This window comes from Balaenoptera borealis, assembly GCF_965194805.1.
Source record: "Balaenoptera borealis genome assembly, chromosome: 11".
In the NCBI taxonomy this organism is placed as follows: Eukaryota; Metazoa; Chordata; class Mammalia; order Artiodactyla; family Balaenopteridae; genus Balaenoptera; species Balaenoptera borealis.
In genome coordinates this window covers 98,820,673-98,961,843 of record NC_138868.1, presented here as the reverse complement: position 1 = coordinate 98,961,843, position 141,171 = coordinate 98,820,673, and the positions used below count along the sequence as shown (strand labels likewise).

Genomic DNA, 141,171 nt, shown 5'->3' with positions numbered 1-141,171 from the left:
GACCGCGTCTGTGTTGGTCACTGCTGGATCCCAGCCCCCGTGAGCCTGCACGAGTCTGGAGCTGAGTCAATGTTTGTTGAATGAATTCTGCCCCTTCCACACCTCCTGGGGTAGCTCAGCATGGCTCCGGACAGAGCTGACTCTTGGTCATGTCTTCCTCCTAGTGAGCTGAATCCTCTCAAGTTCTTGAAACAACTTCCATTAGGGCAACTGGGGGGAGGGTCAAGCGGCCATCCCTCTTCCTGCGTCCAGCCCGCTCTCTTCCCGTCTCCCTCCTCCACCCGAGGGCCCCTACGCCCTCAGCCAGCCCTCCTGGGCCAGGAGACTGCTGAGGCACCTCTCGGGCTCCTAGATGTCACCTTTCCTCCTCCCAATGTGCTCCTGGCAGGGAGGGGACGATGTGTTCCCTGTCTTCCGTCTCCAAGCCACGAGCACACGTGTGCACGCGCGCATGCGCACACGCATACACAAAACACGCACACACACACACACCCCGGCACACATCCTCAGACTACTGTCTGGGCCTCCTGCTCACCTGAGCACACTGCTCCCTCTCTGCCCCAGTAGGGGGCGCCCTCTCCCTCCTCCAAAAGCTCCCCCACCCACACTCCCCCAGCCTCGTCTTGCCCCAGCGCCTCAGTCCTAGGGTCCCCCCGTCTGAGAAGCCGGCCTTGGGCTGGGAGTCCCTCTGTGACTTGTTTGTGGCCTTGGGCTTTCCCTCCCAGACCTCATCTCCACTTCAGTAAAAAGAAATGGTTAGATCATGAGATGACTTCTGAGGTCTCTCCCAGCTCTCGAATCCTGTATTAGTTTGCTTGGCTACCATAAAAAGTGCCACAGACTGGGCAGCTTGCACAACAGAGATTTATTTTCTCACAGTTCTGGAGGCTAGCAGTCCCAGAGCAAGCTGTCGGCAGGGCTGGGTTTTTCCGCTGCCTCTCTCCTTGGCTTGCAGACGGCTGTCTGATCCCTCTAACTTCCCTCTGTGTCCTGATCTCCTCCTCTTAGAGGAGCACCAGTCATAGTGGATTAAGACCCACCATATGGCTTCTTTTTACCTTGATCACCTCTTTTTTTTACATTTTGAAGCCCAGTTTATGGATCTTTAATTTTATGATTAACGGTTTTTTATTGTGGTAAAATATACATAAAATTTACCATTTTAGCCAATTCTAAGTGTACATTTAGTGACATTAAGTACATTCACACTGTTGTGCAACCACTACCACATCCATCTCCAGAACTTTTTCATCATCTTCCCGAACTGAAATTCTGTACTCATTTACACTAACTCCCCATTACTCCCTTCCACAGGCCCTAATAATGACTATTCTACTTTCTGTCTCTCAATTTGACTATTCTAAGTACTTCATGTAAGTGGAATCATATAATATTTGTCCTTCTGTGTCTGGCTGATTTCATTTACTATAATGTCCTCAAGGTTCACCTTGATCGCCTCTTTAAAGGCCCTGTCACCAAATACAGTCACATTCTGAGGTACTGGGGGTGAGGACCTCAACCTATAAATTCTAGGGGGACACAATTCAGCCCAAAACAGATCCCAAAGAGGCGACGTCATCACCCTTGCTGAGTGTCAGGGCAGCGGGGAGGGCTGATGAGTAATGTGTATAAAGCACCTGTGGCGGGGCAGGGCACAGAGCTGGCGTTCAATAAACAGTAGCTGTGAGCATGCTGCTGATGACAATGATGATGACAGTGACATTGGACGATGTCTCGGGATTGGCCTCAGCAAAGTCACCGTGCCCTTACCTGGTGTCCCCACGGGGAAGGCCCCCGTGAAGGTTTGTGCGTGCACCTCGCCCTCGCTCCTGGGTCTCTGGCCTGTCCCATCCCTCCCGTCAGGTGAGGAGCTCGCCAAGGACAGCTCCCGGGCCCTTGCCTCTTGCTTCCTCCACGCCTGCCCAGTATGCCCCGCGCAGGGGTGCTCACTGACCAACTGCAGGCGGAGGTGGTGGAGGATGGCAGACCAGGCAGATGAAGTGTTGAAGGTGGGGGGCTGAGTTCAGGGGAGTGAAGCCAGTCGGGGGCTGGAATGCAGAACGTCCAGGGAAGGGCGGGCCTTAGAGGTCACAGAGGGGTTTGCATTAGTTCCTAACAGCCCCGGGAGGCCTTTGATGGGTTTTCAACAGGGAGGGGTGTGATCAGAAGTGGATGGGGGTGGGGGGACTTCCCTGGTGGCACAGTGGTTGAGAATCCGCCTGCCAATGCAGGGGACACGGGTTCGAGCCCTGGTCCAGGAAGATCCCAGATGCCGTGGAGCAACTAAGCCCGTGCGCCACAACTACTGAGCCTGCGCTCTAGAGCCCGAGTGCCACAACTACTGAAGCCCGCATGCCTAGAGCCCATGCTCCGCAACAAGAGAAGCCACCGCAATGAGAAGCCCGCACACCGCAACTAGAGAAAGCCCGTGAGCAGCAACGAAGACCCAACGCAGCCAAAAATAAATACAGAAAATAAATAAATGTACTAAAAAAAAAAAAAGAAGTGGATCAGGGGAAGTTGAGATGGGGTGGGGCAGTACCAGGGGAGAGAGCACCAGGTGAGAAGGGAGTGGGGGATGCGGACAAGGCAGGGACAGCGGGGAGAAGAGGGCGGCTGTGGTGCTGTGAGACCCTGGCGATGCATGGAATGTGGGGCGAGAGGAAGGGGAGGTACTAGAGGTGATTCCTGAGGGAACAGGTTGGGGAAGAAGATCAGAGATTGGGTTTTGCACACCCTGGGTATGAGGTCCCTGTGAGATACCCAAGGCAGGCGGGTGGCTTTATGGGATACCTGGCGTGCTCAAGTCTTGGCTGGGGTTCTCACTCGACAGAGGAGAACTGACGTTGTGGGAATAGAAGACATCACTGGGAGATATGTGGGTGGGGCCGTGGGCCGGGACCACGTCTGGAGGAGCTACAGAGTCCATGGCCCACCAGACAAGCACAGGACGACAAAGGAAAAAACCCAGAGAAGTCTGTGCCCTGGACCCAGAGGAAAGAGAATGTTTCAAGAGGAAGGAAAGAGTCAGCTATTACCTAACTGCTGAGTTGTAGAAAGGACAAGGGGATATTCGAGAGGGGATATTCGGGGGTATATTCGGTTTGGTGACATGGAGACCATCCATCGATCATCTCGGCAGCAGTAGAGCTGCACAAGATCAGAGTTGGTCTCAGAGGGTAGAGGGATGAAGAAAGGGAGGTGTCACTAAGGACCACCCTTTCAAGAAATTTGTCTGTGACGTGGAAACGGGGAAAGAAAGATTCAGAATATTTTTAAGATGGAGAAAGTCTGTGGATGTTTAAATGCTGGTGGGAAGAAGCCAGGAGGAGGAGACAGGGTGAAGATACAGGCAAGAAAAATGTCCACTGATAATCCAAGTCCCTGAAGGGGGAGGGGAGGTGGGCAGAGGGCTCTCTCGGGAAGGGTGGCTGCAGGTGCCAGGAGGCTGCGTTCTGGAACTTTGGAAACTGGAAACCGAGTAGATGGTGGCTCTCCGCGGACCTGAGCCCAGCAGGGAGGGGGAAAGAGTTGGATTTTGAAATCGTCACCATAGAGACACATAGCGGGGCTTCTAAGCAGGAGTACACACCCCGGTGAAAGCCCTGATGCGATGGTGAAGGAGAGGGTCCCGGCTGCCCCAAGGCGCAGCCCTCAAGCCAGTGCAGGACAGAGGGCAGCTGGGTGTCCAGGGCCGTCCAGCCCGGCCCTGTGCGGCAGGAATCCTCCCGCCGGCTCGGTTCAGTCTACCTTCCTTCGGGCTGAGGGAGCAAGGGACGAAGGTCTGTTCGCCTGCATCCAGCCCCGTAGGGCAGCCAAGCCCCCGGCCTCAGCGGGCCAGCCGAGGATGTCCACAGGGGCAGCCAAGGCCTCGAGGAGAGGGGTCACGCTGGAGTACTGCTGAGTAACGTTGAGTACTTCGGTCCCTTTCCTCCTCCCGCTCCCTGCTCCTGCCCCTGGTTCTCCTTCAGTCACCATCGTTTCTCTTCCCTTCATCTCTGGGGAAATGGAAAACAGCCCTGCAAGTGAGGGATGGAAGGGGATTTTGGAGCACAAGTGGGGGGGGGGAGGGAAACGCACGCATGGAGAAACAACAGACTCCCCTTTGGAGTGATTCTGCCCCACAGCCATCCAGGGCTGGGGTTTGGCTCAGCAAAGGGGCAAACTGGTAAGGGAATTTAGAGTTAGCAGGAGAATGATAGAAATAATGTCATCTGAGCAGACTAGAAAGGAAAATGAAGACAGGAGAGGATTGAGGAGAAAACAGAAGGGGGAGGGCGGGAGGGAGGGCAGGGCTGGCTGAGCCGTGGGCAGGAATTGGGGCCACTCCCACTGGAGATCCTGGCCACTCTGGATTTTCCTAGGCCACTGGCAGAATCAGGAGAGACAGGGAGGGGCCAGGGTAGAGCAAAGCTGGCTGATGGGAGGGGCCCAGGGGACTGGAGGCCTCTGGCATCATGGCAGCCCCTCAGGTTCAAGGTCTAGGAGCCTGAGTTAGGACTGCCTAGGCTGGGAGCTGGCTGTTTCAGGCCCAGCTGTGCGTAGGAGGGAGGGAGGGAGGGAGGGAGAGAGAAAGAGAGAGAGGGGAGAGGCAGAGACGGGTGAGGAGTTTTCCCAGGTTGGGCTGGGTCACCTAACCCAGCAGGTGTCAGAGAGTCAGGAGGGAGAAGGGCCAGGCAGGGGTGGGAGGAAGAGGGTCTAGACTCCACTAGGGGGAGCCTCCCAGGTGGGCCTCAAGGGAGAGGGCCTCCAGGTCGAACCGTGTGGGTGCAGCAGGTGCCCTTTCTGCAGGAAATGCTTTCCCAGACCATTCAAAGGCATACGCGGCCTCAGAAATGTTAGGAGCCACTGGCTGAATGACATTCGGACACCATGTCCAAGCTAGGGTCTGTGGGAAGGGCCCGTCTTCCTGCTATGTCCCCAAGGCACGAGGGAAGGTGCTGCCAGGAAGGGGTGTGGCAGTTTCCCAGCTTGGTCCCTCTTCCCTGTCACCGAGAACCTCCCCTTAAAGTTCCCTGGTCCAGAATTATTCTTGAGCCCTGCTATGTGCCGGACACCAGGCTGGGTGCTGGGAATACACAGGCAAGTAAGCACAGTCCTTGTTTTTGAGATGCTCACGGTCCTAGAAGGTAAGTGTTCCATCTCCTCACCTGGCACCAACCAGGTGGGATATAGAGTAGGTGCTCCAGGCCTTTGCACATGGCTGTTTCCCTTGCCTGGAACACCCTTCCCCTCCTCACGCCCATCCCCATACAATTCCTCCCACACGTTTTGCCGCTTAACTTACCTCCTCCAGGAGTAACAAAGCCTTAGGTGTCACTCCATCTGGGAAGACTTCCTTGAACTCCCAAGGTTATGAGTGTCATGCCCCCACCCCACCCCACCACTCCCCTTCCCCCCACCTCCCACCTCAGCTGAAGTTCTAAAGATGTGGTGTAGTTGTGACTGACGGTGTGGGCTCCAGAGTCAGGCCTGCAAATCCTGGCGCCTTCACTGACCAGCTGAGGGACCCTGAATAACTTACTTGCCTTCTCTAAGTATCAGTTTCCCCATCTGTAAAATGGAGAGGGTTTTTCGTTTGTTTGGGTTTTGGTTTTTCTTTTTTTTTTTCAGCTTTCTTGAGATATAATTTACATAGAACAGTGTATAAGTTTAAGGTGTACAACATGTTGATTTGATACACATATATTACAAGATGATGGCCACCATAGCTTAGCTAACACACCTTCCTGTCACATGATTACCATTTCTTGTTTGTGGTGAGAACATTTCAGATCTACTCTCTTAGCCGCACTCAAGTATATGATACAGTATTAGCTATAATCATCATGCTGTACATTACATCCCCCAAATTTGTTAATTGTCTTTTGTAATTATTGAGCTATAATTGACGTCTAACTTTATATTAGTTTGGGGTATACAATGTGATGATCCAATATTTGTATATATTGTGAAATGATCACCACAATTAGTCTAGTTAACAACAATTACCACACATAATTACAAATTTGTTTTTCCTGTGATGGGAACATTTAAGATGTACTCACTTAGCAATTTTCAAATATGCAAGGCAGTGTTATTACCTATAGTCACCATGCTGTACTTACACCCTCAGGAAAAAAATGAAGGTTTTAATAGTACCTATTTCATAAGATTATTTTGAAAATCAAGTAAGAAATTCCCCACAAAGCAACTTAGCACAGTGCCTGTCAAAGGAAATTCAAAAAAGTACTTAGTAGCTATTATGATTATGTTACTACTGTAGAAGTGATTGCATTAAGGAACAACCCTTGAGGGGGCACCACCTCTCTGGTTTACCATGAGACGTCTTAGCAGAGATCCTGCCGCAAAGTAGGTGCTCAATATAAAACTGTTGAATAAATGACGACATTAACCCCTTAACTGATACCACTGAACCCTCTACTTCTGGCCATTTCTCTAGTTTTTCTGGTCCAGGCTCTTGGTGCTGTGAACTGGGGATCCACCTGGCAGGAGAGGGTCAGAATGAGAGCCGTGGGAGGTAGGCGTGGCCAGAAGTCCGGAGAACCACCTGAAATGCCAGCGACAGCCTGTCAAAGACCAGCACTGCCTGCCAGCCCCTCATGCAAGTGAGGCCATCCTGACGGCCCCTTGCTGCCTGCTCCATGGGCCAGTTCTCTTTGCTCTTCCTTCAAACTGCCTCACGAGATTTGCTATTAAACTTTCCATGATTTTAGCACCACCTGCTGCCAACAAATATGAGACAGGAATAAAGTTGACCAACAGTTCCAAAAAAAAACAAAAACAAAGGACCAGCACTGTCCCATTAGGGACCCAGGGCCTGAGGGGGGTCAGCCTGTCCAAAATAGGAACGTCCTTTCAAGGAAGCATCTTCTCCCCCTCCAGCACCACCACTCTGCTTACTCCAGGGTGCCCCTGGGTGCCTCCCAGACCCTGGGTCTTCCTTCTCTGCCCAGCTGGTTGGGAGTTGAGGTGTGTTGAGGAGTTACCCTTCCAGGAACAAGAGAAGGAACAGAGCACAGAGAGGCCTGGGGGGACAGAACGTAAGGGTGGAGAAAATGAGTGGAGGCATCTCAAGTTAGAATTTAGGCCTGGGGACCCCCAACATCTGATGCAAGAGGCTGTGGAGTCTGGTGGCTCTGAGTTCTTCCTAATTTCAGTCCTGTCCCCAACTTGCTGTGTGACCTTAGGCAGGTTACTTAACTCCTCCGGATCCTAGCTTCCCTTTCTGTAAAATGCAAATTGTGACATTGCAGTAGTGACAACTATCACTGCTTGTCCAGCCAAGTTCAAGGGCAGTCCCACGGTCACTCCAAGTGACCACAGGCCCTGGGTGGGGTCTCCCTCTTCCTCTTGAACTAACAGATACAGCAGGAAATGAGGGTTGAGAGCAAAAGACCACGTGATGGGACTTCCCTGGCGGTCCAGTGGTTGGGACTGGACCAAGGCAGGGGGTGCGGGTTCGATCCCTGGTCGGGGAGCTAAGATCCCACACGCCCCATGGCCAAAAAAACAAAACATAAAACAGAAGCAGTCATGTAACAAATTCAATAAAGACTTTAAAAATGGTCCACATCAAAAAAAAAAAAAAAAAAAAGACCACATAATGTGAGGGCTGAGGCTGCCACAGTGGGCTTCATGCCACAGGACTTACAGGGAAGCAGAAATCTGAGTGAGTGGAGCGGTCTGGCTGGCTGAGAGGGGAACGGATGCAAAGAGAAGCAGAGACAGCAGAAAGGCCATTGCTAGAGCTGCCTTGATGTCTCTGCATCCCCAAACCCCAATCTCTGGGTATCCAAGCAACAAATACCCCTTGTCACCCTAAGGTCACATAAGCCATAGCTAGAACCTGTATCCTGCTCACAGGGTCGTCTTGAAATGAAAGCATTAGCCCAGAGTCTGGCACGGAGTTGGTGCTCAGTGAGAATGATGATGGTGGGGATCAGAGCCCAGCATGGGTGAGAAGTCTCAGGAAGGTCCCTGCCCTGCAGCTCCGTAGGCCCCTGGGGGGCAGGGGAGGGGTGGTGAGCGGCTGCACTCACTAAGCCTTCCCCTCCTGCTCCTCCCAGCACCACCCCGGCCAGGCCTGGGCACATGCTTATGTCCCAGCAGGGGCCATAAAGGTGAGGGAGGTGGAGACACACCCACAAGGCCAGCCCTGGCAGGGCTGGGGAGGGGTGGGGGGGGGACAGGAGCCGTGAGGCAGTGCCCCAGTGAGGGGCACTTTCAGGTGGCCTTGCTTAAGAGCACAGCTCTGAGCCAGAATGCCTGAGTTTGACCCTCTGTGTGACCTTGGGCAGCTCACCTAAGCTGTGTCTCAGTCTCCTTGCAGTAAAATGGGGATGAGAGCAGAACCTACTTCCTAGGGTTGAGGGGGAGGTAGAAAGAAAGAGGTCAGGATGGGCCAAAGTCAGAACAATGCAGCAAACAGACGATGAACACTGCAGTTGGTACCTGAAGAGAAGCGGCCAGATGCAGATGCCGGCTTTCACTGGAGGAGAACAGGCCTGGCCTGGGTGCTGGGCTCCCCCAGCCGCGGTCTCAGGACCGCTGCCTCTGGTCTCATCTGGGATTCCCACGACCACCGTCTCCTTCCTCCGCCCACAGCCCTGCAGCCCACCTACCCCTCATTCCAATCTCGAACTCCTTCCATACATCCTTTAGGCTCTTGCGCAAACATCAGCCCCTGGGAGAAGCTTCCCTAGGGGTCCTCTTCACCCAGGGCCCTCTGCTATTCTGTCTCAGACCCTGGGAGCGTTTATCATAGAGCTTGAATCACAGGAAAATCCTGCCGTAACATTCATTCAGACAGAGCACAGTTGGGGGTTTCCTTGTGCCTTCCAGCTACCCTCCCCCCCACCATCAGCTGCTGGTGAACAAGGAAATACTCAAGTTCACGTCTTTGGGGGCAGGGACAGGAAGCACAGCCTGTGATGCTTCGGGACTTTCTCACGTCAGTGCCAGTTTAGTTATGCACAGTGTAATTTGAACTGTCTTTACATTTTGTGCCAGGAAAATAATCCACTTTTTAAATTCGATGTTTGCTTTATTTCCGCTTGCAAAACAAAAATCAGTCCCCAAACTAAAAATGTATCAATTTCAAAGTATTCTTATACTACAACATTTGACTATGAAAATCATTTAATATGTCTTTTAAAATTATTTCATACAGGGCATTTATTAAAGCTCTGGATTGGGCTGCCTCGCTGAGAGCAGTGCCATAGCTCAGAATTTTTAGAGGCATAGCAAAGGTACTTACTACATTTTAAAATTTATTTTATGCAGAACTTCTTTTAGAACAGTGACTAGAGCTACCTAAGTCCTCCTTTTCTTGATGATGCTAAGAAACCGTGTTCCCAAACCAGAATATTTTTTTCTTTTCCATTATGGTTTATTACTATATTGAATATTATTATACTCAATTAGTAATACTGAATATTACTATTACTATATACTTATTACTATATTGAATATAGTTCCTGGTGCTATACAATAGGACCTTGTTGTTTATTCACTCGGAATTCATTTTTTCATTCGGAATTTTTCAATAAACATTTTTTTAGAGCAGCTTTAGGTTCATAGCAACATTGAACAGAAGGTGCAGAGATTTCCCGTACAGCCCGACTCCACATTGCATAGCCTCCCCCATTATCAACATGCCCCACCAGATAATACACTTCTCATTAACTTCACAGGAGCGTGGTCTCTCATTTTATAATTGGACTATTTGGAACCCATTTAGCACAAAACTATGGGGGTTGAACCTTAAGACACTTACTTGGTACCTGGATGTCTGCTCCCCCAGTGGGATGTAAGTTTCACAAAGGAGGAGTCCAGTCTGGGCTTCTCAGTGCTGCATCCCCGGTAGCCTATACGATGCTTCCCAGGAGTGGGAGCTGAACTTGAGAAAATGAATAAGACCCCCCACGGAAGCAGAGATCAAGCCACCGGTCAGGAGGCCTAACCAGGTAGCCAGTGATCACAGCCACATCACTTATCCTCAGCGTAAGGGGAGATCCAGAGGCCAGCAGCCCTCACCCCAGCCCTCTCCTGTGATCACAGGATTCCAAGAAGCCCATAGAGAAAGACCATGACCTCTCTTACTCCCTGGGGAAACTGGCTCCACAGCCGAACTGCTGGGAGCTCTGCTCTGCCCTCACCCAGGAGCGCTGGGGGTGAGCCAGGCTTCCTCAGTACCCCCAACCTTACCGTGATTTATGGAGAAGACAAACCCAGGAAGGAAGGCTCGATCAAGGACCTGCCAAGAAACATAATAATTTAATGAATTAAGCTCATTTGGATGGCTTGGGGGTTTTCTCCATTACATTTGTATCTTGATTCCAACGGTGTGTCTCTGGTGGGAGCCCCAATAAATCGGTGTCTCTGGTGGGGGGCCCAATAAATAGTCTGGTTTCTGAACAATTTGAGAAATAAAAGAGTAAAAAAGAATCCACCAAGATGCAACAGTGGGGACCTTGTTCTCATGGAGGGCCTCATGACCTTATGCTGCTGCCAAAGAGAACACCCCAAAGTCCAGGAAAACAGCTGAAGGAGGGTCACGAATCAAGCTTCCTGCTCCTGTCTGTTTACCTCTTATAGGAGTTTATTTGACGTTGTCCTAGGAAGTTATCCTTTGTGTCCCCCAAGGTAAGGCTATGTCCCAGGACAGAGGAGGTGGGAAAAGGTGACCCCTGTCACATGTGAAAGGTCAGGATAGAGCCCTGGGCCAGGTGGGGAGACCCTCCAGCTGGCACAGGGGTTGGTTTCATGTTAGTTTCTGTGTTTATTTCCCTTTCCTCATCCCTGAAGCTTGTGCAATGCTTTGTTAAATACCCCAATCTTGACTCAGCTGTGTTTAGGGAAATTGAGGCAATGATCCCAGTTTCAGCTCAGGCTGGACCAGCCACCTAAAGCCAACGGGGAGTGGCCACGGAGCTCTTTAGTGACAGAGCCAAAAGACGCAGAATCCCGGGGGAAATTTGAGACTTCAGAATCCATTCGTGACCTGGAAGTGAAGTTTCGCTCTACACTGCTAACCCTGGAGAATCAGGACTTGAATTTATTCTGAGTCAGCCAGACCCTATATAGAAAGTCTCCCGGCATTCAGATCTGCTCCCTGGCTTTCCCCACCAGGAGATCTCCCAAGGGTCACATCACTCAGAGTCTTCTTCCATTCCACACCCCCAGAGATGGAGGCAGATGCCCTGTCCCCTCCAGGTTCTCCATTGGTAGGAGAATCCTCCCATCTTTCCTTCCTGCCCATCTCCACTCTGCCTGAAGAGCAAGCTTGCAGTCACCCAAACGTGATCGTAAATGAATATGTTCTCACCAGGCAGCTCTCCCACTGGGGGACGGGTGTCTGTCAACAAGGTTACTGTGGATCACGAACTGGATTTTCCACAGACTTCCACTAGGCAAGCAGAGATGTGTTTCTTTCCAAAAAAGGAGGGCAAAGGAGCAAAGTCGGGGAGTGGGAAAAGAAGTAAGCGAGGCTACATAGAGATCTCATTACCCCAGGATGTGGTTTTAATTCGGTGCTTCCCCTGCAGCCTCTACCCTGCCCCCAAGTTTATTAAGGGCTCCAGATTAAATACACAAGATGTACTTGTAACATGGAGACCCTGGCTCAGTCTCCTGAGACTGTCAGGGGAAAGAAAACAACCACAAATCGAGGAACAGAGAGAAAGCAGTCTGTGACTTTCAGAATCTCCTTATTCAGTTAATTGCTTAATAGGATAAATAGAAGGAGGGGTTGGCATATCAACTAGGTGCTTGCAGCTCTAAAATCAGCCTTCAAAACACCCTGTTTGCCAGGTAGAGCATATTCTCTGTGGACCCCACTCCCATCTGCTAACCTTTCTGGAAGGCCAAAGAAGAGTAGAGAATTTGCCTTTACAATATATTTATTAAGGAGGAGTTGCAAGCAGGAAGGGTCCTTAAATCACTGAGTCTTTAGATAAGGAGCTTATGCCCTGAATGCTTCTATGAGTGCTTAGCTCCTGATTGAGAGACACATCTAGGGCACTAACAAAAGAGCTCTGATGAGGTACCATAGAAAAAATTATCTTTGGGACTTCCCCGGCAATCCAGTGGTTAAGACTCCACGCTCCCAATGCAGAGGGCGCAGGTTCGATCCCTGGTCAGGGAACTAAGATCCCACATGCCATACGGCACGGCGGAAAAAAAAAGAAAAAATTATCTTTCTCCCCAGGGTTTAACTGGGGCCATCAACTGAATAAAGGGTCCCTGGTACCTAGCATGGTATGAAACATAAACTGACACTCAACAATTTGAAAACCAATGGTTGCATGGATGGATGGATATGTGGATGGATGGATGGATGGATGGATGGATGGATGGATGGATGGATGGATGAAGGTGAAGTAGCTTCCCTTTTTGGGAGTTCCTTCCTTCAGCACTATCCCTTGAAGGGTCCAATCACATAGACACAGATTGGTTCTGCTGAATGAAGACTAGACAGCATATTAGGGTATGTGAAAGGAAGGAGGAAAGAGATAGCTTCCAGAATGTATGGAAAGAAAAGACTGTTGCCAACTTATCCTAGTTCTGCATGTATCTATTAATCTAGCATTTGGATTGTTTTTTCTGTTTCAGCTACAGCTAGAAGTGCTACCACCTTTTCCCCACCACCTATCTCCCTTTGTCAGGGGCACCAGAGACTAAGCCAGAGGACCTTATGGACCATCTAGTCTGAAGAAGTACACGGCCCTCAGACACGTTTTGTTTGGCCTCTGCAGTTATTTAAAATTTTGGATTGTATATTAACATGTAAAAATCAGATTTTATGTAAAAATACAGTTTTTTTGTTTTTCTTGGGGAAAAAAACCCCGAAGACCTGGCAATATTTCCCCGGCACTTTCTCCTAGTGACAGCTGACTGGCGCTGGGAATAGGTTGCCCATGTCAGTCAGGAGTACACTGTCCTCTTAGCCACAAGCCCCACCTTGCTCTACTGTACATACTGCCTGCTTCCCTCATCCAACAGTTTCTGTCTGTTTGGTCCCCAAAGTATATGAACCATTTACACAAATCCAACACCCTCACTCTACAGATGAGGAAGCTAAGGCCCAGAGGGGAAATGATTTGACTAAGTTCACACAACAAGCTATCGGCAGAGCCAGGACAGGAACACTAGTAACTACTAGTTTGTTTGTTAGTGTGTAGCATGGTGGATCTTTTAAATACTGTTGAATAAATGAATGTGTGAACTAATTAAACATCCATTTTTCCGACTACCTTGAAGTTTGCCCCATCTGTGCTATTACAGCTGTATCCTCCATGCCCACTCAAAGCACACACGCCAGGAGTTATCCTGGACCAGCTCTCCCTGGACCAGAACTCTCCTGCCAATCTCTGTACCCTGAGATGGTCCCACTGAGATGTGGTGGCTGGGCTTGCCGTTCCAACATTCCTATTATCTACTGTCAAGTCCAAGTGTAAGGGGTTTTCTCATTTTTTTGTTGCCCAGCACCTTTCTCCCCTGCTTTGGCAACTGTCTTTCAATTTTCTCCTCCCCCATTCTCCATCTGTGAGCTTTTCCCTGGAGTTGATGGCCATTCTATTCCCAGAGGTAAGGGGTGAGGGGAGAGGCTGATTGGCTTGAACCAAGACATGGACCCTAAGACATCCCTTGGGTCTGGGGATAGGCACTACTCCATTCAAAGTCAATAAGTCTGGAGCAGGTAGTCACTAGTTCTCTAGGAAAGAGATTCCCTGGAAGCTGCTAACTGTCGTTTGGGGGCCATGATGAGAATGTTGTCTGAGAATGGAGCCAACACAGAAGAAGAGGCACTGAGTAAGGGAAAGAGAAACTGGGTCCCTATTAAGTAGAACCCTGGGCATAGCCTCACCTGAAGTTGACGTACCCCTGGATTGTTCAGCTAGTGGGCCAACAAATTCTCTCTCTTGCGTAAGCCAAGTTGGGACAGGTTTCCTGTCATTTCCAACATAAAGAGAACTCCTGGGGACCAGGGCACTTTCCCAAATATTCTCCTCTAAGGAATAGAGGGTGCACGGGTCTGAACTCTCTGGGTTGCAAGTGATGTATGCAAGTGCCACGTGACTGAGCATCCTCTTAGAGAACGTGGCACAGGTCTCTGCTCTGCACTAGGAACTGAGGTTGCAAGGATGACTAAGACATATAGCAGTCACGGCCCAGTAACAGGGGGAAGTCTCCTCCTGGAAAGTAGATAAGACTCAGCAGGAGAGGACATCTTTGTAAGCCATTTAAAGGAGCTTAGACTAATTCTGGGGGTGGAGGGATGGCCACGATGGCCTGAGCTCACCTCCTCTCACAAGTACACCAAAATTGCAAGTATTTACAGAACAACTATCAATGAGAAGGACCCAAAGACTAGCAGAAACGCTTTTCCACAGCTAAAGATATAAAGAACCACAATGAGATAGGCAGAGAAGTGGAGACGCAGTATAGTCAATACCTACACCCCAAGGCAGGCGACCCACAAATGGGAGGATAATCACAATTGCAGAGGTTCTCCCCAAGGAGTGAAGGGTCTGAGACCCATATTGGGCTCGCCAGCCAGGGGGTCCTGCACTGGGAAGATGAGTCCCCAGAACATCTGGCTTTGAAAGCCAGTGCGGCTTGTACACGGGAGAGCTGGAGGACTGTAGGAAAGAGACTCCGCTCTCAAAGGAGCACACAAAATCCCACATGCTCTGAGACTCAGCGCAGAGGCAGTAATTTGAAAAGAGCCTGGGTCACACCTACTAGCTTATCTTGGAGAGCCTTCCAGAGAGGCGGGAGGTAACTGGAGCGCACCCTGGGGACATAGATGCTGGCAGCAGCCATTTGGGGAGCTCATTCTATCATGAGAACAGTGGTGCTAGCAAGCTCCATCTTGGACTCCTCCCTCTAGCCCATTAGCCCCAGGGGCTTACCTGTCCACTAACTGGTCAGCACCAGTCTCAGGACCCACACCCCCAGCAGGCCAAGAAGCCAGACCCACGGTGACCCAGCCCCACACACCAGTGAGCCCGCACCAGCTCTGGAACCCCCTCGGCCCCTGCCAGCCACGCCAGGACCAGCCCTGTCCCCCAGCAAGCAGCCTCTGCGTAAGGCAGAGCCTGGCAGCCAACTGGGCCAGGGCAGGTCCCGCCTACCAGTGCACCCACAGCAGTCACATCCCCAGTGACAGAAGGGCCAATGTAACCCACATACAGGGCACCCCTAGAACATATAACTCTGATGACCAGAGGGGAGTGTCCTGCCAACCCCCATAGGACATCTCCTACATAAGGCCACTACAAGATCAGGAAACGTAACCAACCTACCTAATACATAGAAATAAAAACAGAGAATTAGGCAAAATAAGGCAACAGAGGTATATGTTCCAAATAGAGGAGCAAGATAAAACCCCAGAAAAAGAACTAAGCAAAGTGGAGATAAGTGATCTACCCAATAAAGAGTTCAAGGTAATGATCATAAAGATGCTCAGAGAACTTGGGAGAAGAATGGATGAACAGAGTGAGAAGTTAGAAGATTCTAACAAAAAGTTAGAAAATATAAAGAAGAGCCAGAGGTGAAAAATGCAATAACTGAAAGAAAAAATACACTAGAAGGAATCAACAGTAGATTATACGATACAGAGGAACAGATCAGTGAACTGGAAGACAAAGCAGTGGAAATCACCCAAGCTGAACAGAAAAAAGAGCTTTTTACATTTTTATTTATTTATTTATTTACTGGGGGCTGCACCATGTAGCATGTGGGATCTTAGTTCCCCAACCAGGGATCAAACCCACACCGCCTGCAGTGGAAGTGTGGAGTCTTAACCATTGGACCACCAGGGAAGTCCCTAGAGTTGGTTTTTTTTGGTTTTTTTGTGGGTTTTTTTGGCCGTGTTGGGTGTTCATTGCTGTGCATGGGCTTTCTCTAGTTGTGGCGAGCAGGAGCTACTCTTCGTTGTGGTGCGTGGCCTTCTCATTGTGGTGGCTTCTCTTGTTGCGTAGCACAGCATCTAGGCTCACGGGCTTCAGTAGTTGTGGCGTGCCAGCTCAGTAGATGTGGCTTGAGGGCTCTAGAGCGCAGGCTCAGTAGTTGTGGCGCAGGGGCTTAGTTGCTCTGCAGCATGTGGGATCTTCCTGAAGCAGGGCTCGAACCTGTGTCCCCTGCATTAGCAGGTGGATTCTTAACCACTACTCCACCAGGGAAGTCCCTAGAGTTTTTTTTCAATAAGGATAGTTTAAGAGACCTCTGTGACAACATCAAGGGTACTAACCTTTGCATTATAGGGGTCCCAGAAGGAGAAGAGAGGGCAAAAGCATCAGAGAATTTACTTGAAAAAATAATAGCTGAAAATTTTCCTAACCTGGAGTGGAAACAGATATCCAGTCCAGGAATTACAGAGAGTCCCAAATAAGATGAACGCAAAGAGAAAAATACCAAGACACATTGTAATTAAAATGGCAGAATTAAAGGTAACGAGAGAATCTTAAAAGCAGCAAGGAAAAAGCAACTAGTTACATAGAAGGGAATTTGCATAAGACTCTCAGTTGGCTTTTCAGCGGAAACTTTGCAGGCCAGAAGGGAGTGGCATGATATATTTAAAGTGATAAAAGGGAAACACCAAGAATAGTCTACCCAGCAAGGCTATAATTCAAATTTGAAGGAGAGATAAAGAGTTTTACATACAAGCAAAAGCTAAGAGTTCAGCACAACTAAACAGGTTTTACAAGAAATGTTAAAGGGACTTTTCAAAGTGGAAAAGAAAAGACCAAAACTAGAGATATGAAAATTACAAAAGGAAATATCTCATTGTGAAATATGATGTCAAAAATATTAAATGTGGGGGCTTCCCTGGTGGCGCAGTGGTTGAGAGTCTGCCTGCTAATGCAGGGGACACGGGTTCGAGCCCTGGTCTGGAAGGATCCCGCGTGCCGCGGAGCGGCTAGGCCCGTGGGCCACAATTACTGAGCCTGCGCGTCTGGAGCCTGTGCTCCGCAACAAGAGAGGCCGCGATAATGAGAGGCCCGCACACCGTGATGAAGAGTGGCCCCCGCCTGCCACAACTGGAGAAAGCCCTAGCACAGAAACGAAGACCCAACATAGCAATCAATCAATCAATCAATTAATCAATAAAAATAAATAAATAAATCTTTAAAAAAAAATATTAAATGTGGAGGGGAATAAAATGCAGGCTTGTTAGAATGTGTTATAACTTAAGAGATCATCAACTTAAGATAGTTAGTTAGTTAGTTATAAACCTCTTGGTAACCACAAATCATGAATATCTATAATAGATACACACACCAAAAAAGGAGAAAGGAAGCAAACACAAAGGAAGAGAGCAAAAGCAGAATGAAGACCCATATATATGTTGCCTACAAGAGACTCGCTTCAAATCTAATAGCACACACAGACTGAAAGTAAGGAGATGGGAAAAAGGTATTCCAAGTAAATGGAAACAAAAAGAAATCTGGAGTGGCAATACTTACATCAGACAAAATTGACTTTAAAACAGAGGCTCAGCCATAGAAAAGAATGAAATCTTGCCATTTGCAACAACATGGATGGACCTGGAGGGTATCACGCTTCAGTGAAATAAGTCAGACCGAGAAAGACAATCTACAGATTCAATGGAATCCCTAACAAAAACCAATGGTATTTTTCACAGAACTAGAACAAATAATTCTAAAATTTGTATGGAAACACAAAAGACCCCAAATAGCCAAAACCATCTTGAGAAAGAACAAAGGTGGAGGTATCACATGCCCTGATTTAAAACTATATTACAAAGTCATAGTAATCAAAACAGTACGGTATGGGCACAAAAACAGACACATAGATCAATGGAACAGAACAGAGAGCCCAGAAATAAACCCACACTTATACGGTCAATTAATCTATGACAAAGGAGGTAAGAATGTACAATGGAGAAAAGACAGCGTCCGGTATTGAGAAAACTGAACAGCTACATTCAAAAGAATCAAACTAGATTACTTTCTCACACCATATACAAAAACAAACTCAAAATGGATTAAAGACTTAAATGTAAGGCCTGAAACCATAAAACTCCTAGAAGAACACAAAGGGAGTACACTCTTTGACATTGATCTTAGTAATATTTTTTGGATATGTCACCTCAGGCAAGGGAAACCAAAGCAAAAATAAACAAATGGGACCTAATCAAACTAAAAAGATTTTGCACAGTGAAGGAAACTATCAACAAAACAAAAAGGCAGCTTACTGAAAGGGAGAAGATATTTGCAACAGATATATCTGATAAAGGTTTCATATCCCAAATATACAAAGATATACAAAGAACTGACACAACTGAATGTCAAAAAAACCAAACAAAAACAAACAACAACAACCAAAAACCAACCCAATTAAAAAATGGGCAGAGGACCTGAACAGACATTTTCCCAAAGAAGACACGTAGATGGCAACAGGTAAATGAAAAGATACTCAATACCACTAATCATCAGGGAAATGCAAATCAAAACCACAATGAGATTGGAACAGAATAGAGAGCCTAGAAATAAAACCACTCACCTATGGCCAATTAATCTACAACAAAGGAGACAAGGATATACAATAGAGAAAAGACAGTCTCTTCAATAGTGGTGCTGGGGAAACTGGACAGCTACATGTAAAAGAATGAGATTAGAACATTTTTTCACACCATATATAAAAATAAACTCAAAATGGATTAAAGACCTAAATGTAAGACCTGAAGCCATAAAACTCCTAGAAGAGAACATAGGCAGAACACTCTTTGACATAAATCATAGCAATATTTTTTTGGATCTCTCTCCTAAGGCAAAAGAAATAAAAGTAAAAATACACAAATGGGATCTAATTAAATTTAAAAGCTTTTGCACAGCAATGGAAACCACTGACAAAATGAAAAGACAACCTAAGGAATGGGAGAAAATATTTGCAAATGACATGGCCCATAATGGTCTAATATCCAACATACATAAATAGTTCATACAACTCAGTATCAAAAAAAACAAACAACTCAAAAAATGGGTAGAAGACTTGAATGGACATTTTTCCAAAGAAGACATACAAATGGCTAACAGGCACACGAAAAGATGCTTGATATCGCTAATTATTAGAGAAATGCAAATCAAAACCACGATGAGATATCACCTCACACCTGTCAGAATGGCTAACATTAAAAAGTCTACAAATAACAAATGTTAGCGAGGATGTGGAGAAAAGGGAACCCTTGTACACTGTTGGTGGGAATGTAAATTGGTGAAACCACTGTGGAAAACAGTATGGAGTTTCCTCAAAAAACTAAAAATATGAACTACCATATGATCCAGCAATTCCACTCCTGGGTACATAACCCCCAAAAGTGAAAACACTAATTGGAAAACATACATGAACCCCATTTTTCATAGCAGCATTGTTTACGATTGCCAAGATATGGAAGCAACCAAATGTCCATCAACAGACAAGTGGATAAAGAAGTGAGATAGATAGGTAGATAGATAGATAGATAGATAGATAGATAGATAGATAGATAGATAGATAGATATAAATGGAATATTACTTGGCCATAAGAAAGAATGAAATTCTGCCATTTGCAACAATGTGGATGGACCTAGAGGATATTATGCTCAGTGAAATAAGTGAGATAAAGAAAGACAAATACTGTATATTATCACTTATATGTGGAATCTAAAAAATAAAACAAACCAATGAATATAACAAAATAGAAACAGACTCACAGATACAGAGAACAAACTAGTGTTACCAGTGGGGAGAAGGAAGGGGAAGGGGCAAGATAGGGGTATGGGATTAAGAGCTACAAACCACTGTGTATAAAATAAATAAGCAACAAGGATATATTGTACAGCACAAGGAAATACAGCCATTATTTTATAATAACTTTCAGTGGAGTATGATCTATAAAAATATTGAGTCACTATACATACACCTGAAACTAATATAACATTGTAAATCAACTATATTTCAATTAAAAAAACAATGTCAAAAGACAACAAATAACAAGTGGTGAGGATATGGTGGGAATGTACACTGCTGATGGGAATGTAAATTGGTGCAGCCACTATGGAAAACAGTATGGAGTTTTCTCAAAAAATTAAAAATAGGACTACCAAACAGTCAAGCGCTTCCACTTCTGGGTATCTTTCCAATGAAAACAAAAACACTAACCTGAAAAGATATATGCACTCCTACGTTCACTGCAGCATTATTTATAATATCCAATGTATGGAAGCAACCTAAGTGTCCTTCAATAGAAAAATGGGTAAAGAATGTGTGGTATATATGTACAATGGAATATTACTCAGCCATAAAAAAAAAGAAATGAAATCTTGCCATTTGCAACAAGATGGATGGACCTGAAGGGTATTATGCTAAGTGAAATAAGTCAGACAGAGAAAGACAGATACCATTGATTTCATTTACATGAGGAATCTAAAAAACAAAACAAATGAACAAACATAACAAAACATAAAGAGACTCATAGATACAGAGAAGAAACAGGTGGTTGCCCGAGGGGCGGGGGCGGAGGAGGAGGGAAACAGGTGAGGGAATTTGAGAGGTACAAATTCCCAGTTACAAAATAAATGAGTCATGGGGATGAAATGCACAGCATGGGGAATATAGTCAATAATATAATAACTTTGTATGTGTCAGATGGTAACTAGACTTATTGTGGTGATCATTTTCTAATATATAGAAATATAGAATCTCTATGTTGTACACCTGGAACTAACATAGTATTGTAGGTCAATTATACTTCAGTTAAAAACAGTAATAATGAATAAACAAACAAATAAAGGAGTTAAGACTAGTCAAAGGGTAACAATTCAGGATTTTTTTATTTTTCCAGTATAAAAATAATACTCATTTGTTTAAAATTCAAAAACTATACTAAAAAGTATAGATATTTTAAATCACCCAAAGCCCTACAAATCAGAGTAATCACTGTTAGCATTTTTTGTGTATTTCCTTCCAGTCTTTTTTTCTTTGCATAATTTTTTAAACTTTATTTTATTGTGGCAAGAACACTTAGCATGAGGTCTACCCTCTTAACAAATTTTAAGTGTACAGGAAAGTTAACTATACATGATTTTGTACAGCAGATCTCTCGAACTTATTCATCTTGCAAAACTGAAACTTTATGCCCATTGATTAGTAACTCCTCTTTTCCCCCTTCCCCTCCAGCCCCTGGCAACCACCATTTTACTGTGTTTCTATGAGTTTGAATATTTTAGATACGTAATATAAGTGGAATCATACAGTACTTGTCTTTTTGTGACTGGTTTATTTCACTTAGCATAATGTCCTCAAGGTTCATCCATGTTGTCACATATTGCAGAATTTCCTTCTCTTTTATGGCTGAATAATATTCCATTGTATGTATAGACCACATTTTGCTTATCCATTCATTGGTTGATAGACATTTACGTTGTTTCTACATCTTGGCTATTGTAAATAGTGCTGTAATGTACACGGGGTGCTAATATCTCTTTGAGATCCTGATTTCAGTTCTTTTGGATAAATACCCAGAAGTGTGATTGCTGGATCACATGGTAGATCTATTTTGAATTTTTTGAGGAACTGCCGTACTGTTTTCCATAGCAGCTGCACCATTTTGCATTCCCACCAACAGCGTACAGGGGTTCCAATTTCTCCACATCCTTCCATAGTTTTCATTTTTTGGATTGCTTAAGAATTGTGACCCTAGCCTCTTCCTTTCAACCTGTGATGCCTGAGGTGAAGGTCTGTTTTCTGAGGCCAACTTTTGCAAGGTGGTGGGAGAAATCTTAAATAGTGGCTCACACACACAGCAGCAGGACGGAGATGGACCACACGCTGGATTGTGTTGGAAAAAGAACTTCTCCACTGGTTTCCATCGTCTCTCACGGAGGTTGGGAGTCCTGATCTTATTCCGGAACTAAGGAGGCCAATGCAGCAGAAAACCCTGCCACCTCGCTCCTCTGTAGCTAATAAGATGCACTGGCATTTGATGCCATGGGGCCATGTTTTGTTGGAGAGTGGGCCACTGAAGCAGGTGTGGCGTGCCCTCTTGCCCGTTCCCCACGCCCTTGAGCACTCCCTGAGCCCTGGCCAGGAAGGCTCTCCTGTGCTTTTTGTTTGCATGGGGTTCACACACCTGAGCACAGCCCCACCCTACCGTAACCCGTGAGAACGCCCGCCATTCCCTGTACCTCATCTGCCCACGTGAGGCAGGCCTGCAGGCCCATTCCACATGGCTGACCCAGAGGGAGGGACACTCCAAGTCTGCTCTGTTGGCCTGTCAGAGCTCCATGGCATGCCACTCCCAAGGTTTAGATTTGTGGGGAGAGAAGGGGCCGCATCTTAACTAGAGATCTAAGCTACATCTTCAAATTTAGCTTGTATCAGAGAATCTGATATCAGATTCCCTATAGGTAGGGATATATACATCCCAGTTTTTCTGGGATAGTCCCAGCTTATGCTCATCCTTCTGGCATAATTATTAATAGCATCCCTTTTCACTTTCAAAAGTGTCCCAATTTGCACAATACATTATAGGGTGCTTGTGCAGAGTAAGAAGATATGAAATTACCTTCTCAGTGGCTGGTGTAATCTCTGGTGGTGGAGGGGAAGGGAGAGGGATACAATTTGGATCCCCAAGCCCCTTCCAGATGGCACAAGTGCCATGGCTTATCAATCCCTGGTTTTAGCAGAAGTCACTGTAACCACAGGAAGTTCCAGGCAAGGAAGCAGGACAGTTCTGCAGGGAACTATCTCAGGGAAGATATTGCTCCATTAAGCCATCACCCAGCTCCCAGCCGGCACCCACACAACCTCAGGCCTCCAGGACCCTCTTGCTCTTTATCTTCTAAGTCTGAACTTCTCGCCTCAACCTGCACGTCCAGATTTGCTGCCAGCCCCCCAACTTCTGCCATCATCCCCTTGTTTGGCTGCACTGAACCCTTCACACCTGACTCTACCTCTCAAGGGTCTCTGCCTTGGCCTCCTCCTTGACTACAGCTCAGTCCAGCTCCATCAGGGACCTCCCAGCCGAAGCTGTACCCACAGCAGGGACTTCATCCTGTGCCTCGAAGGCTCTTGATGGAGACCCACACATTAGACAAGACTGTAACCTCCACAGTTTGTCTTCTGAAATTCTGCCTTTGGCTCACTTTAAATTTCTGCCCCATCTTTAATATTTTCCACTGGCTCCTTCCCTTCACCATTAGACCTTTGTATGTTTATTTATTCATTCATTCATTCAGTGTTACTTATGGGCCTGTCAGGGTGCCAGGCGGAGGATGCAGGTCTTCCCTCTCCTTTGTCACTGCTGTCCCTACCACTCAGCTCTCCTTCCTAACCTAACCTCTCCAGGAAGTGACCTGTTCACAGCTCCCATTTACTTGCTCCCACTTTGCAGTCTTCTGCCGCCACTGATATTCTAAAACTGCCCCTGCTATGCTCACCAGTAACCTCCGGGTTGCCAGACCAGGAACTGTCCCAGCCTCTTGGCCTTGGCACTATTGGCCCATTTCTTCTTCTCTTGGTGACCTGGACGTTGCCTTTCCCTGACTCTTTCCTGCATCCCACCTGCATCCCACCATCTCCACCCACCCAGGATCTCCCATGTGTCTTGAGAGTATACTGACCCAGTCCCTGGAATTGACTTCATTTTATGGTCCAGCTTCTGTGCCTAGGGGAAGGGGGCAGTCCCACCTCTGACCTATTTCACTTAGCATAATGCTCTCAAGGTCCATCCATGTTGTCACGATAGCAAGATTTCATTCTTTTTTATGGCTAAGTAATATTACAGTGTGTGTGTACACTAGATAGATAGATGATACGTACTTACATACATACATACATACATACCTCATTTGCTTTACCCATTCATCCATCCATCAGCGGACACTTAGGTTGTTTCCATATCTTGGCTATTGTAAATAATGCTGCAATGAACATGAGGGTGTAGATGTCTTTTCAAGTTAGTGTTTTCATTTTCTTCAGATAAATACCCAGATGTAAATTGCTGGATCATATGGTAGTTCTATTTTTAATTTTTTGAGGAAATGCCATACTGTTTCCATAGTGACTGCACCAATTTACATTCTCACCAAAAGTGCCCAAGGGTTCCCTTTTCTCCACATCCTGACTAATACTTATTATTTGTTCTTTTTGATAATAGCCATTCTGACAGGTGTGAGGTGATATTGTGGTTTTGATTTTCATTTCCCTGATGATTAGTGATGTTGAGCATCTTTTCATATACCTGTTAGCCATCCATATGTATTCTTTGGAAAAATGTCTATTCAGATCTTCTGTCCATTTTTTAATTGGATTGTTTGGGTTTTTTGCTATTGAGTTGTATGAGTTCTTTACATATTTTGGATATGAACGCCTTGTCAGACATATGATCTGCAAATATTTTCTTCCATTCAGTAGGTTGCCTTCAGTGTGATGTCCCACTTGATTTTTGCTTTTGTTGCCTTTGCTTCTGAATCAGATTCAAAAAATCATCACCAAGACCTCTGTAAAAAAAGCTTACCGCCTATGTTTTCTTCTAGGAGCTTTATGGTTTCAGGTCTTATGTTCAAGTCTTAGTCCATTTTGAGTTCATTTCTGTGTATGCTGTAAGATAGTGGTCCAGTTTTCCCAACATCATTTATTGAAGAGACTGTTCTTTCCCCATTGTATATTCTTGGCTCTTCTGTTGTAAATTAGTTGGCCATATGTATGGGTTTATTTCTGAGCTCTCTATTGTGTCCCACTGATCTATCTGTCTGTTTTTATGCCAATACCATACTATGACTTTGTAATATAGTTTGAAACTAGAGAGTGTGATATCTTCCAGCTTTGGTTCTCTTTCTCAAGATTGCTTTAGCTATTCGGGAACTTTTGTGGTTCCATACAAATTTTAAGATTGTTTGTGCTAGTTCTGTGAAAAATGCCATTGGAATTTTGATAGGAATTGCACTGAATCTGTAGATTGCTTTGGGTAGTATGGACATTTTAACAATATTAATTCTTCCAATCCATTGAGCACTTGTTGCCCGTTTTTGAACTTCATATAAATGGAATCATACAGTATGTAGTTTTTTGTATCTGGGTTCTTTCACTCATCCTTATATCCGTGAGATTCACTCACATTGTTGTGTATAGCAGTTATGTGTTATCTTTTTAATCACTGAATAGTGTTCCATTGTCTGAATATTCCACAATTTATTTATTCATTCATTCTACTGTTGATGAGTTGTTTCCAATTTGTGTTATTATGAATAAATATGCTATGAATACTTTTGTTTATGCCTTTTGGATGACATATGTTCTCATTTCTCTTGGATATTTACCCAGTAGTGAGATTGCTGAATTATATAAAGCTATATACTTAGCTTTAATAACTATTTCCAGACAGTTTTCCAAAGTAGTTGTACCAATGTACATTCTTCCAGCAAGGTATGAGATTTTCAGTGGCTCCAATCTTGACCAACAGTGGTAATCTCAGTTTTAAAAATTTTAGCCATTTGGGGGAGGGGGTTGTAGTGATATCTCATTGTGGTTTTAATGTGCATTTCCCTGATGACTAATGATCATGAATGTCTTTTAATATGTATATTGGCCACTTGGATATATAAAATGCCTGTTCAAGTCCTTTGCCCATTTTTAAATTGGCTTGTTTGTCTTTTTGTTTGTAGGAGCTCTTTATACACTCTGGATATGAGTCTTTTGATGGATCTATGTATTATTCATGCCTGCTCCCAGTGTGGGGTTTGCCTTCTCTTTTTTGCGTGTGATTTTTTAAAAAATTGTTAACTGCTGTAAAATATACACAACATGAAATTTATCATTTTTAAGTGTATAGATCAGTGACATTAAATATATTCATATCTGCAATCACCACCACCATCTAACTCCAGAACTTTTTCATCTTCCCAAACTGGAACTCTGTACCCATTAAACACTAACTCCCCATTCTCTTCTCCCTCCAGTCCCTGGCAACCACTGTTCTACTTTCTATCTCTATGAATTTGACTATCCTAGGAACCTCATATAAATTAGAATCATATAATATTTGTCCTTTTGTGACTGCCTTATTACACTTAGCATAATGTCTTCAAGGTTCATCCATGTTTTAGCATGTGTTAGAATTCCCTTCCCCTTTAAATCTGAATAATATTCCACTGTATGGATAGACCACATTTTATTTATCTATTCATCCTTTGATGGACACTGAGTTATTTCCACCCTTTGGCTACTGTGAATAATGCTGCTATAAACATGGGTGCATTGCCCTGTCTTTGGTGAAGAAATATTCTTGGTTTTTTTAAGTCAGATTTATTGAGGTATAATTTACATTCATTCTTTTTAGGCACTACAGTCTATAAATTCTGAAAACACATGCAGTCATACAGCAATCAAGACAGAGCATTTTTTTTTAAATAAATTTATTTATTTATTTTTGGCTGCGTTGGGTCTTTGTTGCTGTGCACAGGCTTTCTCTAGTTGTGGCGAGCGGGGTCTACTCTTCGCTGCAGTGCGCGGGCTTCTCGCTGCAGTGGCTTCTCTTGCTGCGGAGCACAGGCTCTAGGCACACAGGCTTCAGTAGTTGTGGCACGTGGGCTCAGTAGTTGTGGCACGTGGGCATGTGGGATCTTCCCAGACCAGGGACTGAACCCATGTCCTCTGCCTTGGCAGGCAGATTCTTAACCACTGCGCCACCAGGGAAGCCCCAGTTATCTATTTTATACATAGTAGTGTATATATGTCAATCCCAGTCTCCCAATTCATCCCACCCCCCTTCTCCCCTTGGTATCCATACGTTTGTTCTCTATATCTGTGTCTCTATTTCTGCTTTGCAAATAAGTTCATCTGTATCATTTTTCTAGATTCCACATATAAGCCATATTATACAATATTTGTTTTTCTTGATAGAACTCTTACAAATACTGTATGATTTTACTTATATGTGGAACCTAAAAAACAAAACAAACAAAACAAAATTAAAACTGACTCATAGATACAGAGAACAAATGGGTGGTTGCCAAAGGGGCAGTAGGTGGAGGTGGCAAAATAGGTGAAGGGGATTAACAGGTACAAACCTCCAGTTATAAAATAAATAAGGCACAGGGATACAATATACAGCATAAGGAATACAGTCAATAATACTGTAATAACTTTGTATGGGGACAGATGGTTACCAGACTTATCGTGGTGATCATTTCATAATGTATGCAAATGTTGAATCACTATGTAGTACACCTGAAACTAACATAATATCGTATGTCAATCATACTTCAATTTTTAAAAGGAAAAAAGTTTAATTAAAATTTTTAAAAATTTTTGAAAGAACTCTCTTGTGAAAGCCTATAAAACTTGTTCTAATGTTATAGGACTATTCAGAATTTTGGTAAGTGACATATCTTCTGGGGATTTGTCCATTTTATCTAACCTCAAATTCATAGATGGTATTATTTGTTGACATTATTTTATTATTTTTAAACATTGTTGTATCTGTAGTTATATGCTCTTTTCACTCATACTGTTAATTATATATGTCTTTTTCTCTCCTTCTCTCTCTCCCTTCCTCCCTCTGTCTCCTAATTACACCAGGGATTTGTCTATTTGTTTATCTTCTTGAAAAACCAACTTTAACTTTTGTTGAGTCTTCCTACTGCATCAGTGTTTTCTGTTCCACTGATTTCTGCTCATATTTTTACTATGTCCTTCCTTCTGCTTTCTTTGGGCCTATTCTGTTGTTCTTTTCTCAACCACTTAGTTTGGATACTTATATTAATGTTCATCAGCCTTTTTTCTTTTCTAATATAAGAATATAAAACCATAAGTTTCCCTTGAAACATTTTTGCTGTATCCTACAAGTTTTTATATGTAGTATTTCCATTATCATTCAGTTTTAATTACTTTTTTTTTAACGTGACATCTAACGTTGCCAACTTTATTTTGTGCATTTGTGTAAGAACATTTAGTTTACAGGTTTCGGGGCTCTCTCAAACTGTATAATTTGCTTTGAGAAGTACACTCAATACAATTTTTTAATTGTTTAAAGCTGCATTCAACATCAAACTTACCTTGGGTAACTTTTGACAACTTACATCTGTGGACAAAGCTAATAGTGTTTTTTTAAACATCAACAGCACCTTGCCTGAACAGGACTTTAAAGAAATTAATATATTGAAAAAACATATTTGAACCCTTATTTGATTACTTTAATTGCACCATTAAAACATTTGACTTAAATTATTGGACCATTCCAGTCAGTGTACTGTTCTGATTTATCATTGTGTAGGCCAATTGGCCTGTCAGTGCGCATGTCTTTTTCGCTGGTCTTATAATTTTTGTGCAATAATTAAAGGCAAAGGACTAGATGCACTATTGTGTAAAGAGATTACACATGACTGTACCCTATTGCACTTAATCAAATAGTATGTGGGGATTTACAATCGCTTGCACTGTTTCACAAAATAAATATCTCATGTCAAATACTAGATAAGCATCTAAGTTATTTCTACTTAATCCTGTTTAGATAATAGGGACAGAATAAACTGTGGTACAGAATAAACCTGGGCCCTCAGCTGCCAGTAGCAGCTTCAGTTTCTTGGGTGGTCAGGGGACCCGTTCTGTTAGAGGATCCAAAGTAGACCACACCCTGATATAAGGTAGGCGCTATTATCCTCGATTCGTATTTTTTAGAGTCCTGCTCCTGAGCTAGAGTTTACACCAACTGCCTACTACCCCTGCTAACTTGGGGCCCCCCTCCAGTTATTAAGCACCAAAGCGGCTAGACATGGCACTTGTGCATACCTGCCCTTCAACACGTGCTGCCTTGTACTCAGAAATGATGCACGTTTCACCTAAATCCAGGAGGGATCGTTATCACCTAGAACGTGGATTACGAAGGAGTGACTGTGCATTTATCTAGGTGCCTATGTTGTGCCCCGCAATGCACAGAACCCTGTCGTTGTGAGCTGTTCAAGCTATCTGGGGCATATCCAAATAAGCAGTTGACCCTAAACGGCGGTTTTTCTAAGTAGTCCGCGAATACACCGCAGCCAGACGAGTTCAGCCCATGCAGCTCAAGACCGGGAGCCAGTTCGTGTCAAGTGCACTACGGCCCTCACTCAGTCTGTTCAAGGCCACAGCCGGATTCTCATCTCCCCTCCCTGCAGACGCTCTCCCCGCCGCGGTTAAATGAACCTGCCCGTCTCACTGATTTCCACGGAGAGAACACTCGGACTCACAGGACAGGCACAGGAATAAGCAGAGACTGCAGGACCCCCGACGTCTTCCCCAGCCCCCAACCCCGGCAGCCCAGGGCCGCCGTCTAGCTCGCGGTTAAAAAAGCCGCCACCGCGGGGTCAGACGGCCCCAGTTAAGCGCAAGCGCGTGCTGCTCCGGCGCTGCAGCCTGACCACCCAGGCGCCACGCGCAGGCGCGGCGAGGGCTCAAAGGAAGCGCGTTTAATTACTTCTAAGTTTATGCGATGCTTTCTTCTTGATTCTTGAGACAGGTTTTGGTTTTTTTTTCCAAATGTATAGAAAATGTTTTAAATTGTCCTTTTGTTATAAACTTCTATTGAATTGTTTTGTAAACAGAGAGTCTATTATAATGCTTACACTTTAAAATATGTAGGGAAATTTTATCATTAATTTTTATGAATGTTCCGTGTATGCTTGGGGAAAAAAAATGTTTTCTGATTGTTCGATGCCAAATTTTATATAGGTCCATTAGAAAAAGTCTGTGTTGTGTTTCCATTCATTATACCATTGCTGATATATATTTTTCTACTTATCAATAATCAAGACAGGTGCATTGAAATCTTCCACTAAAATGAAGGATTGTTCATTTTTTCCTTGTTGTACTATTAATGATAGATGTGACTTGAATCTCTTTGGATACTGCCTGTCCTTCATTCTTTCTCTTCTCTCCTGACTTTAGACATTTATCAAACCATCTGATTCTAGCTTCTCTCTCTTAATTTCTCATATTCTCCATCTCCTTTTCCTCTTTGTGGAGTTCTGGATAATTTCTCCAAATACATCTTTCCGTTTACTACTTTTTCTTCAACTGTGTCTATCAAAACTGTGCTTTTTAAACCTATCCACTGAGTTTTCATTTCAACAATTACATTTTTCATTTTGAGGTGATCCTTTTTTTTGAGGTTACATTCATATAACTTGAAATTAATCATTTGAAGTCAGTAGCATTTAGTACATTCACAATATTGTACAACCACCACATTTGGTTTTTTTTATTTCAGATCTGTTTGTTCCTGATAATTTCCTATTATATGCTCTTTGTAATTATATTTCTTTGAAGCACTACATTTTTATACATTTAATTCCTTAAACATTTCCTATATAACTAGTCTATACTGAATATCTGACACTCCATCATCTGCAGTCCTTGGAATGTACTGTTCATTATTGTCCATTGTTTCTGTGACTCTCAGGCACAGTAACTTGGCTTCTCATGGGTTTGGTCATCTTTATTCAAGAGCTCATAGTAATAATCTGTGAGGGTCCTTTGAGCCTAACTTGAGAAAGCTTTCCTCCAGAGAGGGTTTGCCTCTAAGTACTCTGCTTGCTGGAAGGCACCTCCAAACAAAACCACCTCAGCCTCCATTGAGAATCTGGCTCAGAAAAGGAATCCAGAATCAGCATCTCCATCCCACCTTCCAATGTCAGTGAACACATGGTGGTGTGGATATATGATCCGACCTCAGGGCTCTCCCCCCACCACACCCCCACGCCTACTGGTCCAGCTGGTTCCCACCACCCTGCTCCACCCCAGCCCCTGATCCAGCCACCTCACCTACCATGGGGGAAGTGAGAAGCTCCTTCTACAACTCTTCGCCATCAAATCCCAGGCGCTAGCTGCCACAGATGGGGCTGTAGCCACTCTATGACTAGATCATGATTGTTTGTTTTTGGTGGTGGGCCTCTGGAGACCTCTCCTTTTGTGAGAACAGTGATGCATCAAAGATTATGTTCTACCTGGGGTCAAGCTGTGGTGCAGCAGGGCACTCTCTGAGCCCCCAGTAGTCATGATTCTGGTCCACTCCAGCATTTACCCATAATTAAGCTGATATTTCTATCTCCACCCTGTGTCTCTGTCTCCCAATTAGCTGTGAATTCAGGCACGGAAAGGGGATTTATTTATTGGGTCCCCTCAAATGCCAAAAGAGCACAGCCGGGAAGAATTGGGAAACACAGAAGGGGGTTGTGTGAGCATGGACTGCCCCCTCTGAGCCTGTTTCCTCTAAAATAAAATGAGTATAATCCTACCTGGGCTGACTAGTCCCAGGGTCATTGTACAATTAAATGAAAAGACAGGTGGGGAAGATCTTTGAAAGCTGAAATAACTCAATAAATTTACAGGATTGTTAGTACTGCAAACATTATTACTGCTAAACTTAACTATAATAACCAGCACCAGGGTTTCATGAACCAGCTCCACAGACAGGAAAGATGGAAAATCTTCACAATGCTCTTGGGTTTCCTGCTTTGGCAATGGTGAGGAGACATGGTGACAGCCAGTTTCTCAACTGCAGTTATTTTGTTTCATGCCCTTGAAATAAAATATTTCATGCCCATTTCCTGCAAAAATGCCACCCAGATAAATTTCTTGAGCCATCATTCTCAAGGCGTTGACTAATGAGCTTGTTATTTTCAGCCTAAAGAGCCCTCTCTTCCTCTTCCCTTGATTAGATGTACCCCCGCACCCCACTATTTGAACTCACTCCCTTACGTGAAAAGAGGTCGAAGTTGCAACTGAGTTCTGCTAAATGTGGCAATTCAATATTTTTCAACCTTTTTTTACTGCAACTCATAGCAACATACACAATTTACACAGCAACCCAGTACAAATACACATGCGCGCACACACACACACACACACACACACACACACAGATTTTCATAAAGCAATTCCTACCTTACATATCATGTATTTTCATATTTTCAATCCTATTCTATCCTATACTATTATAGTCTACTTGATTTTTTTAAATTATGGTCACAACTTATTAAACTGATTTGCATCTTGAAAAGCATGGGAAAGTAACAAAGGAGGGTGTATGTCCACCTCTTAAGGTCCTGAAGAAAGACATGGGCTTCTCCCCTGCATCTCTCGATATGTGCTAGGGACAGTACAGTTTAACCCAGAAGCAGGGGTGACCAGGGTGAGGGCTAATTCCTCTTTTCTCCGAGGCAATGCCTGCCTTCCTTCCTCTCGTCCTTCCTTCATAAAATATGTATTGTGCACCTATTATTTGCCAGGCACTGTACTAGGTGCTGAGAACACAAAGATAAGTGAGACTGTGGAACAACTCCCCGGAGGGGACAGACACCCCCTCAGCTAATCAAAGGCTTAATGGTTAAACCCAATGGGTTAATGAAAGAAACCCAGGGAATGTGAGAGGCCAAGCCTCCTCCCCATCCTGATACTCATTCCATGTGAAAGTGGTTCCACAACACCTCTACCCTCCACACACTTCGCCCCAAGGGAGGTGGAGGAATCTGTCTGGTGATTTTGGAAGGAAAACCTGGCATGTGTGACCCTGACATTTTCTTGTCCTTTTCTTCTCAAATCAAACTGCCTTGGCAGTGGGCATCTCTTACCCTGTCCTCCAGGCTGAAAGTTTTACAGAGGACCTTCCCCAGCACTGCCTGGGACGAGGTGGGTAAATGGATCACATTCTAGAGTTTAGTGTTATGAAGCCCACATAAAAAGTCACAGTCTCTTTGTGGGTGGAAGATCGATGTTGTTTAAGGGTACAAACTTGCAACAAGTAGCAATAAGCCATAGAGATCTAATGCACGGTATAATTAAAATAAACAATATTGTACTATAATTATGTAATGTGATAAATATCGCTACAACAGCAATCATATTACAATATATAATATATCAAAGTAACAGTTGTACACCTTACGTTTATACAATGCTCTACGTCCAATTTATTCAATTTTTTTAAAAGTCACAATCACCAACAACAGCTCTTTCATAACGCAATAGCTCATCTCCATCTGCCTGATACCCTGTCACCCTGTCTTCATATTCATTGTTCCAGGATTTAGGCAAGGAAGAGGGGTGCTATTTAGAGGGTCTCCTTGCACACCCAGCATCTCCCACAAGTGAATCTTAGCCCTTCCCAATGCACATCCCCATCCTGGCTTCTTGCTGTCTCTTTCTACCCCTCTCACCAGTGTTTTGCTTCTCAAAAACCCAGGAACCAAGTTGGCAAAGACAGCCATCTCCACAACGGGCAGATGCGGGAGAAGATCCTCCAAAAGAGACACACATGTCTTTAGTGAGCAGAGGGGGAAAGAGGCTGTAACACTCACATCCACAGGGTGATCCACAGATCTAACCCTCATCTCGTTCTTAAAGCCCAGATCCAATCACCTTACCCCCACTTATAACCTTCCAATGTCTCGTAACAAAACCTCTTCCCTCCACTGGGAGAGCTAGTCCTCTTCTCCTTTAAGGCAATCCCGAGTCCCCTCTTCTATAATACTTTCTCTGACTCTTATTGCTGCCAAAATATTGGCTCCCTGTACACCCATACCGAAATGAGATACAGAGACAGAGTTTTGGAGGAGAAAGAAAGGGTGGCTTTATTCTTTGCCAGGCAAAGCAGGCTAGCGCCTCAAGAACTGTGCCCCCCTCCCTGGGGAATAGGGAGAGGTCTTGTAGTCAGGGCTGGTGGTCAGGGGTATGTCATAAGGATCAAGGCAGTAACAGTCCTTCATTCTTCTTTCTTCGGCAGAGTTTCAAAAGGGTGGGGTTGCTGACAAGATTAGGGTGTGTGCAGGGTCTCTGGTGGTCTCCTAATCTTGATGAGCTTTTCTGGTCCCTTTAATCTCACCTCAGGTGGTTTCCTGGCTGCTCCTCCCTTGATTTGCAACTCTTTGAATCTGCCCTTTGGAACTCAGGGAAGGTCATGGAGGCTGGAGTCTTGCCTACAAGAAATGGAGGACAAAAAGGCCTCCATGCCTGGGAGCCCCATAGGGCCCTGCTCGGTTTCACCCTGGGCAGAGGGGTGTGAGCTCAGGAAGCATATTTAACTAGTTTCTGTCACAATGGTTTAATGCAAGTATTGGCTAATGTGCTTTGATTTTTCAGATTCAATGAAATTGGCTAGAATCCCATTCCCACCTCCATCCCCCGTCCCTCTGGAATTCTAAAGGGCATATACAGCGAATGGAGTCTCTAGTCACCACTGCTTCAGCCGTACTTTGCCTAATTTGTTCAATAAACAGGTGCATTGTCCTCTCGTAATGCTGCCCCCATTCTGCACTAAAATGATCCAGATGTGAAATTCACACACACACAGAGGCCTTTATATATTTAGTAGATTTGACTAAAGGTTTGTAGGAATTACATTACAGAACCCAAATGATTTAAAATGAAATACTAAGCATCCTGTTCTAAGAATTCTATCAAGACACTTTCCACCTCTCCACCTATTACTTGGCCCTCTCTTTTGCCCTCTGTGATGTCCAATTCCTATAGATTTCTTACACAGATTCGTTTGGGTATCACTCTCCTTTCTCAGAATCCAACCAATCCTCACTCCCAGCTCCTTCCCTTCCACCTCCACATGGCTCATCGGAAAACTTTTCTAAATGGACGTAGTTTCCCCCAAAGAGCAATTGCAGTGCAGGTTGTAATTGTAATAATTTTCACTACACTGTATATGGTCATGTTTGTTATAATTGTGTAACAGGGAAGAGCCAAATCTGACTACATGTTGGATCTGTTTCTTTTACTTTAACCTTTGCTTCCCGTTGCTTTTGTTCACTAAAAGGATACTGTCTATACAGAATGGCCTGCCCCGGGAAACCCTGCCCCTCTGCCTGAATGTTAAACCAAAGTGCCTTTGTTCAGGGAAACATCCAGACCCTGTCCGCCTGTGGATGGCTGCAAGAAAGAAGAAATTAACACAAGCCCTCCCCCAGGCTGGCCATTCCTGGGGACAATTGCAAAACTTATGGCCTTTTTACTTTATTTCCTCATCTCCTCCCCCTCTCTGTTCTTTAAAAGAAACTGGTATCCAAACCCCAATAAGATGTTTTTTTGGAGACATTAGTCTGCCATCTTCTCAGTCTGCTGACTTTCCAAATAAAGTCGTATTCCTTGCCTCGATACCTCGTCTCCGATTTATTGGCGTGTCATGCGGCCAGCAGAGCGAGCTCGGACTCTCGGTAACAACTGCATGTTTTTAAATATTGTTCTCTAGAAACAGAGAGCATCTGGGAGCAGCTAGAGGGCAGGATCTGCACAGGTCTTCCTGTTCTTCGTGTGGCAGGTAATCTTGAAGATATTTATGATTTCCTCCTTGCCATTTCCGTTTTCCCTTTCCTCTCTCCAATCGACAATTCCTGTTCTTCCTCGCTTCTGGGAGGGCAAAGACTGCTGGTTGTTATTCTTGTTCTTGTAGTATCTGAAGCCCCACATTTTAGCTGTGCTCATAGACACCCAGAGTAAAGACATTTGCCAACCTCCCTCATAATTAGATGTGGCCATGTGACCAAATTCAGTCCATCACGTATGAGCAGAAGTGATGTGCACTTAAAGGGAAGGGGCACTTCCTTGCCTCTCCCTTCTTCCTCTTTCTGCTGGCCAGATGTGGGCCCAGGGACATGATGGGGAGCTCTCGGGGACCGTGAAGATAAGAGCAACATCCCAGAGTGTGACAGAGCAGGAGGTTAGAAGTGTGAATCCCCAGCCCCATGTCAGCCCGGATGCCCACGTTCACACTGGTTCATGAGATAAAAATTAAGTCCCATCATGTTTAAGCCACTGTATTCTGGGTTCCTTTGTTACAGCAACCAAACACGAATCCTAACTATATTAGTTTCTTAGGGCTGCCATAACAAAATGCCACAGACAGAGTGGCTTAGACAACAGAAATTTACTTTCTCACAGTTCTGGAGGCTGGAAGTCTGAGGTCAAGGTTTCAGCAGGGCTGGTTTCCTCTAAGGCCTCTCTCCTTGGCTTGTAGATGGCCTCCTTCTTCTGGTGTTTTCACATGGTCTCCCTGCTGTGCTTGTCTGTGTCCAAATCTCTTCTCATGAGGACACCAGTCATTTTGGGTTAAGGCTCAACCCGAAGATTTCATTTTTAACATCTTTGAAGCCCTTATCTCCGAATGCTGTTACATTCTGAGACACCAGGAGTTAGGACTTCAACACAGGAATTTTGCGGGGACACAATTAAGCCCATAACACTAATGAATACACTTCTCTTCCTGGCTTCTGTTTTCCCGAGTGGATAGGCTAGATGTCCCTGAGGGAGAAGAGAAATGCTTGGAAGCATAGAAAGAGAGAGTCTCCTGGACTAAAAAGAGATTCCCCTGAGCCAGAGAGGCAAAGAGGAGGTAATGCCAGCAGTGGGGACCATTTCCTGCTCCCAGGTAGCTCCCTAGGGGATGACCAGGCACAGGATTCCTGTACCTCAAGCCTGAGCCCCAGGAAGAAGGGGGGCAGTAGAGCAGGCCTGACGGAGCCTCAGCAGCATGGAAAGCAAATACGGCTGCCCAGGCCGGCCTCCTGGTGCCTGGGCTCCACGTGTGACCTGGAATCTTTGCACTGCGTTGGCTCCCAAGGCACCAAGATGACAAAGTTGCATTTCCCACCAACCCAGCAGACACGGGGCTTCGAGTCTAATTGAAGTTGTTTTACAGAAAATAAAGAAATGCATTATCTCTTGCGTATCTGATTAATTAACTAAAATCAGTGTGTTGTATCTGCCGGGACCTAACCAAGAATCAGATACAGAATAGCATGCTTGAGGATCCATGGGGGAGGGGAAATAGGAACAAAAGCAGATACACATGCCAGCACCTCTTCCATCTTTATCCAGCTCAGTTTTCCCACCTGGATGTGTTTCCCTCTTCTGAGCTCCAGCAGGCATTTATCTTATCACAAGTACATTGATTTCCTTGGCGTGCTTGTGCTTTTGCCTTAAAATCCCTACACCAGGGGACTTCCCTGGTGGCACAGTGGTTGGAACTCTGCGCTCCCAATGCAGGGGTCCCTGGTTCAATCCCTGGTCAGGGAACTCGATCCCACTTGCATGCTGCAACTAAGAGTTTGCATGCAACAACAAAGGAGCCCACGTGCCGTAACTAAGGAGCCCGCCTACCGCAACTAAGACCCGGCGCAACCAAATAAATAAAAAATTTTTAAACATAAAAAAAATCCTGGGACTTCCCTGGTGGCTCAGTGGTTAAGAATCCGCCTGCCAATGCAGGGGACACGGGTTCAAGCCCTGGTCCGGGAAGATCCCACATGCCATGGAGCAACTAAGCCTGTGCGCCATAACTACTGAGCCTGCGCTCTAGAGCCCATGCTCTGCAACAAGAGAAGCCACCGCAATGAGAAGCCCACACACCATAACGAGGAGTAGCCCTCGCTCCCCGCAACTAGAGAAAGCCTGCACACGGCAATGAAGACCCAACGCAGCCAAAAGTAAATTTATTTATTTATTTATTTATTTATTTATTTATTTATTTAAAAAAAAAAAAATCCCTATACCATCCTGCACCCCAGGCAGGGATTCAGCTCATGTTTTTCTTTTTTCTTTTTTTCTTTTTGTTTTTGTTTTTCCTCTTTTTTTCTTCTTTTTATTTTTGATATTTTTCTAATTGAATGAAATGGGCACTGGGTCAAGACACAAAAACAAGAGGAAACATGGAGTCACTTAGGGTGGAATCACCTGGGGGAAGTTTCCTGAAGGCAGACACTGGGCTGGCTCCACGGAGAGGAGAAGGATGTGGTTTGGAACTGTGGCAGGAGGGATGGGGAAGGCCCGGGAGCCGGGCAGTGCCGCCAGCCCTCTCAGGAGCCTGACACAGGGCTGTCCTCCTCCTGGTCATAATTTATTCAACTGCAGCTGTGACTGAAAATATCCTAGGCAGCTGGTTTACTCTCTGAGGACCCAGCATGTGGGAGAACCCTGAGTGTAGCCCTTGCATACAGACCTGAGCTACACAGGATGCTCAGATGGACAATTAATGGGCACTGAGCAGGGGAAATAGGATTAGAGGATCAACCCCCTTCTGACACAGATGTGAGCAGCCTGGGCTTTTGGAGTCTTGGGAACTTCACTTTTGCCTTGCGCCATGCCACATAGGCCTTCCCACCCTAATCCATGGCTCCCACCCCATTTTGGTCAGCCTTCTGGCTGATGATTGGACATCGACAGCAAGTAATTTCGCTTGGGAGAATGAGACCCCTAACCAGTCCATTCTGGCCTGACAATAACTGCTTATCTAATCCAGCCAGGCCAGGCTGCTTATATGAAAGCAGCCTCTTTCCTATAATCCACAAAATACGTGATGAGAGGGGTTACACCTGGAGCTTCAGAAGGCGTTAATTCCTCTTATTTGAGTGTATATGATATGTACAGTGTATTTGAGTGTACACAGTATATTTGAGTGTATACAGTGTAGAGTCAGACTGCCTGGGTTCAAACGAGGGTCAGCCATCGTCTATTTCACAGAGGACCACACTGAGGCCAGAGAGATGACAGACCTTGCCCAGGGTCACCCAGGAGTTGCTGAAGGAGAAAATAGAGAGACGAGACTGCCCAAGAGGAAAGATGGCATTTGTCCTCAGTCTGAGTGAGACATATGTGTTGCTATGGTTTAAGCCCCCACCTCCATCCCCTGAGGGCGTGCCAAGTGCTGGGTAAGGAAATCCAGGTCTGGCTAGAAGGAAGCAGCTGGATGGAATAGAAGAAAGTCATGTAAGAGCCAAACCTCTGAGATTCTGTCCTCACCTCTGGCACACTCCAGAGCCAGGAAGCAAAGCTTGACCGTCTGTGCCTCCATGCCCCCATCTCTTAAAGCAGGGCAATAATAGCTCAGCTGTGTTTTTGCTACACAGTCAACATGGTCTGGGGGTTAGAAGAGGTCAGAAGACCTAGGTTCGAATCCCTGCCTCACCCCACGTGACTTAGGCAAGGCTGTGGAACTCTTGGAGGCTCAGTTTCCTCATCTGTAAAATGGGGACACCTTATCGACTTAAAGAGCTGCTGAAAGGAACAAATGTGACGTTGCCTAGGAAATGGAGATGGACACAGATGTGAGCAGCCTGGGCTTTTGGAGTTTTGGGAACTTCACTTTTGCCTTGCGCCATGCCACATAGGCCTTCCCATCCTAATCCATGGTTCCCACCCCATTTTGGTCAGCTCAGGCTGCTATAACAAACTATTACAGATTGGGGTGGGGGGTGCTTCAAAAATAGACACATTTCTCACAGTTCTAGAGGCTAGAAGTCCAAGATCAAGGCACCGGTAGATCCCATGTCTGGTGAGAGCCTCTCCCTGGTTCACAGACAGCTGTCTTCTCATTGTATCATCACATGGCAGAGAGAGCAAAGAGAGGAAGCAAGTTCTCACGTCTCTTCTTAAAAAGCACTATGAAAAGAAGGCTCCACCACACACCTATGGTCAATTAATCTTCAACAAAGGAGGCAAGAATATACAATGGAAAAATGACAGTCTCTTCAGCAAGTGGTGTTGGGAAAGCTGGACAGTCACATGTAAATCAATGAAGTTAGAACCCTCCTCACACCATATACAAAAATAAACTCAAAATGGCTTAAAGACTTAAATACAAGACATGACACCATAAAACTCCTAGAAGAGAACATAGGTAAAACATTCTCTGACATAAATCATACCAATGTTTTCTTAGGTCAGTCTCCCAAGGCAATAGAAACAAAAGCAAAAAATAAGCAAATGGGACCCAATCAAACTTACAAGATTTTGTACCACAAAGGAAACAATAAATAACACAAAAAGAAAACCTACAGACTGGGAGAAAATGCAAATGATGCAACCAACAAGGGCTTAATTCCCAAAATATACAAACAGCTCATACAATTCAAAAACAAAAACACAAACAACTCAATCCAAAAATGGGCAGAAGACCTAAACAGACATTTCTCCAAAGAAGACATACAGATGGCCAATAGGCACCTGAAAAGATGCTCAACATCGCTAATTATTAGAGAAGTGCAAATCAAAACTACAATGAGGTACCACCTCACACCGGTCAGAATAGCCATCATTAAAAAGTCTACAAATAACAAATGCTGGAGAGGGTGTGGAGCAAAGGGAACCCTCCAACATTGTTGGTGGGAATGTAAATTGGTGCAGCCACTGTGGAAAACAGTATAGATGTTCCTCAAAAAACTATGATCCAACAATCCCACTCCTGGGCACATAACCAGACAAAACTATAATTCAAAAAGATACATGCACCCCTATGTTCATAGCAGCACTATTCACATTAGCCAAGACATGGAAACAACCTAAATGTCCATCGACAGATGAATGGATAAGATGTGGTACATATATACAATGGAATAATACTCAGCCATAAAAAAAGAATGAAATAATGCCACTTGCAGCAACATGGATGGACCCAGAGATTATCATACTAAGTGAAGTAAGTCAGAAGGAGAGAGACAGGGATTTCCCTGGTGGCGCAGTGGTTAAGAATCTGCCTGGCAATACAGGGGACACGGGTTCGATCCCTGGTCTGGAAAGATCCCACATGCCTGGGAGCAACTAAGCCTGTGCGCCACAACTACTGAGCCTGCGCTCTAGAGCCCGCGAGCCACAACTACTGAGTCAGTGCACCACAACCACTGAGCCTGCGCACCACAACTACTGAGCCCACGTGCCACAACTACTGAAGACCATGTGCCTAGGGCCCGTGCTCCGCAACAAGAGAAGCCACCGCATCGTGCACTGCAACGAAGAGTAGCTCCCGCTCACCACAACTAGAGAAAGCCCGCACGCAGCAATGAAGACCCAAAGCAGCCAAAATAAATAAATAAATTTATTATAAAAAAATATATATATATGTATACCAAGAGGACTAGGAGAATCACTACAAGACAAAAAAAAAAAAAAGTAAGAGACAAATATATGATATCACTTATATGTGGAACCTAAAATATGACACAAATGAACTTATCTACGAAACAGAAACAGACTCACAGACATAGAGAATAGACCTGTGGTTGCCAAGGGGGTGTGGTGGAATGGATTGGGAGTTTGGGATTATCAGATGCAAACTATTATATATAGAATGGATAAACAACAAGGTTCTACTGTATGGCACAGGGAACTATATTCAATATCCTATGGTAAACCATAATGGAAAAGAATATGAAAAAGAATATAAATGTATGTATCACTGAATCACTTTGCTGTACAGCAGAAATTAACACAACATTGTAAATCAACTATACTTCAGTAAAATAAATAAAACATAAAAAATAAAAATTTTAAAAAGAAAAATTGATAATTTTGCAGTGGAGACACGCAGCAGACTCTACCCTAACCAAGTGATCAAAATTCACTTCACCAATAATGGCACAACCTGACATGAAGTGCCTCCTGAAATGAGGGGCTGAGAGGGACACATCAATTCTGTAGTATTACTGCCTGAAGTGCATAAACCAAATCTAATTACGAGGAAACACCAGAAAACCCCAAATTGAATGACAGTCTACAAACTAATAGCCCTGTACTCTTAAAAAAAATGAAGTGAATAATAGCAGTAGGGATGAAGAGAAAGTAAGCTAATTCATGAAATAATTAGAAAATAAATCTAATGAAGTGTTCTCCTGTATGTAGCATTTGCTACGAACTCTGTGGGGGGGGAGAAAGGTACACAATTAGAGACCTGTTTATGCCTAAAATTTCTCTCCATAAATGCTCGAGAAACTGGTAACATTGGTTATCTCTGGAGAAGGGAGGTGGAGAATTGGATTTGGAGACAGCACTGCTTTTCACTATAACCTTTTCATCCTACTTGAATTTTTAAAATCATTTAAGTATATTATTTGTTTAAAGTCTTATATTTTTAAGTTAATCTTAAAAGATAGCTCCCAAACATAATATTAAATGAAGAAAACAAACACAAATGAGTACATATTATATGATTCCATCTATACAGATTATAAAACTAGGCAAAATTAATCCATGTAATATAAGTCAGGCTAGGAGACTCACATTTCCCAATTTCAAATTGTACACAAAGCAACAGTAATCAAAACAGAGTGGTAGGGCTTCCCTGGTGGCACAGTAGTTGAGAGTCTGCCTGCCAATGCAGGGGACACGGGTTCGAGCCCTGGTCTGGGAAGATCCCACATGCCGCGGAGCAACTAGGCCCGTGAGCCACAGCTACTGAGCCTGCACGTCTGGAGCCTGTGCTCCGCCACAAAAGAGGCCGCGACAGTGAGAGGCCCGCGCACTGCGATGAAGAGTGGCCCCCACTCACCGCAACTAGAGGAAGCCCCCGCATAGAAAACGAAGACCCAACACAGCCAAAAATAAATAAACAAATAAATTAAAAAAAAAAAACAGAGTGGTACTGGCATAAGGACAGACATATAGACCAACAGGATAGAATTGAGAGTCCAGAAATAAACCCATATATCTATGGCTAATTGGGTTTTTTTTAATTTTTATTGGAGTATAGTTCATTTACAAAGTTGTGTTAGTTTCAGGTGTACAGCAAAGTGAATCAGTTATATATATTTAAATGTATCCACTCTTTTTTAGATTCTTTTCCCATAGAAGCCATTACAGAGTATTGAGTAGAGTTGCCTGTGGTTGGCCAGTTGGTTTTTAACAAGGGTGCCCAGACTATTCAAGAGGGAAAAAATATTCTCTTCAATATACGGTGGGACAACTAGATATACATGCAGAAGAATGAAGTTGAACCCACATGTCACGCCATATTCAAAAATTAACTCAAAATGAATCAACAACATACATGTAAGGGTTAAAACTATAAAACTTTTAGAAGAAAAGGTAAATCTTCATGAACCTTGGATTTAGCAATGGATTCTTAGGTATGATACCAAAAGCACATACAACCAAAGGAAAATTAGGTAAATTGGAATTCATCAAAATTTAAAACTTCTGTGCATCAAATGACATCATCCAGAAAGCAAAAAGACAACCTAAAGAATGGGAGAAAACATTTGCAAATCATATATCTTTAAAATGTCTAGTATCCAGAATATACAGAGAACTCTTAGAATTCAACAACAGAAAGACAATCCAATTTTAAAATGAGCAAAGGATTTGAATAGACAGTTCTCAAAAGAAAATATACAATCAGTAAACACATAAAAAATAGTCAACATCATTAGTTATTAGTGAAATGCAAATCAAAACCATGATAACATACCACTTCACACCCACTGTGATGGCTGTAATTTTTTTTAAAGGTAAATGGTAGCGAAGACGTGGAGAAACTGGACCTCTTGTGCATCATGGGTAGGAATGTAAAATGATGCAGCCACTGAGGAAAACAGTGTGATGTTCCTTCAAAAAGTGAAACATATAATCATCATATGACCCAGCAATTCTACTTCTAGGTATATATCCAAGAGAATTGAAAACAAGTATTCAAACAAATATTTATTCAAACAAATATTTATTAAAACAAATAGTGTGCACAGAAATGTTCACACTATTCGAAGCACTATTCACAGCAGCCAAAAGGTGGGAACAACTCAGATGTCTATCAATGGATGAGTGAATAAGTGAAATGTGGTCTATCCATACAATGGAATATTATTCACCCACAAAGTGAAATGAAGAAGAGATACCTGCTAAACAGGGATAAACCTTGAAAACATTACATTAAGTGAAAGAAGCCAGAAACAAAAGGTCATATATTATATGAGCCCTTTTATACAAAATATCCAGAATAGGTAAATCCCTAAAGATAGAAAGCAAATTGGTGGTTGCCGGAGAGAGTGGGGAGGGGGAATCAGAAATGACTGCCTAATGAAGACAGAGCTTTCCTTTGGGGAGATGAAAATGTTTTAGAACTTGATAGAGGTGGTGGTCTCACAGCACTGTGAGTATATAAAATGCCACTGAATTATACACTTTAAAATGGTTAATTGTATGTTGTGTGAATTTCAACTCAAATTTCTTTTGAGGGGGGAAAAATGTCAGGCTAGGGGTTAACCTCATCCTGAGCTACTGTCTGGAAGGGGCACAAGGGTGGCTTCTGGGGGGCTAGTTGGTTTGCTTTCTTGGGCTGGGTTCTGGCTGCACTTGTGTGTGAATTTGTGAAAATTTTCAGCAAGCTCTATACAGGTGATGTGTGCTGTGTCTTCTATGTATTTTACACTCCAACAAAGGAAGTTTGTTTTGTACTTTTTTATTGTTTTTTGTTTGTTTGTTTGGCCGCAACTTGTGGCTTGCGGGATCTTAGTTCCCTGACCAGGGATTGAACCTGGGTCCCGGCAGTGAAAGCACAGAGCCCTAACCTGGAACTCTGGAACACTGGAACACCAGAGAATTCTCTTTTTTGTACTTTTTTAAAAAGGAAATTCTTCTTGCTACATTTAAGATCCTGACAACAGCCCTTCTCTTGTGACAGGGCCAGGATAAAGGCGATGCAAGCAATGTGAATCGTGCAAGTGTTGACTCAGATCCAGTCTTTGTTTCAAAGGCTGCTATTTTGTTCATCATGGCTTTTTTTGCATTTGTTTTGGTTTTTGAAATATTGCCAATAAAATATTGTTTATCTCTGTCACTGAGGTTTTGGGCATCCCCTGAAATGTTGCACCCCAGACAGTGTCTTACTCACCTCACCCTAGTCCCCTCCCTAAATTTCAACCCAGCACCATTGGGAACTGAAGGAAATGCAGTCTGAAGAGTAGGGGGGAGCTCGCCCCAATCTGCCTCTTCCTGTGAGAATAAGGGGCTTCCTGAAGTGCATCCCTCAGCCTCAGGTGGCACAAACAAGACCCCGCCCTTCTTCCTGACACTCCCCCAAGCCTCCTGACCCCCACAGGTTCCAGGCCCCCAGAGTGAGGCCACATTGCTCAGGAGGCAGGGGCGTGAGGCCCCACGCTACCCAGTAAGGAGCTGGATAAAAGGTAGCTGCCAGAGTTTGTACTGGGGAAACCTCAGGGGGATCCTAATAAATGGGCATGCCCCATTCCCGTAATCCTTAGCAACATTCATTTCTGGAAATGTTGCTTTCCCTTCTGTTTTCTGAGTGGGCAAAAGTAAGTGCAGGCATCTTGAGAGTGTATTTAAGTAGATGAGTTGGAGGGCGTGGCCTGGCTTGTCCAGTTCGCTCTCTTTCTTACACTCCTGGGGGATTTGCTTATGAAATCAGATCCTCCCATCATGAAGAAAAAGTTTAACTGTGTCACTTTCCCTTGAATGAAATAGGAACTTATAAATAGATGTCTACAAAGCAGTATGTATTTTTTAAATGCAGCAAAGTAGAGATTTCTCAAAAAAATGTGGTGATCTTTAAATATTTAACAATTTAGAATATCCTCTCTAGTTAATAAAGGTACATTCTATAAAGAGAAAAAATATATTTTAAATACATATTATAAAAGACAACCTATACCACTTATAGATCTACATCTATATGAACATATATGTGATATATATACTTTATTTTTAAATGGGATCAAATTCTAGAACAATGCAGCCCAACAGACATTTCTGCAATGATGGCAATGTTTTATATCTGCACTGTCCAACATGGTAGCCACTAGCCACAGTTGCTACTGAGCACTTGAAATGGAGCTGGTGTGACTGAGGGTCAGAATTTCTAATTTTATTTTATTTTAGATAGTTTAAATTTAAATGTATTTAAATAGCCACATGTGTTACTGTACTGTATTAAGCAGCACAGAGCTGTATAGCATTTCGCAAACATTTAATTCACTTAACATTGATTGGCAAGGTCTTTCCAATTCAATAAATATGCTTCTCAAACATCAGTACCTATGTACATGATAACACTAATAAGTTAAAAAGTGTAATGTAAAACTAGATCCCAATCATAGCAGCACCAAAAATATATATATTAGGATAATATTTTTTTAAGACCATACATGACCCAAATAAAGAAACCTAGAAAATCTCATTAAGGTATTTTTTAAAAGGAAGAGGAAGAAGATTAGAAACAGTGGAAGACGAGGTGGGACAGGACTGAAATATCCAGGGACCAAAAGACAGACTGTCAAGGGTGATGTTGGTGAAGAAGATGATGCTAGGTAAGGCAAAGAGAAATGCAGAGCCTACACATGCAGTCCCGTATAGGAATTTGAGTTTTGTTCTGAAAGAAAAGAGAAAATATTGAGTCATTGAAGAGTTTTATTTATTTATTTATTTTTAGCAAATGTGGGGTTTTTTCTAATATTTATTTTTTAACATCTTTATTGGAGTACAATTGCTTTACAATGGTGTGTTAGTTTCTGCTTTATAACAAAGTGAATCAGCTATACATATACATATATCCCCATCTCTTCCCTTTAATATTTATTTATTTATTTGTTTGTTTGTTTGTTTATTTGGTTGCACCAGGTCTTAGTTGCGGCAGGCGAGCTCCTTAGTTTCGGCTCGCAGCCCCCTTAGTTGTGGCATGTGAATGCTTAGTTGCAGCATGCATGTGGGATCTAGTTCCCTGACCAGGGGTTGAACCCAGGCCCCCTGCATTGGGAGCACAGAGTCCTATCCACTGCGCCGCCAGGGAAGCCCCACTGAAGAGTTTTAAAGAGGAGCAGGACATGATCTGCTCCATGTCTAAAAAGAGCACTGATTTGGAAAATGCCCTGTAAGGGGCACAAGGAGGATTATTTAGGAAATTTAAGGAACAGTTGAAAATAGTATTCAAGAGCTCAGCCTCTTACCTGTTGATGAACTTCTCTGTACCTCAGTTCCTCATTTGTAAAATGGGGTTAAAAATGGTATACCTACCTTGAGGGTTACTTTGAGATTAAAAAGAACTAGTGTTTGTAATACACTTAGACAGTGCCCTGCACATAGCAAGTGCTTTATAAGCCATTTACTCTTATTATGACTGCATTAGTCCAGAGGAAAGATGATGTAAGCTTTGAGTGGTAGCGGTGAAATTATTTTGGCAGAAGACTGCAGCTGTAGGAGGCTGTGGAGTTAAAAGGTTTACTGAAGATGCAAAAGCTTGGAGAGAAGTGGGGAAAAGAGCGCTAAATGGGAGGTAGATGGGAGACATGAGTGGGCGGTATGGGAAATGAAGTAATCATAGATGACTTCAGAGTTTTGGGCTTAAGCAATTGTGCTGATGGGGGTCCCATTTATGCAAAGGAAAAGACTGGAGGTCAATTTAGGACATATCAGATTTGAGATCTCCAGGTGGCTATACTAAGTAATAGTTGATCAATGGGTCAGAGCTCAGGGAAGAGTTTGGACTGAAGTTATAAACATGTTCTTCATTTTTGCGAGAGGGCAAATATTTAATAATATAATTTGAATTGGGCATTTCGTAATAATATTTAAAGGCACTCAAATCTTAAGAAATTTGATAGATCAAACACATGTAAAATTATATTTGTATAAATCATTCATTGAAGCATTGTTTGTAATAGTACAGTTTGTAAATCACCTAAATAGCCACTGATAGGGGACTGGTTAAATAGCCTATTATATGATCATAAATGGAATATTATACCACTGATAAGAGAATTAGTCAAATTCATATGTCCTGATATATCAGTTAAATGATGCTCAAGAGACATTGTTCAGTGAAAAAATAAGATGCACAGCAAAATGTATAAAAGACTACATTTGTGTGTGCTCCATACCTCTCCTCTAAAAAACAGATTTGCAATGTTATATTCATGGATTATTTCAGGAAGGATACACAATTGCTAACAACTGTAGCAATGGCTAGAGGACAGGAGTTGATCAAGATTTACTTTTTACTCCATGTTCTTTGGTATCATTGAATTTAGAACCACATACATGCATTACAAATATTTTAAGTATGTAAAAAAAATTTTAAACATGGTTTCGGGAAAAAAAATCACTCTGGTAGCAATGTGGAGCAATGTGCAACAAACTGGCATCAGGAGACCAATTAGCAGGCTACTGCAATACTCCAAGCGAGAGAAGATGAGTACTAGGGCTAGGGCTGTGTCAATGAGGGTGGAAAGAAGAGTTTGCTCCAAGAAGCATTTTACAGGTAGAATTCAAACTCAGATGAAAGGCTGGTTATGGGGGTGAAAGCAAGAGAGGATGACTCCCAGGATTTGGGCTAAGAAAGATTTTGTACTCGTAGTCACTCCCCCCAGGTCTACCCATTCCTCCAATAGCTCCTGGAAGGCTGGATGGACAGAGATCTTCCTGGGAAAGCTGAAGAGAGGGGATGGGGGGAGCGTCTAGGTGAACAGAGAGCTCCAGCCACCACCACTGCCCCCCCCCCCCACACACACACAGCATCACACGGACTCCTGGACTGCACCTCATGCTCTCACCAGAGAAGCTGAAACACATGCTTTCCTAATCAGTGCATTTGGAAAAAAGAATACCCATTGACATTCTCCTCCTTTCCTTCCTGCCAATGAGCAGCAGAAATGCCTCCAACATAAAGAAAAGATTTCTAATTTTTTTCATTTTGCCCGTCTAAGAGTTGAATTTCCCCTCTTAGAGGAAATTCCTCCTACTTTGGATTAGCCTGACCCAGAGTAGCTGCAGGATGCTGCATTTGCATGCCGCAATTCTATTGGCTGAAGCCAGCTGGCAAGGGGTGTGGAGTAATTGTCAGCCTCTTCAGAAGGGGTTAACATGTTATGAGCTTGCAAGTCAGGAGGTAACAGCTTGCTTACAAGGCAGCTTTGCCCAAGATGTGTCCTGGCTCTGGAAGGTTAAGGTGGAGGTGGCTTCAGACAGCTGTGGGACCTCTGCCCATATTTTTTTGTTTTCCCCAAAAGCCAGTAAAAAAAAAAAAAGCTAACTCTGCTGACATTCCACAAGGATGAGTCTTGTTTATCCCTAGGCACAGCGGTACCCGCCAAAAAACTGCTAATCCGTTTTCCCTTTACTGGAGAGACTGAGTCAGGACTCAGGGGGGCTATTCTCACCTCTCAGACAGCCCTTTCTGGCCCTCCTCTGACTTTGTGCTGAGACTGAGAAGAGCTGAGCTCAGCCAAGCCAAAATCCTGAGGTTGAGCCTGAAAAAGCCCAGGCAGCCCCACAGCCCATGCTCTCGAGCATCTTTGCCAGGTGCTGCTGCCCAGGAGATGGGCACGAGCAAGATCTCACCAGCGGGCAGGTCCTGACCTTCATGAGAGACTCCAGTCCTTTGCTTTGGACACCAGCAACCCCCCTCACCACCTCTAGCCACCCTCGAGAGAAGAGGAAACCACCAGCAGCCCCTCACATACAAGGTTCACATCCTCAGTCTTTTCCGACTCACTGCCCAACACATGACTATATTAACCAGGTAGTTTATTTTCTGTATTCTGATGCTTTGACATCTGGGGTGACCGCCCCTCCCTGGGGCGGCCAATTCCTGGAAGTAGTAAACCACTCACCCACCAGTGCACCTTTCAAATGCAAACCAACCAATTCAATCAACCAAACTAATTAACCAATCTAATTCCATTAACCAATCGGATTTGAGGGTGCCCACACCCTCAACCATCTCCTTTATCAGGCGCTCACATTCCAGATCACTAGCCACCTGCCCTAATCATCCCACGGCCAGGTACGAGCCAACTGGAGACACCCTTGTGCCCCAGAGACCACTGAGATTATTCAAACTAGCCAATCCTAAACCTGTTTAACCTGCCTCATCTGTCCCTTCCCACAGAAACCACAATAATGGCTCTTGCCCACAATCTCCCCTTTGCCTCCGCCTCCAACACTAGTGCTTCCCAGTGCGGCCCACCCCCCCCCGCCACCCCCCATACAGTGGTGTGCATCCCTCTTGAGATCTATGAATATAACCAACTACCTTTTCAGTGGTAGTCATCTCCTCATCTGCTGGCCCTGCCATACCTAAATAATAATAAAACCTACATTTTTAAACAATGACCTCAGACCTCAGCTCCCACCAGCTTCTGAAACTGTCCTCACCCGGTGACCACCTTGTTGCTAAATCTAATGAATGCGTTTTAGTCTTTACTTGACGCCACTGACCACTTGCCCATCTCTGGGGTGTGGCTCTCTCCTGGCTCTCCTATCCCTCTGGCTCTCCTATCCCTCTGGCACTCTTTCTCACACTCCTTTGTGGCTTAAACACCAGTGCTCCTTCAGGTCCCGTCCTGGGTTTCGTTTTCTTCTAGGACTACAGTGCCCCCTGGGCGCTCATTACCACCTATTTGCCGACACCTACTAGATATCTGCCTTCCACTCAGACCTTGCTCCCAGCCCCAACCTGGACCTCTGCACTGCGTGTCCCACAGGACCTCAAACTCAACATGGTTGACATTGAACTCATGATCTTTTGCCCCAAAGCTGCCTCCTCTCTTCTCTTCTTTCAGAGCAACCACACCAAAAACCTGGGAATTCCTGCAAGACCTCACCAAACACACCTATGAAGTGCCCATGTGCTGTGAATTCTCCCATGTGGGTCTCTTTCATCTGTCCCACCTCCTCCATCTCCACTGCTCCTGCCCCATTTCAGGCCCTCACCCAGCCACATCTCAGGCACCATCCCTCCCCTCCCGCTGCCCACTCCATGTGTGAACCACACAGAACTTCAGAATGTGCTGTTCCCCAGACACAGTTCACGCTTCCATGCCTTTGTTTCTGAGACTCCCTCTGTTGGAAACGCCTTTCTTCTTCTTTCCAGAAAAACAACCACTACTTTCTCCCAAACTCTCCTTGGAATTTTCTCCCTTTTTTGCCTGACAAACAGCACCGATGATACTTGATTGCTCTTATTTCTTTATATGTTCATTCAAAAATATTTATTAAGAATCTACTTTGAGCTAGGACCTGGAGGCCCTAGAGATACAACAGTAAATAAGGCAGACACAGACCCTGACCTCAAGGAAGTGTCTATCACACCGCCCTGTTCCCCCAGAAGCTGCCTTCTGCCTCTCTACCTCTGCTCTGAACCCACTACAAGACGAAAGGACCAACTGAGCAGGAGACGCTCCATGTGGCCCTCTGTTAATCCCCTACACTGCCCCAGAGTAATCTTTTGAAGGAATGCATCTCTCTGGCCATTCCGCACCCTTCCGATAAAACTTTGATGACCTCACGTTACCCACGTTCCTCAACTGGGTCTTCCCCGTTTCGCCAGTGACCCCTCTCAACATTCATTGCCACAGGCAACCCCAAACCACCTGTATTTTCCCACATCCGCTTTGCTTTGCTTTGTCTCTATGCCTTTGTTCATGCCCTCTCCTTCACCTTAAATGCCCTTCCTTCTCTTCACCTGGTTTATTGTTATCTACTGCTGTGTAACAAACCACTTGGGCTAGTAACTAAAGGCAACAACCATTCTGTGAGTCAGCAGTTTGGTCAGGGGTCAGCTGGGACGGCTCATCAGTACTCCATATGGACTTACAGGGCTCGCCCATGCATTTGTGGTCAGTTGACAGGTGGGCGGGGGCTGGATGATCCTAGAACGTCTCACTCAATACCTGGCAATTCGGTGGGGCTGTTAACTGGAGCATTTCAGTTCAGGTCTCTCCATGCGGCTAGCTTGGGCTTCCTCAAGTGGCAGCTGGGTTCTAAGAAGCAAGCCCTCTTCCCTTTTACGGCCATCGCTGAAGTGCCAGCGGCCAAAATGAAGTTCAATCCCTTTGTGACTTCTGACTGATGGAAAACCGGAAAAGGAATTTCAGTGCACCTTCCCACATTCACAGGAAGATTATGTCTTCCCCTCTTTCTAAAGAGCTGAGACAGAAGTACAATGTTCGACCCATGCCCATCCGAAAGGACGATGAAGTTCAGGTTGTACGAGGGCACTACAAAGGGCAGCAAATTGGCAAAGTAGTCCAGGTTTACAGGAAGAAATATGTCATCTGCAATGAACAAGTGCAGTGGGAAAAGGCTAATGGCACGACTGTCCGTGTGGGCATTCACTCCAGCAAGATGGCTATCACCAGACTAAAACTGGACAAAGACCGCAAAAAGATCCTCGAATGTAAAGCCAAATCTTGCCAAGCAGGAAAGGAAAAGGGCAAATATAAGGAAGAAACAATTGAGAAGATGCAGGAATAAAGTAATCTTGCATACAACTTTCATTAAAAACTGTTAAAATGAAAACAAAAAAAAGAAGAAGCAAGCCATAATGCACAAGCATTTATGAAGTTTCTGCCTGATCACATTTGCTCAAATCCCATTGGCCAAAGTATGTCATATAGCTGAGCCCAGAATCAATATGGAAGAGGTGTGACTCCCTGGGGAGCCATTAAGGTAGCAATCTACCACAGTCTGCCCTCTACCCCTAATGATGCACAGCCTTCCCACATGTGAAATATACACCCCCTACCAAAACACCCAAAGTAGTATCCAATCATGACACCAGGCTCAAAGTCCTTGATCTCATAACATGCTGCAGGTCTGGATGTGGCTGAATCTCCTGGGGTACAACTCCTCGGGTGTGGCTCCTTTTGATCCAGAAGACTGTGAGCTAACAAGACAAGAAATCTGCTCCCCACGTGCCCAGCATACAATGGTATCACGTACAGGATAACCTCAATAGATGCTCCCCTTAAAAGGGGGAGAAACAGGAGGCACGTAGCAATCATGGAATTCAAAGCCATTCTGGAATCCAGCCAGGCACTATTATCAGGACCCCTACTCCAGAGGCAGGGAATGTTACTTGAATAGAGCTCAGTTCCCCTTGGCTTCTAGTTATATCCTCTGGGCTCTTGGTTCTGCCCTCCGAGAGGATTTTCTTTTCCATAAAAAAAGGCCTGTGTGAATATTGGCCAGCTTACTGCCCATAGACAGTTGGGGGGCCCAAGGCGTCTTTTCATTTTTAACTGTGTCATTCCCTTTGAGTCCAAACTGATAGAGTTTGTTTTGTTTTGTTTTTTAATTTTAATCAAGTCCAATTTATTTATTTATTTATTTATTTATTTATTTATTTATTTATTTATTTTTGATAGAGTTTTTGCCAATACAATACTGTTTAAAACTTTATGGGTTTTCTGTATTATTGGGTTCACTTTGTGCACCAAAAGTCACATGCATAATTAGTTTCAAGAAGACTCTATTTCTGCTATGGGACAGCATCCTTAATTTTCTCAGAAACCCTTTTGTTTAACTGAGAAGGTCTACTAGGCACCATCTTAAATCTTCCTGGGGTCTGAACAAAGTTTCTACAATCATATGCTTGATTTAATCTTTACCCTTAGGCTAGTTCTCACTTTGAGAATCTATTGCCTGCTGGAGAGACTGGAAATGAGACCAGTTTTCTTTTCCATCTCAGCAAACTGGACAGATCCTCATTTAGCTCATCTCTCTTATAATACCTTATCATGCCAGCTAGAAGCACCCAAATGACACTTTCAGCATTCTGTCTCTAGATCCCTTTAGCTAAATCCACAAATTCAGTAGGTGCATTTTCTGTTACCAAAAGCAATGTTTTTGCCAATTGTTTCTCCACCGTATAACATGAGTCACCCTTGGTCCAGCCTCCAAGCAGTTTCCTTACTGCTTTCCCAGCCTCTCCCACCAGTTCATTCACAGCCCCTCCAGCCTGCACCACAGCCTCCTTGCTGCTTATCATGCAAACCTTTGCCCACCACCCAGTTCCAAAGCCACTGCCCCATGTTTAGGTTTTTTTTTTTTTTTTTAATAATCATTCTAGGAGCACAGGAGGTACTGAGCACTTTTTTTTTTTAATTTATTTATGTATTTATTTATTTTTGGCTGTGTTGGGTCTTCGTTTCTGTGCGAGGGCTTTCTCTAGTTGTGGCAAGCAGAGGCCACTCTTCATCGCGGTGCGCGGGCCTCTCACTATCGCGGCCTCTCTTGTTGTGGAGCACAGGCTCCAGACGCGCAAGCTCAGTAGTTGTGGCTCACGGGCCTAGTTGCTCCGCGGCATGTGGGATCTTCCCAGACCAGGGCTCGAACCTGTGTCCCCTGCATTGACAGGCAGATTCTCAACCACTGCACCACCAGGGAAGCCCCCATGTTTAGGTTTTTAAAGCATGTTTAGGTACCACACTTCTAGGTACCAATTTATGTATCAGGTACCTATCGCTACATAACAAATCATGTAAAACAACAGCTTCAAACAACCACCGTTTTATTAAGTTCATGGATTCTGTGGATTAGGAATACAGACTTGTCTCTGTCCCGCAATATCTGGGGCCTCAGTTTGAAAACTCGAACAGTTAGGCGGACAACTCAAACAGCTTGGGGCTGGATTGTCTGGAAGCTTCTTTATCTACATGACTGGAGCCTGGGCTGAAAAGACTCTGAAAGCTAGGTTCACCTGGGTCTAGAGTGTTTACATGATGCCTCTCCACAGGACGGGGGCTTCAACTGCATAGCCTCAGGGTCGTCAGACATCGCATATGGCGGTTCCAAGAGCAAGTGTCCCAGAAAACAAAGTAAAAGCTATATGGCCTTTCTAAGACCTCAATTCAAAAGCCTTTTAGCATCACTTCTGCCGTATTCTATCAGTGGGAGCAGTCACAAATCCATTAAGACTCAGGTGGGACACAGACTTCACTTCCTGAGAAAGGAAGACCAAAGAATTTCTATCCAGGTTTTAAAACCACCTTAGTAGGCTTATTGGGGATGGTTCATTTCTGTTCTTGGTGGCATCAGTTAGGATTACACATGTGTTTGTGATCACGTGGCAGGTTAACTGGGGGCTAGCTGATCCCAAATGGTGGTTGATACAAACTGAGGCACCTCAGTTCTCTACGTGGTTGCTCAAACTTTCTCACGTGGCAATTGAATTCTAAGAAGGCAAGTCCCAACGTACAAACACTTATCAAGCTTCTGCTTGCATCTCATTTGCTGACAGCCCATTGGCCAAAGCAAGGCACATGGCCAAGTCCAGAGTCAATGAAGATGGAGATCACATGAGGGCATGGATATCAGGATACATGATTCATTGGAGGTCAGTACTATAACAATCTACTACACCTGGGTAACTCCCATTTTTCTTTAAAGACTCAGTTCATGCCTCCCCTCTTCCAACAAGGCCTCTCTTGACAGACTGGGTCATTAGTTGTCCCTTCTTTGAGCTGCCACAATACTTTACACACATCTCTACCTCTGAACTTACCCTATTGTTTTCTAACTATCTATTTACCATTTTCATCTCCCCCACTGGACAAGCCTTCGAAGGCAGACTATGCTCTATTGATCTTTGTATTCCCAGGGTCTAGCCCTGTGTCTAGAACATTGTGCCTAACAATAATGTCTTTCAGGACTTCCCTGATGGCACAGTGGTTAAGAATCCGCCTGCCAATGCAGGGGACATGGGTTCGAGCCCTGGTCCGGGAAGATCCCACATGCTGTGGAGCAACTAAGCCCGTGTGCCACAACTACTGAGCCTGCGTGCCACAACTACTGAAGCCCACGCACCTAGAGCCTGTGCTCCACAACGAGAGAAGCCACTGCAATGAGAAGCCCAGGCACTGCAATGAAGAGTAGCCCCTGCTCACCACAACTAGAGAAAGCCCACACGCAGCTACGAAGACCCAAAAATAAATAAATAAATAAAGTTTTAAAAATAAAAAATAATGTCTTTTAATTATTTGATTAGTTAAACATTCATGAATAAACCTTCTTAAATAAATGTTGGAAGTGTTATCTCCATTGGTGCTTTGACCTCTCGCCCTCTGCCCTGCATTCTAAGAGAAACTTCTCTTTTTTGTCATACCCTCCAACCAAACATGCAGTTCTTCGGGGAGTGACCTCACTCAAGGAGTTGACCTCAAATAGAGATTAGGAGAGGCAGCAGAGGGTCAAGCAGTGGTTCCAAGATTTTTCAATTTCATAGACTACTCATATTTCCAAAGAAGTCTGAGGAGCAACAGAAAGTTACCACTTTTCTTTTTGTGCCTAGAAGGGACATTAAAAACACACCATCTACCACCATCAGTTCAAAAAAGTGGAAGGGTATAACCTTAGAATGAAAAAATAGACCATTGCAAGGAAGGGCCAGTGTGTGGCCTCAATTCGCCCAAAATTAGGGCTCAACAGCTGTCTTAACATGTGATCCAATTGGGAAGGTCTCAAGTGGCCTAAACACAAATTCTCCTTCCCAATTTTCAGTTTCTGCTGATAAGTTCTACTGGTCAATTAACCCTCCTTTTCACAGGGACCAGGCATAATCCCTGCTTATCCCTGAGAATCAGGCTTCTGTTCCCTGCCAGCCCACAGAATTATTCAGACAAGCCAATCATATCCTCCTGCGGGAAATGAGCATTCCACCCTTTGGATACGACAAAGCCTGCCTCTCACAGCTCCTGCTTTTTCACTGTTCCTGATTGCAGCTCCTGAGTGGCAGTGCCTGGCATGTGGTGTCTTCCTCCGGGCTGTAAGTACAGGTGACTAATAAACTGCTGTCAATCACATCTGTCCAGTGTCAGGTGTCATGTGTTCAACCATCTCCAAAACCCTAGGGTGGGAATCTGGGAATCCTCCCTTATCAACAGAGTGAATAGGAGGCGATCAGAACAAAGCAGCAACCTGACAGCTATGTTCAGAGTACCCCACGTTGTCCTTGTTTTCCTCATTTCACCATGCACCAGTTAAGTCAGTCTAGCAGAAGTCTGAAGACCCACCCTGGGAGCAGTGGAGAGCACTGTACATGGAGTCAGGAGATCTGGGATCTAGCTAGTCCTGCCTGTGCTCCAAAATATTTGTCTGACCTTTGACAAATCATTATCCTTTGTGGGCCTCATTTTCCAGCTATAAAATGATGAGATGACTTCTGCCACCTCTGTGATTAAAAAGACAATCTGATGAAATAGGGAAATAAAAAGAGTGAATGTCGGTGCTTTGTGACCACCTAGAGGGGTGGGATGGGGAGGGTGGGAGGGAGGGAGATGCAAGAGGGAAGAGATATGGGAACATATTGTATATGTATAACTGATTAACTTTGTTATAAAGCAGAAGCTAACACACCATTGTAAGGCAATTATACTTCAATAAAGATGTTAAAAAAAAAAAAAAAGAGTGAATGGCTGGTAGTCCCTTGGTTATCCTAAAGGAATGTGCATTTTTATTACTTTTTGGTTTGCTTTTTATATTTATTTATTTTTTTGGTTGCGCCGGGTCTTAGTTGTGGCAGGTGGGCTCCTTAGTTGTGGCACACGAACTCTTAGTTGCAGCATGCATGTGGGATCTAGTTCCCTGACCAGGGATCGGACCCAGGCCCCCTGCACTGGGAGCGCAGAGTCTTAACCACTGCACCACCAGGGAAGTCCCAGAATGTGCATTTTTAGAGGAGTATTTACTCCATGTGTCTCTAGATAGGGCAACTGGAGATGATGGGAGAGGAAAGATCTAAGGGACCAACAGGGCAGCCACAGTCTGCCAGTAAATCTTGCCTTGGGTGGATTCCTCTAAACCCTTCCTGCTTTCAGCACTCCTATCCTGTGCCATTAGCAAATGAGAGTTTTAAATCTCCTCCCCATCACCACCCTGTGTTCCATCCCAGCCCCTAAATGTTTCATTTGAGCCATTAACTCCATCCAGCCGGAGACCTTGCTTTAGCTGACACACAATTGCCACACCCTCTAGAGTCCCCACTCCCCACCACTTCCTGAAGTGAAGTGCTTGGGGACCCAGAAAATAGGCCAGGTCCTCATAAACTTATCAAAATAGCACAGCTAGGCCTTCCAACCAGCAACACTCAGAGACTGGACCATAGAGTGGAAAACAGAGCATCCAGGGTCTTGTCCAGACAGAGCCCAGATATCTCCGGTAGTTAAGGGGCCTCTGGGTATCCTCATGTCTTGCCAAAACAAGTAACCATCTCCAGCCCTCCAGCCCCATCTGTGTGTGTGTGTGTGTGTGTTCCAGTGGCGGGGGGGGGGGGGGGGGGGCGGGGAGCGGTTAGGCTGAAGCTAAAGCAACTAAAGCAACTGTGCTCTGATAGGAAAGATCCCTGGACTGAGAACCAGAAAGCTGTTAAGCAGGAAAGAAGACACTGCGTGGAGTGCCAAGGAGGAGGCTAGCACGTCTGGAATGCAGCAGGAAGATGAAAGGGAAAGATGAGGTGGTGGTGAAGGTCGGCCGCCAGGGGCCAGGACATCCAGGGCCTTAAAAATTACCCTCCAAACAATGAGAAGCCAGGTCACCTGATCTTTGAAGAGGGATGGTCCCAGGCCTGGGAGCTTGTGAAAAGTGCAGACTCAGGCAGCTCTACTAGACTAGGGAGATCCCAGGGGGGCAGGGGCAGGGGCATTTCTCATAAAGTGCCCCAGGAGCTTCTGGTTTTTTACCAGAGCCAAGGGCCCCTGGACTGGACCATCTGCAAGGCTTGTTCCAGTTAGAAAATTCCATCACTCTAAGCGTCAGGAGGCCACCTAACCTCCAAGGGAGGGAGAGGGAAGTAAATCTCCCACTTGCAAGCCCAGGGATGGCTTCCAACAGTGCCATTACACTAATGGAAACTGCAGTGAAGGAGCCAGGACCAATGTCTATGAAAAAATAGGAGAATGGGTAGTCAGGGGGGCAGGGCCAGCCCACAGGATGTCCCCACCAGAATTCACAAAGATGCCACAAGGATGCAAATCAATCAAATAAACCTTTGTTCAAAAAAAATTCACCTCACCCGTGGCTGGGAGAGACAAGTCATCAGCACTGGCTGTTAAAAAAAAAAAAAAAAATCCAAGGGCTTCTGATGACTTCAAATTAATGGGGCAAGGACAGGTGCCCCAGGGGATTAAAAGCGTGGTATTCCTTTCTAGTTGGTCCCGTCTCCTCCCCTTTCCCACAGTTCCACAATTTCCCCTCCCACTGGTCTGGGATGCAGCCATGGAGTGGCTCAGCACTGAGGACTTGGGGCTCCACACCCCAAGTCGACCGGCCAGCTCTCCCACTTACTAATCATGAATTGGGATGGAGAGTGGGCTGAGATGAACCCAGCAGATTGTGGCCATGGATGTAATGTGCCCAGCAGAACGCTTGATAGAGGGCGGCACCCTTTCCCTTGTCTGAAGACCAAGCAGACAGTACTCAAGGACTTGGGTGGGAGTGGGGGCAGGAGGAGTACATGAAATTGAGAAGAACCTTCTAGCTGTCTGCACCAGGAAGTGCCAGCCCAGGAGCTGAGGGAGACTTAGTGCCCAAGAGCAGAAAGCCTCTGAAGGGCTGGGTGCTCTAGGTTGGGTGAAGGGGTGGAGCAGGGCTGGGGACCAGGAAAGACCAGGTGCTGCCTTGCTTCTGAAGGGCTGCTCCAATGTGGAAAAACATCCTACCATCTTCCTTTGGAGAAAACCTGGAATATTCCAACACCAAAAACCTCTCACTGGCGGCTCCTGTGGAGATGGGCTCCAGCTGAAAAGGAAACGAGGAGGCATGGGCGCTGCCTAAGGGGGCCCGGTTGCTGGCCTCCATCATCCATCCCTTACCCCTTGGTTTCCCCACAGGCTTGTGAAGCCTAGGTCAGAAGAAAGGATTAAAGCCTTAAAAGGGAAGCGAAAAAAAAAGGGAAGCGATCTTGGCGGGGCTCTGGGAGGCGGCGAGCGGCCCCACCCTGATCTCCAGGGTTCTGAACCCCTCCATCCCTGGTCAGGTCCGCCAGCCACAGTGTGAGGGCCCCCTTTTGCTGCGGACGGCCACTCTCCCACACCAATATCGGACCGCCTCCTCCTCCCTCTGCCACCCTTTTTCCGCTACCCACTCAGCCTCTGATTGGCCGAGCCCCCGGGCCCTCCCCGCTCCTCCTCTCCCACCCCTGGTGAAAACTGCGGGCGCCGAGCAGGCTGTAGCAACTGGAGGCGGCAGCGCATCTAGAGGAGGCTGCTGCGGCCGAGAACCGGAGCCCAGGTAGGAGCCAGAGGCAGGGCGGGACCCGGGGCGCAGGGATAGCAGGCCTCCTGGCGCCCAGGCAAGCCCTCCCGATCCGAGGCTTCAGAAAACGGTCGGAGGGCGCCCTGGGAAGGAGCCGCTCAGTGCTTGAGGGGCCTGTTTGCCAGGCAGGGGCAGGAGCCGGACGCAACTGCTGCAGGCCGGGGGCCGCGGCGAAACTTTCGCCCGCTGGGGAACGTTCGCCTGGGGCTGGGGTGCTGGAGGAGAACCGGGAGGAAGGGCGCCAAGGAAAGCCTTGTGTTCTGCTCCCCAGCCAGACGTCCCCAAAGCCAGCCTGCGAAGGCGAGACCGGGGGTGGGGGACGGTGAAACTGGGGGAACGGAGGACCGCAAACTGAAGGGTATCTCTGCCCTGCGACCTCGCTGCGGGCTGGGTGCGGGGCATCCAAAGAACGGGAAACCGCAGTGCCGCGGGCGGGGGCTGGGGCGGGGACTGGGAGGACGGCAGGCAGACGGGGGAGGCGAGAACTGGAAAAGGATGAGAGAGGGGGAAGGAGGACCTCAACTGGGAAAGGAGAGGATTGGAATAGGGACACGGAATAAGGGTGGGGTTAGTCGAACGCGGGCTGCAGAGGAGGGAGCGCAAAGCTTCTCCGGGTTCTGAGCTGCGGGGACGCAAGGCCGAGGACAGGCAGACAGACTGCACCTCCCCTCCAAGCTGTCTACCCCTCCCTTTGGCTCTACATCCCCTTGAGTCCCAGCCCCATTTCTTCCTTTCTAGTTCTAGCCGCTGCTTCCCCCGCTTCCTCTCCTAGATCCCAAGCTCGCCACCCCCTCTGTAACTCAGCGTCTGCTAATCTAAACCAGATGTCGGCCCCCCTTTCTTCCCCAACGGCACCTCCGGGTCCTTCTGAGCAGGGGTCTGAGAGGGAATCGACTGCAGCCGCAGGCACCCGGGAGCCCCAGTCTCGCCCCCTTCCCCCTCCCTCACCCCACTGGGCTGAACGCCGGGGACCCTAGACGCGGCTAGCGGCGCGCCCTGCGCACCAGGGCGCACGCACCAGGGCACGGCCCCGCGCACTCGCAGGCACACGCCCCTGCTGTGGCCTCTCCCTGGCGAGCACTGCTGCAGACGGGCTAGGCTACCCGCTCTGTGTCGCCTTGCCAGGATATAGATTCAGCCTAGGCTGCAAAAAAAAGACAGGGCAGAGAGCCTAGGCAGGGAGGCTACCGAAGCTGGACTGGAAAGCTGCAGGCCGAGGAATCCTGCCCAGAGAGCTGGACGGTTGGAAACATGTTGGTTCTGATGCAGAGAACCTATGCAATAGGATGGCACTGTCGCCTTCCCCACCCACAGTCAGGAACACCCTTAGCGGTGTGCCAAGTATGGTCCTACCTGGGGCCCCGCACATTCCTGACCACACTCGTCTAAGAGGCCAAAGACTAACCTTGTGGATCACTTACTCTTCAACAGTGCCAGATGTTTGTCATTTTTCTTAATCCCCATCACAACCCTGTGGGTATCTAAAGCCCAGGTTCATTCAGTATCTTTCGGGCATCTGTTGTATGCCAGGAACTGTTTGGGCATTGGGGATTTTCTTCTGAACGAGAAATAGGTAGGCCCTGAATGAGGAGTTTTTGTTTCATGGGTAGAGAGTTCTGATTTTGCAAGATGAAAAGGGTTCTGGAGATTGGAGACCGTACACTTAAAAATGGTTAAGATAATAAATTGTGTGTTCTGCAAATTTTACAATTAAAAAATTAGGAAGTCCCTGACTTCCTGAAGGAAGAGGAAACGGTCAAGTTAAAGACACTTACTCAAAGCCACCCAGCTAGTAAGTGTTCAGCACACATACACACCACCGAAGGGTGTGTTCTCCAACCCCACTGCTTTCCCAGATGGGGAAGAGCTGAGTGGCAGTGTCACATTCACTGAGAGGTGGGAGGGGAGAGGGCTGTAGAGAGGGGCTTGGATGCCCACCATGGCCATTATGGCATGTCTCCCAGGGGCCCCCAGCCCCGGCAGTAAGTGCGGGCACACCTGCCCCACCTCTTGGCTGATTCCCATCCTGTTGCACCCCCAGATCCAGGACTGAGCTCTCGGCACCATGAACCCTACCATTGGCATCACTCTCTTGCTGACAGGTACCGGGCAAGGGGCAGGGCTGGGATTCCAAACACCCTGGCTGCCTTCCTTTCAGAGAAGCTAGCTTCTTCCTCATGACCTCAGAAAGTAGAGGTAACTAAGGGAGAGAGAGGGCTCCTTTTATCCCTAAGTCAGCTGAGCAACCTAGTTGATCTTCTGACTACCTGGGATGGTTTTTGGAAACACAATTCACTGAGCCTGCCCCATACTGAGTTGGAATCTCCAAGTGTGAACAAGGATGTTGCATCAACTCCCCCAAGGTCTCCTGCCCCTGGAACATACTGGTGGGACCCACGACTACAATAGAGGGAGGTAGGCTGGGGCCTGCAGTAGGGAAGGTAGACTGGCCCTCAGGGACCTCTGGGCGGGGAGAGGTGCTCAGAGAGCAGATCCTGTGCCCTTCCCTGGCCAGGCCTTTCTCTACTGTTAATGTGGATGGGAGGCCCCCTGCTCTACAGGTCCTCACCAACTTGGAGGGGGCACTGCTGGTGCCAGTCTTACAGGTGGCCCGTGGGCAGAAGGTGACCAGCCTGACAGCCTGCCTGGTGGACCAGAGCCTTCGTCTAGACTGCCGCCATGAGAATACCACCAACCTGCCCATTCAGTACGAGTTCAGCCTGACCCGTGAGACAAAGAAGCACGTGCTCTTTGGCACCATTGGGGTCCCTGAGCATGCATACCGCTCCCGAACCAACTTCTTCAGCAAGTACAATCTCAAGGTCCTCTACCTGTCCGACTTCACCACCAAGGATGAGGGAACCTACACATGCGCACTCCACCTCTCTGGCCAGACTCCCATCGTCTCCAACAGGAATGTCTCTGTGCTCAGAGGTGAGGCAAACCCCCAACAAGACCAAGGAAGCTGGGAGAGGCAGGCTGGGGAGGAACGGGCTGGCTGGGCCAGCTGGCAGTCCCCTTGGCTGGGCCACAATAGGGAGTGGCCCCAAAACTTCTCTCCCCTTCCCCCCACTGCTGCCTGTGCCCGGGGGGGCGGGGAATCGCTACCTTCAGCATGAATGGGGGAAGGGCTAAGGGGACAGTCAGACAGGCAGAGTGGTGTGGCGGCCGCTTCCCCCATGACTGCGGGCAAATCACTCGGCCTCCCCAAACCTCCTTCTCCCCACCTGGAAAACAGGATGGGCACTAGCCTCCTCACCCACAGTTTTCTTGTGATGATATTTGTCCAAGGGCTCAGGAACCGGCAAATGGGAAAGATGGTTGGTTCTGTCAGACCAGGTTGGCCCTGGTTCCAGCCAAGACATCATGGCGCCAGCCTCCCCAAGGGAAAGCAGCCTTGCTCTGGGCCTGGGCCTGCCCGAGTCCTGGTCGCTCTCCATTCCCACCCTGCCTCTCTACCCCATCCTCTCTCCACAGATAAACTGGTCAAGTGTGGCGGCACAAGCCTGCTGACCCAGAACACCTCGTGGCTGCTGCCGCTCCTGTTCTCCCTGCCGCTCCTGCAGGCCATGGATTTCATCTCCCTGTGACCGGCTGGGCCCACGGAGAACACGGGAAGCCACAAGGCCCAGTCCAGAGACCCTACTTCTCTGAGTCAGTTGACCCCCCTCCCCGCAACCTCTCACACACCTTGGGGAGAAGTGGGGACCCCACCGCCCCTAAGGAATCCCAGTGCTGCATGCCATCATCTCCCACCCCCCACGGCCACCCCCTACCCTCTCCGCACGCCACTGCCTATTTGTATTCTTTGTTCCAGAGCTGCTTCTGTCTGGTTTATTTAGGGCTTATCCTACCTTTTCTTTGGCAGTTTGCGAAAAGGGAAGCCAGGGTTGGGGACCTGATGGAGAGCGAGGGGAAGGAAGGGGTAGAAGGAGGGGAGGGGTATCAGTCCCTGGGGCCGGTCAGCCTTGCCCACCGGGACTAGAGGCCTGGGAGAGACCTGGGCGAGGAGGGGGAAGGGTGTGTTTGGCCCTAGCACATCCCTCAGCAGTAGGGATGGCGCCTGAAGACCCCGATGTGAGGGCACTGCCAAGCGTTTGTGGCCCATCCTGTGAGGAGAGAACCGAGCATCTCCACGAGCACTTTCTGTCACAGAAAAAAGCCACCTTCTTACCCTGCAGTCCCCAAGGGGCCTTGGGCCCGGGGTCTGGTCCAGTGAAAATGCAGATTCTGCCCAGGAAGCAGTGCTGATGGGTTGGCGAGGCAGGTGGAAGGCAGGGTCCATCATCCCTCCCCCCCACCGAGGAAGCTAAAAATGGAAGCCTAGTGTCTCTCACTGGCTCGGCCGGCAGTTGGGAGGTGGCAGAGGAGGACAAGCCCCCTCCCAGGCTATCCCAAGCTCCTAGGAGCTTCCAGAACTCAGACCTGGAGGCAGTAAATCAGGCCTGGTGGAGCCCCTGGTTGAGCCACACAGAGTTCGGCCCACACGTTCCCCCAAGAGGCTCTTCCGTCTTCCCCCAGCAGTGCCCGAGCCTTCAGATAGACCCCCGTCCCAGAGGCCTGCCTTCTCAGGGACCTCTCGGGGGCCTGGGACTGGCCGTGGGGTGATACCCATAAGTGGACATGCCTTGAGGGGTGGCTTTTCCCAGCACCCAGCTCTCCACCTGGCGGCTCTTCCCCGTCCTGTGACCGTGTGTAGTGCCACCACAGCTTATGGCATCTCACTGAGGAAAAAGAATACTGTACAATAAAACCAAGCCTCTGGAATCTGTCCTCCTGTCTGTCTCTGCTTTGCTCCTCTCTCCCCAGGCCCGCCCCCCTCCCTTAGCCTTGAGGGCCAACCCGCCACCTCCTCCTCTCCCCCATCTCTGCCTTCTGCAGCCCTTCTTCTCCCCCCTGCACCCCAGGGGTGGACCACTGCATGCCCAGCTTTTCAGAACCACTCTAACACGGCACGTTTGCCCAAATAAACAAATGTTCCCTCTCTGTGGACTCACCTGCCCCATGTGTGGGCCAAGCCACATGGCGCTGGTTCCAGAACATGCTAACAGGCACTAAGGCACGGAGTCTGCCTTCTCAGATCTGGATGTTCTCAGAAATGCCCCGTCAGCTTACATCAGCTATAGAGAGGGGCACAGAGAGGAGGCTCGGGAAGCGAGGCGGTCCGTGGGAGCTGCCTTCATCATCAAGGTGTAAGGACAAGCATCTCTTCTGAACTCCAACATGGCCACATAAAGCACTGGGGGTGGGGAGAGAACACTGAGGCCTGTCCCCGGCTCCCTCCCCTAAAAGTCACTGAGTAGAAAGCGCCCCCTGGTAGTAGGGACTAGAAGAGCATCACAGGGTGGTTCTGGGTCTCGGTTGCTGCCAGAGTGAGGCAGCCCCCAGACGACCTTCCCTGCTTTGCCAGGGAATCTGGGGGAGGAGAGTGGTGACCCCCCAGAAGCTGACTCATTTGGTATTTAGCGCTGGTGTGGATGGTTTTTCTGAGCATTTACTTAAAGGCCCAGGATCTAAACTCACGCCACTGACTCCCACTCTTGCGACACCTCCCATTGATACCTGAGCTTTGCCAGTGACACCCGTAGTGGCCAGGCCGGAAGAGGGCAAGGGAAGCCCTCAAGGAAGAGAGGGAGCTGCCCGTGTCACCGACCACGGGGACCCACCCATCCCCATGTGGGCTGTTGGCCACTCAGGACAGTGCAGCCAGCCTGGACACAGGGCCCTTTTGCTCCACCCTGCTTGCAGCCAAAAACTGAAAAGAGCCTTATGTAGGGGAAGGGAGTTCAAATGCCACCCTCGGGGTAGTAAGAGCTAAAGCTGGAAGGTCTTTCTGGAAGGAACTGGGAAGCCAGGCGTGCAGCCTCAACTGTGAGAAGCCATGAGACCCTGGCACCTGTGTGAGCCTCCTGTGTGGTCTTTGTCACCCTCGCACTGTTTCCTTGAAGAGTTTAGCGGCCCCTCAACAAGGGTCCCTTTGCAGCCATGCCTGTGGGAGGAGAGCCCAAGGCCATGGCGAGTGGGCTTAGCTTCAGAAGACACAGAGGCCTCTGAGGCCCAGGGGCTATAGGAAGGCAGGGACGGAGAAGAAAGGAACAGGCCTGGGGCTGGGAAGGGGCTCGAGGACTTAAAGGCAGGGCCGTCGGGCCTCACAGCACAAGCCAACCCAGAAAGACTGCGGGCCGGGGCTGCGGTGGGCTCCCGGGGCCAGTCCACGACGGCAGCCAGTTCCTCCCCGGTCACGTCAGGAGAGCTGAAAGGGACTGCGGCACGTCTGCAGGGACTTGGCTAGCTACAAAGAGGGCTGGGGCCGGCCCTGGTTCCTGCACACATGCCCAGAGCCCACCCCACCCAGCCCCTTCCCATTCCTCCTCACCCCTCTCCCACATCCCCCTTGGCCATCTTGGTCCTTACCTTAGGGCGTGGAATCCTTGCTCCGTAGAAAGAGAAAGAAGCCCCTCTCCACACATCCGTCCACTGAGACAGAGGAACATCTGCACATGGCGCAGCGTGAGGGTCTTCCCAACACCTAGGGGCTCCCTCGGGAAGGACAAGGGGGTCACCGTGGGGAGATGCAGGGACTTTCTCTGGCCAACCAATAAATGTACCCAGCATCCAGGGGACCCGTGACACACATCCTCCAGCCCCTGCCCCCACCCCCAGCATGACGTCCCTGTCCTCACTGTGTCTGCAGCTCCCGTGTTGTGAGGAGCAGGTTTGTCTTTACATGTGAAAGAAGCAAGTCCCAGGTTAGGAGTAAACCACTTCCTCATCTACCGCTGAGGAATCAGTGGGCCTGGAGTCCTTCAGAGTTCTGGCAAAGCGTGAGGGTCGTCAGCTGCCTCCTGCTAACCCTGAAGCAGGGCTTCAGGACAAAGGTGGGATTGCCTCCTGCCCAGGGCTCTCAGGCCCCCAATGTCTCCCACCCCTCGGGAGTATCATGTCATGTGAAGACTCCCGGGAGGCGTCTTTGCCTGGCAAAGGGAAGACCTGGGGGCAGGGAAGCTATGGAAGTGGGCACATGCTGTAGAGGGCAGCGTAGGACCAACGGGAGAGTTCTGCGGAGGCCAAGTGTGACTCTACACCGGAAGGGGCCTTTGATGGCTGGAGCTGCCCAGCCACAGAGGCAGGAGTATCTGGCAGTGGGCTTGGTCAGTGGAGGCCACCTGCCCAGCCTGCAGGAAAACAACTTCCTGAATTCAGTGGGAACCTGGGCTAGATGACCCTAGTCACTTCACCCTTCAGTGCCTCATTTTTCTGATTTCTAAAATAAGATGGGGGGGAGGGGGCGCATCTGGTGCTGCAGTGGTTAAGAACCCGCCTGCCAATGCAGGGGACACGGGTTCGATCCCTGGTCCGGGAAGATCCCACATGCTGTGGAGCAACTAAGCCCGTGCACCACACCTACTGAGCCCATACACCACAACTACTGAGACAGTGCTCTAGAGCCCGCGAGCCACAACTACTGAGCCCAAGTGCCACAACTACTGAAGCCCGCGTGCCTAGAGCTTGTGCTCCACAACAACAGAAGCCACCACAGTGAGAGGCCCGCGCACCGCAACGAAGAGTGGCCCCCGCTCACTGCAACTAGAGAAAGCCCACGCCCAGCAACAAAGACCCAACACAGCCAAAAATAAATAAATAAATTTGAAAAAAAACAAAAACAGAAGTGGTGACTTTGAGATAGATACAGAGTTAAAACTGGGAGGACTGGTGAACCTGAGTAAGGTCTGTGGATTTTACCAATATCGATTTTCCCAGTGTTGATACTGTACTACAGTTGTATTAGATGTTACCACTGGGGACTTCCTTGGTGGTCCAGTGGGTGAGACTCCACGCTCCCAATGCGGGGGGCCCGGGTTTGATCCCTGATGGGGGAACTAGATCCCCGCATGCATGCCGCAACTAAAACAAAAAAGATCCCTCACGCTGCAACAAAGATCCCGCATGCCACAACTAAGACCCTGTGCAAACAAAATAAATATGTGTGTATATATATATATATATTTTTTAAATGTTACCATTGGGGGAAATTGGATGAAGGGTACGCAGGACCTCGTCATATTATTTTTATAACTGTTGTAAATTTTTAATTATTTTAAAATAAAGGTTTTTTTAAATTCTCAACAACCAAAAAAAAAAAAGGATGGCAAGTACTAACTCCAGAAACGCCAGAGGGAGGAAAAAAAGAATTCTAATCATATAGCACATTACACAGCTTAGATGTGAAATATTTACAGAGTCATACTAATATAAACACTAAACAGTGATTTTAACCAAAAATTGTGATAAAGCTATATTGGAGGATGGGAGAAGGCTAAGTATATGTGTTTAGTGGGGGAGGAAATGGGCATTAAGAGAGCTAAACCTCATTTTCCAGAGGTGAAAGTCAACAGATAAGACTTAAAACTGAAAAATCAAGAAATAGCTAGCTATATGAGAAATTTTGAAATATAAAAATAAAGTAAATAGCAGAAAAACTAGCTGAAATAGTTGAGAGTAGCTGCTTTGGGGAATGAGAATGTAGGATGGGGTAACAGACTGCTTTTACATTATAAACCTAGTAATATTTTTAGTCTCTATTAGTTTGCTAAGCAATATAAATCAAATGTACTTAAAGAAATATATTAATGCCCAACCCAAAAAAAACAGAGAGGACTTGCTTACTAGTGGTTTAGATGGAGGTGGAGTGTTGAAAGGAAAGGAGACGAAATCCTGGATGACCCTTGGGTTTTTGCTTGAACAATTAGTGGATGGTGATGCCATGTGTTGAGACAGAGAAGGATGGGGAATACTGGGGTGGAGAAGTGGATTTGTTAAATCTGCGATGCCCATTAGATATCCAAATGGAGTATCGAGAAGACAGCTGGCTCTCCCAGTCCTGAGCACAGGTGAGAGATGGGGGTTAGAGAAAATTCGACAGACATCAGCATTTGGGTGGTAGGCACTGACCACGGGACAAGTAAGATCATGCAGGGAGGTGTTATAGAGAAATAATTGAGCCCAGACCTAGAATCTGAGGTGGTCCAATATTTAGCGTTTAGGGGGACGCAACGGAGATTAAAGAGCAGCCAGTGAGGAAAGAGGAAAGCCAGGGGTTAGCAGAGCCAGAGAAGGAAAAGTTTTGAAAAAGAGCAATCAACTAGGTCAACTTCTGTTAAGAAGTCAAGTAAGACGAGGACCAAGTTGTTGGTGACTATGGTAGCTGGTCTCCAAAGATGACCCCCTAAATAAAATATGCCCTTGTGTAATCCCATTCCCTTGGGCCTGGCATGGCCTTGTGTCTTGCTTATGACCAATAGCATATGATAGACATCATGCTACATGACTCCCAAAGTTAGGTCATAAGAAGCCTTGCAGCTTCCACCTGGTTCTCCAGGAATGCTCACTCCTGGGACACACCCTCCTGGAACCTAGCTACCATTCTGAGAGCCCAAGTCACATAGTGGCCACATGTAGTCACTCCAGTCACCAGCCCCAGCTAAGCTCCCAGCCAACAGCCAAAATCCACTGCCGGCCGAGTCACCACGCCATCTTGGACATCCAGCTCAGGTGAGCCTCTGGATGACTCCTGGCCCAGCGGTTGCTGACTACAACCTCGTGAGAAAGAAACCCCAAGTGAGAAGTTCCCAGGTAAGCTCATCAACCACAGCAGCATGAAACACATTAATAAATTTTTTTAAAATACATTTATTTGTTTGTTTGTTTGTTTGTTTGTTTTTGGCTGTGTTGGGTCTTCGTTGCTGTGCACGGGCTTTCTCTAGCTGCAGCGAGCAGGGGCTACTCTTCATTGCAGTGCACGGGCTTCTCATTGCAGTGGCTTCTCCTGTTGCGGAGCATGGGTTCTAGGGCACTAAAATACTGAGCACGGGCTTCAGTAGTTGTGGCACACAAGCTCAGTAGTTGTGGCTCGCGGGCTCTAGAGTGCAGGCTCAGTAGTTGTGGTGCACGGGCTTAGCTGCTCCGTGGCATGTGGGATCTTCCCGGACCAGGGCTCGAACCCATGTCCCCTGCATTGGCAGGTGGATTCTTAACCACTGCACCACCAGGGAAGCCCATCAATAATTTTTTTTTTTTACACTTAAAAAAAAATCTTATTGAAGTATAGTTGATTTACAATGTTGTGTTAGTTTCAGGTGTACAGCAAAGTGATTCAGTTATACATATACATACATCCACTCTTTTTTAGGTTCTTTTCCCATATAGGTCATTAGAGAGTATTGAGTAGAGTTCCCTGTGCTAGACAGTAGGTCCTTATTAGTTATCGATTTTCTACATAGCAGTGTGTATATGTCAATCAAGTTAATAAATTGCTTAAAGCCGCTAAATGTTGGTGCGGTTTGTGATGCAGCAATAGTCACTTTAACAAGAGCAGTTCAGTGGAGGAGGGGTAACAGAGGCCAGTTTGGAAGGGGTGAGCGAGTGAATGGGAGGGTGTAGACTTCTCTTCCAGGAAGCTGAGCTGTGACTGGTGTGGGAAGCAGAGTCAAGGGGAGTCGTTTATCTTTAAGACGGGAGAGACTAGAGCATGGTGTACATTGATGGCAATTACTTATGAAGACAGGGAAAGACTGATGAACAAGGGGGAGAAGAAAATGAGGAAGCAGAGTCCTTGGGGAGGTGAGAAAGGAGGGATCCAGATGAGAAACAAAGGCAAAGGAGATGGGTGTGGAAGAGGGGAGGTTTGTGAACTTGAGGGTAGAAGTTCAGGGGTTTCCACACGAGTAGCAAGGCCATCAGCTAAATAAGAGGGTGAGGAGATGAAGGGAAGATGCAATAGGTTTGAAAAAAGTAGATAATAGAAAATAGGCATATCAAAAAGTAGGAGTGGTTCGATATTTTGTAATAACCTATAATGGAAAAGAGTCTGAAAAAGAATAGATACAGACATAGATATATGTGTAACTGAATCACTTTGCTGTACATCTGAAACTAACACAACATTGTGAATCAACTATACATCAATAAAAATTTTTTTAATTAAAAAAACCCACATGAAAAGATGTAGACATAGAGAATGGACTTGAGGACACGGGGTAGGAGGGGGAAGCCGGGGCGAAGTGAGAGTAGCATCGACATATATACACTACCGAATGTAAAATAGTTGGCTAGTGGGAAGCAGCAGCATAGCACAGGGAGGTCAGCTCGGTACTTTGCGATGACCTAGAGGGGTGGGATAGGGAGGATGGGAGGGAGGCTCAAGAGGGAGGGGATATGGGGACACATGTATGCACATGGCTGATTCGCTTTGTTGTACAACAGAAACTAACACGGTATTGTGAAGCAATTATACTCTAATAAAGATCTATTAAAAAAAAAAGACTAGGGCTTCCCTGGTGGCGCAGTGGTTGAGAATCTGCCTGCCAATGCAGGGGACAGGGGTTCGAGCCCTGGTCTGGAAGATCCCACATGCCGTGGAGCAACTAGGCCCATGAGCCACAACTACTGAGCCTGCGCGTCTGGAGCCTGTGCCCCGCAACAAGAGAGGCAGCGACAGTGAAAGGCCCGCGCACCGCGATGAAGAGTGGCCCCCACTTGCCGCAGCTAGAGAAAGCCCTCGCACAGAAATGAAGACCCAACACAGCCAAAAATAAATAAATAAATAAATTTATTTTTAAAAAAAAAAGTACAAATAATTATTTTTGGCTGCATTGGGTCTTCGTTGCTGTGCACGGGCTTTCTCTAGTTGCAGCGAGCGGGGGCTACTCTTCATTGTGGTGCACGGGCTTCTCACTGCGGTGGCTTCTCTTGTTGTGGAGCACGGGCTCTAGGCACGCGGTTTCAGTAGTCGTGGCACACGGGCTCAGCAGTTGTAGCTCGTGGGATCTAGAGCGCAGGCTCAGTAGTTGTGGCACACGGGCTTAGTTGCTCCGCGGCATGTGGGATCTTCCCGGACCAGGGCTCAAACCCGTGTCTCCTGCATTGGCAGGCGGATTCTTAATCACCGCGCCACCAGGGAAGCCCCAGTGGATTCTTTTTAAAATGCAATATGCACATTTAACCTATCAAATTCTTAAATTAATCAAAACCTTTATCCTCTTTATGGAAAAATCAAGGCCCTTAGGATATTATAACTCTACTTACCCCTTCCCACATACATGTTACTGTAGTCAGAAATTTTAATTTTATTTTTTTAAAAACTTTATTTTGAAAGCTACCATATGATCCAGCAATCCCACTCCCAGGCATATATCCAGAGAAAAACATGGTTTGAAAGGATACATGCACCCCAATGTTCATTGCAGTGCTCTTTACAGTAGCCAAGACATGGAAGCAACCTAAATGTCCATCAACAAAGGAATGGATAAAGACGTGGGGTACATATATACAATGGAATATTACCCAGCCATTAAAAAGAATGAAATAATGCCATTTACAGCAACATGGACCTGGAGATTATCATACTAAGTGAAGCAAGTCAGACAGAGAAAGACAAATATCATACGATATCACTTCTATGTGGAATCTAAAAAAGAAACTGATACAAATGAACTTATTTACAAAACAGAAACAGACTCACAGACTTAGAGAATGAACTTGTGGTTACCGGGCGGGGAAGGGTTGGGGGGAGGGATAGATGGGGAGTTCGGGATTGACATGTACACACTGCTATATTTAAAATAGATAACCAACAAGGAAAAATAATAATAATGTATTATGAATAACTTTATGACAATAAATTTGACCTTAAAAGAAAAAAAAAAAATAGCCTCCCAAGATTCTATACCCCTAATCCCTGGAATCTGTGACTGAGATGAGATGTCACCCCCATGACGGTGTTATGTTAAATGGCACAGTTGATCTTAAAAGAGGAATATTGTCCAGGTAGGCCTATGAAATCACATGAGTCCTTAAAAGCAGAGAACTTTCTCTGGCTAGTGGCGGAAGAGGAAGACAGAGATTTGAAGCACAAGGGTGACTCAACGTGCCATCACTGGCCACGTGAGAAGGACTGTGGGCAGCCTCTAGGAGCAGAAAGCAGAGCCCAACCAGCAGCCAGCAAGGAAACAGGGACCTCACACCCGTAGCCATAAGGAACTGGACTCTGGCAACAACCTAAATGAGCTTGGAAGTGGAATCTTGCCTCGAGCCTCCGGATAACAGCCAGCCTGGCCAGCACCTTGATTTTGGCCTTGTAAGACCCTGACCAGAGAACCAGCTGAGCCCAACAGAACTTCTGGCCTACAGACTGTGAGATAATACATGGGTGTCTTAAGCCATTAGGTTTCTGGTAATACGTTACACAGCAGTAGAAAACTAATATGGTGGGAAAATAAACATACCATGGAAACATAATAGAAGTGCTGGGCAGTGCTGAGTGTGACCCATCTGAGGTGTGTGGCCATGAATATAAAGGGGACTTAATTGGGTGAACTTCTGCAGGATCATTCACCTGCATGGGTGCAGGCATACCAAGGAAGGGCAGATGGCCTCAGGGAGGGTCCAGGTTTTTCCAGGCACGAGCAGCAGAGGGAAGGAGGGGCAAAGGAATAGAGGAAGTTAGCAAAGGAGTGATTAAAATGATCCATTTTAGGGACTTCCCTGGTGGTCCAGTGGTTAAGACTCCGTGCTTCTAATGCAGGGGGCGTGGGTTCAATCCCTGGTCGGGGAACTAAGATCCCACAAGATGCACGGGGCAGCCAAAAAATAAGAAAGAGTCTTAACTGGGTCAGGATGTGAAGAGGTCAGAGGGTGGGCAGATCACACATAGAGAGAGGAGGTAAAGGGGCCAAAAGCTGACAGGCCAGAGGGCTGCAAGGAGCATCCACATGGCTGTTGAAATCATGGAGGATGATGAAGGAGAAGGGGTAGGAAGGAAGACAGTGAGCCAGGAGACAAGGGACCTGCAGCCAGCACGTGACAGCAGTGAAGAAGGGTGGCAGTAGGGTAACTAGATGCCTGGAGATCCAGCTGGGGTGCTTGAAGGAGAGAGCAAGGGAGGAAGGACACTTACCCGACCTGTTGTGGGTTGAATTGTGGCCCACCCCCCAAAACAAAGATACGTTCAAGTCCCAATCCCCGGTACCTAAGAATGTGACCTTATCTGGAAATAGGGTCTCTGCAGATGTAATCAAGCTAAAATGGAGTCATAGGACTAGAGTGGACCCTAAACCAAAGACTGGCGTCCTCATAAGACAAGGGAAATTTGAACACAGAGGCACAGGAGACACAGAGAGAAGACAGCCATGTCTTGGAGTGATGCTGCCACCAGCCAAGAATCACCTGGGGCCACCAGAAGCTGGAAGAAGCCAGGAAGGATCCTCCCCTAGAGGCTTCAGAGGGAGCCTGGCCCCAGCAACACCTCGATTTTGGACTTCTGGCCAAAAGTGTACGTGTAAGAAAACAAATTTCTGTTGCTTGAAGCCACCCAGTCATGGCAGCCCTAGGAAACCCAAACCCCACTTCCTGACCCTGAGGTGTGTGAGGGTCAGAGCAAAGGCAGATTCCACTGAAGGAGGCTTCAGGGGAAATGGTGTCCTCAGGGAACAGTGAGTTTCATTTAAGGCCGGAGCTCAAGAGAACCTCTGAAGAAGAGGCTGAGGATGAAGCAGAGCTTGCCCACCCCAGAGCAGTGTCTGGGCACAAGGGGGTTTAGGGGGTGGGGCGGGACCTGGCCCAGGCGAGGAGATGCTACAGGAGAGGTGTGCTGATAATGGATGCGCTGGACTCTCTGGATCTCTGGGGACTGAGCCAGACAGGTAGGACTGGCCTGACGCAGTCACTGGGGGACGGTAGGCAAACAGCTTAACTATGGCCTGATGCCCGGTCCCACTGTCCTGGGCTCCCGGTGTGTCAGCAGCAGGAAGGGCCAACTCTCGGGCAGCCTGAGCCCTGGCACATTCAGTACACTGCCCCCTCCTGCTGCGGGGCCTTCTGGGGCAGCTCCACCCCTCACACAGGGTGACACAGCCTCTTGGAGCCTCCGTGTCCTCTGACGACAACAGCCAGCGTCACAGCTCTGGGCTCAGGCTTCAGGCTTTACAGCTTCATGGTTTCCTGCCATCTAGACCCGAGCTGTCCAATATGGTAGCCACTAGCCACATGTGAGTATTTAGACTTAAACAAATTGCATTGAAGTAAACTAAAATTTCAGTTCCTCAGCCACGCCAGCCACATTTCAAGTGCTCAGTAGCACATGTGGCTGGTGGCGCTCCGTCCCCACAGAAAGTTCTATTGGACAGAGCTGGACCAGACCATGGGCGGGAACCATGGCTGTTCGAACCGCTGAGCTATCCCACCTCAGGCAAACTCATGAAGGGGAGGCAGGGCAAGGACAGGAGGGTCCTGAAAGGAACACTTCTCAGCCTCACTCCCTGAGGCAAGGGTCAGCTCCAGGAACGCTCTGAGCACCCCAACACCTCAGAGCCCAGAACACAGCGTCAGGAGGCCTGGAGAGGGGAAAGCCTCTCGCCGCGAGTCTAAGGCCCACCACCCCCCATTCTTTACTTCCTGTCTCAGCACAACTGACAGTGGAAAGTCCACTTCATTCAGAGGCACAGGCTGGGGTACGCCTCTAACCCTAACAGCCACTCACCCAGACTCACAGCACACGCCAACTCATTTCATTCCCAAATGTCCATGTTAGCCAGCCGTGTGCGCCGTGAGTAGGCCTGTAGGACGTCCGCCATCCACCCCGCTCCCTCTCACCTTCCATCACCTCCAGCCCTCCGTGCCCCCATCTCACACCTCGGCCCCTGTACACACCCGCTGGGCCCAGACCCAGCAAGAGCACTTGAAACTCAAAGCCAAGAAACGCTTTCTCCCCACTGCCTTCTAAAAAGCAAGAAGGTCAGAAGACAATTCCCATCCATCAGATCTAACATTCCTCTCAGCTCAGTGCTGGACACTTGCTCTACATCTAGGAAACTAAAAGCCCTTTGTGGTGATTTTCCCAAAGTAAAGAGTCAGCCACAAGGTGAAGTCTCTCCCTCGCTAGAAACTGAAAACTTGCAACTTTTAAAGGATGGTTTTGGGCTTCCCTGGTGGCGCAGTGGTTAAGAATCCGCCTGCCAATGCAGGCGACACAGGTTCGAGCCCTGGTCCAGGTAGATCCCACATGCCGCAGAGCAACTAAGCCCATGTGCCACAACTACTGAGCCCGTGCACCACAACTACTGAGCCTGCACTCTAGAGCCCGCGAGCCACAACTACTGAGCCCGTGCGCCCACAGCCCGTGCTCTGCAACAAGAGAAGCCACTGCAATGAGAAGCCCATGTAACGCAACGAAGAGTAGCCCTTGCTCGCCGCAACTAGAGAAAGCCTGCGCGCAGCAACGAAGAAAGCCTGTGCAGTGCAGCCAAAAATAAATAAATTAAATAAATTAATTAAAAAGAAAAAATTACTATAGGATGGTTTTTCCTGCTCTCCTTATCAAGCTGTCAAAAATCATATGATCCAATCTCAGATAGGCACCCTTTATAGAGGGTTCCCCCAATTGGCTCAAAGACCATGATGGGACCAGTGGGGGCCATAGCATCTGGAAATCCCAAAGCTCAGAAGGCATCACTTGCCTGCAGAAGGTACCTGGCATGAGAAGAACTAACTACACATCACCTGCATCAAAACAAACTAGATTTACCACTCTCTTGTTGAAACTGCAGGGAAATCCTAAAAAGATGAAATCACCCAGGGATGATAAGTAGAAATTACAATATACATATTACTGCTAACTTCAGATCTGTAAAATGTTACTGATATTTCCTTTACTACGCGTGCTAAATGTTACTGTTGATTTTAGTCAGGATAAAATATTTACTGGGCATTAAATAGGTCACTCAGTCTTCCTAATCTTATTTTTTATCAGAGGTCTTCAACCGTAAAAACCTCCTACTGTTCCAGCAACTTGACCCTCGGGGTTGAGGAGAAAATTTTGCCAAACCAGGAGATTTATAAGAATGAAACTCTGAACTAAGACAGAAGCAATGGAGAGAGGAGAACCTTAGGGGAACAAAAGAAAGAAAATCAGAAAGCTATGATCCCCGGGGACTTCTCTGGTGGTCCAGTGGTAAAGAGTCCGCCTTCCAATGCAGGGTACGCAGGTTCCCACATGCCACGGGGCAACTAAGCCCACGCGCCACAACAACTGAGCTCGCACGCCTCAACTAGAGAAGCTGTGTGCCGCAACGAGGAGTCCACGCACCGTGGAGCCGCGTGCCACAACTAGAGAGAAGCCCACACACCACAACAAAGAGCCCGAAGATCCCATGTGTGGCAACCAATACCCGACGCAGCCAAGATAAATAAATAAATAAATAAATATTTTTTTTAATACAAGATATGATCCCCATGAGATGCAGTGAATACGGTGATATTTTTAAATATTATTTTTGTTGGCTTCCCTTTACGCCCATAGCCCCACTTTAACCAGCCAAGCTTTTGTGTTTATGCTTCAGTGGAAGGATGTGACAGCAAAAACCAGGGGAAAAAATGGGAAGCCACTTCTGGCTTTTACATCTCATTTGCCTAGACCCTTAATAAGACAGAAAGGAGCCACAGCCTGGACAGAAGATGTGGAGAAAATATCTTGGGTAGAGCCAGGCCTCCCATTGGCATGCCTACCAGCAGACACAAGCCAGAGGGAAAGCACAGAGACAGCAAAAAACCCAGAGAAGGTTTTGAGATCTGACCACTGTGGGTCCCCACCGCCCCATCCTGGGTAGGTCCTCAGATAGGGGACAGGTCCCCAGAAAGAGGAAATGACTGCAGAGTGCAGCCTATTTTGGACCCAGCTGGAACCCTGGACAGCATCACATTTTCTCATGCTACTCTGGGGCCTGGAAGCCGCAGAATAATTCTCAAGTGTCCCAGAATGACCCAGAGGTAGCAGAGACACATCAACCCTAAAGAGGCCACACAAGCAGCTACCAGGAAGCAGACATCCCAGTGGACACTTGGATGGCCACTTAATAACAAGGGCCACTTCCTCCAGGGCTTTAGCAAATACATATGGGACACCCCCTGGAGTTCAGGCAATCCCTGGAGAAAGGAGGGGCAATTCCACCAAGTAACTGAAACTCAGTGTCCACCACTGCAGTAGAATAGGGGCTGGCTCCAAATAGAAATGTAGTTATATTACAGAAAAACAATGTTATGTTTCCTGAGTTGGTAGACTAAGAGAATACCTCTGTTTGAGAACTATGGGAGGAGAGAAGTTGGAAACTAGCAAATTTCTGGTAGCAAACTGGATAGATGATGCCACCATTCATAGATGTGGGGATTAAAGGAAGAGGAACAAACGGTTGGAAAATGATAAGTTTAAGGTTTGGACGTGCTGAAATTGAGATACTGATGTGATGTCCAAGGGTATGTCAGGAGGCATTTGGATAATTATGACTGGTACTCAGGAGTGAGGTCCACCTGAAAGTACAGATTTGGGCATCGTCAGCCCATACAAGTAGTAGTTGATGGATGAGTAGCAGATCAGAGTGGTCTTAGGCACTCACTACATGCCAGGCACTATTGAGAGCTTTTCATGTATATGAACTCTTTTTTTTTTTTTTTTTGGCCACTCCACACAGCTTACAGGATCTTAATTCCTCGACCAGGGATTGAATCCGCGCCCTCGCAGTGAAAGCACAGAGTCCTAACCAACGTGGGTCGCCAGGGAATTAGCGAGATTTTCATGCTTTTAAGGGGAAGAATTGGGAGACTTACATGTCAAAGGGAAAGGTGGCAGAAAATGAAAGTTTTAAAGACAGGACTCTACCCAGGGACAGTGGCTGAATGTGACGGGATAGAATACTGAATGGAGACACTTCCAATCCATGATTTCTAACCTCGGATGGGCCCTTGATGCTGCCTGACAATCCCACTGTATGTCCACAATTCATTCGCTCACTCTCCCACCCACTGGCACACGCTAGCTAGCTCTCAAAGGGCCGACCCCAGGCCAGCAGCCTCAGCATCTCCCAGAAACGTGTTAGAAATGCACATTCGCAGGCCCACCTCAGACCTCCAGAATCAGAAACTCTGGACAGGGCTTTAACAGACTCTCTAGGTGATTCCGATACACACTCAAAGTTAAGTGCCCCGAGATGACTAGTTTATTAACTAGCCCCGCGCACACCTCTCTAAATTTCCAGCCCTTCCTCCATCCTCACTCTCAGCTGACCTTGCTTCCTAATTCACTGAGCGAAAAGAGGCCATCCGAGAGAATGTCCACTAGCTCCCACCACATCCATCCACCTCCCTACATCAGTGCCCAAATACTGTGCCTTCTCTCTTCTTACTCTGGATGCACGTTTTGTGCCCTGGCCAAAGCCAAGCCCTCACTTCTGTACTAGATCCCATCCACTCTCACCTCATCAAGGACGTTGCTCCAGTGATCTCTCTCCCGCATCGTCTATTCTGACTCTACTGGCTTTTTCTCATCAACATACAAACATATAATCTCATCAACTTAAAAAATTTTCTTTGTAGCTGAGCAGGACCCTATGGGGCCCTCCCGGGACAGACCTTCCCATGTCCTCTGCCTGCCTCTTGTTTGTAGAAAAACTTTAGCCTCCTAGGGCTTCCCTGAGTTCCAAAGAACAAATTTAATCAGAGAAGTGAGAAAATGCAGAAACAAAGGAAAACAGTCAAACAAGACAAAATAATAAGAGTTTAGCCATTAAACCAAGTCAAGTACCTTTAGTTCCTCCTCAAGGGCTATAGATAATATTCTGAGCCATGTCCTTTGAGCTGTTTTGCAGATACTGAAACCCCCACCAGGTGGAAGAAGTTAACTGCATGCTGACCACAAACACTTAGACTCCAGACAGTTGGAACCAGAAGGTTGATGATAGTAACTCCTGATTATCTCACCACCAACCAATCAGAAGAATGTTTACCAGCTGATCACACACCCCCACAACCCGCTCCCTCACCCCATCTTTAAATCCTTTTCCTGAAAGTCATCAGGGAGTTCGAGTTTTTTTGAGCATTAGCTGCCTATACCCCTTGTTTGGCGTCTGCAATAAACATTGCACTTTCCTTCACTACAGCCCAGTGTCAGTAGATTGGCTTTACTGTGCGCAGGAGAGCAGACCCCAGGTTGTTTGGGTAACATCTTACCCTCACTTCTCCTTTTAGCTCCCACCCAATCTCTCTCCTTCCTTTACCACAAAATTCCTCCAAAGAGTTGTCTAGGGGACTTCCCTGGTGGTCCAGTGGTTAAGACTCTGCGCTCCCAATGCAGGGGGCCCAGGTTTGATCCCTGGTCAGGGAACTAGATCCTGCATGCTGCAACGAAGATCCCACACGTGGCAACGAAGATCCCATGTGCAGCAACTAAGACCCAGTGCAGCCAAATAAATAAATAAATATTTTTTCAAAAGAGTTGTCTATACCTTGTCCCTCCCTCTCCTCCCATTCTTTCTTGAACCACCCACAATCCAACTTTCACTCCACCACTACCAAAACCATTCTTGTCAAGGTCACCAACAACCTCATCTTACTTAACCCACATGCAGCATTTGACACAATTGATCTTTCCTCCTTGATAGGTTTTCATCTCTTGGCTTTCAGCATACCATCACCTCCTGCGGTTTTTTCCCCTACTTCACTGGCCATTCCTTTCATGTCCTTTGATGGTTCCTACTCACTTCTAAAACCATTTAATGTTGGAGAGCTCCAGGATTCAGTCCTTGCACATCTTTTCTTTTCTATTTATATTTGCTCCCTTGGTGATCTCTTCTAATCTCATGACTTTAAATAACATCCATATGCTGATGACTCTCAGTTCTGTATCTCCAACACAGACTTTGCCAAACGTGTATATCCAGCCTCTTTCTTGGCATCTTGACATGCCTAATAAACATCTCAAACTTAATATGTGTTAAATCAAGTTTCTGACCTCCCCGCCACTCCCAAATCTGCTCCTTCCACAGCCTATACATCCTCAATTAATGTTCAGACCAAAAAATCCTTTTTTCTCACACCACCTAATCCATCAGGAAACTCTGTTGGCTCTACATTCAAAATACATCCAGAATCCAACCACTTCTCACTTCCTCTCCTGCTACCACATTAACCTGAGCCACCATCACCTCTTACCAGATGATTGCAGTGACCTCCTAAACAGTATCCTCCTTCTACTCTGGCTCTCTTCAGGTCTGTCCTCCGTACAGTAGCTAAAGGGACTCTGTTAAAGCAAAAATGACATCCATGTCCCTCTTCTGCTCAAAATCCTCCAATGGCTCCTATCTCAGAGTAAAAGTTAGTCATTGAAATGGCCTAGGGCCCTGCAAGGCGAGGTCCCTCCCTTATCTCTTTGACTTCATCTTCCACTCTCTGCATTCCAGCCACACTGACCTTCTTGCTCTTCCTCGAAGGTGGCAAGCGCATGCCTATCTCAGCACATTTGCGTTTACTGTTCCCTCTACTTAGAACATTCTTTGCCCAGATTTCTAGATGGCTCACTCCTTCACCTCTTTCAGGTCATTCAAATGTCACCTTCTCATTGAGACCTCTGATGACACGTTATACACTCTGTATCATCCCCCCTGCTTTATTTGCCTCCACAGCTCTTACTGCCATCCAATACTATATATTTTACTTATTTCCTTATTTGGTTACTGTCTTCTACTTCTACTAGAATGTAAGCCCCTTAGCTTACTTTGCCTGTTTTATTCACTGTTATATCCTCAGTTCCTAGAAGACTACCTGGCGTGTCCAGTAGCTGTCCGTAAAATGCAATGGAATGAGGGTCCGAAGGTAAGCAGATGGGGTAGAAGAGAAAGAGAACTGGAGAAAGAGAACTAGGCATGGCTTTCTTGATGGAAGAGAAGTCATTTTTGGCCTAAGCTATTTTGTGATCTAAGCCTGGCCACGATGCCAGCCTTTGAACAAGTCCCAGTAATTAATGAGATTAAGGGAAGGGAGGGAATGCAGAAACAAAGGAAAAGCAGTCAAGAAACAATAGTTCAAACAACGAAAAATCAAAAAGAGAAATTAAGGAAACACTCCCATTTACCATTGCAACAAAAAGAATAAAATACCTAGAAATAAACCTACCTAAGGAGGCAAAAGACCTATATGCAGAAAACTATAAGACACTGATGAAAGAAATCAAAGATGACACAAACAGATGGAGAGATATACCATGTTCCTGGATTGGAAGACTCAACATTGTGAAAATGACTATACTACCCAAAGCAATCTACAGATTCAATGCAATCCCTATCAAATTACCAATGGCATTTTTCACAGAACTAGAACAAGAAATTTTACAATTTGTATGGAAACACAAAAGACCCCGAATAGCTAAAGCAACCTTGAGAGAGAAAAACGGAGCTGGAGGAATCAGGCTCCCTGACTTCAGACTGTACTACAAAGCTACAGTAATCAAGACAATATGGTACTGGCACAAAAACAGAAATATAGATCAATGGAACAAGACAGAAAGCCCAGAGATAAACCCACACACATGGTCACCTTATCTTTGACAAAGGAGGCAAGAATATACAGTGGAGAAAAGACAGTCTCTTCAATAAGTGGTGCTGGGAAAACTGGACAGCTACATGTAAATGAATGAAATTAGAACACTCCCTAACACCATACACAAAAATAAACTTAAAATGGATTAAAGACCTAAATGTAAGGCCAGACACTCTAAAACTCTTAGAGGAAAACATAGGCAGAACACTCTGTGACATACATCACAGCAAGATCCTTTTTGACCCACCTCCTAGAGAAATGGAAATAAAAACAAAAATAAACAAATGGGACCTAATGAAACTTCAAAGCTTTTGCACAGCAAAGAAAACCATAAACAAGACGAAAAGACAACCCTCAGAATGGGAGAAAATATTTGCAAACAAAGCAACTGACAAAGGATTAATCTCCAAAATATACGAGCAGCTCATGTAGCTCAATATCAAAAAAACAAACAACCCAATCCAAAAATGGGCAGAAGACCTAAAAGACATTTCTCCAAACAAGACATACAGATTGCCAACAACACATGAAAAGATGCTTAACATCACTAACCATTAGAGAAATGCAGATCAAAACCACAATGAGGTATCACCTCACACCAGTCAGAATGGCCATCAACAAAAAATCTAGAAACAATAAATGCTGGAGAGGGTGTGGAGAAAAGGGAACCCTCCTGCACTGTTGGTGGGAATGTAAATTGATACAGCCACTATGGAGACCAGTACGGAGGTTCCTTAAAAAACTAAAAGTAGAACTACCATATGACCCAGCAATCCCACTACTGGGCATATACCCTGAGAAAGCCATAATTCAAAAAGATACATGTACCACAATGTTCATTGCAGCACTATTTACAATAGCCAGGACATGGAAGCAACCTAAATGTCCATCGACAGATGAATGGATAAAGATGTGGCACATATATACAATGGAATATTGCTCAGCCATAAAAAGGAACGAAACTGAGTTATTTGTTGTGAGGTGGATGGACCTAGAGTCTGTCATACAGAGTGAAGTAAGTCAGAAAGAGAAAAACAAATACCGTATGTTAACGCATATATATGGAATCTAAAAAAAAATGGTACTGATGAACCTAGTGGCAGGACAGGAATAAAGACGCAGACATAGAGAATGACTTGAGGACATGGGGGAAAAAAAGAAACAATAGTCCAGTAAGCAATAGTGAACAATAGTTTAATAAAACAGAGTCCTAGTTCCTCCTCAAGGGATATACATAACAATCTGATGCAAGTCTTTGAGTTGGGCTTGAACTAAGGCCCCCAACCAGGTGGAAGATGGTAACTATCTGCTGAGACCCTAGACTGGTATGAACCTAAGGAATGATGTTGATCTTTTCTGACACTCTAATTTCAATCAACTAAAGCTCTCTGTTAAACTTTGACCCAATTATTTTTTTATTTTTTTTTAAATTTTATTTATTTATTTTTGGCTGCGTTGGGTCTTTGTTGATGCTTGCAGGCTTTCTCTAGTTGCAGCGAGTGGGGGCTACTCTTCGTTGAGGTGCGCGGGTTTCTCATTGTGGTGGCTTCTCTTGTTGCAGAGCATGGGCTCTAGGCACGCGGGCTTCAGTAGTTGCAGCACGCGGGCTCAGCAGTTGTGGCTCGTAGGCTCTAGAGCTCAGGCTCAGTAGTTGTGGCGCACGGGCTTAGTTGCTCCGCAGCATGTGGGATCTTCCCAGACCAGGGCTCGAACCCGTGTCCCCTGCATTGGCAGGCGGATTCTTAACCACTGTGCCACCAGGGAAGCCCAACTTTGACCCAATTCTATGCTGAATTCCGCTCAAGCCCCGTCACGAATACACAAGCACTCTTAGCTTAAAACTTCCCCAGTTTTGCTGTTCAGGGAGACACTGCTTTAGGAAAGATCCCTTGCATTCTCCGTACTTGCTGCAAGTAAAACATTCTTCCTTCTCCTGATCTTTGGCCTGGTTGTGTCTTTTGGCTCAACACCCACCAAGAGGCGAACCCAGTTTTTGGGTAACATTAAGGAAACAAAAGAGTTGAGATCCAGAAGGGATTTGTCTTCGACAAGAAAGAGGGACACCTCTTTCACTCAGCTATGTTTGTACACAGAACTTTAAGTGTTTCCCTCCTGATTGCCTCTAGTTTCTCTAGGAAACAGAAGACTTGAAGGACTTGAGGAGGGTGGTGATGGACAGAAATACCAGCCAAAGAGAAGAGAAGGAGCTAAGGACACTTGGAAGGATTGATGGTCCAGGTGAAATTGAAAACCTGGACTTGCCTTGGCACCAATCTACCTGGCTGTGTGGTTTTCTTCACCACTGTGGAGGATGGGGTAAAGGTTATACACAAAGAATGGGAACCGCAAAAATTCAAGTTTCCTTTCAGCTTTTTCTTGAAAGACAAAAGAGAATCTCTTCCACTGACTCAGTGCCACCGTTTACCCACTCAAGGAGGCACCATCAGTCACTGGTCTCGTGCGAGTAAAACGAGCAGAGAGTAGAGAAAGAGGAGCGAAAAAGAGAAGAGGCAGAAGAACTGGCCCTCTCCCAGCCCGGTGGGAAGGAGCGGTAACATTTAGCCTTCCCTAAAAGCTGAAAGCTGATACATACGCCCTGGGATTCAACTTCTGAGCCTTCTCCCCATGACCCTTCCTCTTTCCCAATACCTTGCAGCTGTCCCGTCGTGTCATATTCAGGTCCACTTCAGGTGCTCCACCCCCTCCAAACTCGCGTGCCTTTCCTCCACGTGGTTCTCTGCATATATCGGTCGCCTGAGAGATCCTGGCCGGGCGGGGCTCTAATGACGCCACAATAGGAACAGGCCAATAGCAGTGACGCGTCTCAGTGACGCGAGACGCGGGCTGTCGCTTTGCCCGCCCCGGCGCAATGAGGCGGCTGCCCGCTGGGTGGCGCCGATTTCCCAGGGAGGTCCTCCCTGGGCCCCCCTGCGGAGGTGCGGGAGAGGCGGGCAGGAGCCGAGGCCAGGGAGCCCCCTGCGTCAGCTGCCTCTCACTGCGCTGCTCCGGTACCAGCCGGGACTCACCCGCAGCTCCATGCTTGTGCCCGGCTCGACTCGTCCGTCTTCGGAGAAGAGGCAGGTACGTGCCACCTGTCTGAGACTGAGGAGGGGGAATGCGGAGGGCAGTGTCCTTCGAGGCTCAGAAAGTGAGGTGTCAACGACAGCCTGGGCAGAATGGGCACTAGAAATGTAGGGCGAGCGCCAGCTGCGCTGAGGATCTCCAGCAGTGGGTACCAGTTGTATGGGGGCGGGGCCTGCCAGCTGACAGCCTAGGGTGCCGGGAAGAGCCATCTGTGTGCTGATCCGTGTGTTCTAAGGAAACGGTGCTTGGGCAGGACCGGATCTCTGAGCCCTGTGTGGGATGTGGCTGAGAGTGACGCCTGGACCCTGACAACCCCCTCCCCACGTGTGGGTGGCAGCTCATTTACTCCCTCCTCTCAAAGCTCCTGGGGGCTGTCTCTGGTCAGTTTGCCAAAGAGGGTGGGGTGGGGGGAGGGTAGCAGTCAAGTGGAAGAGGAGATTTTCCACCAATCCCAAACCAGAAAGAGGCATCTTTGAAATTCTCACCAATCCCAAACCAGCAGCAGGCACGCGCTGCTCCAAGGCAAGTAACTTATACTTAACAGTCTAAGGAAGCTCTGGCCAACCCACTCTAGCTAAGGTGTGAACATCTACCTCCTGATCTGGCTGCGCTTCGAATGGGCCTGAGCTGGATCCTGCTGATGCTCACCTCCCCAGGCACAGGCATGAGAAGGTCCCCAAGTCGGGGACGCATAAAGTGGAGGAAAGGAGAGCTGGTTGGGCTGAGATTGGAGCAGCCACCACTCCTCTGATGCTGTAAATGACGCCAAACTGGAGTCGGAATGAGGACTAGAATGAGGGCCGGGTACGAGGGCGTCCTCTGAAGTGCATCATCATGACCTGAGCTGAGTCAGTAGCCTCTGCTGAGACAGGGTGGAGGCACCATCCCGGGTACTCCCAGTCCTCAGGGAGAGCCATCGAGAAACAGACTGGGAGCAGACAAGAGCACCAAGGCCCAAGAGGTTAAGAATCCAGCACCTTCCTCCTGTGACCCTGCCCAGCCAGCCCCGCTCCGTAGGCTCGGGATCCTGAGCATTCCTACAGGTAGAGTGGACACACCAGAGCAGCCAGCCTTGCTCCTGGTAGCCTGGGGGAATCTGCACTTGCTATATTTTTCTGGATGGAGGAGGAAGGAGCCCAAGTGGGCCTGGCCCTTCTCTGATGGGTCGACTGGACGTCTGGGAATAGGGCAAGCCTCGTTTGCCTTGCCAGTTATGGGACATGGACCAGCTCAGAAAACCATGGCACTGTTCTCTGGCATTAGAACAGAGCACTCCCACAGGGTGGGCTGGAGGCCCTTTTCTCCCTAGCAAGCTTCACCCGGGAGGTACTACTACAAATACTACCACTAATTATAATAGTAAGTGGAAGTATTCAATATAGTAATAATTATCATTTATTGAACCCTTACTATGTGCCAGGAAATTTACAAATATTATTTAACCCTCACACCTGTGAGGTATAGCATTATTATTGCTCTTGCTTTACAGACTAAATAAGGTCCAGACAGCTTAAGTGACTTGCCCACTGTCTCAGAGCCAATAAAAGGGAAAGACCCGGAATACGAGCCCAGGCCTAGAAGTCCATTATAAAAGAGTTTGGACTGGAAACTGAGAGGGGTCCCTCCTGCCTCTCCCTACCTGTGTGCCTCTAGGTCTCCTCCATTTCAAAACTAAAGGAGGTGGACTGAGGCTTCCTCCTCTTCTCCAGTTCAGTGACTGACACCTCCTTCTCCATGTTTTTGCCTAATCCCACCCCCCTCCCTCTACCCTCTTTCCAGTTGTTTCCCCTTGAATCCTCCTTCTGTTCCATTTCAAAATGCCTCCTTTCAAACAGTCTCATAGGATCTCCTTGCCTGGCACCGGGCCACGTCGAGGGGAGGGCCTGCCACTGCCCCTTTAATTCTCCCCGGGCTTGGAATGCCAGTGAGTGGAGCTAGCCATCTCTGTGAGGTCAGATAAGATACTATATATATCGGAGTCGGTAACCTGAGCTCCGGATTACCCGGCCGGAGTCAGAGTCCTGCCTCTGGGCTGGCCACTGCACTCCCTGCCCTGCTGGGGAAGGAGAAGCCCCCAGATCCTGTCCAGTGTCCCCAGACACAGGTCAGTAACTGCCCCTTTGGTGTCCGAACTTCACAGGGCCGTTGTCCGGAGGCCCCTGGACTGTCTGTTTGGGGGAGCCCTGTCTGTCTGGGGGAGCATGTGAGACGCCGCCCCACCGGGCCTGGTAGGTGCTACGGACAAGACCAAGAGGAAAGATGAAGCCCTAGAGGAGAGGGAGGGAGCCTGGGGCTCTCCCCTGGGGTGGGTTCCAGGAGAGTGCCTGGAAGGGAGGTGGTTGGAAAAGAGAATCTAAGGGTTCCAATACTGCCCGGGGGGCCCATATCTTTGCCTTTTCTTGGAAGTGTAGAGATGCCCACCCCCTCCCAACCCCAAATCAAGAAGCGCCGGATAGAGACACTGCCCTAAGCCCACCCACCTCTTCTCCTCCAGGCCGGATTCTGGCTCTAATCTCCAGTCTCTTTATCTTACCTCTTCACCCCCTCCCAGCCCTTGGGTAACTACTGGGATCTAGAGAGACTGAGAGGGACCCACTGCCCCTTGGATGACCCCCTGCCAAGGCATATTAGGCACTAAACTGGTGGGTCAGTGGGGTGGGTGCCAGCCCCTGGGAGGCAGAGCCGCTAGTGGCAGGCTGGAGGGAAGTGGGCCTGAGAGGAGTAAACAGAACTCCTGGACTATGAGAGCACAAATATCCCTCACCCTGACCTTCCACTGCACCTGCATCCTCTACTTCGGCCGGGACATTCCTCGCCCTAGGAACTGACGCTTGTGTGTAGGCAGTGCCCCAGCAGCTGGGCGTGCGGCTTGGAAAGTGTAGATGACAGGGCCCCTCTCTCAGCCCACTTTACCCTTCAAGGTCAGCTGTCTCACTGCCTCATTCCGATGTTGTTAGCAAGCGGCTTTGGGAAGCTCTGAGGTCACCACTGTGGAGGTTTCCAAGCACCTAGTGGAACTGGCTGGGATTCCCCACTCACCTGTCCCGGACACCTGAGTAGGAGGGAAGGGACTGAATCCGGCTGAGGCGCACCTCTGAAGCCCAGCTAGGGGCTCTCTATCCAGGCAGTGGCGAGGCCACAGAAGCTGGCACGCCTTCACCCCAGAAAGGAGAGCAGATCTGGGCAGAGAGGGGCCGTGAAGGCTGCTGGGATGTTGGGCATCACCCATCCCCTACTCTGGGTGCCAGGAGTGCCTGGGATTCCTGGGGAGCAAGTCCCTCCCCTGGCTGGGCAGGTTAGGGAGCCCTTCACGTGAGTAACAGGAAATGACAGTGGCTGACGGAAAGGGCTGGTGGCCCCAGGAAGATAGGGTTCATTTAACCCCTGACTCACCTAGTCTGGGTACCTCGGGGGTGGGCTGAGCTGCAGCAAGGGTAGGAGGCTGAGGGGCATGTCCATAACCAGGCCTTGGACCAAGGTCCCTGGCTGGGGCCATATGCTGGTGCCAGGGGACATGCAGGAGCTTGGCATCATGGGTGAAATGGAGGCCTCCTGGACCATGTCTCGGCCGATCAGCATTGTACTGGGGCTCAGGTTGCACCCGGCTTCGCTTTCATTCGCCTGCAGTGGAAACTCGAAGGGCAGCTCCTGCGGGAGTCTGAACCTGCCATGCTGTTGCCTAGACAGTGGATGCCTGGATCCCCCTCAACCCCATGCTGCAGGCCCCCCACCCTGTGCCAGCTCAGGGAGAGGCCAGGGAAGTGAGAAGGGAGGTGGGGGGTTGGCTTCAGGGTAGCTGTCAGCGGACAGAGCCCAGGTAGGTCCCAGTCCCGCTCCGCCACTGCTCCCAGTGTGACCTTGGGGAAATCCACATCACTTCCCCGAACCCTAATTTCCTCATCTGCAAATGGGCATAATACTAGCACCTGTCGCTTAGGGCAGTCGTGAGGATTGAGTTAATACGCAGAAGTCTTAGTGCAGTTTTAAGCTTTAATAACTTCAGAAATATGAACGCTAAATGCTTCATTTGAATGTTTCATTATTTAAACGTCTTGTCTGTTTTTTTAAAATTTTGAATGAAAATATTTTGAATTTCAATTTAACGTAAAAAAATTAAACCTTCAAATGATGTTGGTAAGCCAGGGGCGCAGGGAAGGCTGTATGAGTGTTGGACTTCGGGCTGCTGAGAAATGAGAGGCTGCCCGAGAAGCACTCAGGGTGATGCCTGGTCCAGGGGTGCTCAGTACCTGCTGGCGGGGCAGTGGCCAGCTAGCTCACTCATCCTTTCAGGAAGAGGGATGCCACCACACCTCCCAAGAGAGGGAAACTGAGCAAAGCGAGAGGGAAGCCTGGCAGAGCAGGGAAAAGCCGAGGGCCCCGGTGGGATGGCACGGAGGAGGAGGCTGGCAGCGGGGCTGCCCCTGCTGTCTGAGGTGGCGGGCACCTGGGGAGGCACTGCCTGGAACCACATGCCTGTACTTGCCAGCTCTGGGTAAACAGTGAAAGGAGTCGGGCAGCAGGGGCCCCATGCTGGGCAGGGAGGGGGACGGGGGATCACAGCCAATCGGCTGGCCTCCCACTGCCCCATGAAAGGGCCATTCAGTTCAGGCCGTTCCTTTGGCAACAAGGAGACTCGTGGCCATGTGAGTGCCCGTCCTGTCCCTGTCTTGCGCAGCAAGGCTATAGCCAGGGCCCCGGCCCACTCTCCCGCCCGGGGTGCGTTCTGCAGCCTCCAGGGACAGCCGTGCCAGGTAATGCAAGGGGCGCCAACCCAAGCTGTCTGCTCACCTGAAAGATGCTGGCACTGTCCTCAAGAGTGAAACTGGGGGTTGGGGGAGGAGATAGGCATGCTCAAGGCCTCAGCCCCTATAGGGACCCTCTCCCCAGACAGGGGAACTGTAAAGCAGCTGCCAGCGCTGAGAGGCACCTTCCAGGGGGCTGTTAGTGATGGCATGACCACCTGAGACTGCAGGGAGGGAGAGGCCTGTCAGTTGCCTGCCAGATTGAAGTAGACAGGAGAGAGGGACTTAGGAGCCCTCCTGCGATTCTGGGGACCGGAAGGTATGGCTCCACCTCCAGACCCCAGCCCTTCCCAGTGTTACTTGTGGGCCATCCCAGGGCCGTCTGTCCCCGTCTGCTGCACCTTGTTTGGCCCCAGCACTTCTGCGTCAGCAGGGCCAGGAGAGGTCGCAAGTTTGGGGCACTGCCTGCAGAATACCAATTCCCTGGGAACCTCAGTGTGGGGAGGCGTAGAGAGGCCCGAGGGGAGGAGGTACGAGCTCCTGCCCTGGTGGGGGTGGGGTGGGGTGGGGTCATATCTGATTGGCTGCCAGGTGTCCCAGAGCCCAGCTCCTGAGACCTGGAGTCTCTTTGACTTTGAATTATTGATGGCGCTCTCCAAAGTGAAATCGAGCAGGACTGGTCCCACGCCCCCGCCCCCCGTGCCTCTTTCTGTCTCTCCCCTTGGCCTCTCTCGGCCTTCATTCTCTTCCTTCTCTGGACCCCAGAAAGCTAAGCAGATGGGAGGGAAGCTTGTGGTTTCCCCTAGCCCTCCTCCAGTTCTCTTTTCCTAGAAAGGGGTGAAAGTCATGCAGGAGGTGGGAACACAGTGGGGAGGGAGAGTACATGAAGGGTAGGGGGCCTGCGGGCCAGGCGGGAAAAGGCTGGACGATAACTTATAAGCCAGGCCTTTCTGATGCCGGCCTAGACTGAAAACGGCTGGAGGTCTCCGGCAGGGCCTAGAAGTTCTGTTCTGGGGCCTGCATGGAAGGTGGCACCTGCTCACCTCCCAGCCCTGCACCTATCTCACGCCTTACATGGACTGAGTTTCTAGAGCTCTCTGCCTGGCCCTCAGCACTTGAGGCTTGGCACCAGCTCCTCTCTGCCCTAACGGGCTGGGCTGCGGCCTAGGGCAGGCTGTGGGCTGCCCGAGCCACTGGCTGTCGAACGGCTAGATTCTGCCCACTGCCCGCTCATCTCCCTGGGGGCTGCTGGGAGAAGCCTGGTGCCCGGGGCTGCGGTCAGAGGCCCGCCGGGCAGGAGACAGCCAGCCCTGACATTATTACAGGCCTACAAAGGGAGGACTCGGGCTGCCTGGCGGGCGCTGGGGGAGGAGATAATAACCACCGTCATTGTTGAGAGCTTTCATGTTATTATCTCATTTATTCCTCGCAACAACCCTGTGAGGTAGGAATCATAATGATGATTATTATACTGATTTTGCAGGTGAGGAAGTTGGGGCTTGGGAGGTTAAATGACTAGGGCAAAATTGCCCAGCTAGTCAGCCACGGGGCGCGTCAAAACCGGCCCCTAAGCGCGCTCCTCTGAGAGTCCTGGGTGACTCTGCACCCTCACTGCCCCAGGAGCCCCCCCAAGAGCCCCTGCCGACCCTCAAGGAAAGAGGCCCGATCCTACCTGCTCCTCCCTCCAAGCACCTTTGCCCTCCAGCTCCATTATAGATAAAGCCTGCATGTTCACGGTGATGGAGGGACTCTGGGGGCCCCCCCATGAGCCTAAATGTGATGGGGGTGCTGAGTCGAGGTGAAGTGGGAAGAGCACAGGGCTGGAAATCTGAGAGACATGGACGCCAGCCCTGGGCCTGCTAGTGCGTGACCTTGGGCAAGTCAGCGGCGCTTTTCCCATTTGTACAACAGAGAACTTAAGATGGATGACCCCTTCATCGAGTGGACACTCTCAGATGCCCAGGAAGGGGTTGATGGTCCTAACCAGTCTTAACTGGCTGGAGCATGCACTGGACACAGCTGACTCCAAGTTCCTGAAAAACAACTTGGGCAAACATCGTACGGTTTAGTCTGAGTAAGATCTGGAGGATGTGCAAGTCTTTTGTAGCAACAACTAAAGCGACCTTAACAGTGAGGGTAGGTAATAGGTGCAGTGCAACTAACTGATAATCACCCTTGTTTCAGTAGTGGGGAAATCTGGGATGGATTCCCAAATCTGATGTCTCCGCGGTGAGACTTGGTTCAGGCTGTTTCGCTTCTGTCTGCTTCAGTGTCCTCTATGTAAAGTGTGGTCATGGCTGCCCACTCCTTGGGACCTTGGGAAGATTCAATTGTATGATGGATGTGGAAATGTCTTCTTTTACTTGTGGTAAAATATATATGACATGAGACTTTAAAAAAAAGATGGATGACCCTTTAGGGATCTCAAAACTCCTCAATTCAGAGGTTCTGTGTTCCTTCAGCGGACCCACCCCAGCTGCAAGGACTGGGGGTAGGGCAGGAGTGCTGCCTGCAGTGCAGGATTTTAGCCTCTAGGGGGCCCCCTTTGCACAAGTCATTATCACCATGAGCAGTCTGTGATGGGTGCTGGTAGGGGAGAACCCCTGGGAGGCCACAGGGCCCTGACTCCACTTGAAACAGAAGTCTTAGATCAGTGAAGACGTTGGGCTCTACCACACGAGGATCCCCCACCGCAGCAGGTGACCATGTCCAGGGAAGAACTCTGGGATTGGGTCGGGAGACCAAGGTCAGGCTCCTGCTCAGCCACTCATCACCGCCTCCCCCAAACCGCATGGGCCTCCTTTTCCTCATCAAGGATTTGGCCAAGTGATCCTCTCAGGTCATGCCAGCTCAGACAGTGTAAGATTCGCAGAAGACTCCTGCTCGTCCCATAGGTCAGAAAGCAGGGGAGCAGTCTTAACTCTTGGAACGTCCAGCGTTTCCAATCCAGGGGGTGAGGGCAGTGGCATCCCCCCATCTTGGGAGTATCTGCAGAAGCTGAGGAGAGGAAGCAGATGGGACCTGGGCTGGAATACTATTTGTTGCTTGAAGGGCTACAGAGGTAGGGCAGTCCCTGCCTCACCCTGGGGTCTTTGAGGGGAGCAATTGGAGTGGCCAGGACGTGCTGAGACTGATTGCCCCGTGTGGTTTATGAAAGCCAGCTCAGCTCTCATGCTTTCCCTGAGGTGTGAATGCATGGTGCGTGGAGACCTGCATGCCTGTGGGCGCACGCACATGCAGAGGTGTGTCTCAGCGGTGGGCCAGCCTCTCGTGGAATTAGACTGTGTGGTCCCTGGTTGAGGTCTGGCCAGCTGGGGATGGAGAGCAGGTACAGTGGGAGCCTGACCCCCCGCAGGGCCCTCTGACAACTGCTTTCCTTGTCTTTCAGCCCATGAGGCTCCCAGTTCCTACTGAGTGCCGCCCTGAAGGATGTCCCAGCTCTCCTCCACCCTGAAGCGCTACACAGAATCGGCCCGCTACACAGATGCCCCTTATGCCAAATCGGGCTATGGCACCTACACTCCCTCCTCCTACGGGGCCAACCTGGCTGCCTCCTTCCTGGAGAAGGAGAAGCTTGGTTTCAAGCCCGGCCCCCCCACCAGCTTCCTCACCCGTCCCCACACGTACGGCCCCCCCTCCATCCTGGACTATGACGGAGGCCGCCCCCTGCTGAGACCCGATGTCATCGGGGGTGCTAAGCGTGCGGAGAGCCAGACTCGGGGCACCGAGCGGCCTTCAGGGAGTGGACTCAGTGGGGGCAGTGGATTCTCTTATGGAGTGACCACCAGCTCCCTCAGCTACCTGCCCATCAATGCCCGCGACCAGGGGGTAACCCTGACCCAGAAGAAGTTGAACAGTCAATCAGACCTGGCCCGGGATTTCTCCAGCCTCCGGACCTCAGATAGCTACCGGCTAGACCTGGGCCGCAGCCCCATGCTGGCCCGCACGCGCAAGGAGCTGTGTGCCCTGCAGGGGCTCTACCAAGCAGCCAGCCGCTCCGAGTACCTGGCCGACTACCTGGAGAACTACGGTTGCAAGGGCAGCACACCGCAGGTGCCCACCCAGGTCCCTCACTCACGAGTCCCTGAAGTCCTCAGCCCCACCTACCGACCGAGTGGCCGTTACACTCTGTGGGAGAAGGGCAAGGCCCAGGCCCTTGTGTCCGGCTGCTCCAGCTCCCCAGGGCGAAACACCATGGTGAGTTTGCCCGAGGGACCCGGTGATGGGCTGGGGAGGCAGCCACTGATGAGGAAAGGACTCCCAACTTAACCGATGATCGAAGGCAGAGGTTTTCCTTCCCAGGCCTCACAGTGGCTTCTCCTGCAGCTCAGGTGGGGAGGAGCCAGGGAAGTTACCTCAGCACGTCCGGTGCCCTCATGGTTTGATGCCTTGCCCAGGGACTTGCCCACTCTCCCCAGGAAACCCACTTCATGACCTGTGCACTCAACGATGGCCCAGCAGTGATCTTGGAAATGCTCAGCTACCCTCACGTACACTGGGATTCTTATCCTCTACTTTCCCACCCAACATGCCAGGGTCCCCTGCAGGCCCTGCCCCATCCTGGACTGACTGCTGAGGCCCCCAGACCACCAGTGTGCCCCGTGGTAAGAGAGGACCCCTGGCCCTGATTGCATCTCTCCTGCTGCTCAGGCTTTTACCTCCCAGTCCAGAGATGTGGCTTAACATTGGGACATAAGACATCAGGAGAAGAGGGTATCTCCTCTGATGGACCCTGCCTGGCTCAGGATAGGGTGTCTGGACAGGAGTTGTTCTCACGTGTCTTTGGAGAAAATGGTGCAGAACATTTTGTCTAGGGCTTTAGACGATCCAATCCCTCTCTACTCCAATAGTGCCTGGGCTTGAATAAGGGAAGAGGCTCTGCTGGAGACGGAGTAAGGGCTGGCATGGCCCCACCCACATCTAATCCCTGAACACACCTCTCTTGGGGCACTGACTACAATTCTGCCTTTTCTGTAGTCATTAGTTTACCCATTAGATGGTGAGCTCTCATAGGATGAGAAAGAAATCAGATCTCTAGATCCCTCACCATGTGCCTAGCTCAGTGTAGAACTCAGCTGACGTGCTTATCATGTGGATGGATGGGTGGATGGATGGATGGATGGATGGATTGGTGAGTGGGTGAGTGGATGGACGGGTGGGTGGATGGATGGGTGGTTGGGCGGATGAGTAGGTGCATAGAAGGACAGGCAAGCATATGGGCAGGAGAACTGGGTGTTGTGTTGCCTTCATTGCTCTATGTACCCTCGTCCTACTCTTAGGACACGTGTCTTTTGGAAACAATAGCTATGCCATAGCAAGAAATGCTGCATAGGGGGCTTGTCCTGAAAAATGGAGCAGGGGTGCAAGATAGGGGTGGAGCTTTGGGGCACAGATCTTGAAGCTTGTCATAACTAAAGGTCTTGAGAGGACAACTCTGATACCATTACTTAGAGAGTCTTGGCCTTGCTGGGCCGTCTGTGAGGTGCCATGGGAGATGCAAAGGCTGGTGCCTCCCAGAGCGTTCAGGCCCTGAAAGGGCAGGGCTGGCTATGTCGGAGGGACGAGGAGTGGCACACGACAGAGCTGGCCCGGGAGAGAAAGACATGCTCTCAGGGCACGTGCGCTTGTGGTGGAGCATGATTCACTTGAACAGGTCTGGTGTTGCTCATCTCAGGGACAGTCAGAAAGCAGCTCTCAGTGGAGGGGCTTGGGTGCTAGAGGCCTCTGAGGGGCGCCCTCCCTTTGCTCAAAAGAGAAGGGCTCTTTTTCTTTTTTTTTTATTTATTTTTGGCTGTGTTGGGTCTTTGTTGCTGCGCGCGGGCTTTCTTTAGTTGCGGTGAGCGGGGGCTACTCTTTGTTGCGGTGCGCAGGCTTCTCATTGTCGTGGCTTCTCTTGTTGTGGAGCACGGGCTCTAGGCATGCAGGCTTCAGTAGTTGTGGCACGTGGGCTCAGTAGTTGTGGCTTGCGGGCTCTAGAGCTCAGGCTCAGTAGTTGTGGCGCACGGGCTTAGTTGCTCCGCGGCATGTGGGATCTTCCCAGGCCAGGGCTCGAACCCGTGCCCCTTGCATTGGCAGGCGGATTCTTAACCACTGCGCCACCAGGGAAGCCCGAGAAGGGCTCTTTACGGGGCTCAGTGTTCCTCAAAGTGGGGTCTGCAGACTGCCTACCTCAGGATCACCTGCACAGCTTAACAATTCAGGGGTCCGGGCCCTAACCAGACCCCCCGAATCAAATTCTCTAGTGAGAGTGCCTGGAAATCTGCCCTTTTCACAAGACTTTCAGGTAATCTTCAAGCACACTGAGGTCCGAAAACCTCCCCTCCACAGACTAAACTGCAGAGCCACTCTCAGGCCCAATCCCAGGAGAGCAGGGCTTCCTCCTTCCCACACAGGCATATTCCAAACCTCCCGGGAGCCTGCTGCCCTCCGCCCCTTCCACAGGGACACCCCAGCCCCACCTCCACCCCCAGGGCCAGGGTGAGGGGAATTCTGAGAGAGGACCTCAGAGGAGTGGCAGATTGACCCGGAGCAAACTCAGTCACCCTAACGTCCCTCCTCCCATCCAGAAGCAACCCACAACACAGGGAAGTAGCCAGCAGCCTGACAACTGAGCTAGCGTTTCACTGTGAGCTCTCGCTCGAGAAGATGCTATCAACTGGGAAAGGCCCCTCGTGGGCTCAGTGGTGTAAGACCTTGATTTAACCTCACCCTCTCTCTCCTCACCACCCTCACCACACCTCTGGAGCTGACTACATCTTGCTGGCGTGAGATCATCCCTGTTCGTGTGGCCTGGACCACTTCTTCCTAGAACCAGGTCCAGTTTCTTTTCCGATCTCCATCTGGGGATCTTACCGTCTCATTCATTCATTTACGGTGCTCGGCTTACTAGCAGCATAACCTCAGAGAAGTTCCTGAACTTCTGAACCTGTTTCCTCTGTAAAACGAGAGCAATCATAGTTCCCACTTCATAGATTGTCGTGAGGAATCAAAGGTTGGCGTGTGAAAGGGCCTGGCACGTAGTAGTTGCTCCATACATGTCAGTCCTCCTTGCCCCCTTCCAGGTGCTCCGGGAGGCAGGAGAGGTGTGAGCCATGGCCCCTGCCCTCGGGCATATGCACAACTAACTTGGGGAGATAAGTTCCCAAAACAGTTGCAGTAGGAGGCCTCCCTAGGTGTTTTGCAGTGTCATAGGTGATGGGGAAGGGAGAGGTCATCCAAGGCTGGGATGGGCTGCTCTGACCGCTGGAAGAACAGTTTGCCTCTTTAACTTTGGACACCTCTCATCTGAGCTGTTTCCTCACCCATGAAGGGAATGGTCATGCCTGCCCTGCCCACCTCCCAGCGATGTCATGAGGTTCAAAGCACATAATGGATGTGGAGGAATCTGAAACCAGTAACATACGATGGGAGAGTCGGTTTAAACTTAAGGGGGGAAAGGAGATGATGGAAAAGAAGGGGCATTTGGCAGCTGACTAGAGTAGGAGAGGGGACCACCGTTGGGAGGAACAAAGGTGAGAAGAAAGTGCATACTGGGGCGGAGCCAGCATAATCTGACTCCTCTGGGGCAGCCGTGGCCCCAGGGCTCTCCGAGTAGCTGACCTGAACTACAGTGGAAGTACAGTAAAGGGAGGTCACAAGCAGGGCCACCCACCGGGGACTAGAACAGTTCTAACCAGACTCAGTCCCCTTGTTAATAGTAACAGCCCACATGAACTTGGACTGTCACAGACTCAGCTGAGCACGGGTGAAGAACTGGTGCAGGGGGACAAGAATTCTGAATACCCCCCCACCCCACCCCCAGCTTGCTTAAGTACCAACTAAATGCCACTCCACGGAGGGTGCAGCTCAGCCTAGGACAGTGAGGGCTGCCCCAGGCTCCACCTTATGACAGACTGAAGAGGAGGGAGGCGTGTTGGTTCAGAACTGATTAAAAAAAAACAAAACAAAACAAAAAACCTTTCACTACCCTCAGTGGGGACTCCAAACCAGGAAGCCAGGCCAGGTGAGTTGGCCCTGCAGAGAGCCAGGGGCCCAAGCACCCAGCCTGGTCACATCCCCCCTCTGCCCCACCTCTCCTGTTCCCTTGGGCCTATGGAAGGACAAGCTGTTCCCACTGAGCCCTTCCAGGGCTGCGCTTTAACCCCTACAATCCATCCTAATCCTCCTCCGCTCCCCACCCCCTCCAGCTGCTCCCTCCCCAGCCCTGGCATTCTGCCTGCTGGCCTCAGCCCTGCGCTCACCCTGCCCAGCCCTGCCGAGGCCACCCTCTTCTTTCCCCAGGAAGAGCCGGGGTTGGCCTGGGGCCCTCCAGAGCACAAGCCACGGGCCGGGCACCTGCTGCTCAGATGCAGGGCCTGAGCCGGCCTCTTCCACACCCGTGCCCTCTGTTCTGGGACCTGTTGCTAGGAGCAAACGTCCTGGGCACCTGGAGTACCTGGGTCCTATTTGCCACTGGGGCTGCTGACTCATCGCGCAAAGCCTCGGGTTCCAGCTGTTCAGTGACAGGGAGATTATATAAGCCGAGGTCATGTGATTTTTCTCTCGGGTGGGACTTTGGACTTGACTGCTGCCAAGCAGTGGGGGGAAGGGAGGAGTTTTACTCCAAAGAGAACCACTTGAGGACAGCAGGGGCTGCCCTAGGGCTCCTGGGTGAGAGGTGTGACCTTCCTCTCTGTCGCCTGCCTCCTCACTGTTCACTCAGCCACACAGAACTGCATGCCTGCCGTCTTATTTGTCCAGCTTGGCAGCCTGAGACCCTGGGGCTTGTCCTCACCCACTCGGCCACCCAGAGGAGGGTGAACTTCCTCAGGGCCTGAATCTGTGCTGACAGCATACGAAGGTCACACAGAGGAGCCCTTAAGCCAGAGGGGTCCCACGGCCAGGACTAGTACTAGCTGCTGAGAAAGAAAGGGCAGTCGGTCTGTAGTCTGTGGTTAGAATGAGCCAGACACTGGTGTCTCCAGCCCTTGAAGACCGGCTGTGGGCTATGACCTGGGTGGCGGCCTTGGTGCTGCCTTACCCAGGCTCGTTTTCTCAATCAGTGCCCCGCACTGTGCTCCCTGCCTCCCCCTCCACCCCGCCTCGGGGATGTCTCCATGAGTTAATGTGGCGCAGGGGTGGGCTCAGCAAGGCCGAAGTTAATCCAAGCCTGGCAAAATGTTCCCTGCCCCTGGGAGAGCCGCTCCACTGACCATCGGCTACAGAAATGAACAGCATGTTCAGGGCCCAGAGCTGCACACGTGGCCCCCTGCACCCTCTCACCTCAATGGGTATGTAAAAACTGGTGCCCCACACAGAGGTATAAACGAGAGAGGGAAGTGTGTGGGCCTCTGGAATCCAGCTGGTTCAGGCCAGACTGCCCAGGGGCTCAAAGGAGTACAGAGCTCTTGGCCTCCTGGAGTCTGAGTGATGCAGGGAGGCGGAGCTTCCTACAGACCTAGGTACCGCTGGCTGGCCCTCCCTCCGCAAGGGCAATCGTGGGCTGAAAGCCAAACCTCCTAACAAGGACTCTGAGCCCCTACCCGTTCAGTCAATCAGGCCACCAGTCTGTCCCATTTGCGGTGGTAACGGCAGGTGCGTGCAGGAGCAGGGCCTAAGCAGTGTTTCCAAATCCAGGACCAAGCTGCCCACTAAGATCTGAGGGAGCAAGGTATTTGCCGTCTTGCCTTCGTAGAGCTAACCCTGACTTTAATTTATTTAAACACTCCATCCGTGCCAGGAAGGATCTGAGGTGAGAAAGTACCTACGGGGGAGGCAGGCCAAGCACAGGGTCTGAGAAATGGCCGTCTCGGGCTCCAGGAATGAGCCCTGCAGAGATCAGCTCAGTGTGTCTGAGGCAGAAAGTCACGGAGCCAGAGCCAGATTCAGATCCCAGAAGACTATATGCTTTACCCACCCCACTTCACGAAATGGCACTGAGGAGAAAGGGTCTCACGGGGGCTTGGCTAGTTGAGAAATGACCACGGTTCTTCCTCGGCTGTGTCCTGCAGCCGTCAGACCTGCCTGACAAGACTGGACCCTGTGTGAATTCTTTCCGCCCCGGCTTCTCAAAGGGCTCCCATGCAGGAGCTTTCCCCAGCTGGGCCTCCCCTCTCCCAGCAATGCCCCTAACCTCCCGCATCCCAGGAAAGATGGGGAGAGCTGGCAGAATGTCATGATGTCCCGGGGTGGCTGGCCTACGTCATGGGGAGACAGGCCAAATGCTCCAGGGGGTGAGCACCTGATAGCGCTTCCTGCAGCTCGCTTACTCAACATGCAAACCCAGACTCGCCCCACCCTCTGAGGCTCAGTGGGACTTCCAGGATGCCCAGCGGAGCCTGCTCGGGCCCCCTTTCATGATGAGCTCAACCCCTTTATTAAGCACCCACTAAGAGCACCCACAACGCTGCCCTTCAGGAGGTATCAGTGTGATGGTACCATCAACACACAAGCTCACACCACTTACCGAAGTCTTAGAGACACTTATAACACAAAGATAAACACATTAAGACAAATTCATACAGTGGAAACTGAATGCTAGTAGACTGAGGGTATACAGGGATGGTGTTTAGAGCTGGGTGGAGTTCACTGGAGAAGGCTTTGTGGAAAACATGAGTTTTGAGCAGAATTTACAGGTTGGTAACTGGCAGAGAACAGGAAGGGCATTCCAGAACCTCCTGGTAATTGTTACTAGCATGGGTTTTGCTGTAGGACGGGTCTGGGTTCAAAGCCCCACACTGCCATTTACCAGCTGTGTGGTCCTGGAAAGTCATTTGACCTCTCAGGGCTTAAGGTCCTTCATCTAGAAAATAGAGGTAATAGTTGCTACGTCACTGTGTTATTATGCAAGTTAGCTGGGATAATATATATAAAGCACTTAGCAGTGCCTGGCATTTAGTAAGTACTTCATCGGTGGCAGTTTTGTTTTTTAAGCGAGAGAAGGCAAGTGCTTAAGCAGGTTGGTTGGCAGCGGGGATCAGAGAAGAGTGAGGGTGGTGACGGTGGTGTCGTCCGGCCTATGGATGACAGTCTCACAGAGACAGGGCTACCTGAGGTTTCCAGACTGGATAGAAGAGTCGAGTGTTTCAGGGCAGGGGAGTGATGTGATGAAATGCAAGCCTTGCTGCAGACAGTGTGGGACTGGCTCAAAAGGGTGTGGTTAGGAAGAAGGAAGCATGGAGGAAAAGGCTGTTGCATTTTGTCCAGGGTCCAGGTTTGGTCACCCGGCAAGGAGAGTGACGGTGGAGATACCCCTCCTAACATCAAGCCTCACTTATCACGCAGGAGAACGCCCTGCGGCTCCTGCCACCTGCGCACTCCTCCCACCACCGCTGCTGGAACACACGGGGCAACCGTCTGTGCTCCCCTCTCAATAGCACAAAATTGCTGTTTCGTGGGAGGCCTGGGGTACAAGCCATACATGCGTCCTGGACACACTCCCCATGTGGCTGTGGTCGTGTGTGCCGTGTGCGTGTACATGTGGGGATGACAGGCCAAGGGAAACAGAAGGAGGCCACAGATGAGTAACAGCACACACTGCTGCCTCCCAGAGTATTTTTAAATGCTAAAAATACTGGCTAAAAATAGCCATCAAGCTCCAAACAAGATACTTTCTCCAGGCAGATTCTGTGTGGGTCCCTGATAGGTGAGTGGGGTGGAGCCTCAGAAATCTTCAAGCACTGCTGCCCTTAGGGTCACAGGAGTACACTCACCCCACACCAGCTGAGCACCTATTTCTCCACCGTGGTGGTACTTTCTCCCCATCTCCCAAAAACAAATCAAAATTTGAGATTCTAGGAGAGATGGAGTTGGGTAACTGGGTAGAAGAGGCCAGAAACGGTTCCTTCCTGGGGCCAAAAGGTACGGTGACATACTCTAGCATATAAACATATGGGCATTGCCTCTCTTGGCAGTGGGCCAAACTAGGGCTGGAGGGAGGAGGGGTGCTCAATGCCGAAGCCGTGGAAATCTACCTTCCTAACCTGGGCCCTGTGACCCTCACGGTCTGTGTCGATGTTGGGCTCCAAGAAAGCCCTGAATGCTGAATCCCCCCTGAATGCTGTGCAAAAGTTTGTGCGTGGGTGCATTTTTCCCTGAAAAAAATGAGTACAGAGCTTTCATCGGGTTCTCAAAATGATCTGCAGCCCCCAAAAAGTTAGGAATCGTTTGCCGCCTTGGGGGAAGCTCACCCGGCTGACACTCGTCCTTGGAGACGTGTCCTCTGCGGGCCTCAAAGACAGTTTCTCGAGTCCCAACCCCGAGGTGGGTCCCGGACTCCGCGCTCCGGTCCTGCCGGCCCCCGGGGGCTGCCAGGTCTCTGCGGCCCGCGGGCTCGGTCGGCGCCACGGGGCTGGGGGCAGCCAGGCGGTGGGCGGGAAGCGCGGGGTCTGGCGGGGGCTCAGCCTCGCTCGGGTCCGCGTGCTGGTGCCCGGGGGCGGGGCCCAGCAGGGGCGGAGCTGGAGCCCTGGTCCCGCCCCGGCGCTGACGTCGCGCGGCCAGCGGCGCCGGTGGGGCCGCCAGTCGGCCGGAGAGAGAGAGAGAGAGAGAGAGCCGGTGCAGGGGCGGTTGGTGGCGTGCGCCGCGGAGGTTGAGGCGGAGGAGCGCGCGTTCTGCCTGCCGTAGCGGTTGCCGCCGGGCGCCGTGGACGGTGTCCTGTGGCGGCCTCGCCGGCCTGGGCGTCCGGGCCGTGGCATCGCGCGGTACTACCCCGCGCCCCCTTGGCCAACGTTAGGCGAGGGGTCGAGCCCGCCGCCCGCCCGTCAGCATGCGCACCTCGTACACCGTGACCCTGCCCGAGGAGCCCCCCGCAGCCCCCTTTCCCGCCCTCGCCAAGGAGCTGCGGCCGCGCTCCCCTCTCTCCCCTTCCCTGCTGCTCTCCACCTTCGTGGGGCTCCTGCTCAACAAAGCCAAGGTACGCGGGGCCCTTTTCCGGGACCCCCAACGCCGAGGGCTGGGGTTCCGCCTCCTCCCCGGGATGCCCTCCCTCCCGCCCCCTGCTGCCGCGCGCCGGGCCCGGGCACGGAGGGTCCCCAGCCCCCACCCCTCCTTTCCCAGGGTCTCCCGGCAAGGAACGCCCCTCCCCGGGTGATCTCACGCTTACTCGCGGCCCCCTCCCCTTGTTAAGGTCCCAGCCCCTGAGTCCTCCGAACCCCCCTTCCCCCTCCCTCTCGTCGACCCCGGCACCAGGTGGCTCTTGGACTCTTAATTCCTGGCACCTATCAGGACAGGTGCAGGAAAGCGTAACCTTGACTAGTTCTCGGTGTGTGAGGGAACGGGCAGCTCGCTGGACTCCGCGGGCGTGACTCCTCCAAGGCCAAACCCAGCAAGAAAGGCTAGTGGGAAAGGGGCCACCTCCCCGACACTCAGTCCCAAAAGGCCCTTTCCCAGAGGGTCGGTAACAGGGGTCCTTTGACCCCGTGAAGGGCAGAGGAGTTGCAGACGGGGAAAGAGGTCAACGTCCCTTCCCTTCCCAGCCCTCCCCAGTTCAGCTAAGTGGGCACTGGATCCCTCAAATGACGTAGCCGCCCCAGAGTGATGCTGGGGCTGAAGGCTGGGCCCTGCCTCCTCGGGGAAGAGAGAAGGGGGCAGAGCTTGACAGGTCTTATGTAGCAGCACCAGCTCCCGTGTTGGCAGTGTGTGCACTGCCCCGTGCCAGGGCCACACCAGGCTCCTCGGCTGCAGCCAGGACTCATGGCTGACCCTCATGGCACAGGTGAAGTAAGCCGGAAAGCCCTTTCCTGGGGTCTCGGGCGTGAAGACACAAACCTCCATCAGCCTTTCTTCTGCGGCCGGTGTTCCCAGATGTTTCCCCCGCGTTAACATAGAGCAGGCTCTTACGAGCCCCCTGCTCCTTCCCTGGGAGGGGAATGCTGTCTGTTTACTGGCCATGCAGGTGGCATCTACCTTCTAGAACAGTGGTTGCTACTGAGTCAAATTAGGTTTGCTGATGGCTAATTTTAAGGAAGTTCTTGACCCGAACTTTCTCCGCTCTTTGCACTTGAGTTCCAGCATCCCAACTGGAGTCGTTTCCTTGTCTCCTGGTGAGAGGCTGGCTGTGCAGGGTCTCTCCCAACTTCTCCAGTTTTGGCCTCTCCCTGTCGGCCCTGAGGTAGGATTGTTTTTTCCGTAAGAAAGGTCACTCCTGGGACATTTTGTTTCTCTCTGGAATGGAAACTGCTGACTTTCCCTGCAGCTCCTGATTTCCTATTCATGGCAGAAGAATATCTGGCCGGGCAAAGAACAGCCCTGCTCTCCCCTCCACTCCCACCCCCTGACTTCTGTCACCCAGCCGCCTTCTACACAGAGTGCTTAGAAATTGGCAAGTAGTGTTGAGCTCAGGAAATTTTAGACAAAGGCACAACCCAGAACTAAGAGGGTCCCAGCGATGCCTTGAAGGAGCCTCCCCCATCTCTCCACCCGCCAGGCCATAAGCAGGGGTAGATCCTCAAGAATAGTAACCGTAGATCGTGACCTGTTCTTCTTGACCTTCCCTCTGTTGGGTCACAGTTAAAAGTGTCAACACCACAGGAATGCTTCATTAGAGAGATGCCTCCAGTCTCCCACTGCCCCACCCCCACTAGTGCTGCATGACTGCTGGCTCACCCAAGGGCCCGCTTTGGTAGACAGTGACAGTCACCAGCGGTAGAATGCTTTGCTCCTGTGGCCTGTTTAGACAGATGTTGTCTGAGGCACAGGGGGTAAGAACTAATAAAGCACTGCCGGAAATAGGTGTAAGAGTGGGTGTTCTGGGGAAGAAAGAGCAGGTATTTGGTCGTGGGCAGACTTGAACGTTTAGTTCCGAATGGGCAACACGGAGACGTCAGTGTTTCTTTGGGCCCCATGTCTACTTCAAAATGCTGATAAGGTCTTTGTCCAGGGAATCATCTCTGTTGTGGCCCTCTGGAGCGTCAGGGTTTAGATTGTCGTGAAGGTAAGATTTAAATTCTGTGTTTGGGGCCATACACTGCTGTTCTTCAGCGGGTGCTTATACCCCACCTGCTGCCAATAGGCTTTTCTTTCTAGCTGCAGGTGGACAGCAGGTCTCTCTGCTGGTTTAGGTATTTCCTTCCCTACCTATTAGTGTTAGACCTAATAATTGGCAAGGAGGGATCTTCCCACTTGTGGGATCAGCAAGGCAATACCTGAGAAAAGCCCTCCTTCAGCCTGCCTCTCCCCAGCCCACCCCCTTATGCTGACAGCCTCATGGGCTTTGAGCTGCTGACAGCACACGGCATGAGTAATTTTAGCTGAGTTATTTCAGGCTCCTGTTCTGATCAGGCTTGAGCTGGCCCCACGCATGCCCCAGCCAGTGTTGCTCCAGAGCTGCCTGCTCCCAGGTCCCCTCCCTGAGAGAGAGGGTGGAAGGCTCATCTGTAGGCCGATGCTTTAACCCTTTGAGCCTGAAGGTTTTCTCACTCCTTGGAGGTTGGGCCAGGATCAGCCAAGAGACCTGGACAGACAATGCGCAGAGTCCTCAACGGAGCACCTGTTCTCTCTCCCACCCCCTCACCGGCCTCCACAATAGGGACAAGAGCAAGAGTAGCGCCTTCAGCCAGGTGCTTACCTCTGCTTGGCCGCAACCTGCCATCAGAAGGATTCCCAGCCAGTGGCCAGTCAGGGTGTTGAAACCTGAACCAGGCGAGGAGGATTCTCCCAGGCTTTAATCAGCCCTCAGGAGCTGAGCTCAGCTGGAAGGAATTCCACCTGTCTCTGGCGATTCAGAATGGCAGGCCAACTAGAGTTTTTCCCCAGCTGAAGATCTAAACTCAGTTGAGATGTTTTGTCATTGAACTTTTCAAGACCTCCTTGAAGTGCTCATTATGACAGCTGCTTTAGATATCAGACATCTCAGGATACTAATGTAGGTCACTTGAGAGAGTGCCTGGATTTGGGACCTGGAATTTCTTGGAGCCAGGTATATGAGCTCCTGGTCTCTGGCTCTAATCTCCAGTCTCCAATCTGGCAGAGAATGAAAAGTAACATAAAGATGGGGGAAAACACGTAGTCGATAAAAGAAAGCAAAGCTTTGAAGAATATTTTTGTTGTGTGTTGAAAATGACAGGCATTCCACACCCCTCTTTCCTACAACGTACGTAGACTGAAGTTGAAGAGAGAATAATGTGTGCGGCTTGATGCCAGTGGCTACAACTGGCAGAAGGTTGCAGAGAAAACCTAACATAGGCCGGGCGTCTTCCTTCAGCCTGAATATGCCGCGTGTTCTTTGCTTACAGAATTCTAAGAGCACCCAGGGTCTGGCTGGTCTTCGAAACCTTGGGAACACGGTGAGTTCTTCCTAGCCCACTTCTTTCCTGAGGCCACTCCCTACCATCCCAACTGGGACCGTCTAACCAGAGTCCCCCTCCTGGCTCCAGCTGACTCCCTACCCTCTAGGCCAGCTGGTACCTGCCCTTCCTGGCTGGTGTTTTACAAAGTTGCCGGGCTCTTCCTCGCCCCCGCCCCCAGCAGGAAGCCCTGCTAAAGAGGAGTCGCCCTTTGAACTGGCAGCTTAGCTACTTTCCTGGATCCTTCTCCTCGAGGACAGCCATCACTTGCCACCCACTTCTGTCCAGCTCCCCCACTCCCTTTTGTACACCTCTGTAGTAAATAACCAGTTACATCACCTGTGCCAGCAGTGGGAACTTGCCTCACTTCACCGCTTTACTTACGAAAAGAGGCACTTGAGGCTGTGGGAGGATACATTGCTGGGCCAGATGGACCAGAGGGCTCTAGGTGGGAAGTAACTAGACGTGCCAGCCAGGGTCTTTGTTCCGCGGCTGACGTGCAGGTGGTCTCTCGCAGTGCTTCATGAACTCCATTCTGCAGTGCCTGAGCAACACCCGGGAGCTGAGGGACTACTGCCTCCAGAGGCTCTACGTGCGGGACCTCGGCCACAGCAGCAGCGCACACACAGCGCTCATGGAAGGTGAGGGGCGCGGCCCTGCTCCCCCTCAGGACGCTTTTCCCACTCTGCTGTCGCTGCACTAGTAGTTGTGTGTCATGTGTTCCTCTCCTATTTCTCTTTCTTTGGCTTCTTTTAGTTGGGACTCTAGTTTAAGAATTTCTTAGAGAAAATGGCTCAGCTGTCCTCCACGCCCCTCTCTACCCTCTCCTTTCAATAGAGTTTGCAAAACTAATCCAGACCATATGGACCTCATCCCCCAATGATGTGGTGAGCCCCTCTGAGTTCAAGACCCAGATCCAGAGATACGCACCGCGCTTCGTCGGCTATAAGTAAGGGCCTTGGGGACGTGACCTCCCCGGGGTGGGTGGCGGCAGCAGCAGGTTCTAGGGGCCAGAGGTGTCGCTCACTCCCTTTTCTTTGGATTCAGCCAGCAGGACGCTCAGGAGTTTCTTCGCTTCCTTCTGGACGGGCTCCACAATGAGGTGAACCGGGTCACAGCGAGGCCCAAGTCCAACCCCGAAAACCTCGACCATCTTCCGTAAGTAGGAGGAGAGTGCTGGGGGCAGAACTACACAAACTTCTTTGGGGGTAATGATTTGGGGAGAATTTTGGATATTAAGAATTTAGATCCCTAGGCCTTTAAACTTATCATGGTTTGAGCTCTGACCCAATTATCTTCCTCTCTCTGGGTCCTAGTGATGATGAGAAAGGGCGCCAGATGTGGAGGAAATATCTAGAATGGGAAGACAGTCGGATCGGGGGTAAGTGCGGGCACGGGGGGAAATGCCTGCCTTCCCTGCTAAGTGCTTTGCCTGAGCAGAGCATGAGAAGCCCATTCTCCCGGGGACCCCTCCTGCTACCCAGTGCCCAGCACCCAAAGGTCTGAGGCAGGAGCGGTGAGAAAGGAGACACAGTGTTTAAGCATCGCATGTCCGTCTCTCCCCAGATCTCTTTGTCGGGCAGCTGAAGAGCTCCCTGACGTGTACGGATTGTGGTTACCGTTCTACAGTCTTCGATCCCTTCTGGGACCTGTCTCTGCCCATTGCTAAGGTACGCACCCCTGTCCCCCTGCTTCGGAAACTCCCGCTCTTACCCTTTCATGTCAGCGACCTCTGACCTTCATTTTTCTCTCTCCCAGCGAGGTTATCCTGAGGTGACGTTAATGGACTGCATGAGGCTCTTCACCAAAGAGGACGTGCTTGATGGCGATGAAAAGCCAGTAAGTCACCCTCCATGGCAGCGAGAGTGCATCTCCCTGAGCCCTCTCGGGGGCGGACCAGCCTAGGAGTTGCTGGATTCACCTGTTGGCCTCTCTCGTGAGTCCTTCCCAGCTCTGTCTATCCTGTCTTTCAGACGTGCTGTCGCTGCCGAGCCAGAAAGCGGTGTATCAAGAAGTTCTCCATCCAGAGGTTCCCAAAGATCTTGGTGCTCCGTATCCTTCAGCTCGTCAGGGCAGGGACTTGACATTAGAGAGTGACTGATGACAAGGGCCCAGGTGAGGGCCAACAGAGTAGGAACCTCAGAAAGTCAGGCGGCTTTTCTTCTCCCGCGTGCCCTTCTGCTTCCTGAGAAGCGCAGTCGCCCTCAGGGGCTCTGTCTCCTGTTCTCTGACTCTGTTCTTGCCACCCTGTCTGTCCTTGACTCACACCAATACCAGATCTGAAGCGGTTCTCAGAATCCAGGGTACGAACCAGCAAGCTCACAACATTTGTGAATTTCCCACTAAGAGACCTGGACTTGAGAGAATTTGCCTCAGAAAACACCAGTAAGTATTTTTCGGCTGGAGGCACAGAACCAAGGCACAAGTGTCTAAGATGCAGCGGGGAGGCCAAGAGGTGGAGGGACGCTGCTAAGGAGTGACACGTGGAAACTGGGAGTAGCGGCAGGAGGGGGGGGCCCGGGGGGCAAGGGATGCCTCGGGGGCTTGACGCCTTGTGCTTCCTCCTCAGACCACGCTGTTTACAACCTGTATGCTGTGTCCAATCACTCCGGAACCACCATGGGCGGCCATTACACAGCCTACTGCCGGAGCCCGGTGACAGGCGAATGGCACGCGTTCAATGACTCCAGGTGAGACAGGCCTCGGGCGCGGCTCCCAGCTGCCAGGCACCTGTACCTCACCGGAAAAGGTCAGGGCCAAAAGAGGTGTAGCTGTGCATTTGAAGACCCTCCAGAAGAGGGTGGCCTCGGGTGTCCAGTAGATCAGAGACGGGCCCTCACGCTCCCCCGGCCGCTCTGCCGCGTCATGGGGCCCCGTGGCCGCCAGGCTGACCTGTCTTCTCTCCACAGCGTCTCCCCCATGTCCTCCGGCCAAGTGCGCACCAGCGACGCCTACTTGCTCTTCTACGAGTTGGCCAGTCCGCCCTCCCGCATGTAGCAACGAGGAGCTACATCTCATCCTTCCCCGTGGTGGCCCTACACCCTAAGTTTTTTTTAAAAAGGCAAAAAAAGGCAAAAAAAAAACCCACCTGACTAATAAGCGAAAAATAAAGGAAAGTGAAGCTGCCGAACAGGAGTTGCTGCAGCCTGGCCGGGGTCTGGAGTGGGGAGCCTGGTGTCCCCGAGCCCCGCCTGGCAGGGAACATCAGCAGGACACAGACCGAGCCAGCACAGTGTCCCTCGGCTTCTCATGTTTGCATTTGTAAGCTTGTGGTTTCTTCCTGTGTGTGATAAACAACAGCCGTCTGTGGGGAGAAAAGATCCTCATCCACTGGCCCACTGGCCGAGGCTCCAGCCCCCGCCTCCCGGAAAGACAGCGCCCTCTGGAGCCTGCTGGGGAGGATCGCCGCCCGTCTTCACCTGGACCCTGTTCACCGGTCCAGGAGCAAGAAAAACATCCATGAGCCAAGAGCCCTCTTAACGCTGCTAACTCCAGGGGGACAGATGAGGGGACGTCTTTGAAAAAAGCTGTTTTTGGTTTTTAAAAGCCCACCTTTTTTTTTTTAATTTACCGTAACTAAAGTTTTCAGACTGGAGATGCTCTCTTTCACACCTCTTCACAGCTGGGACGTTGTGCTGGTCATTTTTCTTTTTTTTCCTTAATTCTTCAAAATACAGCTTTTCTCGTGCCAGCCCCCAGTGGTGCTAGGTGGGAGTTGGCCAGGCCCCAAGCACAGCCGCAGTAGACTGGGCTCTGACAGGTTTTTTGTTTGTTTTTCTTAACGTTTTGGATGGAATCTAGTTGCCTCCAAGAATTGTGCCTTATAGCATTTGGGGACCAGGGGGTAACTGCCCCTCCCTGAAATATCCCTCAGCCTCTTCCCTTTTCCCCAGTGCCATGTTCAGAACCGCGGGGGAGCCTCAGGGTCGTGCCCGTAGCCCCTGGCTTGTTTTGCATTGCAGTGAGGTGAAGAGGAGAGCAGGTAAAAGGAGATTTCTTCTGATAGTGTTAATCAAGTTCTTCCTCTAACCCAGCCCCGGGCTACTCCCCAGCTGTTGGAAGGATAGCACGAGCCCCTTACCCTCGAGCTTCTCTCACCTTTAATTTATTCCTCCTTAACTTGCTTTTTCTCTCCGAACTTCCTGCCCCACCTCCCCTTCTCAGAGCCTCCTGATGTAGGCCCTTTGGACCGAGTTTCTCAGGGATGCCCATGCCGCCCCCAGCTCCCCTTGGCATTGGTCTACAGTCAAACCTGGGAGCTGGAGCCTGGGTGTTTGGGGACATCTTGCCTCGGTTGTATGGTTCTTTCCCATGGGCTTGATTCTGCCCTAAGTAGTTGGGCAAAACTCTGTGCTGTCCCCTAGAAAGAAGCTGTTCAGCACCAAGGCACGGAGGTCTGTGCTTGGAGCTCTCTGCACACCCACACAGCTGGGCCCCACTTGTGCCCCTCGGAGCCCAGAACTTTCCAGTGTTCCCAGGAGGCATCAGAAAAAGACACCCTGAGTCTAACTGGCCTGACACCCTTCTCCAGGGAAGACCTGTGAACCTGAGCCAAAGGGCTGGTGTACACTTGTTTACTGTGTAAGCAAGAGTAGAAGAATGTGTGATGTACAGTGGAACCTTGTACAGAATAAATAATAGCTTTAAGAAATAAGTTGGTAAGTGATGGAATCTTGATTTGGGAGAGGTCTGAACCCAGGAAGCACTCCTAGCCTATCAGTGGAGATATTTTACTGCTTCAATCAGATCGTAGATTCCAAGTTCTGGAAAAAGTTAACTACCCACTTTTTAGCTTAAACTTTTCAATTCTGTAAAAAAAAAAAAAAGCTGGACTAGTACACATTTTGAACACTCTATTCCTTATCTGGATTCACTGATATATTAACATTTTGCCACATTTGTTTACGTATACTTTATTCTTTGGGGCAAAACATTTAGGGGCAAGATGTCCTGTCACCACTTCTAAATACCTCAGTGTGCGTCTCCCACGTAACCACAACCCTGGCTTCACACCTAAGGAAATCAGCATGTCTAACAGACATCACTTTAAATGGACTGTCTGCTTTTTAACTGCTAGTATGGGCACTCTGGTGGTTCTCTGTTGACACACTTGGGTGTCTGTATAGACCTGTGACGAGGTGAGACAGGTCTCTCCAGCAGAGACTGAATACAGCAACGCTTGCTCTTAGAGCAGAGTGGCTATGCCTGGGTGTGGAGTGATCAAGGCTTGGTCCTCAATAAATTAAATGAAAGATCTCAACTTGCCCCACTATTACCTGGAAACAGCAGCCTTTACATTAAAGGTGTTGTTCTCTAAAATGGTGTTTTCAAGACATCACCAGATTTAACTCCTTGAAGGGAGGGCCTCGTTGGGGTCCCCAGGGCCTTGGGTTTTCTCTCTTCTCAGAATTGTTCAGATTTTCCATTTCTTCCACCAATCCCAGAACTTGGGAAACTTAAGTCACCACCAGTTGAGCTTAAAGTGTTTTATGGGGAATTTTCCTAACTGCCATCCGTGCTCCACACACTGAGAAATCAAGGCCTATCTTTCCTTCCCTTGCTTGTCACTCTTCCTCCCAGCGGCACCTGCTGTCACACTCACCTCCTGGGCTGAGACTGGTGGCGGCAATTTTTGGGGGGGGGGGCATTTCCCAGAAAGGATTGAAAATAACAGTGGCTGAAGCCTGAGGTTTCTCCCCGGCCTGCCCTGGAAGGGGCCCGATGCAAGAAAAATAATTTCCCCCAAACCACAAGTGAACAGGATCACCTTCAAGATGGAAACATTAGGCTTAGAGCAAAATGGATGGCTGAGCCCCAAATCAGTGTAAGGTGCTGTACCTCTCCTGTGACTAGTTTTTCACTGGAGGTAGAAGCCACCTGTGTGCTTTTGTTGTCTTCCACTGGGGAACAGACAGACTATAGCTAACATCGAGGGCGGGGGCTCAGCCCCCTCCACCCTTGCTCCCAGCCCTCCTTTCTGTACTTAACTTGTCGTGCTTTCTCATCCCCATGGCAACAGGTCCTAGTGCTGCACAGATCCCCAAACACAACCTGTCCCCGTGTTTCCTTACCCATCAGCTTTGCCTCCTAGCAACTGGGATTTCTTCCCCCATTCTTTGCTGGCATGCCAGCAGGCCTCTCCCTAGGGGTGGAGCTCTCCCTGCACCTGTTCTTGTGTGACCTTGAGCAAGAACCTCCCTCCCTCTGGGCCTTAGTGTCTCATCTGTGAATTCAGGAGATTGGACTAGAGGATCTCGATGGTCTCAGCTCAAGTGTTATTCCAAGTCACTTTTTCCCTAAGTACAAGTCCTACGTTAGAGGACTTGCACACCTCTGGTTCGCTGATTCCACTTTAGAGAGTTTATACGTTTTAAAGTGATCAGTGCTCAGAAAATGCATACTACTTTCCGTAGGGGTCACCTTGTCCACGTTCTTATCTTGCCAGTGAGGACATGAGCTCTAAAGAAGCCTCGAGTCCACCAGCTCGTCGGTGGCAGGGGCAGGACGGAACCCAGGGATCTTGACTCCCCACCCAGATCTCTTTCCATCTGCATACTCTTCCTTTTGGTCGAATAATTAACAGCATTTTGCAGGACATTCTGCAGCAAATTTCCCAATCCCGTGTCTATTAGCAACTGAGCTGAACAGCAATGTAACCAGGGAACTCCCTGATTCTACACATTCACACACCCAAGGGCAAAACCAGCACGATCTGTCGCATACCTGGGCCCACACACCTCTGAGGGTCCCGTCCTTCACTGTTCTAGGGGCACAAACAAGCACCTGTGCAGGAGGCAGGAGAGAGCGGAGTCCAAGCATTCCTAGTCCAAGCAAATTACTTAATCTCTCTGAGCCTCAGTTTCCACCTCTGTAATCTGAGCATAACAAGAGCTACTCAGAGTTGTGAGTGTTCAGCACATAGTAGGTACTCAACGAATGTCTATTTCCCCCACCTCACCTCTATTTCCAGTACTGCACCATCAATGCTCCACTAAGATTCTCTTAGTTGGGTGATCCTCAGCAAATGCTGAGTTCCCCTGGCCTCTCAGGGTGCCTATGACTTTTCAGGAATGCAAAGTAAGTACAGCATCGCCCAAACCACACAGAGTTAGTGAGGCAGAGCCACTGGTTGGGCATTCCAAAGCCAAGGGCTGAGCTTTTCTGATTTCCTGATACTCAGTGTGACCTGCCTCTTGGAGACGGCAGTGGGTTGGCTGGGATGGAGCTGCAGTCATCCGGGCTCCTAGAGACTAAAGATCCAGGAACCAGAGGGTGAGAGTCAAGGCTAGGGGTGGCAATGAACAAGGAGAGGAGAGAGTATTTGACGGATCTGGGGAGGGCGGCGGGGAGTCAAGTCCTAATGCACATCTATAACGCTGGCCCTGGGAGCCAGCAAAAGGAAAGCGTTCAGATCAGAGGACAGGCCTGGACAAAGACAGGTAGGGTGGGTACAGTGTGCCAGGGACAAGGAAGAGGCTGGTCCGGCTGGAGTGGAGGGTTGGAGCTGGAGGGCCAGCAGGAGGGAGAGCTAGTGAGCCAGAGTCTAGAAGGTGATAGCTAACCTCAAGCTGGCCTTGCCCTTCCTGGTTATAAAGGGGCCACAGAGGGCTTCCCTGGTGGCACAATGGTTAAGAACCCGCCTGCCAATGCAGGGACACAGGTTCGATCCCTGGTCCGGGAAGATCCCACATGCCGCAGAGCAACTAAGCCTGTGCACCACAACTACTGAGCCTGCGCTCTAGAGCCCACGAGCCACAACTACTGAAGCCCACGTGCCACAACTACTGAAGCCCGCATGCCTACAGCCTGTGTTCTACAAGAGAAGCCGCCACAGTGAGAAGCCTGCGCACCGCAATGAAGATCTAATGCAGCCAAAAATAAATAAATAAAACAAATAAATTTTTTTTTTAAAAAAAGGGAGTCACGGAGAGCCAGCCAGGCCGAGTTGCAGGGATCCAAGCTTGCAGGAACAAAAGCAAAAGCCCAGTGGAGATTCTGGGGGTCTAGGAATCACTTGAGCAAGAAAAGATGTAACTTCCCTTTGCTTGTTAGTTTTTTTTGTTTTTTTTTTTTAAAGATCAAATTTATAGAGAGAATGGTTTTGCTTATCTCTTTTAAATTTTATTTATTTATTTATTTATGGCTGTGTTCGGTCTTCGTTTCTGTGCGAGGGCTTTCTCCAGCTGCGGCAAGTGGGGGCCACTCTTCATCGCAGTGCGCGGGCCTCTCACTATCGCGGCCTCTCTTGCTGCGGAGCACAGGCTCCAGACACGCAGGCTCAGTAATTGTGGCTCACGGGCCCAGCTGCTCCGCGGCATGTGGGATCTTCCGGGACCAGGGCTCGAACCCGTGTCCCCTGCATTGGCAGGCGGATTCTTAACACTGCGCCACCAGGGAAGCCCCTGCTTGTTAGTTTTATCCGTAGCCGTCAGCAGGAAAGTCCATGCAAACGTCCCCACGGCAGCAAGAAAAGGGAGGGCTGGAGACACAGTGTCCCTGCAGGCGGTGGGGGAGATGGGGAGACCCCCGGAGAAGGAAGAGGCAAGAAGGCCAAGGCCCCAGGGCCTGCAAAGGAAGAAGAGGAAGCCCAAGAGGCAGCCAAGAATGAAGCAAGCAACCTGGAGCTCAATGGCCGCAGGCCTGAAACCTCCCAGGGCTTCACAGCCCAGGTGTCCTCTGCACACCTAGCCTGCAGGAGTCCTTGCCCACAGGCCCTCTCGCCCCCACTATTCTACATGGTTCATAGAAAGAACATGGAAAATGTAAAAGAAAGGAAAGAAAAAAATAAGGGAGGGCTTCCCTGGTGGCGCAGTGGTTAAGAATCCACCTGCCAATGTAGGGGACACGGGTTCGAGCCCTGGTCCGGGAAGATCCCACATGCCGCGGAGCAAGTAAGCCCGTGCGCCACAACTGCTGAGCCTGCGCTCTAGAGCCCGCGAGCCACAACTACTGAGCCCGTGTGCCACAACTACTGAAGCCCACACACCTAGAGCCCGTGCTCCACAGCAAGAGAAGCCACCACAATGAGAAGCCCGCGCACCACAACGAAGAGTAGCCCCCGCTCGTCACAACCAGAGAAAAGCCTGCATGCAGCAACAAAGACCCAACACAGCCAAAAATAAAATAAATAAAATGAAAGAAAGAAAGAAAGAAAAAGAAAGAAAAAGACCAAAAGCTGAGAATCAGGAATCCAACAGACCCAGCTCTGAAACCTAGCCTGGTAACTGGTGCCTCAGTTACATCTGGAAAATGGGAACAAACACACCTCCCTGACCTTGGCTCCCAGGGCTGTTATGAGGGTCAAATGAGCTGATGAGCTGAGGGGTGTCTGTTCTATTTCTCTCATTGTCCCTTTACTGGTGCCATTCTCCCACCCTGACCTGGCCCCTGGCCTGGCTGACCTCCCCTAGGAACACGTCCATGAAGCAGCCAGTCGCAAGGGCGCCTATGCCGGCAGAGCCAGGGGTGTCGTGGAGGATGGCCATGGGCAATGGCAAAGCCAGAGAGAAGCTTCCGGCCCTCCCAGCCTCCCCCTTGCCTCCTTTCCACCACCTACCCACAAACAGGGGCTGTTCTAAGACCCGGGTCTGACTCAGCCACTCCCTGCTTAAAATGGGTTACAACCCAGCCTCCTTAGGCCCATAGTGCTAAGTACCCCCTCCTTTCTGGAATCCCTACCCAACCCCCAAGTTCTACCTATTAAAATCTTTTTCAACTCTCTAACTTTAGACTAAATGCCCACCTCTTCCAAGAAGTCCCCCTGCCTGTTATAGCTATTAACATTTACCGTGTTAAAATCAGAATGGAAAGGAATTAAAATATTTTCTTATTAATTTTTTTTTTTTATTATTCGGCCACACCATGCGGCATGTGGAATCTTAGTTCCCCGACCAGGGATTGAATCCACACCCCCTGCATTGGGAGCACAGATTCTTAACCACTGGACCGCCAGGGAAGTCCCTTTTCTTATTAATTTTTAAATAAATTTTAAAATAACAGAAAACCTTTTACATGCTAATATAAATAACATTTTTTTTAATTTTTTTTTTTTTTTTAGGCCGTGCCGCATGGCTTGGCTTGCAAGATCTTAGTTCCCCGACCAGGGATCGAACCAGTGCTCTCTGCAGTGGAAGCGTGGAGTCTTAACCACTGGACCACCAGGGAAGTCTTATTTTTTTTTTAAACTACATTTTCCAAAACAAAAAGAACTTAGTAAGAAGGATAACTTTGTTTTACATTTTTGCAAATCTCATTAACGCCTGGCTGGATTCTCACCTCCTTCACATCATGCAGCCTCTGGAAACCACGCTGTTCACTCAAGAACAAGGAAAGAAAGGGAGAAGGACAAATAACACCTACGTGTTATTATAGAAATACTTTTGACCTCTCAAAGCCTCTAAAAGCAGTCCACATCTTAGGACCAAGGAAAGGCTTGTCCCCTAGACAAAAGCAGCCCCGGGCCCTCTAGGGGGTGAAAAGAGAGGATCTGCGTGTTGAGGGGGATCTCCTGAGTGTGAAGAGAGCTGCCTCGGGGGGATCGGGGGGATCGCAGAATCTGTCTCCTTTGTTTCTTCTCTCCCCACTGGGTTCTTCACTTAGTTCCCCTCTGTCACCAGCCTGCCTTAGGCTGGTGTAGAGTGAAAGACGTGTGTCAGAGAAAACGTGCACTTTGGATTTACCCAGTCCTGGGTTCAACTCTTGTCTCTGTATCTTGGGGAAGCTGATGTGACCTTGGGAAAGTTACTTAACCTCTTGGAGCCTTAGGCCATCATTTGTACAATGGCTATGCTCCCTCACAGAGTGATTCAAGGAGAGAAACTGCGCGCAGGACCTCTGGCCCAGGGCCTAATACATAACAGACATTCTGCAAACAGTAGCCAGAAATATTATGCTGCCTCCCCACCTCCTGCCCTGCCCGACTCAGCGTGAGCACGGCTAACACAAAACAGATTAACAATCCCTCTCCCTTCTCCCTGAGGACAGCTGCGCCAGGCTGGGATTTTCCAAGAGAACTTCTCTCGTGGAGAGAGAGAGTCACGGAGTGATGTAGTTTGCAGAGGGCAGGTTTTCTACCCTGCAACAGCAGATGGCACCACCTGCCGGATTCCACAGCCCATCTGAAGGGCCAGCCCTGACCAACCCGTCCAAGGCCTTGGGCACCTTCACCTCCTCCACTGCCCTTTCTCCTACGGGCTGAGGCAGCCAACCCCTCAAGCTCCCCGACTCACATCAGCACAGACACAAGCAGCCCAGAAAGACTTATCTCCTTGTCCCGGGCACCCAGGTGTTTTAGGGGGACTTCCAAAGACCCGGCTTAGCTAATGCCTCAGTCGCCCTGATGGCAAGGAGCGGTGGGCTGCTGGTCTGTCCAGGACCTTTAGGACTCACAGGCCTTGAAGCTGCCAAACCGTCACACCTGGCTTCGAAGGCTCCCTCGTGCCTGCAAAACTGCCCCGCCGTCTCCCTTCCTCCCCAGCACCCCTCAGCCACTCACTCAGCACCTCAGTGAGGTTAGGAGAGGGGGTGGCCAGCTCCCAGGTCACACCCCCGACAGAGCGTCTAGCTTCCTCCACGGGGTGTTCTCAGCCTGCGCCTTTAAGGACTGCCGTTCTGTGCCAGGGTCTCGACCTCGGCATCCTCAGCTGAGTTGGATTAAGGGACCATTTCATGCCACTGCGAATTCCTTCTGGCTGCTGTCCCTTCCCCCACGCAGAGACAGAATAGCCAGTAGCTGGAACCAGCCTGGAGCCAGTCTGCCCAGGGCAGCGGGAGAGCTGGTCTAGCCTGGCAGCCCTCGTCCTTGGGGAGCAGAGGCTGCCCCTTTGAGAGGGGGCCTGGGGGCAGGGAGCGGGCCCTCTGGGGTCTTGGGCTGTCGCAGGGACTCGAGAAAGCCATGCAGAGCCTAGAGCCATGAAGGACTGCTCAGACATCATCCTCTGCGTGGAGGCGACAGAGCTGAGCAAGGTAAGGGTCATACAGGACCACTCCCGCAAGACCCAGATGCCCACCTAGGGCTGGCAGTGCCCAGTGAACACACCTGCCAGGCAATGCTGCCACCGGCCCTCAGCCCTCAAGTCTCTCCCTTCAGACTGAATTCTGCAATCCTGCTTTTGAGCCTGAATCAGGGCCACCTTGCCCCCTACCCAGCCTCCAGGAGGACGCCAGCTGCAGCACCCGAGCTCCCTGGCATGGTAACCATCTCAGGGGGTGAGCTGGGGGTAGGACAGAAAGGCCCAGCGGCTAAGGGCTGTGTGAGAGATGCCCAAGGGAAAGGGCTCTCAAAATCCCACCCCACCTGCCCACAGGTCGGCGTCCCCGAGGGCTGCAGCCTGACTGCCACTTCTCCTGGCTGTGTGTCCTCCTGCTGGCCAGCCTGCTGCTGCTGCTGCTTGGGCTGCTGGTGGCCATCATCCTGGCCCGTAAGTTCCCAAGGCCTCCATGAGTCTCCCATGCCCTGCAAGAGATCCAGCACCTCTGAATCCCATTCCCTCGTCTTCCCGCCTCCAGAATTGCAGGCTACACCTGCGTCCGGGGCCTCCCATCATCCACTGCCTTCCCAAGGCCTCACCACCATTGGCTCCAGCCCCACTCCCATCCCCACCACCTCTCAGGCAACTGGGACCCCTAAAGGGCAACCGGAGGCAGGCATGAGCCCCGCACCCCAGTCGGGTGAGTACTAAGGGGCAGATCTTCCTGGAGAAGGGCCCAAGACGGCAGGAGGGAGGGGAGGCCGGGAAGAGGCATCTTGTAAAAACAAGTCTCTCTCCTTTTGACCTCTGAACTCTAACCTCCGTCGCTGCAGCCTGTGGGGGCCTCCTTCCTGGCCCAAGGGGCTTCTTCAGCAGCCCCGACTACCCAGACCCTTACCCACCCAACGCCCACTGCGTGTGGCATATCCAAGTGGCCACAGACCATGCAATACAGCTCAAGATCGAAGCTCTCAGCGTGGAGAGTGTGGCCTCCTGTCTTTTTGATCGCTTGGAAATCTCCCCCGAGCCTGAAGGCCCCCTCCTCAGGTGGGTCCCTCTGCCCCCAGGAGATCCCACCCCTCTCCTGAACCACTGTCTGGAGGGCAGAACCAGGGAACTGCAGTGGGAAATTCTTGACTGGGAGGAAACGGAGAGACTTGGCCCCTGGGCCCAGCTCTGCCACCATCTTGCTATATGACCTTGGGAAGGTCACTTCCCCTCTCTGACCTTGGTTTCCAAATCTGGAAATTGGAGCTCCCACACATCTTTCCCATGGATAAATGCCTCAAGGATGGACGTACAGGAGTCAGGGAGGTCAGAGCTCTGCTGAAAATGAAGGGAACCTTTTGGACACATCGTCCCCAGGATGGGGCTTGAGGAAAGAGGACCGCAGGGCCCAGGCAGGCTCCACTCTGGCTGGCCCTGAGCTCTGAGCCTCCGTCACCCCCAATCTGGCTTCTTGCAGAGTGTGTGGGAGGGTGCCTCCCCCCACACTCAACACCAATGCCAGCCACCTCCGCGTGGCCTTCGTCTCTGACAGCAGCGTGGAAGGATCTGGCTTCCATGCCTGGTACCAGGCCGTGGCCCCCGGTCATGGTGAGTGCTTTCCCACCAGGTCCCCAGCTACCTGTCAACTGTCCGCTTCCCCCCTCTCCAGCCATTCCCAGCCCTGCAAAAGGGGTAGAGATTCTAGGGGTTTCTGAATCCAGATGCCCGCCCCCAGGGAGCTGTGCCCACGATGAGTTCCCCTGCGACCAGCTCGTCTGCCTGCTACCTGACTCGGTGTGCGACGGCTTTGCCAGTTGCGCCGATGGCAGTGACGAGGCCAACTGCAGCGCCAAGTTCTCGGGTATGGGCCCGGCCAGCCTCAGAGCGGGTACTGTCCTCAGGCATCTGATCCAGGTTCAGGCTGGCCTCCCCAGGCCTGGCCCAGCTCCAAACCTGCCTGGTCATTCTTCTGGCCCAGAACTTGTCTCCCACGGGCACGGCCAAAACTCTTCTCTGCCATCCCTGCTGGCCCTACCGGGCGAAGGCACAGACCCTGGCAAACTCATGAGCCCCTCCTCCTCTCTACAGGGTGTGGGGGGGACCTGACTGGGCTCCAGGGCACTTTCTCTGCTCCCAGCTACCCGCAGCAGTACCCTCACCAACAGGTAAGCCGGCGCTCCATAGGGAGGGTGGTGCAGCCCACGTGGGCACACCTGAGCATCCGGGTTAGTGCGATTGAGAACAGCATGGCAGATACTGCCTTGTACCTGGGAAAGTCAGCGATCAAGCAGGCAGGAAGGGAACATTATTAAGTGCTTACTAGGTAACCATGTTCCCGTGCTGGGTAAACTTACCTCTGAGACCAGATAAGTTAAAGGCCCTTCCGCCACCACCGATGATGAGAGCAGTGTGGGCAGGGCCCACCCACTCCCTACCCCGCTTGCAGCAGGGGGAAGCCCATCTGGAGCTCAGCCTGGAGGCCCCGATTGGGACAGAAGAAGGAACCCATAAATTACTCCACCTGTGCCCTCCCCCAGCTTTGCACCTGGCACATCTCGGTGCCCGCTGGGCATGGCATTGAACTGCTGTTCCACAACTTCAGCCTGGAAGCTCAGGACGAGTGCAAGTTTGACTACGTGGAAGTGTATGAGACCCGCAACTCAGGGGCCCTCAGCCTCCTGGGCAGGTATTGGCAGAGCCAGTGGGAGGAGCTGAGGATAAACCCCACCCTCCAGAGTCCGACGTCAAGGCTTTCTACAAATCGGCCCACGCACGCACTAGCTTCATTGTCTTCTCCTGCGCCAGGCTGGAGGTGTCCTCACTGTCACCCTAAAAAAGGCTTGTCCTTCCTCACCTTCGTACCTGTCCCTCTCACCTTTGCTCCTTACATCACCTCCTCCAGGAGGCTCTCCCCGTCCCAGTTCTCCTACCTGCCCGGTCTATTTATAGCTTCCCCCAGAACCCTCACTGATTTTCCCCAGGTTGAAGGGGCTCAAGTGCAAGCAGTTTGGTTCGTTTGTTTAGTACTTTGTCTCCTGAACGTGTGTGTCTTCCTCACCAGTCCCATGAGTCAGTGACTATGCCTCCCATCCCCTCTGGCATCGCCCAGAGCACCCAGCTCTGTGCTGCATCTGCGGGAGGCCTCGTGCACGCTCGATCAGCCGGGGGGGGGGGCCCCATGCCAGGACTGCTGTCTGCTTTGGGCAGGTTCTGTGGAGCAGAGCCGCCCCCGCGCCTCATCTCCTCACACCACCAGCTAGCTGTGCTCTTTAGGACAGACCATGGCATCAGCATCGGGGGCTTCTCGGCCACCTACCGGGCCCTCAATGCCACAGAGAGTAGGTAGCCTGGGCGAGTGGGTGTGGGCAGTAGAGGCACCTCCAGGAGAACAGGGAAGGGCTCTGGACCCTGGTCAGGGCACTGTGAAGGCAGTGGGGGTACAGGCATGTCCCAGGGCACTGCCATGCCCCCTGTGCCTGCAGACCCCTGTGGGCCCGGAGAGTTCTCCTGCCGGGATGGAGGGTGTACGAATCTGCAGTGGATGTGTGGCATGTGGAGAGACTGCGCAGAGAGCAGCGATGACAACTGCAGCAGCCCCTTGCTCCCACCCCCCGGTGAGGAGCCTGCCCCAGGGCACCGCAGGCGGGGCTGGCAGGCCTGAGCGGGCTGGGTGCCCATCCCTAGAAACCCACTGGCACGCGTCGTAACAGCTATCCCTATCTTCCCTGATGGGGTGGGGGGGCCCACTAGCCTGACTCTGGACCACTCCACCAAATACTGGAGGGATTCTCCCCCAGGGGTGGCAAGGGTACTTAGTGTCACCCCCGAGGGAAATGGGAATCTGGGAGTTGATGGTTGAGGCTTCAAGAGCCCGTCCGGCCTTGTCACACAGAGAGGCCCTCTCCAGGGCCCACCTCGGAGATGGGGGGAGAGCGGGGGAGCTCCTTCCAGATGCCCTGGTCCTGCCAATGTTGGTGCCCCTAGCTCCCTGAGATCATAGAGGTGCCTGCATGATGCCCAGGGCTGGCGAATGATCCTTGGAGTAGGCTCTCAAGGAAAACAGGAATCCTCGACATGGATAAAGCATCTCTCTGTGTTATCTCCTTCGATTCTCCCCGTCTGACCCATAGGGAGCGCTTAGGTGACTTGTCCCGGGTCACACAGCCAGTGAGTATTCCCCAGAGTGACCCTCCCCTCCCACCCCTGCAGAGCTGGCCTGTGAGCCTGTCCGGGTGGAGATGTGCATCGGTCTGAGCTACAACACCACGGCCTTCCCTAACATCTGGGTGGGCATGGCCACCCAGGAGGAGGTGGTGGAGGTCCTCAGAGGTTACAAGGTGCTCCAGGGAGAGATAAGGAGGAACCCCCAGGAAGGGGAGGGAACTGGGGGAGCAGGGTGCCTGAGGGCTGGTCTCCTCCTTCCACAGAGCCTGACAAGCCTGCCCTGCTACCAGAATTTCCGGAGGCTCCTTTGCGGGCTACTTGTGCCCCACTGCACCCCGCTAGGCAGTGTCCTTCCCCCTTGCCGCTCTGTCTGCCAGGAGGCAGAGCGCCAGTGCCAGTCTGGCCTGGCACTACTGGGCACCCCCTGGCCCTTTAACTGCAACAGGCTGCCTGAGGCAGCTGGCCTGGAGGCTTGTGCCCAGCCCTGACCCTGAGGCGGGCCCCTGCCCTCTGCTGCCCATCCTCCTTTGCCTATCAGGGTGGGCAGGCAGGGGAGCAAAGGAAAGGGGCCAGCATGGGACTCTGCCCATCCCCTCTGGGTCCTCCCAGGGAGGGGAAGAGGAGTCCTCAGCGGGGCTAACGGGACCCTCCCACCCTGCCAGATCCTTCCCTATCCTTTCATTTGCCCCGGCTGCTGCAAACAGCAGGCCTGACTCCACACTGTACCAGTGATAATCTAGATTGCTTCCCACCCAAGCCTCTGACCCCAATTTCCTACCTTCTACCTTCCTCATCTCCATCTGCTTTTTCAGGCTCTCTACGACCCGCTTTCTGACTTTTTCATTTATTCAAAAAAAAAGGTATCCAGTGCCTAGTCATGTGGCAGGCCCTATTCTGAGCCCTGGGGATCCAGTTGTCTACTGCTTCTAGAACGTTCCACCCTCGGTTCTCAGCTTCTATTTCTTCTGGACTAGAGTGTTGTCTTTGATCTCCGTCGTGGCACCATCTCTCCTTCCAGCTCCTTGGAGCTGTAGATGCCCTGAGCGTCTGTTTCTCATGGTTCTGCCTCTCTGTGCCCGCCTCAAATCTCTCCCTCCTTTCTCCACCAAACTTTGGCCGGCCGCCGGGCGACACCACGAGTTATTTCCCTGCTATTTCCCGGCCCGGGCTCTTGGCCCCCGAACAACTGGTTTCCTCTTGGAGTCTGGGAGGAGCAGAGCAGAGCCGGCAAGGAACGAACCGGGACCAGGGAGACGCCGAGGGCAGGGGGCGCCTGGCTAGAGAGAAGCGCAGGGAAGGAAGGTAGCAAGCAGGGGTCAACTGGAGGGTCCGGAGTAGCGAGAACCCCGAAGGAGGCCGCAGAGAGAGCGAGCAGCCCCGGGAGCCGGGAGGGGGGTGAGTCTGGTCGCGAGGGGGGGGGCGGGGAAATGGGGATGGGGGAGGGGACTGTGGGAAAGTCTGGGCGCCGGCCCCGGGTGGTGGTGGGGGGAGGGCCGGCCTCTCCTTCCCCCTGCGCGGTGCTCTCGGGGTTCTTGGGTCTAGGGACGCCCCCTTCTTCGTCCCCTCGCGGCCACTCAGCCTCACTCAGGGACATGGCAGTGGGGTGGGGACCGAGCCGGCTGCGCCGGGGCGGGGACCGAGGCAGGTCCCAGGATTCTGGGTCCCGACTCCTGTCCTGCCCAGCCCACAGACGACGAGAGGCCCGCGGCGCCCGGACTCCGCGTGCCAGCGCCATGAGGCCGCTCCTCGCTCTGCTGCTCCTGGGCTTGGCGGCCGGCTCGCCCCCGCTGGACGACAACAAGATCCCCAGCCTGTGCCCGGGGCACCCCGGCCTTCCCGGGACGCCGGGCCACCATGGCAGCCAGGGCCTGCCCGGCCGCGACGGCCGCGACGGCCGCGACGGCGCGCCCGGGGCTCCGGGAGAGAAAGGCGAGGGCGGGAGGCCGGGTAAGAAGTGCCTCCGCTGGGAGGCGGGTAAGAGTGCGGCCCCGCTCCTGCTCCCCGGGGCCCGGGGCTCGGGGTTGCCGCTAGGGGGTGCCGCTCCCATCCCCGTCCGACCCGGCCGGAGCCGGGAGAGGAGAGAGTGACTCAGCTGCGGGAGCCAGAACCCCTGGGACCCTCAGATCTGCCCCAAGCCCTGCAGGAAGCGTGGAGGGGGTCCTGGGGCGCAGGGCGGCCCCGGCCGGGAAGGGGCGGCTGGGAGGCTGAGGGAGGATGCTGGAGGCCCGCGGCGGGCGCGCCCTAACTGCTCCGCTTTCCCCCCACCCCCACCCCCGCAGGCCTCCCGGGGCCGCGTGGGGAGCCCGGGCCGCGAGGAGAAGCAGGCCCCGTGGGGGCGGCCGGGCCAGCAGGCGAGTGCTCGGTGCCTCCGCGCTCCGCCTTCAGCGCCAAGCGCTCAGAGAGCCGGGTGCCCCCGCCGTCGGACGCGCCCCTACCCTTCGACCGCGTGCTGGTGAATGAGCAGGGACATTACGACGCCGTCACCGGCAAGTTCACCTGCCAGGTGCCCGGGGTCTACTACTTCGCCGTCCACGCCACCGTCTACCGGGCTAGCCTGCAGTTCGATCTGGTCAAGAATGGAGAGTCCATCGCCTCTTTCTTCCAGTTCTTCGGGGGGTGGCCCAAGCCAGCCTCGCTCTCCGGGGGCGCCATGGTGAGGCTGGAGCCCAAAGACCAGGTGTGGGTACAGGTGGGCGTGGGTGATTATATTGGCATCTACGCCAGCATCAAGACAGACAGCACCTTCTCTGGATTTCTAGTGTATTCTGACTGGCACAACTCCCCTGTCTTCGCTTGATGCCCACTGGAAAGTGAGCGCATGCTCACTCGAAGGGCGGGAGGGCGTGACACTGACAGCCGCGTCATCCAGGAGGGCGGGCCCCCCTGGAATGTTGTGAATGACCGCGGAGGTGGGGTGGGGGCCTCTCCATCCTGCTGCCGGCAGGGGATGGGGACAGAGGCTGAGGTCAGGGCTGGCAGCACGGGGCAGTGGCTGGATTTCTGCCCTAGACCAAAGGAGTGCTGGCAGGCAGCGTGCTGGCGGTGTGCTGGCAGGTGTGAGTCCCCGCAGTTGCTCTGGTCCAGGACCCCAAGGTGGGGTGCTCCCTTCCTTGTCCTCTGTTCCTCTGGGTCCTCCCTCATCCCTCCTGCTCCTGGGCCCTTTTCTCAGAGATCATTCAATAAATCTTACAACAACAACAATAAAAAAAACCCTCTTACTGGCTTCAGCCTTTCTTCTTTACTGGTGGGGATGCCCTGATTCTGAGAACGGGGAGAAGAGGGAGGAGGGTGTTGGGGAGGGTGCTCAGGCAGAAGGGAGGGCTCTTAGGCTGGATGGAGCTATGGGCCAGGAGATACAGGAAGCAGGCCCAGGTGAAGGAGAGGCCGCTCCACAGACCTGCTGCGTAAGAAGTGGAGGTTGTGAACAGGAGCCCCCTGCTGAGGAGGGTGCCCTGGTGTCAGACTTTGGCCACCCACAAGGAGGAGCCCTTTTTCTAACTCAAAGATGTCATATGAACTGGGTGGAACTTCACCACACACATCCCTGCCCTGACCAACAGAAGGGAAGCCAGGATTTTCATTCACGGCTGCTCTGGCTACTTGCCTGGTCTCTAGATGACTGGAAAGCTATTTCTCTGTCCCCCATGCCAGGGGAGTGGAGTGTTCCTGGGTGTCTAGAGATGTCATTTTGGAGATGGCCACGAGGGGGCACCCCAGTTCCAGAATGCAGCAATGACCCTAGGTAGCTGAGCTCCTGACTGCTAGGGTGGCTAGGGGGAGGAAGGGTATTGAGCTCTGCCAGTGGGATTCCAGATGGGGGTAGAGGAAAAGGGGGTCATTGGCTCCCAGCTCAGGAAGTTTATCTTCTCTAATAAAATGTTTATCCTCACATTAAACAGAGACTGGAAGGAACCAAGCCTCCCCTCGCCCAGCTCCCTCTCCAGGATTGGGGGAAGGGGAGAAAAGAGCCCTTCCTCAGGCCTCCCGACTCCAAGGTGGATGTGCGCAACACTCAGTCACTGAGCCGGGCCATACCACTCAGTCTGAGGCTAGCCGCAAAGCCCCTCCGAGGCGCCTCTCCTTGCCCCACCCCCGACCCGACCCGGTGACTAGCAAACCGGGCCTGGCCCGCCCACATCAGCTCAGGCTGTCAACCCAAGAGAAAGTGGAGGGGCCTCTCCTCGGAGTTTCTTCCCATCTACCGCTTTCCCCTCCCCCGCCCCCTTCCAGAAGGCTGTCCCTGGCATCATGCTCCTAGATTTAACATACAATTATGGGGTAGTGTCCCCCCCTCTCTTGCAGGTCATGTGAGGATGGATATGACCAATGGGGACTGGACCCAGTGAGCTAGAGACAGGCCTCCCAGCTGTCCACCACGAGGCCCCACAGCCATACTCCAGCCCATCACAGCGCCACTCTATGCCAAGAGACACAACGACAAGCACCAACTCCTCCAGGGATCTGAGGGTAGGTTGGACTCCAGGCAGCAGGAACCCCAAGCTCCCTCCTGGGAAGAGTGGCACCAGAGGAAAAGCTGGGAGGGCTGACCCAAAGGGGGAGCAAGTTCACACTCCTCTCTCCTAGGGCTAATTCTGCAAAGACAGAAAAGATAAGGAGAGCTTTACCAAAAGCTGTGCACGTGAGAGGGCACAAATCAGACAGGGTGAAAGCGAAGCCAGCCACACCTGGCAGGGGCTCTCCCCAAGGCACCCTATCTTATCTCTCTGCCAGGTCCCCCACCAACCACACTTGTGACTCCGGCAGGACTGAAGGACCCTGCTGCAGCATCCGTCACCCTAACCGACGGCTCGCCCTTGCAAGGATGCACACAGAGGCCGTCAGAGCTGTAACAGAACTTCATTCATTGGATCCTGGGCCAGACAGACCCCTCAGGGAGATGCATGACTCTCGGCCCTGGCCCCTTCTGTATTTGGACCCTAGTGAAATGTGCACAGTCTGCCCTCCCCGATGCCAGGGAGAGACGAACAGAAGGGGAACGCCATTTCACTCTGCGATGTGGGGAGTGAAAGGGATAGGAGTAGAAATCTGGCTATCCCCCCTGCGGTTCCCAGTGGTGCTGGGGTGTCAGAGGGCACATGGTCCCAAAGCCAGGTGCAAACACACACACACCTGGGGGTTAATTCTTATCCCAGCTGTTGGCTCAGGTCAGAAGGGAGCCTCATAAGATCATGACTGGTAGAAGTAGCTCTAAGGGCACCTGAGAGATACTACCCCCAAAGCCTGCCAGAGCACAGGGGCTCCAGCTGAAAGCAAATGTTCAAGATCATTCCAAGGCCCTTGAGTTGCCAAAACACCCAAATGACACTGATGTGTGTGGCTGCAGAAGCGGGGGAGGCAGTGGGAAGGGAGCAGGGAGAGAACCTGCAAATCCCCAACAGAACAACCAGAAGCGGAGAGGGGGAGCCCCAGGCGCGGGCACCTGGGTGGGCCGGGGCAAGCTGGAGGGGAGTCCACAGAGAAGTCTCAGGGCCTCGCAGAGTGACACACTCACTACCCTTGGCATCACAGGCACCCACTGGGTAAGGATAAGCTGTTACCCTGCCCCCAGCCAAGCCACAGTCTTCCAGAGTTTCCCATCTCCACGTCCTGGACGTATGGCTTCGAGGCTCGGCAGGATGGCCACAGGGGCAGGAGGGGCTTCAGGCTGGGACCCAGAGATCAGGTGTGAATGCTGTCCTAGCGCAGGTGGCTGCGTTGAGCGTGGAGGGGTGGGCAGGCGGGGAGGGAGTCTTCAGAGGTAGACGTTGAGGGTCTGCAGGATGCCCCGGCGGCACAGCGGGCAGTTGCGGTGGTGGACGGGGTGGCGCATCAGGATCTCAGTGCAGGCCTGGCAGAGGCACAGGTGCCGACAGGGCAGAAGCAGCACTGTCTTGCTCTGGTCCTGGCAGATGACGCACTTCTTCCGCTCCTCTTGCTCCTTCAGCAATTTCCATGGGTCTTGCCCAGCTACAGGCTCCTCCACATTGAGCCTCTCCCGGCCCCGGGCAGCTGTCACTCTGGCCATCCTGACCTCCTCTTCTTCTGCCTCTGATCTGGGCCCAGCTTCAGGAAGAGCGTCCTGTCGCCAGGTCCTGGCTGAGGGCACCCTCCTAGGGCCACCCTGGGGGGCCCCGGGGGCCCCTCCCCGGTTAGGCCAGTTCGCCAGCTGCAGGCTACGGCTCCAGACTCGGCGCCAGGCCTCCAAGCCCAGTGCTAGGCGAGAGAGCCGCACAACATCCTCTCTGAGCCGGTGGTAGGATGGCCGGGCATGGAGCTGACTGAGCGCCCGGGTGGCCAGCCTCAGGGTGAGGTCCGGGTGCAACAGAGTCACTGTCACTGCCAGCACGCAAGCCAGCAGCACCAGGCCAGTGAGATTGACAAGCACAAAGCTGGCCAGGAGGCGGGCAGCGGAGGCCAAGAGCTCCAGTACCAGTTGGCAGGGGGTCCAGAGGAGGATGGACATGGCCACAGCACTGCTGGAAATGTGGGCTAGGAAAGCAGCCACTACATCCGTCATCCTCCACAGCGGTCCCATCACTGCATCCCACAGGGCCAGCACCAGAGAGAAGAGGTTCTGGGTGCCAATGAGGCAGATGTTGACCAGGCTATTGATCACATAGGCCACCAGGCTCATGGTGATGGCACAGATGTCACAGACCTGGCGCAGCAAAGCATGGCCATTGGAGACCATATTGAGGACACCCCGGTGCAGGATCTCCCGGCTCCTAAGCGCCCCGTGGGAGGCCAGGTGCCCCAGGAGCTTTAAGCTCTCCAAGCCAGAACAGCAGCTGTATAGTACGGTACACAAGGCCTGAAAGCCCCCAAAGGTGAAGGGAACCACGGCTTCGATGAAGGCCAGCAGTGACAGCAAGACTCCACGGCCCAAGTGCAGAAGACTAGTCAGTACCGTATGTGGCAGGTTGTAGATGAAGGCCAGGAGCCAGGCCAGGGAAGCCAGGAGGGAGGACACCAGCAGGAAGTTGAGGTCCAACACCAAGGTCAGCACATCCAGCAACAGGCCCACCCCATTCACTACCAGGTACACAGCCTCCATGATAGGGCTATGGGGGTTCTGGCTCCCGGTTGAGGCGGGTGTCAGGGCTGTCAATATTTGGGGGAAGGAGGAGGTCGGGGATTAATTTGGAAGGGAAGTGAGCAGTCTCCAATACAGGGAGAATCTAAGAAAGAAGTGGGTTAGAAGGAAGTGGAGTCTCAGGGGAGGGAAAGGGGGCCAGATGCCGGTCCAGGAGTCCCGGTTTTGAAGGCGGGCTCTTTGGGAGGAAAGAGCCCAAACATCTCTAAAGTGGAGGTGATCCCGGGCTGGAGGAGGAACCTCAGCTTTGGAGGCCTGGTGGTGGCACACCACGGCCGGGCAATGGGTCAGACCGAGAGGAGACCGGGAACGGAAGGGATCGGACCAGGCCGGGGCCGGGTGGGGGCGGCGCAGGCTGGGCGCGGGCTCGCGGTCCAGCTACGCAGGTGCCTCTGTCCCCGCCCGGCCCCCGTCCTCTGGGCTGGCGGCGCTTTGCGCCCAAGGGAGCAGCGGGGAAGGGAACGAGCCTCAGCAAACCCCAGGCGCGGCCTCTACTCCGCTGGGCGCCGCCATCTTGCGTGCTACAGGGTGAGGCAAAAGGCGTGACAAGGAGGGAGGGACGACGAACTCTGACCAATCGGTGAGGCCCAACCCGCAGGAAACATCGAGCACTCATTGGTCCGTTTGAACGGCGCCCAAACATATTTAGTACTTTAAGGGTGGGGGGGGGGAACAGATTGAAATCCCCGCCCCCTTGAGGCGGGGATTGGTCAATTGAAGGGCAGAGGTGAACTTGCCCCCTAGCCCCGCCCCCTAAAGGAGCAGTACTTTGGACTGGGATAATGTGGGCGCTGTTCTTTCACTTGGCCTCCAGCCTTGATTTTTTTAGGTGCGGGTTGGCGGTCACTGCCTCTGAGCTGGGCTCTAAGATTGCACCGCCTCCGCAGCCTCAGACTCGATCGTTCGTCCTCCTCCATTCATCCATTTATTCTATAGTTTATTGAGCCTGCTACAAATGCAAATGAGGATTTGTATTTGTACAAATGAGGATACAAAAAAATGTTTAAGACGTGCCTGCTCACAAGTAGTTCAAGGGGAAACAGATTGTGATAGGGGATTCCCAAGGTGCTATTTCCAAACTGTTTCCTCAAGCTCTATCACATTTTCTCATCATCCTCAGGAGATTACCTCATTGTCCGTGAGAAAAGGAGGTCACATGCCGGAAATAGCTCACCCTCCTAGCCCAGGCCCTATTAATTTGTTTACTTGAACGCTTTAGTTAAATATCTGCCTGGGCACCCTTAGTAGGCTCCTCAAAAATTTACCCTTTTCTTTAATATTCAAATAATATTCAAAATATCTAAGATCCTATCCCAAGTATATTGAGAAGCCTGGTGTTCTCTACTAAGGCCAAGGATACTTGGAGGTCTTATCCTTCCCCTGGCCTCCATTCCTTTAATTTCCTGCTTGCATTTGTCGACTGAAAAAAAAAGCAAAACATGAGAGTCGTGAGTTAAGATTTATTTGGAGTGAAATGAGGACTATAGCCCAGGAGAGAGTCTCTCAGATAGTTCTGAGGAACTACTCTGAAGAGGTAAGGGGGGAGGTGAATATATGTGTAATTTGGGTAAGGGGGGCATACGTGCAATTCAGCACACATTTTGGCAGAAGGTTGCTGCTGGTCACAAGGAGCAGATGTCTCCGTTAATGATTTAAGTGCTTTTCTAGATATGAGAAGATGCAAGAATTCGGGCTCGTAGAATCTTCTCCTGAAAATAACTATCTGAAGGCCTGTTCTGCCAGTTTTTCCCAGAGCACAGAGTGCCTCATTCCTGATCTCTGCCCTGAACTCCTTTCAGGGGATGCTGAAGGTCAGTGTCTATGGTGGCTAGTGACCGTTTTTAGTTAGCACATTGAATTCTTCATCTCCACTCTGGCCTGGACGGCTGAAAGTGTCTGTCTCTGTCACCCCACCCTGAATACTGCCTGAATCCTTTCTTCCCCAAAGCACCACTGATGCATACGAAGGTGAGGGATGCAGCACACCTTTACTGAAATGGGGCTCCCAGTAGGGGTTACACCATAGTGCAGGGCAAGGACTGCAATTTCTAAAACTCCACTGGTTTTTCCCCAGCCTCTCTCTCACATCTGTCAGGCCCCAACTTAATGTTTTCTCTGAGACATATTTTCCCTTTGTCTTCCTCTTCCTTTTGAGATTTCCCCTCCCTTTCTCTAGCCATCAGACTCCAACTTCCCATTGTTATTTTATATTACAGAACAGTCTATTTCTATCCCCAACCCCATCTATGCTTTAGCCACAAAATGCTAATTTCTCTAAACAAAGGAGAATAATATAAAGGTTTGTTTAACCTCTTGCCCAGATCACAGTCTGTTGTGGTTATTGTTGCTGGGGTTTTTATTTTGCATTTTTCCCCTAATTTCAAATCTTGGAGAAAATGCCCACCTCCTCTTCAAGATACTTGAACCCACCACGCATAACTTGTCCTCTTCAGAAACCTTACCTGTCCAGTGAACACTATTATGTTCTTAACTTACCGTCCTGCAGCACTTGACATCAGTGACCACTTCCTCCACCCTTGGCCTCTGGACCTTACCCTCTCCTGTATTCTTTCTGTCTCCATCATGGCCCCCTCTCCTCTCTACACGATGATTCCCAAATCTGTGTCTTCAGCCTGAATCTCTCTTGTAAAGTTTAGGCTCCACCTGCTTCCTGGACAGCTGCTGGATATCCCACTGGTGCTTCAAACTCAATGTGTCCAAAATCAAACTCAGCAAATTTGCTGTGCCTGCACTGTGTGTAATTAACCAGCCAGCTTTCCAGGCCGAGAAAGACCTTGAAGTTGGCAGGATCCTCTAAGACAATATTTCCATTAGTCTGGGACCAAGGTCTCCCCTTTGAGTGATCTGAGACACACTTAGCCAAAACCAGCTTAGTTTAGCTTAAACAAGCCACAACGTTTGACTCTGCGGGCGTTCTAGTTGTGGGCAGGCAGAGGTTACCTGTGGCCAAAATTCTTGTGACAAATGAATTACTGCAAGATACTAATCATTCTTAAGCTAGAAATATAAGAAAGTACCATGTTACCACAAGGCAAAAGAAGTGCTCGGATGACCCCCCGCCTTAGAGAAGCCAAGGCGCTTCCCAGTGCTGAGAGGTTGCTAACACTCCCCTTGAGGTGATCATTGTGGTTGGGTTTGGTTTGGACTCAAGCAGGATCTCTACTGACTTGACAATGTTTCTTTCTCCTCTAGGACTGTGTTTCAGATAACAGCTGGTTCAAACCGACTGCTGCCAAAGCAGGGGTCATCCTCTATTTGGAGGCTGGAAGACTGGAGAGTGTTGGTCGAAAGAACTAACACCAACTGACTTCAGGGAGGAAGTTCAAATTGTTTACTAGTGTGAGTTGCAGTGGTTGAGAAGAAAATACGCCAGATCTGGAGAAAACTTAATGCCTGGAGGCGCTATCCCTGCAGAATTGTGTCACGGAAGATGATAGTGGTATGACCTAAAACTCTCAGGCATCTGGCCCAGGGGCCTCCCGGAAAAACAGCTGGTTTCTGCTGTTGTGCTAAGTGCAGGGCTTTTGTGTTGCTAGGTGAGAGATGCTAGCTGGGACAACAGAGGGGGTTTTTGGAGGTTGTTCAGGCTCGAGGATTAAGAGATGGGGTAAAACCGGAAAGAATGTTTAATTCAGGAGTTTTGTTTTGTGGTGTTGTGTGTACTATAACCCTCGCCTTCATCTCCCCATCAAGCATTCAGTAAAATCCATATTACTGCCATGGTCTTAGAGTTGGATTTTTTTCCTTTTTGATTTAATTTGGCTTTTTAATCATGCAAATCATTTACAGGGTCCCAAAATCAACACTATATAAAAAGGTACATTCCTAAAAGGTTTGCTTTTGGGCTTCCCTGGTGGCGCAGTGGTTAAGAATCCGCCTGCCAATGCAGGGGACACGGGTTCGAGCCCTGGTCTGGGAAGAGCCACATGCTGCGGAGCAACTAAGCCCGTGTGCCACAACTACAGAGCCTGAGCTCTGGAGCCTGCGATCCACAACTACTGAAGCCCGCGTGCCACAACTACTGAAGCCCGCGCACTTAAGGCCCGTGCTCCGCAACAAGAGAAGCCACCGCAATGAGAAGCCCGCCCACCGCAATGAAGAGTAGCCCCCGCTCGCCGCAACTAGAGAAAGCCCGCGCGCAGCAACGAAGACACAACACAGCCAAAAAAAAAACTAAAAAGTTTGCTTTTATGTTGCCCCCTCCACCCTGTTCCCTCCCAGTACACCCCTAGCCCCACAAATCACAAACATACCAAAAAATATTTTCCTCTTTCAATCAGGATCCGAGGCTTGGCACCAGTACAGGAGAACCCATAACCCTAAACATCAGCTCTGGTAATAACGCTGTTCCGGTCCAGAGAATCACTTCACGTCTCATAATCTGTGTCCTGGAAACATGAGGTGACTGTCCAAAATGCCACAAAGACCTGTGGTTTGTACCAGGGAGGATCTGAGTCATTGAAGCACTTAGGGAAGAAAAGAAATACATTAATTAACTAGTCAAATCCTCTTGCTTTTCTTCCTGTTCCAGTTTGTGGTTCCAGAAGTACTCAGAAATTAATGCGGTATTTGCCATAGTGGCTGAGGAACATTTGTAATATTAATTCATATTTTTAAAAATTTGTCTATATGTGAGTCTGGATGAAACACGTGTGCGTATTTAATTGGTTTTAGCCCTGTTCTGACTTGAGGGAAGGACTGGAAAAAAGCAACTTACAATTTTAGGCATTGATTTAAAAGGATGTTGAGAGCAAGTTCATGATAACGGGACTGACATGGTTTAGTAAAAATAAAGGTGAACAAGGTCATTTTTTTAACGAAAACTCCAGAAGCATTTTTTGCGCCATATGCCCTGTATGGCACATAGCTGAACTTGTTACTAGACCTTACCTTGACTGTGATCATGATGGCTTTCTTTGGAATGTTAAAAAGATTATATACAATACTTTCTGGATCTACCCAAAGTTGAAACATCTTAGGAAGATACATATCACATTTGACCTTCCAACCGTTCTTGGAAGCATGATGAGAATTCTGGCTACATGCTGTTAAAACAAGTAGATATAATTAACACATGATGCTAAAAGAACTTGAAGAGTTAAGCAAAACAACAGAAGATTCTCAAATAAAGAGTAAATCATGGTCACAAGAAGAAAATGAAATTATTCTTGCATATGCACTACCCACAGATATTTGAGATGGACTGTTGCTTACTATTAATAATATTGGCAAAAGTTTAACAAATCTAAATCTAAGCTTGACTATTTTAGTTTCTTTGTTTTTTTTTACAATTGATGAGCCAATATTGATACATTATTACTACTAACTGAAGTCCATAGTTTACATTAGGGTGCACTTTTGGTGTTGTACATCCTATGGGTTTTGACAGATGTAGAATGCCGTGTATCTACCATTACAGTATCATACAGAATATTTTCATTGCCCTAAAAATCCCCCGTGCTCCACCTATTCATCCCTTTTCTCCTTCACCCCCAGCCCCAACTCCTGGCCATCACTGATCTTTTTACTATCTCCATCGGTTTGCCTTTTCCAGAATGTCATATCATTGGAATCATGCAGTACATAGCCTTTTCAAATTAGCTTCTTTCACTTAGCAATATGTATTTAGGGTTCCTCCATGTCTTTTTGTGACTTGACAGCTCACTTTTTTTTTTTTTTTTTTTGCATATGGTCTTTTTTTTTCCCCCCATTTAACATCTTTATTGGAGTATAATTGCTTTACAGTGGTGTGTTCGTTTCTGCTATATAACAAAATGAATCAGTTATAAATATACATATATCCCCATATCTCCTCCCTCTTGCATCTCCCTCCCTCCCACCTCCCCCATCCCACCCCTCTAGGTGTCACAAAGCACCGAGCTGATCTCCCTGTGCTATGCGGCTGCTTCCCACTAGCTATCTATTTTACATTTGGTAGTGTATATATGTCCATGCCACTCTCTCACTTTGTCCCAACTTACCCTTCCGCCTCCCCATATCCTCAAGTCCATTCTCTAGTAGGTCTGTGTCTTTATTCCCGCCTTGCCCCTAGGTTCTTCATGACCATTTTTTTTTTCTTAGATTCCAATATATGTGTTAGCATATGGTATTTGTTTTTCTCTTTCTGACTTACTTCACTCTGTATGACAGACTCTAGGTCCATCCACCTCACTACAAATAACTCAATTTCTTTCCTTTTTATGGCTAGATAGCTCACTTTTTTCTAATCCCTGAATAATATTCCATTGTATGGATTACCTTCCAGTTTGTTTATCCATTCCCCTATTAAAGGACATGACGCGGTTGCCTCCAAGTTTTGACAATTAAGAATAAATCTGCTATAAACATCCGTGTGCAGGTTTTTATGTAGACCTAAGTTTTCAACTCATTTGGGTAAATACCAAGGAGCATGATTACTGGATCGTATGATAAGGGTATGTTTCACTTTATAAGAAATTTCCAAACTATTTTCCAAAGTGGCTGTACCATTTTGCACTCCCACCAGTAATGAATGAGAGTTCCTGTTGCTCCACATCCTCTCCAGCACTTGGTGTTGTCAGTGTTTTTGGACTTTAGCTATTCTAATAGGTGTGCCGTAGCATCTCCTTGTTGTTGGTGGGTTTTTTTAAATATTTATTTATTTATTTATTTGGTTGTGCCAGGTCTTAGTTGTGGCCGGCAGGCTCCTTACTTGTGGCAGGTGTGCTCCTTAGTTGCAGCTCGCTGGCTCCTTAGTTGCGGCACGTGGGCTCCTTAGTTGTGGCATGCAAACTCTTAGTTGCAGCATGCATGTGGGATCTAGTTCCCTGACTTGGGATCAAACCCAGGCCCCCTGCATTGGGAGCCTGGAGTCTTAACCACTGTGCCACCAGGGAAGTCCCTCTCCTTGTTTTAATTTGCAATTCCCCAATGACAAATGACGCTGACATCTTTGGATATTTGCCATCTCTACATCTTCTTTGGTGAGGTGTCTGTTGAGGTCTTTAGCCCATTTTTTTAATTGGGTTTTTTTGTTTTCTTATTGTTGAGTTTTAAGAGCCCTATATAAATATATTTAGGGATTACCAGTTATTTATCAGATATGTGTTTTACAAATATTTTCTCCCAGTCTGTGGCTTGTCTTTTCAGTCTCAACAATGTCTTTCACAGAACTTAAGTTTTTAATTTTAATGAAGCCCAACTTAACAATTTTTTCTTTCACAGAGTATGCCAAAAATTCACTGCCAAACCCAAGATCACTTAGATTTTATCCTGTTATCTAGAAGTTTTATAGTCTTGCATTGAACTTTTAGGTCTGTGAGACTGTTAACTTTTTTTTTTTTTTTTAATTTTTATTTATTATTTATTTATTATGTTTATTTTTGGCTGTGTTGGGTCTTCGTTTCCGTGTGAGGGCCCTCTCCAGTTGCGGCGAGTGGGGGCCACTCTTCATCGCGGTGCGCGGGCCTGTCACTATCGTGGCCTCCCCCGTTGCGGAGAAGAGGCTCCAGACGCTCAGGCTCAGTAGTTGTGGCCCACTGGCCCAGCTGCTCCGCGGCATGTGGGATCCTCCCAGACCAGGGCTCGAACCCGTGTCCCCTGCATTGGCAGGCAGATTCTCAACCACTGCGCCACCAGGGAAGCCCGAGACTGTTAACTTTTGTGAAACATGTAAGATCTGTGACTTTTGCATGTCCAGTAGTTGTTTTATTTTCAAAAGGATTAAATACTTTCTTTTAAATTTCAAAATATTATCTAAAGCTAAAGAGGCTGCATTCTAATAAACTATAAGGAAATGAAGCTTGACAGTACACTCTGTTGGCAAGGCTCTGGAGAAACAGGCACTCTCATACATTGCTGGTAGGAAAGTAAAATGTTCACGCCGGTGGAGAGGAGTTTGGCAATATCTACACAAACATTATTACAAACCTGCCGTAATCAATACAGTGTGGTACTGGCATAAAGACAGACATTCATGGACTTCCCTGGTGGTCCAGTGGTTAAGACTCCACGCTTCCACTGCAGGGGGCGTGGGTTCAATCCCTGGCCCGGGAACTAAGATCCTGCAGGCCTCGTGGCACAAGAACAACAACAAACAACAATAAAAAATAGACATTCATATAGACCAATGAATGGAATAGAGAGCCAGAAATAAACTCTCACATATATAGTCAAATGATCTTCAACAAAGGTGCCAAGACCCCTCAATGGGGAAAGGACAGTCTCTTCAACAAATGGTGTTGGGAAAACTGGATAGCTACATGCAAAAGCATGAATTTAGACACTTAGCTTACACTATATAAACAAGGGAACTCTACTCAATACTCTGTAAAGGGCTATATGGAAAAGAACCTAAAAAAGAGTGGATACATCTATATGTACAACTGATTCACTTTGCTGTACCCCTGAAACTAACACAACATTGTAAATCAACTATACTCCAATAAAAATTTTTTTTAAATGAAACAAAGACCTAAACATAAAACCCTCAAACTTTAAAATTCCCAGAAGAAAACATAGAGGGAAAGCTTCATGACATTGGACTTGGCAATGATTTCTTGGATATTACACCAAAACGATAAGCACCAAAAGAAAAAATAGACAAATGGGACTACACCAAACTTGGAGGCTTTTGTGCATCAAGGAACACAATCAACAGAGTAGGGAGGACAACCTACAGAGCTGGCGAAAGTATTTGCAGATCGTGTATCTAATGAAGGTTGGTGTCTGGAATGTGGAAAGAGCTCCTACCACTCTACAACAGGAAATCAAATAGCTTGATTGGGGATGGGCAGAAGATCTGAATGGACATTTCTCCAAGGACGATGTGCATTTGGCCAGCAGGCATATGAGGGGATGCTGGGCACTTCTGGTTCTGACAGAGGTGCTGGTAAAGGATGCCACCTTGTGCCCAATGGGATGGCTGCTATGAAGGAAACAGAAAATAGCAGGTGTCCCCAAGGACATAGAGAGGATAAGCCCTTGTGCACTGTTGGTGGGATTGTGGAGTGGGACAGCTGCTATATAAAACGGTATGGAGGGTCCTCAAAAAACTAAAAATAGAACTACCATATGAGTTAGCAATCCCACTTCTGGGTATATATCCAAGAGAATTGAAAGCAGGGTCTTAAAAAGATATTTCCACACCCATGTTCATAGCAGCACTATCCACAATAGCCGAGAGGTGGAAGCAAGCCAAGTGTCCACTGACAGATAAATGAATAAACAAAATGTGGTCTATTCATACAATGGAATATCATTCACCCGTAAAAGTGGTTGAAATTCCGACACATGCCACAACATGGATGAAACGTGAAAACATCGTGCTAAGTGAGAAAAGCCAGTCACAAAAAGGTGAATACTATACAATTCCACTTATATGAGGTATCTAAAGTAGTCAGATTCATAGAAACAGAAAGTAGAATGGTGGTTTCTGGGGGTCGGGGGGAAGGGGAAAAGAGGAGTTTTTATTTAATGGGCATAGAGCTTCAGTTTTGCAAGACAGAAAGGTTCTGGACATCTGTTTCACGATAATGTGAATATACTTACCACTACTTGCACTGTATGCTTAAAAAGGGTGGAAAAGTTAAATTTTACTTTATGCGTTTTTTACCACAATTAACATAACAAAAAACCTACATATGCATTTACCTTTTGACCCAGATATCCACTTCTAGGACTTTACTGTTAAGACACTTTCAACAAAATGAAAATCTATTGTAGCATTATTTATAATTGCAAAATATTGAAAATTATCTAAAAGTCTGAACAGGAGATTGGTTGACAAAACTCTGGTAGGTAAATCCAGTGGAGTACAATGCAGTTGTTAAAAAAAAAAAAAAAAAAGGAATAAGGAAGAACTATTTAATATAGGGTAATTTCCAGTTTACACTTTTTTTGTTGTGGTTATAAATTTATTTATTTTATTTATTTATTTTTGGCTGCGTTGGGTCTTTGTTGCTGTGCGAGGGCTTTCTCTAGTTGCAGTGAACAGGGGCTACTCTTTGTTGCAATGCGCGGGCTTCTCTTTGCAGTGGCTTCTCTTGTTGCAGAGCACGGGCTCTAGGCGCATGGGCTTCAGTAGTTGTGGCACGCGGGCACAGTAGTTGTGGCACATGGGCTCTAGAGCACAGGCTCAGTAGTTGTGGCGCATGGGCTTAGTTGCTCCGCAGCATGTGGGATCTTCCCGGACCAGGGCTCGAACCCCTGTTCCCTGCATTGGCAGGCGGGTGCTTAACCACTGCGCCACCAGGGAAGCCCCAGTTTACACTTTTAAGTGAAAAAAACAAAGTGCAAAATATTATATATCGTATGGTACCTTCTGTGTAAGAGAGACGGCGAAATAAGAAAACATAGGGGGTTCCCTGGTGCTCAGTGGTTAAGAATCCGCCTGCCAATGCAGGGGACACGCGTTCGAGCCCTGGTCTGGGAAGATCCCACATGCCGCGGAGCAACTAAGCCCGTGCACCACAACTACTGAGCCTGCGCTCTAGAGCCCGCGAGCCACAACTACTGAGCCCGTGCGCCTAGAGCCCGTGCTCCGCAACAAGAGAAGCCACCGCAATGAGAAGCCCGCGTACCACAACGAAGAGTAGCCCCCGCTCGCCGCAACTAGAGAAAGCCCACACACAGCAATGAAGACCCAGCGCAGCCAAAAATAAAAAAAAATTTAAATAAAATTTTAAAAATAAAATAAAATAAAACCATCATAGTAAAAACTGGTTCAGGCCAGAACCATTAAGGGATGCTAACGTATATATTACTTATGTAGTATTCCAGCCTGGGGTGCATAACCCTAATTTAAGCACAAGATTACACCAGACAAATCCAAATTAACAAATATGAAGCAAAGTCTGAGGAACTGTTGCAGATTAAAGAAAAGTAATGAGACCTGAGGACTAAAGGCAATAGAGAATTCTGTACCAGAGGGGAAAGACAAATGCCACAGTGGACGTTATTGGGACTCTTGTCAAACTGGAATATGGATTATAGACTAGAAATGTTTTGTATCAGTTTAAATCTTCTAAATTTGGTAACTGTTTCATGGTTGTATGGGACAATATCCTTCTTCTCAGGAAATACTGTAGTTTTAAGGGACCTAGGAGCATGACGTACACAACCTACTATCATGACTCATAAACACAAATTATACATATGTACACACATATCAAATAAAAATTTTTAGTTAAAATTTTTATTAAAAATTTTAATTTAGAGAGGATAAAAAAGCAAAATCTGGGGAATTCCCTGGCGGTCCAGTGGTTAGGACTCCTCGCTTTCACTGCCAAGGGTGTGGGTTCAATCCCTGGTCGGGGAACTAAGATCCCGCAAGCTGCAGGGCACAGCCAAAAAAAGCAAAATCTGTGGCAAAATGTTAATCATCTTTGACACTAGGTGAAGGGTATATACAAAGACTCTATACTATGTTTGCAACTTTTCTGAATGTTTGAAATTATTTCAAAATAGAGTTAAATACGTATACACAGAAACTAAAACAAGGAAATAAAAATGTTTGCATGGGCATAAAGGAAAAGAATCATATGCAAGTAATCCCCAAACTAATTTCTAGAGAGACTAACTTCTGGTCAAGTTCAAATTACAGTTTCAATTGCAGAGAGATTTGAAGAAATGTAGCAAAATACTACTCTTTGGGGTATTTT

At 49.4% G+C, this 141,171-nt stretch overlaps 6 protein-coding genes, 1 long non-coding RNA gene and 1 pseudogene across 15 annotated transcripts; 5 read left to right on the top strand and 3 right to left on the bottom strand.

Annotated features, from left to right (window-relative positions):
• Positions 1 to 51,496: 51,496 nt before the first annotated feature.
• LOC309605194 (large ribosomal subunit protein uL24 pseudogene) lies at positions 51,497 to 52,521 on the top strand (annotated as a pseudogene). The gene has a single exon. The product of its transcript is annotated as a large ribosomal subunit protein uL24 pseudogene (transcript).
• Positions 52,522 to 59,614: 7,093 nt separating this feature from the next.
• Positions 59,615 to 64,563, top strand: THY1 (Thy-1 cell surface antigen). The gene is made up of 4 exons (XM_082340670.1): positions 59,615 to 59,772; positions 61,838 to 61,898; positions 62,395 to 62,730; positions 63,274 to 64,563. Exons 2-4 carry the CDS (start codon positions 61,862 to 61,864, stop codon positions 63,384 to 63,386), a joined length of 486 nt encoding a protein of 161 aa, XP_082196796.1. The 5' UTR covers positions 59,615 to 59,772; positions 61,838 to 61,861; the 3' UTR covers positions 63,387 to 64,563.
• Positions 64,564 to 68,463: 3,900 nt separating this feature from the next.
• Positions 68,464 to 102,709, bottom strand: LOC309605192 (uncharacterized protein; the record flags this gene model as incomplete). The annotated part of the gene is made up of 2 exons (XM_082340669.1): positions 68,464 to 68,677; positions 102,206 to 102,709. The coding sequence occupies 2 exons, from the start codon at positions 102,707 to 102,709 to the stop codon at positions 68,543 to 68,545; spliced, it is 639 nt and encodes a 212-aa protein (XP_082196795.1). The 3' UTR covers positions 68,464 to 68,542.
• LOC309605195 lies at positions 76,549 to 89,160 on the bottom strand. The gene is made up of 3 exons (XR_014231285.1): positions 88,336 to 89,160; positions 85,239 to 85,314; positions 76,549 to 84,992 (listed from the first exon to the last, which is right to left on the bottom strand). It is a non-coding gene; the product is annotated as an uncharacterized lncRNA (long non-coding RNA).
• On the top strand, positions 85,067 to 110,951 carry USP2 (ubiquitin specific peptidase 2). 8 transcript variants are annotated; one of them, XM_082340668.1, is made up of 14 exons: positions 92,089 to 92,174; positions 93,427 to 94,235; positions 94,457 to 94,642; positions 106,247 to 106,297; positions 106,815 to 106,938; positions 107,135 to 107,246; positions 107,345 to 107,455; positions 107,614 to 107,678; positions 107,864 to 107,967; positions 108,056 to 108,136; positions 108,271 to 108,349; positions 108,575 to 108,682; positions 108,867 to 108,987; positions 109,207 to 110,951. In XM_082340668.1, exons 2-14 carry the CDS (start codon positions 93,468 to 93,470, stop codon positions 109,292 to 109,294), a joined length of 1,998 nt encoding a protein of 665 aa, XP_082196794.1. In that variant the 5' UTR covers positions 92,089 to 92,174; positions 93,427 to 93,467; the 3' UTR covers positions 109,295 to 110,951. The 8 variants fall into 8 exon arrangements, with proteins under 8 accessions (XP_082196792.1, XP_082196788.1, XP_082196791.1 ...); XM_082340666.1 differs by lacking the exons at positions 92,089 to 92,174; positions 93,427 to 94,235; positions 94,457 to 94,642 and adding exons at positions 85,067 to 85,293; positions 104,019 to 104,124; XM_082340662.1 differs by lacking the exons at positions 92,089 to 92,174; positions 94,457 to 94,642 and adding an exon at positions 85,158 to 85,293.
• A 6,289-nt stretch (positions 110,952 to 117,240) lies between these two features.
• Positions 117,241 to 124,835, top strand: MFRP (membrane frizzled-related protein). The gene is made up of 14 exons (XM_082342757.1): positions 117,241 to 118,261; positions 118,386 to 118,488; positions 118,603 to 118,716; positions 118,805 to 118,966; positions 119,100 to 119,313; positions 119,732 to 119,862; positions 119,990 to 120,115; positions 120,343 to 120,419; positions 120,792 to 120,940; positions 121,462 to 121,592; positions 121,737 to 121,868; positions 122,464 to 122,591; positions 122,682 to 123,813; positions 124,698 to 124,835. The coding sequence occupies exons 1-13, from the start codon at positions 118,208 to 118,210 to the stop codon at positions 122,904 to 122,906; spliced, it is 1,746 nt and encodes a 581-aa protein (XP_082198883.1). The 5' UTR covers positions 117,241 to 118,207; the 3' UTR covers positions 122,907 to 123,813; positions 124,698 to 124,835.
• Positions 124,080 to 125,640, top strand: C1QTNF5 (C1q and TNF related 5). The gene is made up of 2 exons (XM_082342763.1): positions 124,080 to 124,365; positions 124,698 to 125,640. The coding sequence occupies exons 1-2, from the start codon at positions 124,152 to 124,154 to the stop codon at positions 125,213 to 125,215; spliced, it is 732 nt and encodes a 243-aa protein (XP_082198889.1). The 5' UTR covers positions 124,080 to 124,151; the 3' UTR covers positions 125,216 to 125,640.
• A 1,619-nt stretch (positions 125,641 to 127,259) lies between these two features.
• RNF26 (ring finger protein 26) lies at positions 127,260 to 130,060 on the bottom strand. Its single transcript, XM_082342762.1, has one exon. The coding sequence runs from the start codon at positions 129,470 to 129,472 to the stop codon at positions 128,171 to 128,173; it is 1,302 nt and encodes a 433-aa protein (XP_082198888.1). The 5' UTR covers positions 129,473 to 130,060; the 3' UTR covers positions 127,260 to 128,170.
• Positions 130,061 to 141,171: the final 11,111 nt, after the last annotated feature.

Coding starts and splice junctions, on each gene's coding strand:
- MFRP (XM_082342757.1), top strand. CDS start 118,208: ATGAAGGACTGCTCAGACATCATCCTCTGCGTGGAGGCGACAGAGCTG. Junction 118,967..119,099: donor GAGCCCCGCACCCCAGTCGG/GTGAGTACTAAG, acceptor CCGTCGCTGCAG/CCTGTGGGGGCCTCCTTCCT. Junction 120,941..121,461: donor GCCCTCAGCCTCCTGGGCAG/GTATTGGCAGAG, acceptor TGCTTTGGGCAG/GTTCTGTGGAGCAGAGCCGC.
- C1QTNF5 (XM_082342763.1), top strand. CDS start 124,152: ATGAGGCCGCTCCTCGCTCTGCTGCTCCTGGGCTTGGCGGCCGGCTCG. Junction 124,366..124,697: donor AGGCGAGGGCGGGAGGCCGG/GTAAGAAGTGCC, acceptor CCACCCCCGCAG/GCCTCCCGGGGCCGCGTGGG.
- THY1 (XM_082340670.1), top strand. CDS start 61,862: ATGAACCCTACCATTGGCATCACTCTCTTGCTGACAG. Junction 61,899..62,394: donor CATCACTCTCTTGCTGACAG/GTACCGGGCAAG, acceptor TGCTGGTGCCAG/TCTTACAGGTGGCCCGTGGG. Junction 62,731..63,273: donor GAATGTCTCTGTGCTCAGAG/GTGAGGCAAACC, acceptor CTCTCTCCACAG/ATAAACTGGTCAAGTGTGGC.
- RNF26 (XM_082342762.1), bottom strand. CDS start 129,472: ATGGAGGCTGTGTACCTGGTAGTGAATGGGGTGGGCCTGTTGCTGGAT.
- USP2 (XM_082340668.1), top strand. CDS start 93,468: ATGTCCCAGCTCTCCTCCACCCTGAAGCGCTACACAGAATCGGCCCGC. Junction 106,298..106,814: donor TTCGAAACCTTGGGAACACG/GTGAGTTCTTCC, acceptor GGTCTCTCGCAG/TGCTTCATGAACTCCATTCT. Junction 107,247..107,344: donor CCGCGCTTCGTCGGCTATAA/GTAAGGGCCTTG, acceptor CTTTGGATTCAG/CCAGCAGGACGCTCAGGAGT.